The 119,997-nt window shown below is 41.1% G+C and overlaps 2 protein-coding genes across 2 annotated transcripts; both read left to right on the top strand.

The window, feature by feature from the left end:
• Positions 1–2,178: 2,178 nt before the first annotated feature.
• Positions 2,179–23,413, top strand: LOC130843085 (signal-regulatory protein beta-1-like; the record flags this gene model as incomplete). The annotated part of the gene is made up of 5 exons (XM_057719740.1): positions 2,179–2,309; positions 12,490–12,846; positions 18,534–18,854; positions 19,448–19,780; positions 23,307–23,413. Coding segments are annotated over 5 exons (1,249 nt in total), but the record flags the coding sequence as incomplete, so codon positions are not given.
• A 12,517-nt stretch (positions 23,414–35,930) lies between these two features.
• Positions 35,931–88,124, top strand: LOC130843084 (signal-regulatory protein beta-1-like). The gene is made up of 9 exons (XM_057719739.1): positions 35,931–36,026; positions 42,103–42,259; positions 46,222–46,331; positions 46,863–46,924; positions 56,603–56,739; positions 75,615–75,971; positions 81,675–81,995; positions 82,578–82,910; positions 88,018–88,124. The coding sequence occupies exons 1-9, from the start codon at positions 35,931–35,933 to the stop codon at positions 88,122–88,124; spliced, it is 1,680 nt and encodes a 559-aa protein (XP_057575722.1).
• The last annotated feature ends 31,873 nt before the right edge of the window (positions 88,125–119,997 follow it).

Raw genomic sequence — 119,997 nt, 5'->3', positions numbered from 1 at the left:
TGGAACTTCCAGTATTATGTTGACTACAAGTGGCAAAAATGGACATCCTTGTCCTGTTCCTGATCTTAGGGAAAAGCTTTCAGAATTTCACCATCAAGTAGGCTGTTCAGTGTGGGTTTTTCATATGTGACTTCTTTTTGGGGACAATTTTCCATCTATTCCTAGTTTATTGGCTGGTTTTATTATGGAAAATGTTGACTTTTGTTAAATGTTTGGTGTGCATCAGTTGAGATGATCTGTTTTTTACTCTTTATTCTATTAAAATGTTAAAATGCATTGTTTGATTTTCATATGTTGAACCATTTTTACAATCAATCCTAGTTGTTCATGGTGCATAATTCTTTAAGTATTCTATTGAATTAGACTTGATAACATTTTGTTGATGATTGCTGCATCAAAATTTATAAAAGATATTGATCTGTGTTTTCTTGTTATGCCTTTGTCTCACTTTTATATCAGAGTAATGCTGAGAATGAGTTTTAATAGGACTCTGAAAAAGTTAAGAAGTCTTCCTTCCTCTTTAATTTTTTGGAAAAGTTTGAGGAGGACTAACGTTAGTCCTCTTTAAAGGTTTAGAAAAATTCACCAGGGAAGAAACGTGCTACTTGATCTTTCTTTGTTAAGAGGTTTTTGATTATTGATTGAATCTCATTGCTAATTATATGTCTACTATGATTTTCAGTTTCTTCATAATTCAGCCGTGGTGTTTTGTATTTCCAGGAATTTTTCCATTTTACCTAGGTTATCCACTTTTTTGGTGATTAAACATTTGTAGTGCTCTTTTATAATTCCTTTTATTTTGATAAAATTATCAACATGTTCTTATTTCTGACTTTAATTATTTGTGTTTTCTCTCGCTCTCTTTATTTTCTTTGTCAATCTAGCTAAAGTTTTGTGAATTGTGTTAATCTTTTTGAAGAACCACTCTTGGTTTTCTTGATTTTCTCTTTTGTTTTTCCATTCAGATTTTACTTTTCTCTTCACTAATCTGGATATTTTTCTTTTTTTTTTTTTTTTTTTCCGCTAGTTTTCCGTTTGGGGTTTACTTTGCTCTTCTTTCTCTAGTTTCTTATGGTATAAAGTTACTGATTTGTGATCTTTTTCTTAAATGTCTGCATTACCAGCCATAAATTTCCCTTTAGGGCTTCTTTTGTGTATCTCAAACATATTGGTATTATATGTTTATGTTTTCATTTGTCTCCAGGCATTCCCTAATTCCCCTAATGATTTCTTCTTTGACATGTGGATTTTTAAAGAGAATGTTGTTTGGTTTCTATGTACCTGTGAATATTTTATTTCTCTTTTGTCATTGATCTAGTTTAATTTTATGTAATGTTTGACCAATGGGCTGCTTGAATAGCCCTTCTTCAGATTCCAATAAGTTGTCTTCTTATTCATCCTGTGTTGCAATGAAACATGCAGAGTTTTTTTGATATGGCAACTGACTTCTGTAACTATCAGGGCAGATGTGTGTGGTAGACAGAATCTAGCCCACGACATTGGAGGAGCAATCAAGATTGTGGTGTAGTAGGATGTGTAGCTCATCTCCTCCCACAAGTATATCAAGAATACATCTACGTGTGGAATGATTCTCATAGAATATCTACTTAATATCTACTTAATGAAGACCTCAGAATTCTGAAAAAGCAAGGAAATCTCCATGCAATCAGGTAGGACAAAAGAAAAAAGAAAAAAAAAAAAGGAAAGTGAGAAAGGAGTCTGATGGGACCTGTGTCTCTGGGAGGCAGCTGTGAAAGAGGAAAAGTTCCATTGCTCTGGGAAGTCCCCTCACTGGTGGGGAGATCACTCGGGACACATGGGGAGCTTCGTAGCCTCAGAGGAGAACACAGCAACCAGTTTGCACTAGCTAGAACAGAGAGAGACCTGCACAGATTGTCAGTGCAACTGCTTGGATTACCCAGCCTGAAATGTCTGTCTGCTTGTACAGGGGGGGGCTGGGTTTGAAGCTCAGTATTCAGAGATCAAATCCTGGGAAAGGACTGGGGTTGGGCTGTGGGGAAACAGCCTGAAAATCTGGAGTCTGGTGCAGGCTCACTTGTGCATATAGGTGGAGGAAGCCTGGACTGCCTTAGAGGACATGCACCATTGTTTGCTGGGTGCGTGAGGGGAGGGGGTGGGACCCTCCACTGTAGCCTTTTTCCCTGCATGCACTCTCAGGCTGCAGGACACCGCCTACATGAGCTTCAGGAGCTATCACCAGTCACAGCAGCCGCCACCCACTTTTTTCAGAAGTGGCTGGGAGCCCCTGGCCCCACCACTCCCCACTTTAGGAGCAGTCACAAGGAGCGGTGCGTGCTACCTACCTCCAGCCTTTGGGCTTTAGGAGCGGTGGTCATGACCATTGCTACTGCCCTCAAAGACTCCAGAAGTGGTCGCATGCCACCTCCACTCCCATTGCAGGCTCTGGGGGTATACATGAGCTACCGTGCCCACCAAGAACCCCAGGACTAGGCACCAGACACCACATCTGCACACCCCCATCAAAGGAATATGGTTGGCACGTGCTGAGGAAAGAGGTGACAGGCATGCATTCTAAAAGCAGCCCTTGTACCAAATATTAAACCCACGCAAGCTACACAGGGACACTCTCATGTATAAACAGCACTGCAGGGCCACAGTAGATAATCGCTTCTCCTCAACTCACAGAATAAGAGAAATATAAGTACAATGAGGAAACAGAGGAACCACTCCCAGGTAAAAGATAAAGGACTGCCTCTGAGAAAACAAACAATGATACAGACCTCTTTAATCTAATAGACTTCAATTTCAAAAAGGAGATAATGAAAATACTGAAGGAATTAAGAAAGAGTATCAGCAGAAATGCAGAATACTATAAAAAGGAACTAGAAACTATAAAAGGAACCAAGAAAAATTAGAAATCTCATCTGCTGAGAGAAAAACTGAACTAAAGGCAATGAATAACAGAATGGATATGCAGACGAATGAATAAGTGATCTGGAAGACAGAAAAATGGAAATCACCCAATCAAGACAGCAGACAGAAACTCAAATGAAAACAAAAAATGAAGCCAATATAAGCGACCCATGGGATAATATAAAGCAGGCATCAATCTATGCACAACAGGGATTCCAGAAGGCGAAGAAAGAGAAAAGGGGATCGAAAATGTATTTGAAGGAATTAGGGCTGAAGACTTCCCAAAAGTAAAGAAGGAAACAGATACTCAGATACAGGAAACACAGAGGGCCCCAAATAAGGTAAACCCAAAGAGACCTACATCAAGACATATTCTAAAATAAATTGCAAATTTAAAGATAAAGAGAGGATTCTAAAGGCAGCAAGAGGAAAAAAAAGGTGTTAGTTACAAGGGAACCCCCATAACACTATCAGCTGATCTCTCTACAGAAATGTTGCAGGCCAGAAGGCAGTGACAAGATACATTCAAAGTCCTGAAATGGAAAAATCTGCAATCTAGGATATTCTACCCTGCAAGATTATCATTTAGCATAGCAGGAGAGAGAAAGAATTTCTTAGGCAAGGGAAAGCTAAAAGAATACAGCAATACCAAACCTATCCTAAAGCAAATAGTGAAAAGTTTTCTCTAAATAGAAAAGAAATAAGAATATATAGGAATGCGAAAATCACACCTGGAAAGCAAATCACCTAAATAATGTAGCACACAGATTAAAAAAATCAAAAAATTTCCATGAAAGTGATGATAACCATAATGAACAGCAAAATGATGAACATGAAGATGTAAAAGAGGACATCAAAATCATCAAGTGTGGGGGAGGAGGGTTAGAGAATGTACATTTTTTAATTTTCTAGACTATGTTTCTATATGACCACCCGTCTAAGGCAAGTAGACATAGGAGGGATTCACATACTTGAACAACAGGGTAGACACAAATCAAAAACACACAATAGATTGACAAAAAGCAAAAAGAAGAGAACATAAGTATACTAGGAAAGGAAATCATGAATTCACAAAAGGAAAGACAAAAAGGAAAAGAAAAGGGCAAAGAAGAAATACAAAATCAATGGGAAAACAAGGCTTAAAATGGCAATAAATACATATCTATCAATAATTACCTTAGATATCAATAGAATGAATGCTTCAATAAAATGACACAGAGTGGCAAAGTGGATAAAAAAACAGAAGCCTACAATACATTGCCTACAAGAGACCCACTTTAGGGCAAAGGACACACATGGATAGAAAGTTAGGGGTGGAAAAAGATGCTTCATGCAAACAGAAATGACAAGAAAGCAGGGGTTGCAGTCCTCATATCAGAGAAAATGGACTTTAAAACAAAGGACATAAAGACTGACTCTACATAATAATAAAAGAATCAATACAAGAAGAGGGTTGTACACTTGCCAACATATATGCACCTAATATAGGTGGACCCAGATACATTAAACCAATACTAACAGCCATTAGGGGAGAAATTGGTGGAAATGCAATAATTGTAGGAGACTTTACCACCCCACTCACATCAGTGGAGAGATCTAGACAGAAAATCAATAAGGCAACAGAGAATCTAAATGATACAAAAGAACAGTTAAACCCAATTGACATTTTCAGGATATTACATCCAAAAGAAAAAAAAAAAAGCAGAATACACATTCTTTTGAAGTACACAGGGAACGTTCTCTACAACTGACCACATATTGGAGCACAAAAGAAGCACCAACAAATTTCAGAGTATAGAAATTATCTCAAGCATCTTTTCTGATGACAAAGGCAAGAAATGAGAAATCAAACACAGAAAAAGAAATGAGAAAAAGAATTACACGGAGACCAAACAACATGCTACTAAAAAACCAATGGGGCAAAGATGAAATCAAAGAGGAAATTAAATAAAAAATGCCTTGAGACAAATGACAATGAAAACAGTAGCATACAAAATCTATGGGATGTAGCAAAAGAAGTCCTTAGAGGTAGGTTCACAGTAATACATGCCATCATCAAAAAAATAAGAAAAATCTCAAGTAAACACCCTAACTTACAACTTAGAAGGTTTAGAAAAAGACATTTAAAGTCAGCAGAAGGAAGAATATATTAAAGATCAGAGAGGACATAAAATAGAGATTAAAAAATATAACAAAAAAATCAATAAAACAAAGAGCTGGTTCTTTGACAGAGTAAACAAGATTGACAAACCTCTGTCCAGGCTCACCAAGAAGAAAAGAGAGAACCCAAATAAACAAAATAAGAAATGAAAAACAAATATAACAACAAATGCCACAAATATAAAAATAAAACTTAACAACAATTGCCATAGAAAGACAAAAATCCATAAGGCAATACTATGAACAATTATATGCCAACACATTCCATAACCTAGAAGAAATGGGCAAGTTTCTAGAAACATGCAGCCCACCAAAACGGAACCAAGAAGAAATAGATAATAACTATTTGAATAGACCAATCACTAGAGGTGAAATAGAATTTGTAATTTAAAACTCCCTACAGACAGAAGTCTAGGACCAGATGGCTTCACAGGCAAATTCTACCAAGCATACAAAGAGGAATGTATACTGATCCTTCTCAAACTCTTCCAAAAAATTGAAGAGGAGGGAACACTCCCAAAGCCATTCTATGAGATCACCATCACCCTGATACTAAAACCAGACAAGGACACCACCAAAAAAGAAAATTACCAGCCAATATCTTTGATGAATATAGATGCAAAAATTCTCCACAAAATATTAGCAAACTGAATCCAACACATAAAAAAATCACACACCACAACCAAGAGGGATTCATCCCAAGTTCAACAGGAGGATTCAACATACACAAGTCAATCAATGTGATACACCACATGTGAATCTTCGATGAAGGAAGCAAGAATATGCAATGGGAAAAAGACAGTCTCTTCAGCAAGTGGTGTTGGGAAAGTTGGACCATCACACGTAAATTAACAAAGTTAGAGCACACCCTTTCACCATACAGAAAAATAGACTCAAAATAGCTTAACAGCTTAGAGATATGACACCATAAAACTCCTAGAAGAGATCATAGGCAAAATATTCTCAGACATTAACTGTAGCAATGTTTTCTTAGGGCAGTCTCCCAAGGCAATAGAAACAAAAACAAAAATAAACAAATGGGACCTAACCAAGCTTATAAGCTTTTGCAGAGCAAAAGAAACCAAAAAATACAAAAAGACGATGTACAGAATGGGAGAAGATATTTGCAAATTATGTGAGCAATAAGGGCTTAATTTCCAAAATATGCAAACAGCTCATACAACTTAATAACAAAAACAACAAAACCAACAACCCAATAGAAAAATGGGCAGAAGACCTAAGCAGACATTTCTACCAAGAAGAAATACAATGGCCAATCGGTATATGAAAAGATGCTCGCTAATTATTAGAAAAATGCAAATCAAAACTAAAATGAGATACCACCTCACTCACCTCACCTCACCTCACTCTGGTCAGAATGGCCTTCCTTAAAAGCTCTAACAGACAACAAATGCTGGAAAGGATGTGTAGAACAGGGAACTCTCCTACACTCTTGTTGGGAATGTAAGTTGGTAAAGCCACTATGGAAAACAGCATGGATGTTCCTCAGAAACCTTGCTGTATGATACAGCAATCTGATTCCTGGGCAAATATCCAGCAAAACTCTTATCCAAAAAGTTACATGCACCCCTATTCATAGCATCAGTTTTGCAGTAGCTAAGACATGGAAACAACCTAAAAGTCCATTTGACAGATGAATGGATAAAGAATAGGTGAGAATAATGGAAATAAAATCAAGAATCAACAAATGGGAACTAATGAGACTTAAAAGCTTTTGCACAGCAAAAGAAACTGTAAAGAAGGCAAGAAGACAACCCTCAGAATCGGAGAAAATATTCGTCAACGAAGCAACGGACAAAGGATTCATCACCAAAATATACAAGCAGCTCATGAAGCTGAATACCAAAAGTGCAAATAACCCAATCCACAAATGGGCGGAAGACCTAAATAGACATTTCTGCAAAGACATACAGATGGCTAACAACCACATGAAAAGTTGCTCAACATCACTAATCATTAGAGAAATGCAAGTCAAAGTCACGATGAGGTATCACCTCACACCGGTCAGAATGGCCATCATCAAAACATCTAGAAACAATAAATATTGTAGAGGGTGTGGCGAAAAGGGAACTCTCCTGCACTGTTGGTGGGAATGTAAGCTGGTATAGCCACTATGGAAAACAGTTTGGAGGTTCCTTAAAAAACTACAAATAGAACTACCATAGGATCCAGTCATCCCACTCCTGGGCATATACCCAGAGAAAACCATAATTCAAAAAGAAACATGTACCATAATGTTCATTGCAGCACTATTGACAATAGCCAGGACATGGAAGCAACCTAAATGCCCATCAACAGATGAATGGATAAAGAAGATGTGGCACATATATACAATGGAATATGACTCAGCCATAAAAGGAATGAAATGGAGCTATATGTAATGAGGTGGATAGACCTAGAGTCTGTGACACACAGTGAAGTAATCCAGAAAGAATAAAACAAATACTGTATGTTAACACATATTTCTGGAACCAAAAAATAAAAAAATAAAAAATAAATAAAAAAGCTACTGATGTACGCAGTGACAGGGCAAGAATAAGGATGCAGATGCAGAGAATGGACTGAAGTACACGGGGTTGGGGAGTCGGGGGTCGAAGGGGAAGCTGGGACGAAGTGAGAGAGTAGCATAGACATATATACACTACCAACTCTAAAATAGATAGCTAGTGGGAAGTTGCTGTATAACAAAGGGAGATCAACTCAATGATGGGTGATGCCTTAAAGGGCCAGGACAGGGAGGGTGGGAGGGAGTGGCAAGAGGGAGGGGATATAGGGATATATGTATAAATACAGCTGATTGACTTTGGTGTACTTCAAAAGCTGGTACAAGAGTGTAAAGAAATTATATTCCAATAAAAGCTTAAAAAATCAATTAATGTAAATCATCACATCAACAAGTTAAAAAAGCAACATTACATCATTATATGAGTGCAGAAAAACCATATGACAAATCTAATACCCATTATTTGTGATTAAAAACTCTCAGTAAACTGAGAATAATGGGAAACATCCTCAACTGGATAATAAATATATACAAAAAACCTATAGCAAACATCATCTTAATGATGAGAAACTAGAGTTTCTCCTATTAAGATCAGGAACAAGGCAAAAATTTCACTCTCACCACTTTTTCAACATTTTACTGAAAGTCCTAGATAATTCAATAAGACAAGAAAAATTTTATAAAGGTTTACTGATTAAGAAGGAAGAAATAAAATTGTGTTTGTTTGCAGATGACATAACCATCTACACAGAAAATCTGTAAGAATTCATAAAAAAACCCTCCTGGAATTAAAAAGGAAATATAGCGAGATTGCAGTAAACAAGGTTAATACACAAAAGTCAAGCACTTTCTTGTATGCCAGCTGTAAACAATTGAAATTTGAAATCAAAAACACAATACAACTTACATTAGCATCCCCCAAATGAAGTACTTCAGTATAAATCTAACAAAACATGTATGAGATCTATATGAGGAAAACTGTAAAACTCTGATGAATGAAATCCACGAAAATATAAATAAATAGAAAGATAGTCCATGTTTAGGAATAAGAAGACTCAATATTGTCAAAGTGTCAATCCTTACTTACTGAATCTATATATTCAGTGTACTTTCAATCAAAATCCTAGCATGTTATTTTGCGGATATCAAAAACTTGATTCTAAAGTGATGTGAAAGACACAGATTAGCCAACATGATATTGAAGAAAAACAAAGTTGGAAAACTGACACTACCTGACTTCAAGAACTATTAGAAAGCAACAGTAATCAAGACAGTGTGGTATTAGCAAAGTAATGGAAAAATAGATCAAAAACAGAAAAATGGAACAGAATAGAGAGCACAGACATAGACCTACATAGAAAAGTCAACTGATCTTTGAAAAAGGAGCTAAGGCAATACAATGGAGGAAAGACAGTGCTTTCAAAAATTGGTACTGGAACAATTGCACATTCACATGCAGAAAGAAAAAAAAAAGAGTCTAGACATAGACCTTACACATTTCACAAAAATTAACTCTAAATGGATTATATACCTAAATGTAAAATGCAAAAATATAAAACTCCCAGAAGACAACACAGGAAAAAATCTAGGTGACCTTGGGTTTGGTGATGAATTTTTAGGTAAAATACCAAAGCACAAGGTTATCGAGGGGATGACAGAAATAATTAACAAGTTCTACTTTTTAGATTAAAAATGTCTGCTCTGCAATAAATAATATCAAGAAAACGAGAGGATAAGCCACAGACTAGGAAACAATATTTGCAAAAGACACATCTTATAAGGACTGCTATCCAAAATATACAAAGAGGGCTTCCCTGGTGGAACAGTGGTTAAGAACCCGCCTGACAATGCAGGGGACACGGATTTGACCGCTGGGCTGGGAAGACCGCATATGCCACAGAGCAACTAATCCCATTTGCCATAACTACTGAGCCTGCACTCTAGAGCCCGTGAACCACAGCTACTGATCCCACCAGCTCTAGGGCCCGTGTGCCACAACTACTAGGCCCACGTGCTGCGACTACTGAAGCTGCATGCCAAGAGCACATGCTCTGCAACAAGAGAAGCCACGTCAATGAGAAGTCCATGCACTGCAACGAGTAGCCTCCGCTCACCACAACTAGAGAAAGCCCGTGGGCAGCAATGAACACCCAACATAGTTAAAAATAAAGTTAAAAAAAAAAAAGACAAAAACAAAATTTCCAAAGAACTCTTAAAACTCAGTGATGAAAAAATACCTGATTAATAAATGGGCCAAGGCCTGAATAGACACCCCATGAAAGAAAAAATACGGACGGCAAATATGCACATGAAAAAATTCTCCACATCATTTATCATCAGTGAAATGTAAATTAAAACAAACATGAGTTTCCACTATTCACCTACTAGAATGGCCATAATCCAGAACACTGACAACACCACATGCTGCCAAGCATATGGAGTAACAGGAAATTACATTCACTGCTGGCGGGAGGCAAAAAGGCACAGTCACTTTGGAATAGAGTTTGTCAGTTTCTTACAAAACTAAACATACAGTAACCATGCAATCCAGCAATCACACTTCTTGATATTTAACTAAATGAGTTGAAAACTTATGTCCACAGGAAAACCTGCACCACCATGTTCATAGCAGCTTTATTCATAATTGCCATATCTTGGAAGCAACCAAGATGTCATAGATGAACGGATAAATAAGTTGCGGTAAATCTACCCAATGGAATATTATTCAGTGCTAGAAAGAAATGATCTATTAAGCCATGAGAAACATGGAGGAACCTTAGATGCATATCATTAAGTGAAAGAAGCCATTTGGAAAAGCTAACATACTGTATGGTTCCAACTAGACATTCTGGAAAAGGCAAAATTGTGGAGATCTTAAAAAAGATGAGTGGTTGTCGAGGGGATGGATGAACAGGTGGAACAGAGAGGATTTTTAAGGCAATGAAAATACACTGTGTGATAATATAATGATGGATACATGTCATTATACATTTGTCTAAACCCATAGAATATACAACACCAAGAGTGAATCCTAATGTGGACTACGGACTTTGGGTGATTATGGTGGTGTGTAAATGCAGGCTCATCAATTGTAATAAATGCACTACCTTGGCGGGAGAGGTTGACAATGAAAGAAACTATGAATGTGTGGTGGAAGGGCTGTATGGGAAATCTCTGCACCGTGCTCTCAGTTTTGCTGTGAACCCAAAACTGCTTTAAAAAATATTGGAAAAAAAAAAAGAATAGGTGGTATATATATACAATGGAATAATACTCAGCCATAAAAAAAAAAAACAAAATACTGCCGTTTGCAGCAACATGATACAACTAGAGATTATCATACTTAGTGAAGTAAGTCAGAAAGAAAGATCAATACCATATGAAGTCACTTATATGTGAAATCGAAAAGAGGACACAGGGAATTCCTTGGTGGTCCAGTGATTATGACTCCATACTTCCAGTGCAGGGGCCCAGGTGTGACCCAGATCAGAGAACTAGGATCCTACAAGAGGCACCATGTGGCCAAAAAAAAAAAAAAGATGACACAAGTGAACCTGTCTATGAAACAGAAACAGACTCGTGGGCATAGAGAACAGACTTGTGGTTGCCGAGGGGGAGAAAGTAGGGGAAATGTAATATATTATACACGGAAAAGATAAAAAACAAGGTCCTACTGTATAGCGCAGAGAACTATATTCAGTATCCTGTGATAAATCATAAAGGAAAAGAACTTAAAAGAATGTTTAAAAAAAAGAATGTATGTTATGTGTATAACTGAGTCAATTTTTGTAGAGCAGAAATTAATACAACATTGTAAATCAATAATACTTCAATATAAAAAGGTATAAATCAAGGAAACAAATAAAAAAACCAGAAAATACCCCCCTAAAGAGATCCATGTCCTAATACTTGTGAATATTTTACTATACATGACAAGAGAGATTTTTTAACAGTGATTAAGACTCTTGCTATGGGGAGAATATCCTAGATAATCAGTGTGGGCCTCATATAAGCTTATAATAAGGAAGCAGGGAAACCACAGTTAGAGAAGGACATGTGACAATGGAAGCAAGACAGGAAGGTGGAAACCATGAGAACATGAGGATAGACAGTCTCAAGAATTTGGAGAAGCAATGATCAGAGCCTCCAGAAGAACTGAAGCCCAACTGACTCCTTCATTTTAGTCCAGTAACACCATTTTTGGTCCTGTGACATCCAGAATTATAAAATAATAAAACTGTCATTTTAAGCCAAGAAATGTTTGATAATTTATTACAGTAGCCTTAGGTGATTAATATAACATGACTATGTTACTGGAAAAATCCCAGGGACTTGAAACAATGTTTTACTTTCTTCTTAAACTCAGTGTTCATTGTGTGTTGGGAGCTCTGCACGTCGCTGTCACTCATGTATCCATGTTGCTGGAGCCCACCCCATCATGAGTATCTGGATCTCTGGGGAAGAGGGACGTTGGTCCATAAAGGTTCTTGCAGTTACATGAATAACCTACAAATTCATCCATCAGTTCTCCTCACAACTCAGTGTCTAAAAAATGCATGTGGTCCCACCTAATGCACAGGCCAGAAGTGCAACAGTCTGTGAGGCCAAAGGGAAGAGTCAGAAGTATTTGGTGAAACATGAGACTTCCAGAGAGGGCCAAGTACTCAAACCCATTCTTTGCCACATAATTAAGCTCTCTGAGCCTCAGTTCCTCTCTTATATTAGAGGTTGTATCAGGGTCTCATGCTACAGGCTCATTGTGCAGGTTACATGCAATGGACATGCAATGGGCTGAGTTCAAGGCTGGCTCAAGGGTTCTCAGTCAGTGAAGGTCATTGTTGATAAACACTTGAGAAAACCTACAGGATCACATAAGGATGAATGAATAACTGCATTGTGTTTCCCTCCAGGAGTGGCAGGTGAGGATGAGCTGCAGGTGATTCAGCCTGAGAGGTCAGTGTCAGTTGCAGCAGGAGACACAGCCACGCTGCGCTGCACCATTGCCTCCCTGCTCCCTGTGGGGCCCGTCGCCTGGTTCAGGGGAACTGGGCCAGGACGGGAATTACTCTACAGTCAAAAAGGAGGCCCCTTCCCCCGAGCAGCAACTGTTTCAGATACTACAAGGAGAAACAACACGGACTTTTCCATCCACATCAGTAACATCACCCCAGCAGACACTGGTGTCTACTACTGTGTGAAGTTCAAGAAAGGAGAACCTAACGACACAGAGGTTAAGTCCGGACCAGGCACTCATCTCACTGTGAGTGGTGAGTATGGCCTTGGTGTCCTTCGTCCCCTGGTCTCTGACAACAAGGGAACAACAATGCCCTCCACTCTTTGAGCAAAAAAAAAAAAACTTCAGGGGCAGCATTGGGTGCTTATATTATGATCTGGACATGATCTGATGTCACTCCCTTCTACAGATCAGGGAAGTTGAGGCCTGTGGGGGTCATGCTATTTGCTGAAGGGCCCATGGCTGTTAAAAGGGGGGAAAAGTCTAGAAAGCAGTCTGCCTGGATCCTTATCCCTTGTCTTTTCAATCCCATCCAGTCCTTTGGCTCCAGGGATGAGGCAGCTGAAAGTCGGAGTGCCTCGCCCTATCACAGGCCAGACCTCACCTCCTGCTTCCAGAGAGTGCTCCCCTCAGTGTGGCTGAGTATTCTCTCTATTCAGCATGTATTGAGCACCTACTGTGTCCCAGGCCCTGCTCTGCATGCTGTGGAAGCAGCAGTGAACAAAGCAGACAAGGGCTCTTCTCTCCTGAAGCTTATATCTTCAGCCCATCCCAAGAGGAGAAATCCATCCAGACAGGGAGGGAAGAATGGGTTTCTTTTTTTTCTCTTCAGATCCATCACCCTAAGAAGAACTTCCCAGAGGCATAGGTTTCAGCATTTACTCTGCTGGCTCTGCTTGAAGGAGATGCCCAGAGGTTGGGTGTCTCCTGGGGATTTGTTGAGAAAACCCTCCTGTGATTCAGGGACTGACTCACAGTCACTGAAGGCTCCAAGCAGAGCTGTGTCATCTCAGAGTGTCCCTCCCAGGGAAGAGGTTCCTCATGCAGATGACTTAGGGGCAGTCCCACTGAGGTAGCAAAGGTTCATTTGGAGTTTTCTCATAATGACCATGGATCCTCTTTCTAACTCCTGAATCCTGGGCTGTCAGCACCGGAAAGACCTGTAGACACCATCCTCCCAGCTCCCCCATGTACAAATGGGGGTCTGAGGCCAAGAGGTGACAGGGGCACAGACCACAGTCCCATGGTCAGTGAGTGAGGAGATCCTTCCAGAACCAAGTCTGATTCCAGGCAAAGCGCCTTCTTGCACCAGCATTGGAACTGGTTTCATGGAAGAGCCTGGCACATAGAAGTTGCAAAATAAAAATCCTTGAAATAACCATTGAGCAGACAATTTTCATTGCTTTCCCAAAGGTTCAGACTGCTCCTTGCATTCAGACCCTGAGTCCCGAGGTGACTGGAAACCTCTCCCTACTTTCAGCCACGTGATCCCAAATCCCTCATTCTGCATTAGCACCTAGAGCTGCCCAGTGATTCAACAGCTACTTCACATTCAGCGTATGGAGACAAAATCTTTCATTTTACAGTCTCCTGTTGACCAATACTCAGTTGTTCCTAACCTTCAAACAGCGCTGCAGTGGAGAACCTTTCCACATGTCACTCTCCTCTCGGAGGAAATATCCACTGGAAGCGGCGTTGCTAGATCAGAGAGTATGTGTATTTTATTTGTGTGATCATATTGCCTACTTTCCCTCCTAGTCATGGTGGCAAATGAAGTTCCCCAAACTCCAGGCATCAGCAGTGAAGGTGGACTCATCTTGATTTTGCAGCTATTGCTAAACTTCCCAGATGGTGGGTCCCTTGCCCCGCCAATCACGGGTCGTAGGTGGCTCCCCCGCCACTCAGACCTGCTGCCTCCCTGGAGGCTGCTCACCCTCTTCCCCAGGCCGCCTGCCCTGATGATTCCCTGGAGGAGAAAGGACGGAGGGGAGGGGCCAGGGAGCAGCAGCCTGTGGGATGCTGAATCTTCCTCATGGCGTTCACTCCTTATAACCAGGGCTCTGAGGGAGGGGATCCTCTGTTGCCCCCTTTACAGATGAGGACACTGAGTCTAGGAGAGGGGACCTGATTTGTGAGCCGGTAGGGGAGCCAAGATTGAACCCCAAGTACCTTGACTCACAGTCCTGCTCTCTGCAATGCCTGAGGTGCTGGTCAACGTGTGAGGAAACCTCCAGCCCTGTCCTCTCAAAATTTTATATTGTTCTTTTCTTTAGCAAAAAGTATTTCAAAATGTCCCATGAAGGAGGCAAGTCTCGCTTTACAACAGATCAGATACTGCAGTGTCTCCTGATGTGCTGAATGTTGCGAAGAGACAGGGCTCAGCACACGTAAAAGCATCAGGAGTGTTTCTCCCCCTTGTGGTGATGTGGACCCTTCACTGTGGGGGCAGCTCTGGGAAGGGTAGTGTGGACAGAGCGGAGAGGGGCCACTGCAATCCCCGCAGCAGGTGCTCGCCCATTCCTGGCTCTGCAGACTGAGGATGAGGAGGGGGAGGTGTTCCCTAGAGGGTGCTGGAGGCCCCGTGTGAGCAAGAGTTCTTATTCTAGACTCACATATCAGGAGCCCTGCGGCTACAGCATCCCCAGGCCTGGGCACTCGGACGCTACTCCTCCCTGTAGTTGCTTCAAGTCAAAATCTCAGAGGCAAAAGGGGAGGGTGGTGGTCCGCGTGGGGGCTTGTGTGGGTGGGGTGCTTGCTCTGCTGATGGACATGAAAGCTTGGAGATGACAGGAAATACTTCTGGGACACAATGAGGGGAGGGTGAGGACTCAGCCCCTTCAATTCTCTGAGCCTCAGTTTTCTCATCTGTAAAGTGGTGATAATCATGGTCTCCTTTGAGGAGAATTGGAAGGATTTGAGGCGCTCTGCCTAGGTGCACAGAGTATAGACCCTTAAATCGCGGTGTTATTTTACGGCTGTGACCAGTGCCCTGTGCTGGGCCCCATTTCTTCACTTGTAGAAAGTGGATAATCACACCAACCTTTGCAGGGTGTCCTGAGGGTACAATGACCTGGTGACAGGACAGCCCCTCAGTGAGGGATGGTGCTGGCCTCCCAGGCTCTGTGGCCCTGAGCAAGTCTCAGTTCCCTCTGTCCTCAGTTTCCCCATCTGTGAAATGGTGGTAATCACACTACCTTTCAGGGGTCTGTGCTGACTGGAGAGGATCTAGAAAGCCCTGCATATGGTGCGTTAGGGTGTTACTCAGTGGTTGAGAGCACAGCGCACAGTGGTTAAGAGCCTGGGCCGAGCTCCCCAGCCAGAGCCCCCATGCCAGCTCTGCACTGTCCTGGCTCTGGGACCACTGACGAGTCCCTCCCCACATTGGGGTTCGGTGTCCGCGTGCAGCAATTACAGCACCGCCCTCACAGAGCAGCTGCAGGGACTGAGTGAGGGATGCATGTCATGAACTTAGAGCAGAGCCTGACACGTGGTACATGTTCCACCCACGTGAGCTCTTCTCAGAGGACCTTGGACGGGTCACTTTCCCTCCCGGACTAAGTCTAACTGGGGTTGGGGTGGGGATGCGTGCCTACCAACCTTGCCTGCTCTTTGAAACCATCTGGGAAAACTCCAAAAGCTCCCCAGATCTGGCTCTACCCTAGAAATTCGGATTCAATTGGTCAGATGAGGTTTTAACTCCTGCAGAGGGTGCTGGTGCCCAGCCAGGGCAGAGGAGCCCTGAGCTACGTGTTCTCTGAGGTCACAGAGGGAAAGCTGTGGTTTTCCCTGGCCAAGGTGGGTCCCCCATAGAGCCTGGGTTGGAAGAACAGCTCTCCCAGATGTGGGTGCTTCAGAATAGCCTGTGAAGGTGACAGCTCTTAGGAGGCCCAAGAAAGTCAGCCCCAGTCGATTGGCAGGGACACAACCCACCTCCAACAGAGCTCACCTGGGCTGAGCGGGGCTTCCTGCCCACTCAGAACACCCTGTGCAGACCCAGGATTCATTGCTGGGGAAACCTTCCCATCTTTGAACTTACCTGAGTCTAAAGAGGTGCTGGTATCTCTGCAAACACTTCCTGCCCAGCCCAGAGCCCTCCTGCCTCAACAGCCACAGTGACACTGACAACATTTGTCCTTCCTCCTTTCAAAATGCTTCCAGCTCCTGGAAGAGCTGATGTGCAGGAAAATGCCTGTGATGTCCTGTGTGTTTTGAAAGCCCATTCCCCAGACTTGTTTCTTGAGGGGATTATTTTTAAAAATGGAAACACATTCATAATTTGGTGTTTGTACTGTTTTTACATGTAGATGTTTGCATGGCGCTTCATAGAGCAGGATTTGAGACTCTTTTTGGTGTTCCTATTGTTGCTTTTGTTTTGTCTTCTTACTGCCTAAAAAGTATATAGGTAATTTCAGAAGTAGAATGGCCAGATCTTATAATAACCATCATGGGTGTCATTGATTAAGCACCTGCTATATGCAGGCTCTGGGCTTTACATACATCCTCATTCATCTTACCAAGTGGTGCTTGTATGCATTGTGTCCAGAAAGAGACAGTGAGGCTCAAGGATAACAAACAGTGATGCTAAAATCAATCAGTCCTGTGTGTGATGAGATGGGCTCTGACCTTTACTCACTGGGTGTCCTTGGCCAGCTGCATCCTCCCTGAGCCACATCCCATAAAAGGGGCCACTCTCAAGCCTCCCTCTCAAGGCTGGTGGGGGGATTAAAGAGCTGAGGGTGATGGAGAAATGAAGCCATCCTTAGGCTGGGAAGAAACTCTGGACAAGTAGTAACTGATCACAGCATCTTGTCCCTTTAGGGGAGTCCAGGATGCTGCTGTTTCTATGACTTGATATATTAAGGTAACTCCTTATTGTGTCCTCCAATGTTTGAGGAGTTTTAGGAAGCAGATTAAATATTTACAAATGCAAATGTTTGTAATATTTGCTGCCTGCCACCTTTTCCAGGAGTTGTTGGGTAACAATGAACAATTTGGAGATAGGACAGGACCCTTCTACAGGGAGAAACTGCCCTCACATTTGATTTGCTGATTTGTGTGCATCTGGGTGCTTTGTAGGCCTGGGTCTGTGTCTCTACGGATTAACAGCAATTAAGAAGTCAATCACCACTTGTCTCTCACCACTCAGTGATCTTTCTTTTCAACACAAAAGTGAACCAAGAGAAGAACACAGACTCAGAAAAACATCCATTCACCCCCTTTCTTTGAACATCAAGGATTGATACCTTAGTCCTACTGGAATATTCATGGAAAGAATGAAACTGATGAAGTAAATTCATAAATACCTGAAGGGAGAGCTCTGGATATGCATTCTGGGTTAAAGAGAGATCTGTGTTTCTTTGGGTTTGTGAATCATCTTGTGTTTTACTCACAGTAAGAATGCTTCTACTGCCTGATTTAACCCTCGTTGCAGCCCTGGGCGGCATAATGCCTGCTTTTCCCTTTCATGGATGAGGAGCTGGGAGGTGCCACAGCTACACCTCCCGTTGTATGGCCAGCCTGGTTCAGCTTCCATGGTGATCCCACTGTGACCCTGCTTCCAATGCATGTACTTTTGTGAGTGGTTTTCTGAAGTCAATTAAGATTTCTAGGGGAGCCCAGCCAGGAAGAGTTAATAGGAGAGTTAATCCAATCAGTACCATTGTTCCTGTGCCCGGATCGGCTGGAAAATCACCTGGCAGAGGAAAAAAGGTGGATTTTGACCTCAGGCCTGGAATTTCATGTGGACCCTACCCCTGACTCAGACTCACCTCTGGGAACCTCTGTGTTTCCCCCTATGATGAGAATGAAGACATTGCAATCCCAGAAATATCTGAAGAATTTACAAATAATATGTCTGCAAGCTCTTAACATTGTCACGAGCTTTTCCTTAGTGAAGGTCAGCACAATCATGTTCCTTGTTTATAAACGTTCCTTTTGTAGCCAAGCCTTCTCCTCCCGTGGTATCAGGCCCTGCCATGAGGGCCTCACCTGAGCAGACAGTGAGCTTCACCTGCACATCCCACGGCTTCTCCCCCAGAAACATCTCCCTGAAATGGTTCAAAAATGGCAATGAGCTCTCCGCCTCCCAGACCAACGTGGACCCAGAGGGAGACAGCGTTTCCTACAGCATCTCCAGCACAACCAGGGTGCAGCTGGCCCCGGGGGATGTCCACTCCCAGGTCCTCTGCGAGGTGGCCCACGTCACCCTGCAGGGGGGCCCTCCTCTCCGTGGGACTGCCAACTTGTCTGAGACCATCCGAGGTAGATGCCCCTCACATCAGCCCAGGCCCACACTTGCCCCCAAGGCCCCAGCCTGCTCCTCCCCCCGGCTTTTGCTTCAGGCCTTTAATTGCCTGGAATCCTGGCAATACTTCCTGACAGTGCGGCCCAATCACCAGGCTCCTAGATGAGCTGCTCACTCACTACTGTTTTAATGGCAGCTTCCAGGTGGACCCCTGCCATGTGCCAAGCACTGTGCTGCGTAGTTTCCTTTACTTTACCAATAGCATCTCCAATTACTGAGCACCTACTGTAGGCCAGGCCCTTATGTGCGTGCTGATTTCATTTATTTTGATACAGTTGTTATGTTCCCACTGCATGCCAGGGGCTGATCTTGCTGATTGCAAACATTTTAACCCTAAATAGGAGCTAAGAGGTTCTGAGCACCTACTGTGTGCTTTGCAGTGCGCTTAGTGATTTCACTCATATGCAGTAGACCCTCCGTGTCTGAGCACCTGCTGCCTGCCTGGCTCTGTCCTGGGTGACTCCCTTGTTGTGCTGGGAACTGTTATCCAGCCCATCCCCTGTGAGCTGTCTGTTCCATAAGGTCAGAGCCTCTGCCTGTGCTGTTTCAGTTCCGCCCACCTTGGAGGTTACCCAACACCCCACAGCGGGGAACCAAGTGAACATCTCCTGCCACGTGAACAAGTTCTACCCTCAGCGCCTACAGCTGACCTGGCTGGAGAATGGAAACTTGACCCGAACAGAAACGGCCTCGACCCTCATAGAGAACAAGGACGGGACCTTTAACCGGACGAGCTGGCTCCTGGTGAACTCATCTGCCCACAGGGAGGCCGTGCTGCTCACCTGCCAGGTGGAGCATGACGGGCAGCCGGCGGTCACCAAAAACTATACCCTGGACCACTCTGCTCCCCAGAAGGAACAGGGCACCACCAATAAACCCCCTGGTGAGGCCTCCACTCCAACTCACACAGGTCTTTATTTTTTTTTTAATATTAAAGGTAGTAATTCATGCTTATTATAGAACAATCTAGAAGCCAATAGATTTAAAATAGAACTTTAAAGTGAGTTTCCTTTTGCAAATTCCACGCCGCCAAGAATGACTCATGATAAAAGTCTGGTATATTCTTTATCGATCTTCTCACATAAATATCCATGAAGGAAAGTAGGGAAGGAGGGGTATCATCCTGTTCACAGTGTCCTGCTTCTTGCTTTCTTAACTAACAGTGATTATGTCCATCCTTCCCTGACCGCCCACCTCCCACCTCCTTGTTCTTTCTAGGCTCTGCCTAGTCTCTCTCCAGCCTGGACTTTTCCATCCATGTAAGTAACCTCACCCCAGTAGACTTCGGCACCTACTTCTCTGTGAAATTCTGGAAAGGGAGCCCTGAGGACATGAAGTTTGAGTCTGGACCAGGCACCCAGAGGACCATGAGTGGTCAGTGCACAGGGCTCCTTTATCCTCTGATTTGGGACAGTGGACCAGCAATGCTCACAACAGCTCACTGCACATTGACGCAATGCAGATCTCAGTTCAGCCGTGATCTCCCTTCCTGCTTCAAACAGCCAGAGGATTTGGAGTTTACAGAAGGGACTCAGGAAGCAGTGGGTGGGGGATGCTGTTGAAGATTTGTTTCCTTTAGTCCAGGTGATTGGGCTATACTAATCAAGGTGAATCTGAGGCCCTGAGGACAGGAACCACCAGCCTGTACAACAGATACATGCTACTTCGAGACAGGGTCCCCCTCAGGTGGGCATTGTGCCAAGGGCATGTCCCACGAACAGTCTTCCTTTCTATAAATACAACATGTCTTGCAGGTTCTCATGTCACATCAAGAGAGGGTTGAATCAGGTTTCCAGGAATCTTTACTCCAAAAGACCTTTCAAAGTCCTACATTCCTTCCAACATGCTATCCTCATCTGCTGGGTCAACGCTGGGTCACTGAGTGTCTGTGTCCCTGCCTCCTGGAAGCCAAAGAGAGGACATGGAGAACAAACAACTTCCCTTAAACAAGAAGGGTAGAGAAGTTGCAACACTGTGTGCATTTTAACTTAGCCCCCCATGGACAACCAGTTGTCAATGGAGTCCACAATTGTGTGGTCATATGGTTAAGGCCATAGATTTTCTGTAAAAGGAATACCCGTGCATACTAATATAATCAATAATAATTCCCTAATATTTAAAAAGGAGTATAAATTCAAAATTTCCAAAACGTCTTTTATTGTTGTTTTTGTGCACCAAAATTGTTCTTAATTCATCTGTTAAGTTCTTGGCACAATTTTCCCATGACACCATCTGGGACCTTGAGAATCTTTTTTTCTTTATTTGAAAAAGAATTTGAATTAAGACTACTCAGATTATTCATTTCATATTGTTGAGCTTTGGCATGTTGTGCTTCCGAGATATTTGTTCCACGGTCTCCAAATTGGCAAATTTCTGCCTGTGCTGTTCTTCATACCATTCCCTTATTGTCCTTTTGATGTCTGCAGGGTGTGTCATGATGTCTTCTGTTTCATTTCCAATATTGGAAATATGTCATTCCTCCTTTTTTCTTTGTCAGTTGTAGTAGAAATTTTTCAACATTGGTGGTCTTTTAGAAGAAACTGCTCTTTCTGTTTCAGTTTTTTTCTCTACTGCTTCTCTGTTTTTAATTTCACGTATTTCTCTCCTTTATTATTTCCTTCCCTCTGCTTGCTTTGGGTTTATTTTGCTCCCCCTTTTCTCATTTCTTGGGGCAGGAAGTTCGATTACTGATTTAGACTTTTTCTTTTTTCTAGTGCCACACTTGGGTCTCCTGCCCCTGGGGAGTGAGGAGAGTGGACCTGGGTGCCTGACTGCTGTGTTCTTCCTCCAGGAGTCAGGTCTCTAGCTAGTCGGCCTCCTCTTCAACTTCAGAGTCCTTCTCTGTTTGTCCCTTGTGTTATTTCTAGGGTTCACGTTGTACTGAACAGGGTAAGCGGGAGAGAAGAGGCCATGCCATCTTGTCTGGAGCAGCTTGGAAGATGCTTTGTAATCTTCCATCTCCTACTGGGGCTCAGGCCAGGGCTGTTATGTCTGGGTGCTGCAGGGAGCCTGATCCAGCATGCCTGCTGCTGTACAATGACTAGAAATATTTCCAGGGGCATCTAGGCTGTGAGCATTGAGCAACATGTAAGACAACCTATGTGACCCTGCTGCCTGGTGTGTCTGAGGGCTCTGGCCACTGCAGTCCTGGGTCCAGTTGATCTGGTGTGAAGGTGTGCATCAGACTGCTTGATTTTATGATGCTGGGGTATTTTACAATACTTCTAACCTAGTGGACCTCTTTTCTCTCAGTATAGCATAATCCAGTATGTTAGATGTTAGAGTGTTTGGTTGGTAGGTTGGTTTTGATAGTGGGGGAAAGGTCTGAGTCCTCTCATTTCTTGGTTCTCCTTTGTATTTCAGGAACCTAAATCCCTCCCCCCCTGCGTTTTTCTTTTTCCCTTCACCACTTAATTGCCAAACAGCACTTCTTCCTTCTTTTTGCCTTTCCTAACAAGAAGCTTTACTGTGTAAAACGTGCCTGTCCATTTATTCACATCTGTCCTCCTTTAATTACATTCCTATAGTCACTTTATATAATTACCATGTCTAGTGATTTAATACAAGACACACGCATTACCACACAGGTGGAGAGGTCAGAGGTCTACAGTGAGTGCATGGGCTGTGTTCCTTCTGAAGGCTCTAGAGGGGAATCCCAATTCCTTGCCTTTTCCAGCTCCCAGAGATGTTCACACTCCTTGGCAAAGGGCCCTGCATTTCTCTGACCTCTGCTTCTGACATCACATCTCCTTCTCCTACTGCCCTACCTCCATCTTTTGCTTGTAAGAATCTTTGTGATTTCATGGGCTCTGCTTGGAAAATCCAAGATAAGGTGCCATCTCAAGATGCTTAACTTGATCACTACTGATCACCCCTTTTGACCTGTATGGTAATATATGCACAGATCTGAGGATTCTGTGCTTATGCTTTTAAGTCAAGTGTACATTGAAAGCCCTTCCTATTGCCCTGCGCACTGCACTGCAGGACACTTTTCCAATATTTTCAAAGCTTAGGGAAATGTAACACTGGTGGTGGTATTTACAAATAACTCTAGATGCCTGTCTTATCTGCCTTGTCTCTCTCTCCTGCAATTTCCTGGTGGCTGGTTGAGGTTGGGATTGCAGCCTAGTGAGAGATTATGCACTAGGATTTGCTGAATATTTTCTTGTCTCACAGTTATTTTTACCTCTGGCGTTTTCATTGGACACTGCAGTCTGGGAAGAGAGTGAGTGAGAATGAATGACCTTTATACCCTGATTTCTCCCTCTAGCTTGAGCCCAGGACAGGATGTAGGTCAAAGCCTCATATTGCTGACAGGCCCAGATGGCCTCAGATGGAGTAAGTGGAGGCCCATGGGACTGGCTCCTGTGTGATCACTCTAATGATGCCTCCTGTCTCTTGATTTCCAGGCCCAGAGCTGTCTTCTCCTCTCCTGGCAGCTCTCCTCCTAGGCCCCAAGGTGTTGCTGGTGGTTGGTGTCTCTGTCATCGGTGTCTACAGGAAGTGCTGGGCTTGACTGTAAGTTATGGGGGAAGGAAAGCAGCAGAAGATCTGTCCTAGAAGACACAAGGTAGTAGAGGGGCCATCCAACAGGCCCCACAGGGTCAGGGCCCATGTGGAGTTAAGAGAAGGGGACACACCTCCCTCAATAACCTCTAAGAGGTTCTCAACTCCCAGGAGAAATGTGAGGTCCTATAGGAGGTGGGCTGCATCAGGGGTTTTCAAAGGTTGTCTCTGAAGGTTTCTGTGGAGGAAGTGGGCAGAGAGTGCTGAATGAGGAGCACCTGAGTAGGTTGAGACTGTTTCTAGATCACCTGAACTGTGGGGCTCCTTGAGGCAAAAGGAATCCACAATTCAGTGTAAAGTTGAGACATCCTGGATTGGCTGTTCTGAGGGAGTGTCCTGCTCTGACCCTCCGTGTGCCAGAGTGGAAGGGCTGGGGAAGGGGCATCAGGACCTGGGGAGGACGCTGAGGGGACAGAGGACAGAGTCCTATCCCAGGGGCTGCCTATCATTTCAGGGCAGGCATCCCAGGAGGAGAACCCCTGGGTATGTGGGAGGCATGCAGGGAACATTTCCTGAGTGGTGAGCAGATAATGAAATATCAACATGTTTCCCACAGGTCCTTCCTTCCTCCATGCCAGGTGCCACCATAGTCTCTGCTGCCTCCTTCCCTCCCTGAGGGGCCCAGCCTAGGAGAAGGACCCAGCTGGGGGCTTCCACGACTCTGCTCCCAAACCCTCCCCTCCCCTCCATGGAGACATATCCGCTGCTCCTGAGCTGCTTCTTCTAGTCCTTGGAGGCCCCTGATTTGGGTCTTCACTTGTGGCCCTGGGCAGGGAAATGGGAAGTAGCTCTGGACAGTGACTCACAACATCCCCCTGGAATGTGAGAAATAAGTCAAATCAACACGTCAGGATGTCACTCATCATCACCTTGGACCTGGCCATGAACCACACACACATGTCCCTATGCTAAGGAGTTAGTGTCTTCTGGATTCCTGCTTTCACTTACCCCCCCCCCCTTTGAGGTTCTCTATTTCTTCTTTAGTACAAATGATTCCCCAATTTTGTTTTAAAAAAATTATTCTCCTCCCTCATTGTCTAAAGAGCCTGCCTGTTAAACCTAGAAATTAGTTTGAAATTAGAGCTGTCAAACCCATCTCTCTGTGATGGGAAGGGGAGTTTTTCTATCAGCTTGTATCCTTCCTAACCTTGCTGCTCACGGTAAACATACCATGTCCAGAAGCCTGGAGTCATCCTTGATTTCTCTTTCTGTTATAGCCCATATTCAATTCTGCCTTCAAGAGTGGTTATGTCCAGTGGTGAGGTGGTGAATCTTTAACAATTGATTCTCCAAAAGAAAAAAAAAAAAGAAAGAAAGAAAGAAAGAGAGAAAGAAAAGCCTGACAATTTCTTGGTGTAAATATTCTCAAAGTAGTCACTTTCAAGTTACCCACATTTAAACAGCTAGCTTTCAAAATTCCTGAAAATGTAAATCCTGGTTCTCATGAGCTGGTCCAAGCCTCCTCCAGCACACCACTGGGTTGTATCCATAATCTACACATTCTCACACCCACTTCTACTGCCTGGTCCCAGCCACCATCATCTCTTTCTGCACCATTGCTATGATCTCTGACTGGCTTTCCTTTTTCAGCCTCAGTGATTGTTTGCTAATATAAGTCAAATCCTAACACTCTTCTGCTTCCTCTCCCCACGTGTCTGCATGGTTAACTCTCTCTTCTTTCCAGCATCTGCTCAGATGTGACTTTATCAAAGGCACCGTTCATACACCATCCTGTATAAAATATCAATTCCTCTCTCACCCTGGCATTCCATGACCTCTTAACGTGCTTAATTTGTTTCCTGAGCACTTATTACCATCTGACATAGGCAGTTCTCGCTATGTATTGTAGAGAAAGACAAAAAAAAATTACTGTGTACACTGAATCATGGACGGTAATCAATGGGAGAAATAATGTTTGTTCTGTGATCTTTAAAATTTGCTTTCAAAACATTAGAAACTCTCTTACTGTCCGCTTCAAATTTATAGAGAAAAAATAGCAAAACTAATAACATGTGGTTTGACAAATTAGAAAGACTGAGAGTTAAAGCAATTTATTTCTTTATAAAAAGTTATCCGAAGTGTTTGAACAGTGCTGGCCTTCTTCTTGTGTAATTTACAATATAAGAGCATCTTTTTCACAACTTTGTGAATTATCATGCTCCTTGCTAAGTTTGGGTCAGTTTCTGACATTTCATGCCTTATACCCTCAATGTTGTAAAATCTTTACAAAACTTCCTTTAATTAGAAGTAGTTTCTGCTGTCACTTCCTCTGGGACATTGTCACCCTTTTCCCACCACCACTTTCCTCACTTATGTGGTAAGTTTGCCTTCACGAAGTTCTTCTGACTGCCTATCTGGAATCTTTCTAACAGTATCAAGTTACTATTGCCATGGTCAGCGATTTCTTCTGTACACCATTTATATTCAGTTTGAATATAACCTCTGACATCATTCATGTTTTGCCTCTCCATTGCACTTTCATCTTTGCTGCTGGTTCTCTTTCATAATGATTCATTTTGTAAATGTCATGTGGGTTCATCACTAGGAGAAAGGTGACAATACAACTACATATTTTGCTGTCTGTGCCTAAACTGAGTAACAGAGTCACAGTGACCAATCACTTTCAAAGAACTGATATGATTGGTTGGTGATCAGGATAAGCATCTGCTAGTATATCATGATTTGTGGACTGAAGTAGACTTCGCAGCAAAGTTGTACTTCATGCAATTGTTCACAGTGGTAAATTTCCTGTGGCAACTGAAGTCTGAACTGTGTATTGGGGCACTGATGTTATTTAACTAAACTGAAATTCACACACCAGGGAAAATGAACCCTGATATGTGTGCTGTCTCTTCCTCAAACAGGAGGTCAGTTCTATGAGAAGGAACTCTGAATCCTCAGTTGCCGGAACAGTGACTGCAACATACTAGGCCATTACCATTTATTTTAATAAGTGATTGAATTAGTTTTTACTAGATGCTGGATTTCAAAAGAAAAAGTATCTAATTCAATCACCTGACTTGTGTTTTAAAGTCCTTTCATTAAAGGCTAATCTCCCTTCTTTGTACATTGAAATCCTCTCAAAAATTCACTATCCTTCAGAAAGCAAGGAAGTGAAAAACCAAAGAAAATAAAACAGAAGAAAGGAAAAACTGACATTGATTAGAGTTTGTCAAAAGGCCTGAAAAGCAACTGAAGAAGGTGCCAATGGACAAAGCTGACACAATTTGAGCAACAAATAAAGTATTGGAAATATACATATTATGAATGATGCTGTCCTCTCAAAATTCACATTTTAGAATGCAAATGCCCAAGGTGACCATGTCAGAAGTTGCAGCATTTGCAATGTGATTACTTCACAAGAGCACTTCCTTCATGAATTGGATTTGTACCCTTGTAAACAGGACCCCCAACATCTCCCTAGGCCCTTCTGCCTTGTGAGGATACAATGAGAATTCTGCAATCCGGAAGAGGGCCCTCACCCATTCAGATGGCCACTCTGATTGCAAAATTGAAGCTCCCAGAACTGTGAGCAATATATGTCTGTTGTAAGCCATCCAGGCTGTGATATTTTGTTTTAGGCCCAAATAGACTAAGATTATAACCCAACATATAACATAAATACCTGTGAGTCCATAGTGATATAAATAAGTAATTGAATGCATTAATAACTGGAGGAGAATTTTACAAAACCTTCTATGTGGGAACTTTCCAAATTATTTATGTAGATACATCACTCTAAAGAAGGGGAAACCCAGTTCTTCACTCCTGAAATATGAGGTACACATGGTGAATCTCTTCCAAGATGGCAGAATTGAAGGACGAAAAATGGGTAACTAAACAGTTGGGGAAACTGACACATACAAGTGAGCAAGGTAATTAACATTTCATCAACAATCATAAATCAACATCAATAGGCATAAATCATGCAGATTTGATGAAAATGGCGCTTTTCTTCTCAATCTTCTTCCCGCAAACCCATAACCCTATTTTGACTATGCAAAAAGCATCAGACAATTCTCATAGAGGGACATCCTGCAATACATCTGAGCAATATTCATCAGATTTCTCAAAATCATCAAAGGAAAGTCAGAGAAGCTGTCACAGCTGAGAGGAGCCTAAGGAGACACGACAAGTAAATGTGTGTGGTGTCCTGAATGGGATCGTGGAACAAACGAAAACTTTATGCAGAACTTAAGGAAGCCTCTTATGGACCGAACGTTTGTGTCTCTCCAAAGTTCATATGTCCCAATCTAATCCCTGACGTGATGGGATTTGCAGGTGGGCCTTTGGGAAGGAATTAGGTCATGAGGATGGAGCCCTTTCCCAGAAGGTCACATGGTTGGAATCATGCAGCATGTCCATGCTTCCTTTCAGTTATTAATAAGCATAGAAGATGCCTCCACATCTTGTCAGGGCTTGAGAGCTTATTTCATTTTAGTTCTGAATAATATTTGATTATCTGGATTTACCAATTTCCTTACCAATTCACCTACCAGAGGTCATCTTGGTTGCTTCCAAATTATTGCAAGTATGAATAAAGCTGCTATGAACTTCAGGGAGACTCTTTCAAGCTTCTCTCCCAGCTTCTAGTAACCTCAAACATTCCTTGGATTGTAGATGGCATTCCCCTGTGTCTTCATATCATCTTATTTCTGTGAATGACAGCTCAGCTAAGCTGGGCCTGAACTCCTGATTCACAGAAGCTATGAAATAAACAACCTGTCATTTTTAACGCCATTATGTTTGTGGTAATATGTTATTCATCAATAGAAAACAAATAAACTAAGACTGAGAAATCCTTCAAGAGAAAGTTCTTCATAGGTTTGTAGAACTCACCTTGCAAACACTGTGTGTACTTTTTTTTTTTATTTTTTTGGGGGTACACCAAGTTCAATCATCTGTTTTATATACATATCCCCATATTCCTTCCCTTCCTTGACTCCCCCCGCCTCGAGTCCCCCCCACCCTCCCCACCCCAGTCCTCTAAGGCATCTTCCATCCTCGAGTTGGACTTCCTTTGTTATACAACAACTTCCCACTGACTATCTGTTTTACAGTTGGTAGTATATATATGTCTGTGCTACTCTCTCGCTTCATCTCAGCTTCCCCGTCACCCCCTGCCCCCTCCTAAACCTCGAGTTCTCCAGTCCATTCTCTGTATCTGCATCCTTGATCTTGTCACTGAGTTCATCAGTACCATTTTTAGACTCCGTATATGTGAGTTAGCATACAATATTTGTCTTTCTCTTTCTGACTGACTTCACTCTGTATGACAGACTGTAGTTCTATCCACCTCATTACATATAACCCCATCTCATCCCTTTTTATAGCTGAGTAATATTCCATTGTATATATATGCCACATCTTCTGTATCCATTCATTTGTTGATGGGCATTTAGGTTGCTTCCATGTCCTGGCTATTGTAAATAGTGCTGCAGTAAACATTATGGTAGAAGTTTCTTTTGGGATTATGGTTTTCTTTGGGTATATGCCCAGGAGTGGGATGACTGGATCATATGGTAGTTCTATCTGTAGTTTTTTAAGGAACCTCCAAATTGTTTTCCATAGTGGCTCTACCAACTTACATTCCCACCAACAGTGCAGGAGAGTTCCCTTTTCTCCACACCCTCTCCAACATTTGTGGTTTCCAGATTTTGTGATGATGGCCATTCTGATCGGTGTGAGGTGATACCTCATTGTGGCTTTGACTTGCATTTCTCTGATGATGAGTGATGTTGAGCATCTTTTCATGTGTTTGTTGGCCATCTGTATGTCTTCTTTGGAGAAATGTCTATTTAGGTCTTCTGCCCATTTGTGGATTGGGTTATTTGCTTTTTTGGTATTGAGCTTCATGAGCTGCTTGTATATCTTGGAGGTTAATCCGTTGTCCGTGGTTTCATAGGCAACTAATTTTTCCCATTCTGAGGGTTGCCTTTTAGTCTTGTTTATGGTTTCTTTCGCTGTGCAAAAGCTTTTAAGTTTCATGAGGTCCCATTCGTTTATTCTTGATTTGATTTCCATGATTCTAGGAGGTGGGTCAAAAAGGATGTTGCTTTGATGGATGTCATAGAGTGTTCTGCCTATGTTTTCCTCTAGGAGTTTTGTAGTGTCTGGTCTTACATGTAGGTCTTTAATCCATTTGGAGTTTATTTTTCTGTATGGTGTTAGGAAGTGTTCAAATTTCATTCTTTTACATGTTGCTGTCCAATTTTCCCAGCACCACTTATTGAAGAGGCTGTCTTTTTTCCATTGTATACTCGTGCCTCCTTTGTCAAAGATAAGGTGCCCATATGTGATTGGGCTTACTTCTGAGTTCTCTATTCTATTCCATTGATCTTCCTTTCTATTTTTGTGCCAGTACCATAGTGTCTTGATCACTCTGGCCTTGTAGTATAGTTTGAAGTCAGGAAGCCTGATTCCACCAACTCCATTTTTCCTTCTCAAGATTGCTTTGGCTATTCGGGGTCTTTTGCGTTTCCATACAAATCGTAAGATTTCTTGTTCTAGTTCTGTGAAAAATGCCATTGGTAATTTGATTGGGATTGCATTGAATCTGTAAATTGCTTTGGGTAGTACAGTCACTTTCACGATGTTGATTCTTCCAATCCGGGAACATGGTATGTCCCTCCATCTGTTTGTGTCGTCTTTGATTTCTTTCATCAATATCTTAAAGTTTTCTGCATACAGATCTTTTGCCTCTTCAGGCAGGTTTATTCCTAGGTATTTTATTCTTTTTGTAGCAATGGTGAATGGGAGAGTTTCCTTAATTTCTCTTTCTGCTCTTCCGTTGTGAGTGTATAGGAATGCAAGAGATTTCTGTGCATTAATTTTGTATCCTGCTCCTTTACTAAACTCATCAATGAGTGCTAGCAGTTTTCTGGTAGAGTCTTTAGGGTTTTCTCTATATAATATCATGTCATCTGCAAAGAGTGACACTTTTACTTCTTCTCTTCCAATTTGGATTCCTTTTAATTCTTTTTCTTTTCTGCTTGCTGTGGCTAACACTTCCAAAACTATGTTGAATAACAGTGGTGAGAGTGGACACCCTTGTCTTGTTCCTGTTCTTAGAGGGTATTCTTCCAGTTTTTCCCCATTGAGAATGATGTTGGCTTTTGGTTTTTCATATATGGCTTTTATTATGTTGAGGTAATTTCCTTCTATGCCCATTTTCTGGAGAGCTTTTATCATAAATGGATGTTGAACTTTGTCAAAAGCTTTTTCTGCATCTATTGAGATGATCATATGGTTTTTATCCTTCAATTTGTTGATATGATGTAACACATTGGTTGATTTGCATATATTGAAGAATCCTTGCATCCCAGGGATAAACCCCACTTGATCATGGTGTATGATTTTTTTAATGTGCTGTTGCAGTCTGTTAGCTAGTATTTTGTTGAGGGTTTTTGCATCTATATTCATCAGTGATATTGGTCTGTAGTATTCTTTTTTTGTGACATCTTTGCCTGGTTTTGGTATCAGGGTGATGGTAGCCTCGTAGAATGAGTTTGGGAGTGTTCTGCCTTCTGCAATATTTTGGAAGAGTTTGAGAAGGATAGGTGTTAGCTCTTCTCGAAATGTTTGATAGAATCCGCCCGTGAACCCATCTGGTCCTGGGCTTTTGTGTGTTGGGAGATTTTGAATCACTGCCTCAATTTCCGTACTTGTGATTGGTCTGTTCATGGTTTCTATTTCTTCCTGGTTCAGTCTTGGAAGATTGTATTTTTCTAAGAATGTATCCATTTCTTCCAGGTTATCCAATTGATTGGCATATAGTTGCTTGTAGTAGTCTCTCATGATGTTTTGTATTTCTGAGGTGTCCGTTGTGACTTCTCCTTTTTCATTTCTAATTCTGTTGATTTGCATCTTCTCCCTTTTTTTCTTGATGAGTCTGGCTAATGGTTTATGCATTTTGTTAATCTTCTCAAAGAACCAGCTTTTAGTTTTATTTATTTTTGCTATGGTTTCTTTCCTTTCTTTTTCATTTATTTCTGCTCTGATCTTTATGATTTCTTTCCTTCTGCTCCCTTTGGGGTTTCTTTGTTCTTCTTTCTCTAGTTGTTTGAGGTGTAAGGTTAGGTTGTTTATTCGATAATTTTCTTGTTTCTTAAGGTAGGACTGTATTGCTATAAACTTCCCTCTTAGAACTGCTTCTGCTGTGTCCCATAGGTTTTGGGTTCTTGTTTTTTCGTTGTCATTTGTTTCTAGATATTTTTTGATTTCCTCTTTGATTTCTTTAGTGATTTCTTGGTTGCTTAAGAGTGAATTGTTTAGCCTCCATGTGTTTGTATTTTTTGCAGTTTTTTTCCTTTAATTGATATCTAGTCTCATGGCGTTGTGGTCTGAGAAGATGCTTGATATGATTTCCATTTTCTTGAATTTGCTGAGGTTTGATTTGTGACCCAAGATGTGATCTATCCTGGAAAATGTTCCGTGTGCACTTGAGAAGAAAGTGTAGTCTGTCATTTTTGGATGGAATGTCCTATAAATATCAATTAAGTCGAGATGGTCTAATGTGTCATTTAAAGCTTGTGTGTCTTTATTGATTTTCTGTTTGGATTATCTGTCCATTGATGTAAGTGGGGTGTTCAAGTCTCCCACTATTATTGTGTTACTGTCGATGTCCTCTTTTATAGCTGTTAGCATTTGCCTTATGTATTGAGGTGCTCCTATATTGGGGGTGTAGATATTTACCATTGTGATGTGTTCTTCTTGAATGGATCCTTTGATCATTATGTAGTGTCCTTCCTTGTCTCTTGTAATAGTCTTTACTTTCAAGTCTAATTTGTCTGATATGAGTATTGCTACTCCAGCTTTCTTTTGACTTCCATTTGCATGGAATATCTTTTCCCATCCCCTGACTTTCAGCCTATGTGTATCCCTTGGTCTGAAGTCGGTTTCTTGTACGCAGCATATAGTTTTTGTTTTTGTATCCATTCAGCCAGTCTGTGTCTTTTGGTTGGAGCATTTAATCCATTGACATTTAAAGTGATTCTTGACATGTGTGTTCCAATGACCATTTTCTGAATTGTTTTGGGTTTGTATTTGTAGGTGTTTTCCTTTTCTTGTGTTTCCTACTTAGAGAAGTTCCTTTAGCACTTGTTGTAAGGCTGGTTTGGTGGTGCTGAATTCTCTTAACTTTTGCTTGTCTGTAAAGCTTTTGATGTCTCCCTCAAATCTGAATGAGAGTCTTGCTGGGTAGAGTATTCTTGGCTGTAGGTTTCTCTCTTTCAGGACTTTCAGTATATCCTGCCATTCCCTTCTGGCCTGCAGAGTTTCTGTAGAAAGGTCAGCTGTTATCCTGATGGGTTTTCCCTTATATGTTGTTTGTTGCTTTTCTCTTGCTGCTTTTAATATTTTTTCTTTGTGTTGAATTGTCATTAGTTTGATTAATATGTGTCTTGGTGTATTTCTCCTTGGGTTTATTCTGTATGGGACTCTCTGTGGTTCTTGGACTTGGTGAATTATTTCCTTTCCCATGTTGGGGAAGTTTTCCACTAGAACCTCTTCAAATACTTTCTCAGACCCTTTCTTGTTTTCTTCTTCTTCTGGGATGCCTATAATTCGAATGTTGGTATGCTTAATGTTATCACTGAGGTCTCTGAGACTGTCTTCTAATCTTTTTATTTTTTTTTTCTTTTTCCTGCTCTATGGCAGTTATTTCCCCCATTCTATCTTCCAACTCACTTATTCGTTCTTCTGCCTCAGTCATTCTGCTGGTTATAGCATCTAGAGTATTTTTAATTTCAGTTATTTTGTTATCCATTGCTGTTTGTTTTTCTGAGTTCTTATGAACTGTTTCTTGTACTTTATTTTGTTATTGAGATTTTGTATCATTTTTACTATCATTACTCTAAATTCTTTTTCAGGCATTTTTCCTATTTCCTCTTCATTTATTTGGTCTTGTGGGTTTTTTTCCTGCTCCTTTGCCTGCATGGTGTTTCTTTGTTTCCTCATGGTTGTCCAGACTTTTGGGGTTGCTTGTCCTGGTGATAGAGGTGTTTATAGAAGACTGTCCAAGCCTCAGACTAATGTCCAAGTATTGGATTAAACGAATATTAAGTCTAGGAAACACATACATGTATAAGACACACAATTACTGAATCTGTTAGGACATAAGGCTCTAGAAAGACCTGTCAGAACCCCCATGTGCTATCATATATTCAAAGAGAAACCCAGCAGAAATTGACAACTGAAACAGAAGAAATCAGAGACAAAAGCAAAAGCAAACAAACAACAAATAACACCCTACTCATACAAACATCAATCCAGGGAGATTTTGTAAGCTAGGATCAAATATAGAAAAGAGCTGGAGTACCACCAGAGAGAATGGAGATTCTCAGAATGTAATTAGACAACTGTACTAAGAACTAAGATAAAGACAAAAGCCTAATATTAAATACCAAGGCAGTGCGTCATCTGGAGAGTAGAGCAAGGAGTCTGAGCAGACCAATAGTGTTGCTTATAAGTATGTTAAGATAAAATAAACTTAAAAAGGCTGGAAGAAAGGGGAACAGAAGAGCATAATGTGGTTGGAAATATGCAAATAAAAAGAAAGGAATAGAAATGTATAAAAGATAGGGATAAAAGGAAAGTATGAGAGATATTTTGTCCATACTACCAAAAACTTAGCTAGATATAGAAGTATATAAAAAGGCAAAAAAAAAAGAATAAAAAATATCATTAAAAAATTATGTTATAAAACTTGTAGATCCCTTAGAGCTAAGATCGTATTTAATAAAGAAAAAAAAAAAGAGAGAGAGAAAAAGAAAAAAAAAAGGAAAAAAAAATCCAGAACTGATCCCAGAATGGACCAGTTCAATAGAAATTGATACTAGTATTTCTGTTTCCTTAGAGTCTCAGCTGTAAGTGTCCTTCTCCTCACCTTGGGTTTTTTTGCATTATTCTGTGACCAGCAGAGGTTCCTTTATTGTTCATCTGTAAGCGTTGGTGTGTGGGGAGGGAAAGGATACAATAGTGGCTCCTTCCCCTGGGAGTGAGTGAGCAGTAGCACACTGTTGTTTCAGTGGGACTTGGAGGTGCCTGTTGCAGAGAGACACCGGTGGCTCCGGCTTAAACAGAAAGTCTTAGAGTTGGGCCTCTCTCAGGTTTTTGTTGTTGTTGTTGTTGTTGTTGTTTTCTTTTCTCGGCAGCCTCCCTGCTGCCAGCGTTCCAAGGGGTTTTAATCCAGCCCCCTGCAACCCGAGTGCCTGAGGGTACTTGTTATCCCTGAGCGCCTTAGGTGGCCTCGGGGTGTCTCTCCACTGCCTGTTGCAGAGGTGCCAAAAGAGAGAGAGAGGCTACTCACGCGGCTCCTCGCCCCAGCCCATGAGCCTGCAGCCTCCAGCCGCCATCATGGCCGGGCAGCTCTCAGGGGAAGGCACTCCTTGCTGTGGATCTCTTCCCTCCTGTCCTCTCGGTCCGTCACCTTACTGGCAACAATGTTTCTCACCCTGAACCAGCTCTCCAGTTCCCACGCTAAGGCTCCCGGACCCTCTGTTCAGCTGTGGATCAACGTCTCGGTCCGGGAACGCTAAGCTGCAGTGCGGACCCTCCGTATGTTTCTCACTCCCTCCCATCTGCCACAGCTCCGCCGCTTCACCCTCTTTGAGCCCTCGTAGATGCCTCCCTACCAGTTATGTCGGGCTCCTTGCGGTCCTTTCTGGTGTCCGAGGCCGTCTGCTGGTGTTCAGCTGGTTCTCTGTGGGAATTATTGCGTTCTTCAGTGCATTTCCAATGCATCTGTGGAGAGGGATGCATTCCACGTCCCTCTACTTCGCCGCCATCTTTTTTCTCCGTACTTTTCACAAACTCAATGACAGTGCTGCTTGTGTGATACCCAAGAGCACATACCAAGAGCAATTAAAGCCTGAGGAGGGAGATTTTGTAAGTAGGGTGGAGCATGGATTCACATGAAGCATTGTGATCATTAAGATTTTGTCTGACTCTAAGAACCAATTTTCACCCCTCAGGAAAAATATCAAGTTCATGGAGAATGCAAGTCTCAACCTTTATTTGATGAAGGTGAATGAGTGGGCTTTTATACCACAAAGGAACTTGCAGAAAATGGGAGATGGCTCTTTCTCCAGGTAACTCTCTGAACACAGTGCATTATGAAGTTTTGAAGACATTGTCCTTAGCTTGGTGCGTTCTCTGATTCCAGAACGTAAATAAAAATCTGACACAAAATTATTTGCCATTGCTTGTTTAATAGAAATGTATTCATCCTCATTGCAAATATGTTTGTTTAAGTGCCTGCTGTGCTCCAGGCCATGCTCACATCCTGAGGCAGAAGGAAGGTGCCATCCTCCTTTCTGTGCTTTGGTCTCCTTCTCCTAATCCATATGGCAGCCACATTTATACTTTTAATATTTTGGTGCCAGTACACACAGCTGAAAGGAGCTCTCATGAGACCTCTCTTTGATCTATACCAGAACCTCAGACCATCTTGGACCAAGAAAAGCACCATGAGTGATGCTGTGACATTTGTTACAGGAGCTTCAGGTGAACAGTTCCATGTGAACCAAGCTGAGAGCTCTGTGTCAGTCAAGGCTGGAGATGATGTAACGCTGAGCTGCAACATGTCTTCTCTGTCCCCAGAAGGGCATGTCTAGGGGTCCACGGGGACTGGGCCAGAGCAAAATTAATTTATGGTCTCAGTGGAAGACAATTCCCCCTAGTATTCCAAGGGGAAAACACAATGACCAACCAAACAGATTGAATCCATCTGCATCAAAGGTCTGTCACATGAGATGGTGACAATGCTACTGTGTGAAGTTAATGAAGGGGCATCCTGACATGTCCATATATATGGTCCAGACACTTATGTGTCTATGAATGGTCAAAATAATCTGAGAAACTGCATCCCTTGCCTTGCAGAAGTAAATTTTTAAAGAATCTGCAATATGCACTAAATCATTACCACATACTGGGTACTGTGCCCCTTCATTCAGAAACAACCCCACAGGATGGCATCCTGCTGATGGCCCTTCTGCTTATTCATTCTGGAATCCTATGTCTAATACTTAGTCAAGCCATGCTGAGAGACTATGCCTTTCTGTGATGGGCCGCTTCACTAGAATCTGAACATAAGCCATTGTGCACTCCCAAGCAAAAACAGTTGAGGTAGGGAAAAGGCAAGTGTGCACTGAAGGGTCCAAAAAGTTGGAAAACTGAACCCTGGACAGCTGACTAGTCATTCTGAGATTTCAGGACAAACCTGGGCTCAGAAATATGCATTGTGTCTATTATGACATATTTCCTGACCCTGAATATCAGAAACAGATACTTGTAGCTACAGTTTACCTTCTGAATTCAAGAAAAAAGTCTCCACATGGGTGAAGTTTGTCCCCAAATGCCCAATATCAACTGGGCCAAAATAAAGGAATCCTTAGGCCAGCAGAATCTTGTTCAGCAGGCACAATTCCATGCACCCATTTCCAACTGGAATGTGACCAGGTCCTGGTGGTAGGTACCTGAGGGGTCACCACAATTCAGTCTGGGACCTTGCTTCCCCTCCAGGAAGTCAATGAGTGGCTGTGTCCTCCTACTATGGCCAGGAGCAGCTCTGGGTAATCATGAGACTAGAAAACGTGGTCTTCAGTGTCACCCACTTCCAAATTTTGTTTAGAAAAGCCTTCTAGGAGGGTTTAAGGAACTCTCCTGACATGTGACCTTTCCCTGATCTGCTCTGAGAATTGTACTCCAAGCTCTGCTCTTCTTTTATTCTCTGGGGATGACCAGTGCTTCGTTTCCCTTGCCACCCTCTGAATTAGTATTGCAAAATACATTGAGATGAGTGTGCTCCTGTGTTTTGAACAAAGATCACAGAAGGATGAGAATGAAAAGATTAGAGCAGATTAGAGTAGAGATAAAGAAAACCCATGAGAATCAAAAGGAGGCACTAGGAGAGGAAAGAAGTGCTGAGGGGTGGGGATGGGGGGATACAAAACATACAGAACACAGTGAACAAAGTGGCACTTTTAGCCCGTCCCTGTTAGTAATTATTTTGAGTGTAAATGGATTCAACTCCTCAATAAATCGACGTAGGTTGACTAAATGGGGAAAAAGCAACCAGGATCCAAGCATATGCTACCTATAAGACACTCACTTTAGATGTATGAACATATAAAGGCTGAAAGTGAAAGAAAGGAAAAGCATGTCCACGCTAATGGTAACCAAAAGATAGCAGGGGTGCTATACAAATAGTAGATAAAATAGAATTTAAGTGAAAAGCTGATACAAGAGACAAATAGGACATTATATAGTGATGAAAGGATCAATTCAACCAAAAAATATACCTAATATTTGTACAGCAAATGACAGAGCTCTAAATATAAGAAGCAAACATTGCCAGAATGGAAGGGCGAACTAGACAGAAGAAAATAATAGAAAGAGATTTTAATACCTCACTTTCTATGATAAATGAATAACCTGAATGAATATTAATAAGGATGGAGAGGACTTGAATAACAATGTAGATCAGTTGGACTTCACAGATATGTATAGAACATTCCACCCAACAACAGTAGAGTATATATTCTTCTCAAGTGCATGTGGAACATCCTCAGGATAGACCATATGATAGGAAACAAAAAAGTCTTCACAAACTTTAAGCAATTGTGATTATAGAAAGTATCTTTTCTGATTACAATGGGAAGAAATTACAAATCAGGAACAGAAGGAGAAGAGGAAAACAAAAAAAAGTGAAAATTAAACAGCACACTCTCAAATAACCAATAAATGAAACAAGAAATCATGGAGGAAATTAGAAAATGCCTTGAGACAAATAAAACCAAAAACAACATACCAAAAATCATGGATACAGAAAGCAGTGCTCTAATACTCCTACTCTTATTTAATTAATATTAACATTTAGCTCTATTTGCCTTACATTGAGCATCAAAGAAAAACATATTTCTTTAATATTTTTTAAAAGGTAACTTTTTTGAAAGTGATATATCTTGTGGCTGGTTCCTGGGACAAGAAGACGTAGAGGGCAGGCAGACAGGGGTAATTTCAATGGTGCTTTTTTTTGTTCCTGTGTTCAGTTGTCCTCACCCTGAAGGTCACCATCAATCCCTGTGGGATACATATGTGCATCAGAGAGTGAATCTCATGTGCCATGTGAGCCACTTCTATCCCTCCTCCTGTACCTCACCTGGAAGGAGAACAGGGACAACACACAGACCATGAAGTCCCCTCAGGTGGCCAGAAGCCCAGATGACACCTAAACTCTAGAGCACACCTGGTAGGCAGAGATCACGCTGGAGAGAAGCGAGTTTGTCTGTTGGGTGCTGCAGGATGAGCCGCCCCCTGTCCAGGCAAACATCACCCTGTAGGCTCAGACATCCAGTCTGGAACAAGGTGGATGCAGCCTCTTGCCAGCCCCTCTGGGCAGCATGGCTGGGAATGTCAAGTGTGAAGATAACTGTCATCTGCCTGGGGTGCAGACAGTGGTAGGTCAAGGATTCAGGGTAGCCAGGGTTGAAGGTGAATGAAGGGAGGACACCTGAGCTGGTGATGAAACTCTCAGGAACTCATCCCCAAATTTCATTCCTCCATTCCCTACAACCTCCTCCAGAAGAAGGAGTCGGCCTTCCATCCCCAATGCCATATACTCTTTGGGTAGAAAGATGTCTGTCTGAACACTTGACTGCAGGAAACAGTAGACACTAAGGACAGCTTTGGACCAAAATACCTTCTAGGAAGGTTTTATTCAATACTGGTTCATCTGGAAGTTGTTGGAAGTCAGTTTTAAAGAGAGGGCAGACTTATTCTTGACTGGCTTAGCTGGGAAACAGGGTTGGCATGGACGTTGGGGGAATGCATGTTTGAGATTCTCATTCTCTCTACTAGTTTTGAATTTCTTCTTCCACTTCTGCCCCCCCCCCTCCATCGCTTCACCTCCTCCTGCTCTTTCTCCATCTTTCTTCCCCATCCTAATCCTTTCTCCTCCTCCCTATCTCATCCTGTGTAGCCTCAGGTGACTTTCTCCACAAGGGGAAGCTGCCTGCTAGCAGTTCTGACCAGAGGAGGCAGAGGCTTTTTATGGTCCCACATTGGTAGGTGAGTCAGTTTGGGAGAATGAAAGACTAGGCAGAAGGGCAGCAGTTTTGGGGAGGGGGAAGAGGTGGAGAAAAGGTAGGATCAGGATTTGGATTAGCCAGTTCTCTGCCAAGCAGGCATAAAGCAGAGTGTGGGGAAGGAAAGCTCCCTACAGGTAGTGGGAACTTCTGTGCCTGTAGCATGTATTACCGCCCAAGCTACCAACAGCAAAAAATGTGTAAGAGATGCTGGGCTCCAGGCCACACATCTTCAGCACAGGAGCACACACCCTGCATTCCATCTCTCCCTGAAACAACTGGCCTTTTCTGCCTGCTCTAAGAATTCTCAAGTGGAATAACCCCACTATATTTCAACTTCTCCATGCCTTTCTCCCTGTCCAGCAGAAACCAGAAAAATGCCCACCCAGTAGGATGTACAGATCTGGGTGAAAAACTCCAAACTGATTCTTTCTGATCAGAAACAACTTACCTTATGTCTTTCTTGACTCCCCTCCAGGCTTTTTGCTGTGTCTAATTTTTCTCCTTGGCCTGCACACATGGAGCTGCAAGGTTAACCTCCTGAGAACATCATTTTGATTCTACGCCCCACCCCCAACCTGGCAGCTGTTTAATGTGTCTGTGGTCTGCTGTGGGGAAGGGAAACTTTCTTTCCTGGCATCAGGCCACCCTCCTGTTTGGTGTTAACCTGCCTTTGCAGCAACACCTCAGCCTGATCCCTAAACCCCTTCTTCAGCTCGCACCCCTTAACACACTCCCACCTTTGTGCATCTGGTCATGTTTGCTGACACTCGAGGAACACTTACTGTGTTCCAGGCATCCTCATGTATGTTGTGTGATGTATGACGTCTGGGACAGGCAGCAGAGGGACAAGTCTCAGGGGTCTTGAATAGCAAAGTGGGGATTAGAGGCAGGGCTGTCTGTTCACAAATTCCATTTATTTTCTATGTATTTTCCCCCTGCATTCTGCCTCAAAATACATGTCTTAGCGTTATCTCAATTCTTTTTCAAAATCCCTCTTAAATATCTTCTTTATTTCTTCCTGAATTGTCATGTCTGCAAGCCTCATTCAGTTCCCACAGTCGGCCCTGAAACTATGGGGTCTCTTGCAAGTCTGGCGCAAGGATTTTCTCCATTTAAGCCTCTCCTCCCTACTGAGACCCTCATGGCCCTGAAGCAAACATGAGCTGTTATGTTTGGAGGTGCTCAAACCTTCAAGTGAAATGGATCAGTGTCACCTTTCAGAGCTGCCACAGATCATCTGAGTCCTCAGACAAAGCACTGCCATCCCTGAGCTCAGTTTCCTCCTCTGAGCAATGAGGACTGTTATGCCCACCAGGTGGGGACCAGCTGGGACTCCTTCCCTTGACCCTTTCTTGGCATCCAGATATTGGGGCACACAGAGGGTGCTCTGTGATGACTGATGGCCATCTCCATGATGCCCAGACCATGGTGGGGTGAAAGTAGGGAAATGTTGAAGTTCACTGATTATTTGGGGTATGCTATGGAAATTGAGAAAGCTGTGTTGTGATAGAAAGTGCCCTTGCCTTGGAGTCAGAATTCCTGGGTTGGAATATGAGTTCTGTTTGCTGTGAGGCCCTTGGGTGAGTCAATGACCCTCTCAGCCTTTTTCCCTCTAACATAAAAAATATAATTAATAACAATCCTTTAGGTGGTTGTGGTGAGTAATTGATGAAGACAGCTATTATTTATAGAGTGATGCCCACATGTCTCATATGCTTTACTAGTTACTGTAGGTAATTTTTTCATTAACTCTGAATAAAGAATCAACCCCATTTTACAGATGAGGAAACTGAGGCTTAGATAGCTGAGTTGTTGAGACTCACGCAGTGGAGGGGCTGGGATGCAAACCTGCATGGAGTGTGATCCCAAAGCCTGTGCTCCTACCCCTTCTCTGGGCCACCTCCCTCACATGACCTGTCCTGGGAGCAGTGAGATGCTTTTCCCTGTCCAGGGAGTGAGGACAGCTCTGAGCCTGGTCACTTGGCACAGACCCTGGGTCCTTACTTCCTGGCTAAGAATCCTGGTTCTACTACCCTCTGTGAAGCTTGGACAGGTTACCTAGACTCTGGGCCTCAGTGTCCTCATTTGTGAGATGGGAATAGGAGCAGATCCTCCCTCCTAGGGTTGCAGTGAGAACTCGCTGGGTTAGGTCTCAGAGTCAGGAAGCGGGCTGGTGAGGTGTGGGTGGGAGTCAGGCCTCCTTACAAACTGCTGTGGTCCCTGAAGCTTCATTGTCTGGCCTCTGATATCAGCTTCATAATTGTACTCCTGTCAGAATATAATCTTTAAAGTCTATGGTAGAGGCGGCGGTGGGACTTCTCCATGGAGATGCTAAGGATTTGTTCTCACTGGGCTTGGGTTCCTCCACATCCTCTCACAGGTGGAGACTCTCCTGCAGGCGAGATCATCCTCTTTTATGCCCTGCAAGGCCCCCTTCAGTGCTCTGAGCCAGGCACAAGCATCCAACTGACCTTCCCATCATCCAGATTTGCCACAGGTCAGGTTTACTGTGACCTGACTTAAAAATGCCCACCACCTGTGAAATCCCCAGACCAGCGTCCACCCTTGTGTAGACACCTACCATGTGACCAGCAGTGTTCTCATCCTGCTGAAGGCTGACGATGTGCACTCCCTTGTCCTCTGCCAAACCAAGGACAGATCCATACTCTTTTCCCACAAAACCATCAGACTGGGCCACTACCTGCATGGTAAGGATGTTCTCTTTGTCCAGATGGGTTAGTGTAGAATTGGGCTTGATGTTTCTGAGCTTTAGTTTCCTCGACTGATAAATGGGATGTGCCTCAGTTTGTTGTGGCAAGAATTCAATGAAATGATACTGGTAAAGTAATGAACTTTACCTCTGTGCTCATATCAAGCACAGAGAAGTGGCAAATGTTATTATTCTTTGTTATTACTACTAGAATCACCTCTCAAGAACTCAGTGTTTTCAGCTATAAAATGGAGACAAAATACCTTCTGGGAATTTAATTTTATTATTATAATTTTTTATATGAAGAGGATAAAGGCCTTTGTGAATTTCTAAATTTTAGATATAATGATGAATTTTTATCTTTACGCATATCTGGTTAAGAACGTAGATTTTCCATCTTTTTTGTTGTTGTTGATTTTTATTTTCTTGTCCTGGATCAATGCCTGACAGGTCTGCAAATCCCATCACATGAAATTCCTTCCTATCACACCTACTAGGAAGCTTAGTGATCATCTCATTGTTTACAGAAACTCTGAAGCCCAGAGAAGGCAAGTGAGTTGTCCAAGGTGACACAGCATTAAAATTAATTTCTAAAATATTTATAGAACTTTATGAAGATTACAAAACACTTTTCTTAATTTTTGTGATTACTGTAGAACGAAACACATGATTTTATGTGGATAAAATATTGATATGAATGACTCAAATGATCAAGCACATGTCAATATACACGCTTCTGTGGATTGGCTTATTGAATGTGTACAACTTCTCTGTACTACTTATCCCACTCATGGTTTATAGAAAGGAGCTGAGGGGATAACAAGTGAAGGCTTCCTGAGGGTGTGAAGCTGGTGAGTGAGAGAGCTTTGACAGGAATTCAGGCTCTGAGTTGGCTATTCACCAGCTGTGAGACTTCCTGCCAGTTAAGTTCTCTGAGTCTCAGTCTCTTTGGCTGTAAAATAGGAAGATGATAATGCAGGGAGTCCTCCTTATCTGAGTATTTGTATATAATTCGCTGGAGTTAGGACAATTATGTAGAGAAGCAGAAGTCATTGATAATAAAAAATATTCACAAATGAATTGATTATGTATAAATTAGCCTCCTCATTAAATCCTCCCTGCTCAACCCTGCCTGCATCTCAGATTGGGTTTCCTATCACAGAAATAACTTTGTGGTTGTCTTTATTTAGATTCCCCTGGAGGCAGAGACTGAAACTAGGTCTTGGGTGCAGGTGTTTGGGAGATGATACAGTGAGGCTGGGATAAGAGATGGAGCGAGTGAGACAAGGAAGGAGGGACACCCCAGAAAGAGTGAGTTATTGAATTGGGTGCCCCTGTGGATGACTGAGACTCAGCGCTACTGGGGACCCTCTGAGGAACTCTGTAGACCATTCCTCGGGATTGTCCCTCAGAGGTGGGAGGCTGCCATGTGCCCGCATGGGGTGGGTGGCATTTGCTGGTTGTGGAGAAATCCTGAGGCAGAGCACTGGGAAGAGCTTCAGGAATCTGAGATAGAACGTGGCACTCCTAGCACCACTGTGCAGAGATCCGGTCGCTGCAGAAGGTGGCGTGGAGCCCCGAAACCCTCTGCTCTAGGGGATGATTTTTTCCTTGATGATGTGTGGCAAATATCAGAACACACTGTGCAATTAGAATCCACATCTATTGCCAAGTGAAATCAGAGATTTGGCAAAATGTATTTCAAGTAACTGATGGAAATGATGTTTGAGAACTGCTGGGATCCAGGTGAATCTTCCAACCTTTAAAAATAAAAGAAGGAAAATAAATCTATGATCCTAATGATTCTGCAGACACTTCAAAAGGAAACACTTTGATTAAAGAGGTCCCTTATGATATATAGAACAGTCAAATAATTTCAAATACCTTTTCAAAATTACCTTCTCATGATTGTGTGTAAATGTGAAATCTGAATTGAAGAGTTTGATGGTACTTGGTATAAGTCTGTAGGAAAAAATTATGCCAGCATCCTTACACTCCCAACAGTTGTTCCTTCTAAGAACTGGTGCATAGTGGTCATTATATTCTATGCTTAATTAAAATATAAATTAAATAGAAGCATTTTTATAATTGAAATGTTTTTCAAGTTGATGTTTGAATCAATTCCTCTTTGACAATTTCATTGAAACTGGGGCCTGATTTTGTGTAAGGTCCTTCTATTGGCTTTATGTTGTCTTTTCTGATACCAAGTGGTCGTTTGTGTTTATAGCATTTGGATGTGAAGAATAAATATCACGTGCAGTGACTCAAACACTGTTCTCAGTGCATGGGGACAGTTATCACCAGCTGTGCCTGGGTATCTGTCCTTCCTCTCTCTGAGACCTTCATCCTTTCATTGGCCTTTGTCACCCTCTAGGGCCCATGGCACTTGCTTGGTGGTACCTTGCCCTGGCCTGTTCTCTACGGGCACCACCTGGTTACCAGCCCTTCACAATCTGTTCTCAGGGTCCTGCTCTTTGCTTGGTAGGAACCCCTGCCTGTATTCTGAGGGGGAAAGACTGAGAACAGTCTTCTAGGGATGGTGTCTTGCTTGGCGCCCTCCCCCATTAGCAGCATCATTGAGGTAACCACAAGGTTGAGGTGTGTTGAATGTAAAGAAACAATATTTGGGGAAAAAGATACCCTTCATTCTTTCAAATTGCACTAAATAAAGGGAGTTACTCTCTCTACCCTAGACCAAGAGTTGAAGTCTGTCTTCACTGGGCCCCTGACAGCTGGGTCTGGCCATATATTATTTCATAAGGGTCTTGGAAACAGAGGGAGGGTCACCTGCAGAAGGTCTTGCATTTGGCTGTGGTGTCAGTGCAGGGGCGAGAATCTGGTTCCCATTCCTTGCTTTAACGTGAGAACTGCACTATGCTGTGTGTTCCTATGAATTCTACTCAAACCCTAAACGTTTTTCAGAATTTTAAAAATATTCCAAATTTTCTTCAGTATGCACATATTTTACTTCATAGCTGAAAAATCTGGCTGAAAAAATTCTAGATGTTGTTAGGTCATAATCCCAAAAGCCTGCAATCATAAATGCTTGTAACCTTATCGTTTGGGTGTCAGAATAGCAAATGGTAAAACACTGTCTTTGGCATAACCCTTGCTTTGCCACCTGTGATCTTGGGTCAATACTTAACTTCTCTAAGCACAAATTCCTTCATATGTGAAATATTAGTATCTAGAGGCTAGGAATCTTCATCGAGTCATGGAGTAAGTCTACAGATTCATAGATTCTTAAATGGAATTCAGGGTCACCTTTTCATATTTAATGGCCATCGTGGGCAAGAAAGGAAAGATTAGGATGGCTTCATCATTCCAATCTTCTACCCAAGCATGCATTCACTCATGCATTCCCACACTCATTCAGTCATGCATTTACTTATGCATCTGTTAACCAATAGCAACTCCTTCTCTGTGGCAGGCCCTGGGCAGAATATCCCCTCCTCACAGAGTCCCCAGGTTCCCACAGTGAACTTCCTATAGTAATTGTCTGTTTTCCCTGGGCTGTCGTAGTTCCCTCTACAGTGACTGTGTCCCAGTCTTCACCTGCCTTGGATTTGTTGGCCATTACCTGCCTCGTGCAGAGATTCTATCCGTAGACAATGCCTCTCACCTGGTTGGAGCATTGTGATATATTCAAGGGAGCTGAGCACCCCACGTCCAAGCAGGATAGTGATGGGACCTAAACCCTGGAAAGCTTGCCATTGGTGAATGCCTTGGTGCAGAGGTCCGAGCGTGTGCTCACCTGTAGGGTGCAGCATAAGGCATCGCCACCCATTCAGGCCAGCCCCATGGTGTTCTCAGCTTTCCAGGGCATATACGAACCTACTGGGAGCTCAGGTAATCTCACCTCTACACCTGTGAGCAACTGGGTGACCTCTGTCTGCAAGTTGAATGGGGTAGTAACTCCCAGAGCCCCATGTGATATCCCCTCTGCCCACTGTCTCTTAGGTCCAGAGATGCCCGCCCTTATCTTTGTGGCTTTCCTCCTGGCCTTCCAAGTGCTGCTGGTGATCTGTTTCATAGTCACCTATTTCCACAGGTGGTGGAACTTGGAACAGGTGAGTTGATAGCAGTCTTATTCCTTAGGGAGGGAGATCAGGGCCACCTTGCTGGGCTGGCAAGAGTTGTCCAGGGCGAGCCTAAAAGTCACACGATGATCCAGTCTCAAAGGAGAGTTGTGAAAAATTTTATTTTCTCCCATTGTGTCTTGGAATTCTCAAAGGCTTTCAACTCTCATACATTATTTAGTGCCCTGGAACTTGAAGTTTGTACAGTTACATTCATTCGGACCCTGGAGGTGAAGGTCCAAAGTATGTATGTAGGATAAAGGTCCAAGCTTTGAGATCCAAACTCCAAAGAGCCCCTCCATAAACCATTGTATATTCAGTTATCACATGATATGTCCTTGGAGTGAATAAGGAAAGTTTTATTAAAAGCAACTAATGGAATCTACCTGGGGGACTTGGATGTATTGACTAATAAGACTTCATTTCTGATCAGCGCCATGGACTCAGGTCAAGCAAAGTGACTGCATAAGAATTTGCTCAAAAACATTTGTGGAATTAATGAATGAATGTTTTCCCCTACAGCTCCTGAATACCTTGATATACTGCCTTTTGCCCTGTGCAAGGGGCTCAAGTGGAGACAAGCTGTAAGGTCTGAAGGTGACCAAAACCCCCCTCCCCAATCCCGCCCTTCACTCTGCCATCCCCACCTCCACCACACACATGATCCCTTCCACACACCCTCCTACCTTCCATCTGACTGAGCTTTGGAGCTGAGTGAAGGTTGGATTTCGGTCATGGAGATCCGGAATGTCTGACCCTCATCCTGTGAGCTTCAAACTGGCCTCACCTCCACCCAAAGATAATCAACTAGATCAATAAAAAAGATTCCCATTGTGCCCCAGATCATCAACACCCTTTAATTTTCAGAGTCCTTTTTACTTACATCTAGAGCTTTTGCAAGTGTGATTTTTTTTAACACATATATATTTAAAATCGCGAAGTTAAATAAGGATTTTTCTATTTTGAAATTTACAGAGCATAATAAAAATTATCCATGGACCTATCTACTATGCTATCTTTGCAATTGTTCACATTTTGTTATGGTCTGTTGTTCATTTTAAAATTACTGTCCTGCAGGGAAGCAACCTAAATGCACATGAACAGATGAATAGATAAAGAAGATGGGGCACATATATACAATGGAATATTACTCAGCCATAAAAAAGGAATGAAAATGAGTTATTTGTAGTGAGGTGGATGGACCTAGAGTCTGTCATATAGAGTGAAGTAAGCCAGAAAGAGAAAAACAAATACCATATGCTAACTCATTTATATGGAATCTTAAAATAAAATATGGTGCTGGCTATTCTTTCCCAGTGACAGGGCAAGAGTTAAGATGCAGATGTAGAGAACGGACTTGAGGACATGGGGTGGTGGGCGAAGGGGAAGCTGGGACAAAGTGAGAGAGTAGCATTTATATACATACACTATCAAATGTAAACTAGAGAGCTTGTGGGAAGCTGCTGCATAACACAGGGAGATCAACTGGATGATGGGTGATGACTTAGAGGGCTGGGATGGGGAGGGTGGGAAGGAGTCGCCAGAGGGAGGGGATATGGGGATATATGTATAAATACAGCTGATTCACTTTGTTGTACAGCAAAAAGTGACACAACAGTGTAAGGTAATTACATTGCAATAAAGAGCTAAGAAGTATGATAAAATTACTGTCCTGTTTGGTATTTATAATCTCAATCATGATTTTATACTTCTACAATGTATGTGTAAATTTTTAAGCAATATATACTATTACTGGCATGTTTTAACTTTTATATAAATGCTATTACGCTTCATCCAGCATCATAGAACTTTAATTTTTTATACTTACAGTTTGTGGGATTTATTCATGTAATGTACGTAGCTTCATTTTATTAATTTCTGTTGCTTTATAGTTTCTATTGCCAGAGTATGCCACAATGTATTGATTTTTTATGTGATGGATGTTAAATCTTTATCTAGTGTTTTGCTAACACAGTTTTCCCAAATATTCTTATCTTTGGTTCCTTGGCACATATAGGAAAGTCCTCTCCTGGTGTGGTCAACAAAGCAGGCTGTTAATATCATTTGGAGCTTTTGTTTTATTGATATATATATATATATAGTCCAATTCTTGATCAAGTTTTGCTCTTTCCATTTATATCATTGATCTCACTTTATTTTTTGTGTGTGTATATGTGTGTGTGTGTTTGTGTATATTACAGGTGGGGATCTTCTCGAGATTTTTTTTTTTTTTTGATGTGCACTGCCCCTTTGCCATACATCAAGTTTCCATAAATTTCTGGTTCTTTTATTGAGGTTTTTGTTTGTTGTGCTCCTTGTCTATCTCTCTGACCAAACTCCCCTGTCTTAGTTAGAATAGCTTTATAAGAAGTTTTAATATCTTGATTGGGTAAATCTTCCCACCTTTTCTTGTTCTTCAGAACTGTCGTGGCTATTTTTGACCCCAGTGAATTTTAGTTTACTTTATTGTCTGCTTTTTAGAAATTGAAGTATAATTGATTTACAATATTATGTTAGTTTCAGGTGTACAACATAGTGATTCAAGATTTTTATAGATTATACTCCATTTAAAATTACTACATAATAATGGCTAAATTTTCCTGAGCTGTGTAATATATCCTTGTTGCTTATTTATTTTATACATAGTAGTTTGTATCTCTTGATCCACTTCCCTCTCCCCACTGGTAACTACTAGTTTATTCTCTACACCTATGAGTCTCTTTCTGTTTTGTTATAGTCATTCATTTGTTTTATTTTTTAGATTTCACATATAAGTGATAACAGAGTATTTACCCTTCTCCGTCTGACTTATCTTACTAAGCATAATAAACTGGAGTCCATCCACATTGTTGCAAATGGCAGAATTTCACTTTTTTAAATGACTAAGTATTTTCCATTATATATATATATGTATGTATAATGTATTATAAATATATATATATGTTATATATACACCACATCTTTTTTACCCATTCATCTGTTGATAGACACATATGTTGCTTCCATTTCTCAACTATTATAGATAATGCTCCTATGAACATTGTGGTGCGTGTATCTTTCCAAAGTAGTGTTTTTGTTTTCTTTGAATAGAGTGGAATTGCTGGGTTATAAGGTAGTTCCATTTTTAGTTTTTTGAGGACCCTCCACACTCCTCTACAGAGTGGCTGCATCAATTGACAATGCCACCAAACGTGTACTATGGTTTCCTTTTCTCCACATCCTCACCAACATTTGTTCTTTGTAGAATTTTTCATGATAGCCATTTTGACAGGTGTAAGGTGATGTCTCATTGTGGTTTAAAGTTTGCATTTTCTGGTGATTAGTGATGTTGAGCATGTTTCACATGCCTGTGGGCCATCTGCATGTCTTCTTTGGAAAAATGTCTACTCAGGTGTTCTTTCCATTTTTCAATCGGGTTGTTTTTTTGATATTGAATTGTATGATCTGTTTCTATATTTTGGATATTAACCCCTTATCAGTCATATTATTTGCAAAATATTTTCTTCCATTCAGTAGGTTGTCTTTTTGTTTTGTCAGTGGTTTCCTTTTCTGTGCAAAACCTTTTCGTTTTAGTTAGGTCTCATTCAATTACTTTTGCTTTTGTTTCTTTTGCCTGAGGAGACAGATCTAAAAAGTATTGCTACAATCTATGTCAAAGAGTGTTCTGCCTATGTTCTCTTCTAGGAGTTTTATGTTTACAGTTTTGTTCTTTAATTCAGTTAAAATTTATTTTTGTGTATGATGTGAAGGAATGTTCTAATTACATTCTTTTACATGTAGCTATCTAATTTCCCCAGCACTACTTATTGAAGAAACTGCCTATTCTCCATTGTATATTCCTGCATTCTTTGCCATAGATTACTTGACCATCAGTGTGTGGATTTATCTCTAGGCTCTCTATTCTTCTCCATCAATCTTTGTGGCTGTTTTGTGCCAGTAGCTGTGTAGTATAGTCTGAAGTGAGAAAGACTTCAGACTATACTACAAGCTTGTTCTTTATTTCCCAAGATTGCTTTGGCAATTCGGGGTCTTTTGTGGTTTCATATAAATTTAGGATTATTTGTTTTCTACTTATGTGAAAAATGTCATGGATATTTTGATAAAGATTGTATTAAATCTATAGATTTTTTGGGGTAGTATAAACATTTTAACAATATTAGTTTTTCCAGTCCAAGAACATGGGATATCTTTCCATTTCTTTGCATTGTCTTCAATTTCCTGCATCAGTGTTTTATAGATTTCAGAGTAGAGCTCGTTCATCTCCTTGTATAACTTTATTCCTAGGTATTATGAGTAAATTGTTTTTGATGATAATTTATTTTTTAAGCTCTTTATTGGAATATAATTGCCTTACACTGTTGTGCCAGTTTTTGCTGTACAACAAAGTGAATCAGCTGTATTTGTACATATATCTGTATATCCCCTCCCGCCCATGACTCCTTTCCACCTTCCCTATCCCAGCCCTCTAAGTCATCACCCATCAACCAGTTGATCTCCCTGCGTTATGCAGCAGCTTCCCAGTAGCTATCTATTTTACATTTGGCAGTGTATATATGTCAATGTTACTGTTTCATTTCAACCCAGCTTCAACTTCACCCCCCACCCTGTGTCCTCAAGTCCATTCTCTACATCTGCATCTTTATTCTTGCCCTGTCACTGGGTTCATGAGTACCATTTTTTTAGATTCCATATATATGAGTTAGCTTACGATATTTTTTTTTCTCTTTCTGGCTTACTTCACTCTGTATGACAGACTCTAGGTCCATCCACCTCACTACAAATAACTCAATTTCATTCCTTTTTATGGCTGAGTAATATTCCATTGTATATATGTGCCCCATCTTCTTTATCCATTCATCTGTTGATGGACATTTAGGTTGCTTCCAAGTCCTGGGTATTGTAAATAGTGCTACAACAAACTTTGTGGTACATGTTTCTTTTTGGATTATGATTTTCTCAGGGTATATGCCCAGGAGTGGGAATGCTGGGTCATATGGTAGGTCTAGTTTTAGTTTTTTAAGGAAGGTCCTTACAGTTTTCCATAGTGGCTGTACCAATTTACATTCCCACAAAGAGTGCAGGAGGGTTGCCTTTTCTCTGCATCCTCTCCAGCATTTACTATTTTTAGATTTTTTGATGATGGCCATTGTGACCAGAAGGAGGTGATACCTCATTGTGGCTTTGACTTGCTTTTCTCTAATGATTAGTGATGTTGAGCATCTTTTCATGTGTTTGTTAGTTTTGTGCATGTCATCTTCGGAGAAATGTCTACCTAGGTTTTCAGCCCATTTGTGGATTGGGTTATTTGCTTTTTAGATTTGAGTTACATGAGATGCTTGCATATTTTGGAGATTAATCCTTTGTCTGTTGCTTCACTGCCAAATATTTTCTGCCATTCTGAGGGTTGTCTTCTTGTGTTGTTTTTGGTTTCTTTCTCTGTGTAAAATCTTTTAAGTTTCATTAGGGCCCATTTGTTAATTTTTGATTTTATTTCCATTATTCTAAGAGGTGGTTCAAAAAGGATCTTGCTTTGATGTATGCCATAGAGTGTTCTGCCTATGTTTTCCTCTAGGAGTTGTATATTGTCTGGTCTTACATTTAGGTCTTTAATCCATTTTGAGTTTATTTTTGTATATGGTGTTATGAAGTGTTCTAATTTCATTTTTTTAAATGCAGCTGCCCAATTTTCCCAGCACCATTTATTGAAGAGGCTATCTTTCCTGCATTGCATATTTTTGCCTCCTTTGTCAAAGATAAGGTGCCCATACGTGTGTGGGTTTATCTCTGGGCTCTCTATCCTCTTCCATTGATCTATATTCTTCTTTTTGTTCCAGTACCATACTGTCTTGTTCACTGTAGCCTTGTAGCATAGTTTGAAGTCAGGGAGCCTGATTCCACCAGCTGCGTCTTTCCTTCCAAGATTGCTTTGCTTATCTGGGGGCTTTTGCATTTCCATACAAATCATAAGATTTCTTCTTCTAGTTCTGTGAAAAATACCATTGGTAATTTGATAGGGATTGCATTGAATCTGTAAATTGCTTTGGGTAGTATAGTCATTTTCACCATGTTGATACTTCCAATACAGGAACATGGGATATCATTCCATTCCTTTGCATTGTCTTCAATTTCTTTCATCAGGGTTTTATGGATTTCAGAGTGTAAGTCTTTCATCTCCTTGTATAAGTTTATTCCTAGGTGTTATGAGTATATTCTTTTTGATGCTTTTTGAAATGAGATTGTTTTCTTCTTTTTCTCTTTCTGAGAATTCATTGTTGGTGTATAGAAAGGCAGCAGATTCCTATATATTAATCTTGTATCCTGAAGTGTTACTGAATTCATTTTTTAGTTCTAATACTGTTTGTGTGTGTGTGTGTGTGTGTGTTTGTGTGTGTGTGTGTGTGTGTGTGTGTATAGCGACTTTAGGGTTTTGTCTAGAAGGTATCATGTCTTCTGAAAATATGGACAGGTTTATTTTCTTCCCTTCCAGTTTGGACACCTTTTGTTCCTTTTTCTTGTCTATTGTTGTGGCTAGAACTTCCAATACTGTGTTAAATACAATTGGTAAGAATAGGCATCCTTGTCTTGTCCCAGAATTTAGTGGGAAGGCTTCAGCTTTCCAATACTGAAATGTTAGCTATGGGTTTGTCATAAATGACTTTTAGTTTGTTGAGATATATTCTGTTTATCTCAACTATAATGAGAGTTTTTACTGTGAATGGATGTTGAATTTTGCCCAAGGCTTTTCCTGTGTCTATAGAGAAGCTCATGTGATTTTTATCCTTCCTTTCGTTGCTGTGGTATATTACACTGATATGTGAATACTGAACCATCCTCGCATCCCCTGCATACATCCCACTTGGTCATGGTATATGATCTTTCTACTATATTGTTGAATCTGTTTGCTAATATTTTGTTTATTTGATTTTTTCATCTGTATTCTTTAGGGATATTGGAGTGTAAGTTTCTTTTTCTTGTAGTGTGTTTGCCTGGTTTTGGTGTCAGAGTAATGGTGATCTCGTGGAATGAATTTTGTAGCATTTCATCCTCTTCAATATTTGGAATAGTTTGAGAAGGATAACATTAGCTCTTGTTCACAGGACTTTAGGTCCTGGACTTAAGGTATGTTGGCAGTTTTAAAATTAAAATCCAATTTCACTACCCATGATCAGTGTGCCTATTTCATCCTGATTCAATGTTGGAAAGCTGTATGTTTCTAGAAATTTGTTCATTTCTTCTAGGGTGTCTAATTTGTTGGGCTATAGATCTTCATCGTATTCTCATGATTTTTTTCTGTATCTGTGGTATCAGTTGTTATTTTTCTTTTGCTATTTCTTGTTTTGTTTATTTTGGTCCACTGTCTTTTCTTCTTGATCAGCCTGGCTAAAGGTTCATCACTTTTGTTTATCTTTTCAAAAAGCTGTTCTTTGTTTCATTTATCATTTCTATTTTTTTGTCCCTATTTTATTTATATCCTCTCTGATCTTTATTACTTCCTTCCTTCTGCTGACTTTTGGCTTTGTCTGTTCCCCATTTCCTAATTCACTTAGATGGTAGATCAGGTTGTTTAATTGAGATTTTCCTTGTTTCTTGAAGTAGGCCTGTATTACTATAATCTTCCATCTTCAAACTACTTTTGCTGTATCCATAGATTTTGGAAAGTTTTGTTTTTATTTTCATTTGTCTCATGACATTTTCTGATTTTCTCTTTGATTTCTTTATTGACCCATCGGGTTTTTAGTAGCAAGTTCTTTTAGTCTCCATGTGCTTGTGCTTTTCCACTTTTTCTCCCTGTAATCATTTTACTTTCATACCATTGTGGTTGTCAAAAGTGCTTGATCTAATTTCTATTCTGTTGAATTTGTTACAACTTGATTTGTGGCCTAGCATGTGATCTACCCTGGAGAGTGCTTCATGTGCACTTGAAAAGGTATGTATTCTGCTGCTTCTGTGTGTTTATCTATTAATTTCAACTAGTCTACTGTGTCACTTAAGGTCACTGTTTCCCTATTGATTTTCTCTCTGGACAATCTGTACATTGATACAAGAGGGTGTTAAAGTCACCTGCTATTGCTGCATTATTGGCAACTTCTCCCTCTGTTAATATTTGCTTTATATTTTTAGGTGCTCCTGTATTAAGTGCATACATGTTAATAAGTTTAATATCCTCTTCTTGTATTGATTGTTTTATCAATATATAATGCCTTTGTCTTTTGTTATAGCCTTTGCTTTAAAGTCTATTTTGCTTGATATGAGTATTGATACGCCCACTTTCTTGTCATTTGTATGAAATCTCTTTTTCTTCCCCTCAGTTTCAGTCTCCAATTTCATTTCAGAGTCACTCTTTTCAAGTTTCATGAAAAACCGTTTTCAAATTATTAATTGATTGCATTGAATTTATATATTACTTTGGCAAAATTGACATCTTTTCCAATATTGAGTTTACTCTTTCATGGATATGATATACCTCTATTTATTTAGATTTTAAAGTAATTTTAAATTCACAATTTTACAATTGTTTTATCCCCTAATCATCTTATGCATTTTTAATTACAGTTATCTTTAATAATTTTGAGTTTATGCAATCTTTAAAATTTATAATTTATGCTTTCAGTAGTTTTGACTACTGACTGTAATTGATGTAGGTCATCAATGTTTTATCCAGCAAGCTTACATAACTCTTAGCATTGCTAAAAGGAAAGGCATTTTTTTGTGTGTGTGTGACTCTGTTAACATTAACTCAATCATCCAAATTAGTTTCATCTTTCTCAAAGATTGGTATCCAAATGATCTATGAGTCATATTTCTACAAGTTCTATATATGGAAACTGGAGTCTCTCTAACTTGCTCCTATTTTTCCACCTCTGTGAGGAAACAACTTTCAAATCTTTTAACTGCCTTTTTTAGGTTTTAATGCCAAATGTCATACAGCATGCCTCTAGAGCAACTTCCTGTTTTCTCATGCTTTGGCATTATTTATTGCTATCCCACTATGGAAGAGGTGTATGTAATGTTTTGTTACACCTGACCTCATGACACACACATGCATGTTATAGCCTTTTCACCCTAAAATAACTTAGGGTGGATATCTTAATAGACAATGTCTATGTTATTGTGACTATGAGATTGTTATTTATAGCTGATTTTATAACATTGTGAGTTTTGGTTTATGTTGATCCTCTTGTATGTATGTTTGTGTAACCACCACCATGATCAGGATGCAACACGTTCCATGACCACAAAGTCTCCCATGTGCTAGCCCTTTAAAGTGACACATAGCCCCACCAAACCAAACCTCTGGCAAATGCCATTCTGTTTTCGATATATATAATTTTCAGAATATTGTATCTGTGGAATTGATATTTTGAGATTGGCTTTGTTTTCTCAGCATAATGCCCTCAAGAGACTTTCAGTTGTTGCACACATGTACAGCTCATGCCTTTGAGTTGCTGAGTAGTATTTCCTGGTATGGATGCACCGCAGTTTGTTAAGCTGTTCACCTATTGTTAGATATTTGAATTTTTGACCGGTTTCTTCTGCTTTAAAAAGAAATCTGCTATAACATTCATGTACTGGTTTTGTGTGGACATAGTTTTCAGTTCTCTGAGATAAAGGCTTTGGAATGTAATTTCTGGGTCCTATAATCCACTTCTCCTCCTGAAAAAAGTAGGAAATAATTCTTCTTTTTTTTTTTATGCAGGCCATACAAGTTTTGAGGTCCACATTGCACTGTGTTTTTTGGAGGTAAGTTTTACCAGTTATATCAATAAAGGGCTGGAATAGGAAGTCAGATCTTGTTCCATCCCATAGTTGAGGGTCCCTGGCAAGCCCTCTTTCTTTTTCTCCCTGAGAAGCTCCTGGTTGAGGTAGGTGCAGAATGAGACCACAAGCCTGCCACATCCTTGGGTACTGGACTTTGGACTTTGGAACACAGCCCACAACCACAGTTCCTTCTTGATATCTGTGAGTTTGGCTGGGATTCCAGAGGGCAGATCACCATGAATGGGGTGAGGGGCCCATTGGAGAAATCAGAGGGCCCAGGTGTGGGAGGAGGCCTTATTTCTGCTAGGCCTGTTCAATCTGTGAAAACATGACATAAGTAACTCCTCACTTTGTAGCCATGTTCCCTGCCTGATTTCTCTTTCACTGTCTAGAAGCAGGAACTGTAAGAATCTAGTAGCAAAGTATTGTCTCACAGCAATTACACCCCTTCATAGGCACTTCCTCTTACATCATGGGGGGTGTGGCTTCTCTCCTCTCCACAGAACACAGAAGTTCAGGTTCTCCCCAAGACACATTTGGACAGAGCAGGCTCCTCTGGCCTCCACGATGCCCATCCCTGCCTCCTGGTTCCACCTTCCTCCTCTTTGCCTGCAGTTGACTCTACTGCTTGGACTCACAGGTGAGCATTCCTTGGGGTAGAATCCCCTCTCCCTGACCACTGGACCCTCCCATGCCCCTGTACTTTTAACGTCTGCATGTAGGTATGAGTGTTGCACCCAGGGCAGCCACAGAACACTAAGGACTGGGCATTACTGAGAGAATTAAATCAGGTACATGAGCGTTTCCTCTGTGGATCCATTGCCCACAGCTTTTTACCAGAGGCACTGAAACAGATGATGCTTCAAACACCAAAAATGACGGCTTTGTGTGTATTAACTTGTCTATTCCTCACAACATCCCAGTGTGATAGTTATGACCATTATCTCCGATTTGCCATTGCAGAAACTGAGGCGTAGGCAGTAACTTGCCCAATGTCATCTATCTAAGGCAGTGGAGCACTGGATTGCAATCCAGGCCATACAGCTCCAGAGTTGATTCTTTTAACCATGTTGTACTGCTCAGCTTCTCACAGGAGGCTAATGGCAGAAAAATCAGAAAATACTGAGAAGCATCCTCACCCGTCATGCCACTCAGAGAACAGCAGAGTTCAAATCCTGCTGTGTGTTCTCCCAAACTTTTGTCAGTGATGTGTTGGATGGCTTCTATGTGCTAATTGTTTTTTCACTGAGCATTTAACATGTCTTATAATTTTATTAGATCCTCAAAACAACCTGTACACTAGCATGCTAGGCTACACTTTAATACATGTCTGTGGATGCATGTATTTATGTGCGTGTGTGTATGTATGTGTATGAGTGGGGGTGAGGAAGTGTTCCCAGAAACACGGGATTTCAAAAACACTTCATTATTGTTCCCCTTAATCATTTTTCAGTCTACATGAGATGAAACAAACAGATTATTAGCTTTTGCTGTCTTTCAGCAATATCCTTCCTTTTCTACTTCTCTATAAATCTATGCCTTACCTTCACCCAAACTCTTAAAGCAAGAAAGCATCTCTCTTGTTAAATGAGTAGAACTTTGTGCATTGCTATCTTAGAGTCCCCTCTTCCATGCTGACAGGAATGAGGAGAAAATGAGGGGTTAAAAGACACAGAGACTCTTGTGTATATGACCTATATACCCATATCCATATGTATATCTATATCTGTCCCTATATCCATACCCGTATCTACAAGTATCTATATCTATATCATCAAATGCTAGTTGCAGCCTTCAGGCCTCAAGAAACCTAATGAGTAATAACTGTTCATTTTCTTGAACATTCACATGCCAGACATTGTTGGAAATGCCCACGGCTGTTAGCTCATGTGATCATTATATCCAAGCTACATATTCTTGTCACCCCTACCTTACAGATGAGAAAATTGAACAAGGAGAAGTTCAAGGTCACTCACTGGTAAATGGTAAAGGTATGATTTGAACTCAAGCAATCTTATACTAGAGTTCATGATTTTAACATCACTCTTCTTGATACTGTGGTCCTGCTTCTAGTACATGAGATTTCTGCAGCTTCTACAAATGGGTGTGTAGAAAGGTGGAGAGTGGGGAAGAGGGTTTGTGGTTTTCTTCTTTACGCTATCCTTCTGCTTGCATACATGCAAGTTCCTTTTTGTTTTCCACCAAGTCATCACCATGGGGAACTCAGTTTCTGACATAATTTTCATAGAGATTACCCACTAAAAATAGAACTCAGTGTTTCAGGGAGATGTCACACAGGACAATTCACACATCATACATATATTTTTTGAATATGTACTATATGCCAGGAACAGTTATAGGAATATGGGATGCATTGGTGAACAAAAGTCAAAGTAGTTGCCCTCGTGGTTATTTATCTCAGTGGAAGAACTGACAATAAACAATACACTTATATTTAGGTAAATAGTATAATATATTATAATGTGATAAGTGTTAAAAAAAGAAGAGAGAGGGGCTTCTTAGGTGGTGCAGTGGTTGAGAATTCGCCTGCCAATGCAGGGAACAGGGGTTCGATTTCTGCTCCAGGAAGATCCCACATGCCGCGGAGCAACTAAGCCCGTGCACCACAACTACCGAGCCTGTGCTTTAGAGCCTGTGAGCCACAACTATTGAGCCCATGTGCTGCAACTATTGAAGCCCACACGCCTACAGCCAGTGTTCTGCAACAAGAGAAGTCACGGCAATGAGGAGCCTGCGCAGCAGAACGAAGAGTAGCCCCCACTCACCGCAACTAAAAAGAAAGCCCGTACATAGCAAAAAAGACCCAACACAGCCAATAAAATAAATAAATAAATAAATTTAAAAAAAAAGAAGAGAGAAAAGCTGGATAAGAGAATTGGGAGAATCTGTAGAATGGGATACATTTTAAACCTGGTAGTCTTGAGTGGGTATCCCTGAGAAAGGGAAATGTAAGCAAAGATTGAAAGACGATTCTAGAGTGAGCCATGTGGTTATCTGGGGGAGGACGCTTCCTGTCATTAAACAGCATGTGTAAAGGTCCTAAGAGTAGAATCATCCTCCTGTGTGGAAGGATTTGGGCTTTTGCTCTGATTGAAATCATTGCTTTTGCGACGTTTTAAAGAGAGAAGTGACATGAGTTTTAATTTATTTTGGAATTTGTTTGAATACTAGAATATGCTAAAGAGGACACAGACAGAGACAACGAGAGCATTTGAGGTCATTGCATTCATGAAAAAAGTAAAAGTGGCTTGCACCTGAAAAGTAGTTAGTAGAGATAAGAGAAAGAGTTCAGCTTCTGGATGCATGCTGAAGAGGAGGCAACAGGATTTTCTGATGTGTAGGATTTGGGGTGGGAGAGAAAGCCTCCAAAGTTTTGAGACCTGAGCATCTGGAAGAAGAAATGTGGCTCAGCCAAGATACAGAGGTTGTGGGGAAATTCAGTTCCATTTTAGGTGTGTTAACATTGAGATGTTTATTTCTATCTGAAGAACGTGATGAGTGGATAGTTGGATATACAAGTCCAGAGTTCAGAGGAAAGGTCTGGACCAGAGAAGTAATATGAGAACTATAGATACACAGATTGTAAAGTTTTTGCTATCGCCTGGCTCCTCTCAATGTCCTGATCCCTCTTCTCTCCTCCCTCCTCCTCTCCCTCCATTTTGCCCTCCAAAGTTCTTTCCTATTTCTTCCCATTTTCATCTTAGCAGTTCAACTCCCCCAACCTCAATCTCCTCCAGACTTAAAGACCCAAAGCATCTGACGTTGTTGACATATCACAGGCACCTGCCCTGTAATAGCATGGGCCCTCCCTAGGTGGCATGTTTGGTTAGAAATAGTGGTTAGTGGGTGAGTTTACTAGTTCACACTCTGCAAAGGTGAACCACACATTTTCTCCCTAAGGAGAAAGAACACAGGATTTGTTTGTGGTGCCAGAGCAGCCTGTTCCTCTCATTTACATCCCTGTAATTTAATAGGACATTTCAAATAAGAAGGAATATACTCATATTTCCCTGTATCTGGGAGAAACTGAGTAGTCAGGGAGGCAGTGAACTCAACCTGGGAAACTTGCACCTGTAGTTAAATAATTGGCCCAGTGGTGACTTATGACCCTTCAACTCATAACTCACTGTCCACACATAGTCAACCACCCATAGTTGTTTTCAGAACATGATTTTTGAGTTTCTTTCCTTGCTTTTATTGTTTGTCTCCATGGTTCTATCTCCCCATTCACCTATAGGTTTCTCCAGTGTATAAACGTTTAGATCCACACATTTTAGTTTCCTTGAGCCTTTTAGTGCAATTCAAAGGCTCTACATGGGGCAGTCACCTTGTTTAGATCCACATTTTTTTTATTGTGGTAAAGTATACATAAGACAAAATTTACCATTTTAACTATTTTGAAGGCTACACAGTGGCACTAAGTACCTTGTTGTGAAGGCATCACCAGTATACATTTCCAGAACTTTTTCAACATCTGTAGCAGCAACTCTGTATCCATTAAACTATAACTCCCCTTTCTCCTTGCCTGCAGCCACTGGTAACCAGTATCCTTTTTTTCTCTGTGAATTTGCCAATTCTATGTACTTCATAGAATATGTACATAGAATCATGTACTTCATAAGAGTGGAATTACCTATATTCCTTTTGTATCTGGCTTATTTCAATGAGTATATTTTTAACATTCATCCATGCTGTAGAAGGTGTCAGAATATCATTGCTTTTTAGGGCTGAAATACACTTTATGGTATCTATCTATCTATTTATATATCTATCATCTATCTATTATCTGTCTATCTATCTATATCACATTTTGTTTATCCATTCACCTATTGATGAAATTTTGGATTGTTTATACTACACATTTTTATTGAAATATACATGCTTTACAATATTGCATAAGTTAAAGTTGTATAATATAGTGATCCACAATTTTTAAAGATTATTCTCCATTTATAGTTATTGTAAAATAATGGCTATATTCGTGGTGTTGTATTATATATCCTTGTAGCTTAATTTTTGCATTATATTTTGTATCTCTTAACCTCTACCACTATATGGCCCCTCCCACCTTCCCTTTCTCCACTGGTAACCACTAGTTTGTTCTCTACATCTTTGAGTTGGTTTTGTTTGTTATATTAAGTAGTTTGTTGTATTCTTTAGATTCCACATGCAAGTGATATCATACACTATTTGTGTCTGTCTGACTTATTTATCTTAATGCAATATCTTCCAAGTTCATCTGTGTTGCTGCAAATGGCAAATTTTCATTTTCTTTTATGGCTGAGATGTATTCCATTTTATACACACACATACACACACACACAAACACGCACCCCTCACATTTTCTTTATCCATTCATCTGTTGATGAAATTTTCAGTTGTTTCTACTGCCTTTTGGTATTGTGAATAATGGTGCTATGAACATTGATGAACAATTGTATGCTTGAATTCCTGCTTTTAGTTATTTGGGGTATACAACTAAGAATGGAATTATTGGATCACATGGTAAATTCTATTTTATGGTTAATTAAAAAAAACAGAGTTAAAAACAAACAAACAACAAAAAACCACTAGTGTTTCCACAGAGACTCCACCATTTTTGACTCCTATTAACAATGCACAGGGGTTTCAATTTCTCAACATCTTTGCCAACACTTATTTTCAAGTTTTCAATTTTTTATTTTGTTTCATCTTGTTTTTGCTGACAGCTATCCTATAGGATATGTAGGGGTATCTCATTGTGATTTTAGTTTGCATTTTTCCAATTATTAGTGATGTTGAGCATCATTTCACATGCTTATTGACCATCTGTATATCTTCTTTGGAGAAATGTCTATTCTTTTGTTCATTTTTAAATTAAGTTGCTTATTATTTTGTTGCTGAAGAGTAGGACGAAATATTCTGGATAGAAATCCCTTATGAGATATAGGCTTTCCAAATGTTTTTTCCTCATTCAGTAAATTATCTTTTCACTCTCTTGATAGTATCCTCTGAGGCAGGAAAGTTTTACTCTTGATGAGGTCCAATTTCTATATTTTTATTCTGTTGTTTTTGGTGTCATACCAAAGAAATTATGGTGAGATTCAATGTCATGAAGTGTTTCACCTGTGGCTTTTTCTCAGAATTTTGCAGTTGTAGCTCTTACATTTCATTTTTTGATTATGTTCAGTTCATTTTAGTATATGGTGTCAGGTAATGATCCAGCTTTATTCTTTTGCATGTGAATATCAAGTTTCTCCCCATTCGTGTATTGAAAAGACTGTTCTTTGCCCATTGAATGGTCTTGGCCCCTTATTAAATATCAGTTGACTATATATGTGAGGGTTTATTTCTAGGCTCTCTATTCATTTCCATTGGTCTATATATCTTTCCTAATGTCAATACCACACTATTTCGATTATTGTAGTTTCGTATTAAGGTTTTAAGTCTGGAAGTGTGAGTCCCCAAGCTATATGCTTCTTTTTCAAGATTGTTTGCTGATTTTAGGTTCCTTGAGATTTCATATGAATTTAGAATGGAATATTCTATTTCTGCAAAAAGATGTCTTTGGGATTTGAATAGGGATTGTATTGATTGCTGTAGTTTCTTCAGGTCAATTGACATTTTAACAATATTAAGTCTCAGAATGGATAATAGGATTTTTTTTCACTTATTTATGCCTTGTTTAATTTCTTTCAGCAATGTTTTGTACTTTTTTGATGCACAAGGCTTTCATTTCCATGGAGAAACTTACTCCTAAGTATTTCATAGTTTTTGTAGCTATTAAAAATGAAATTGCTAGCTTCACTTCCTTTTTAGATTGTTTGTCACTACTGTATAGAAAAGCAACTGATTTTTGTGTGTTGAGCTTATATTTCAAAAATTTGCTGTATTTATTTATTAGCTCTAACACTTCTTAATGTTGGAATTTTTGGAATTGCTTCATAAAAATCATGTCATGTACAAAAAAGATAGTTTTACATTTTCCTTTCCGATCTGAATTATTTTCTGTATTTTTCCTGGCTGACTGCTTTTGTTGGAACTTCCGGTATTATGTTGACTACAAGTGGCAAAAATGGACATCCTTGTCCTGTTCCTGATCTTAGGGAAAAGCTTTCAGAATTTCACCATCAAGTAGGCTGTTCAGTGTGGGTTTTTCATATGTGACTTCTTTTTGGGGACAATTTTCCATCTATTCCTAGTTTATTGGCTGGTTTTATTATGGAAAATGTTGACTTTTGTTAAATGTTTGGTGTGCGTCAGTTGAGATGATCTGTTTTTTACTCTTTATTCTATTAAAATGTTAAAATGCATTGTTTGATTTTCATATGTTGAACCATTTTTACAATAAATCCTAGTTGTTCATGGTGCATAGTTCTTTAGGTATTCTATTGAATTAGACTTGATAACATTTTGTTGATGATTGCTGCATCAAAATTTATAAAAGATATTGGTCTGTGTTTTCTTGTTATGCCTTGGTCTCACTTTTATATCAGAATAATGCTGAGAATGAGTTTTAATAGGACTCTGAAAAAGTTAAGAAGTCTTCCTTCCTCTTCAATTTTTTGGAAAAGTTTGAGGAGGAATAACGTTAGTCCTCTTTAAAGGTTTAGAAGAATTCACCAGGGAAGACACTCGCTACTTGACCTTTCTTTGTTATGAGGTTTTTGATTATTGATTGAATCTCATTGCTAATTTTATGTCTACTATGATTTTCTGTTTCTTCAAAATTCAGCCTTGGTGTGGTGTATTTCAGGAATTTTTCCATTTTACCTAGGTTATCCACTTTTTTGGTGTTTAAAGGTTTGTAGTGCTCTTTTATAATTCCTTGTATTTTGATAAAATTATCAGTATGTTCTTATTTCTGACTTTAATTTTTTGGGTTTTCTCTCGCTCTCTTTTTTTTCTTTGTCAATCTAGCTAAAGTTTTGTGAATTGTGTTAATCTTTTTGAAGAACCACTCTTGGTTTTCTTGATTTTCTCTTTTGTTTTTCCATTCAGATTTTACTTTTCTCTTCACTAATCTTGATATTTTTCTTTTTTCTTTTTTTTTTTTTCCGCTAGTTTTCAGTTTGGGGTTTACTTTGCTCTTCTTTCTCTAGTTTCTTATGGTATAAAGTTACTGATTTGTGATCTTTTTCTTAAATGTCTGCATGACTAGCCACAAATTTCCCTTTAGGGCTTCTTTTGTGTATCTCAAACATATTGGTATTATATGTTTATGTTTTCATTTGTCTCCAGGCATTCTGTAATTCCCCTAATGATTTCTTCTTTGACGTGTTGATTTTTAAAGAGAATGTTGTTTGGTTTCTATGTACCTGTGAATATTTTATTTCTCTTTTGTCATTGATCTAGTTTAATTTTATGTAATGTTTGACCAATGGGCTTCTTGAATAGCCATTCTTCAGATTCCAATAAGTTGTTTTCTTATTCATCCTGTGTTGCAATGAAACATACAAGGTTTTTTTCATATTGCAACTGACTTCTGTAACTATCAGGGCAGATGTGTTGTGGTAGACAGAATCTAGCCCACGACATTGGAGGAGCAATCAAGATTGTGGTGTAGTAGGATGTGTAGCTCATCTCCTCCCACAAATATATCAAGAATACATCTACGTGTGGAATGATTCTCATAGAATATCTACTTAATATCTACTTAATGAAGACCTCAGAATTCTGAAAAAGCAAGGAAATCTCCATGCAACCAGGTAGGACAAAAGAAAAAAGAAAAAAAAAAAAAAAGGAAAGTGAGAAAGGAGTCTGATGGGACCTGTGTCTCTGGGAGGCAGCTGTGAAAGAGGAAAAGTTCCATTGCTCTGGGAAGTCCCCTCACTGGTGGGGAGATCAGTCAGGATAGATGGGGAGCTTTGTAGCCTCAGAGGAGAACACAGCAACCAGGTTGCAGTAGCTAAAACAGAGAGAGACCTGCACAGATTGTCAGTGCAACTGCTTGGATTACCCAGCCTGAAATGTTTGTCTGCTTGTACAGGTGGGGGCTGGGTTTGAAGCTCAGTATTCAGAGATCAAATCCTGGGAAAGGACTGGGGTTGGGCTGTGGGGAAACAGCCTGAAAATCTGGAGTCTCGTGCAGGCTCACTTGTGCATATAAGTGGAGGAAGCCTGGGCTGCCTTAGAGGTCATGCACCATTGTTTGCTGGGTGCGTGAGTGGAGGGGGTGGGACCCTCCATTGTAGCCTTTTTCCCTGCATGCACTCTCAGGCTGCAGGACACCACCTACATGAGCTTCAGGAGCTATCACCAGTCACAGAGCCTCCACCCACTTTCTTCAGAATTGGCTGGGAATCCCTAGCCCCACCCCTCCCCACTTTAGGAGCAGTCACAAGGAGCGGTGTGAGCTACCTACCTCCAGCCTTTGGGCTTTAGGAGCGGTGGTCATGACCATTGCTACTGCCCTCAAAGACTCCAGAAGTGGTCGCATGCCACCTCCACTCCCATTGCAGGCTCCGGGGGTACACATGAGCTACCGTGGCCACCAAGAACCCCAGGACTAGGCACCAGACACCAGATCTGCACACCCCCATCAAGGGAATAAGGTTGGCAAGTGCTGAGGAAAGAGTTGACAGGCATGCATTCTAAAAGCAGCCCTTGCACCAAATATTAAAACCACACAAGCTACACAGGGACACCCTCATGTATAAATAGCACTGCAGGGCCACAGTAGATAATTGGTTCTCCTCAACTCACAGAATAAGAGAAATATAAGTACAATGAGGAAACAGAGGAACCACTCCCAGGTAAAAGATAAAGGACTGCCCCTGAAAAAGCAAACAATGATACAGACCTCTTTAATCTAATAGACTCCAATTTCAAAGCAGATAATGAAAATACTGAAGGAATTAAGAAAGAGTATCAGCAGAAATGCAGAATACTATAAAAAGGAACTAGAAACTATGAAAAGGAACCAAGAAAAATTAGAAATCCCTTCTGCAGAGAGAAAAACTGAACTAAAGGCAATGAATAACAGAATGGATAATGCAGATGAATGAATAAGTGATCTGGAAGACAGAAAAATGGAAATCACCCAATCAAGACAGCAGACAGAAACTCAAATGAAAACAAAAAATGAAGCCAATATAAGCAACCCATGGGATAATATAAAGCAGGCATTAATCTATGCACAACAGGGATTCCAGAAGGCGAAGAAAGAGAAAAGGGGATCGAAAATGTATTTGAAGGAATTAGGGCTGAAGACTTCCCAAAAGTAAAGAAGGAAACAGAGACTCAGGTACAGGAAACACAGAGGGCCCCAAATAAGGTAAACCCAAAGAGACCTACATCAAGACATATTCTAAAATAAATTGCAAATTTAAAGATAAAGAGAGGATTCTAAAGGCAGCAAGAGGAATAAAAAAGGTGTTAATTACAAGGGAACCCCCATAACACTATCAGCTGATCTCTCTACAGAAATGTTGCAGGCCAGAAGGCAGTGACAAGAGACATTCAAAGTCCTGAAAGGGAAAAATCTGCAATCCAGGATATTCTACTCAGCAAGATTATCATTTGGCATAGCAGGAGAGAGAAAGAATTTCTTAGACAAGGGAAAACTAAAAGAATACAGCAATACCAAACCTATCCTAAAGCAAATAGTGAAAGGTTTTCTCTAAATAGAAAAGAAATAAGAATATATAGGAACGAGCAAATCACACCTGGAAAGCAAATCAGCTAAATAATGTAGCACACAGATTAAAAAAAATCAAAAAATTTCCATGAAAGTGATGATAACCATAATGAACAGCAAAATGATGAACATGAAGATGTAAAAGAGGACATCAAAATCATCAAGTGTGGAGGAGGAGGGTTAGAGAATGTACATTTTTTAATTTTCTGGACTATGTTTCTATATGACCACCCGTCTAAGGCAAGTAGACATAGGAGGGATTCACATGCTTGAACAACAGGGTAGCCACAAATCAAAAACACAAAATAGATTCACAAAAAGCAAAAAGAAGAGAACATAAGTATACTAGGAAAGGAAAGCATCAATTCACAAAAGGAAAGACAAAAAGGAAAAGAAAAGGGCAAAGAAGAAATACAAAATCAATGGGAAAACAAGGCTTAAAATGGCAATAAATATATATCTATCAATAATTACCTTAGATATCAATAGAATGAATGCTCTAATAAAATGACACAGAGTGGCAAAGTGGATAAAAAAACAGAAGCCTACAATACATTGCCTACAAGGGACCCACTTTAGGGCAAAGGACACATATGGACAGAAAGTTAGGGGTGGAAAAAGATGCTTCATGCAAACAGAAATGACAAGAAAGCAGGGGTTGCAGTCCTCATATCAGAGAAAATGGATTTTAAAACAAAGGACATAAAGACTGACTCTATATAATAATAAAAGAATCAATTCAAGAAGAGGGTTGTACACTAGCCAACATATATGCACCTAATATAGGTGGACCCAGATACATAAAACCAATACTAACAGCCATTAGGGGAGAAATTGGTGGAAATCCAATAATTGTAGGAGACTTTACCACCCCACTCACATCAGTGGAGAGATCTAGACAGACAATCAATAAGGCAACAGAGAATCTAAATGATACAAAAGAACAGTTAAACCCAATTGACATTTTCAGGATATTACATCCAAAAGAAAAAAAAAAAAGCAGAATACACATTCTTTTGAAGTGCACATGGAACGTTCTCTACAACTGACCACATATTGGAGCCCAAAGGAAGCACCAACAAATTTCAGAGTATAGAAATTATCTCAAGCATCTTTTCTGATGACAAAGGCAAGAATTAAGAAATCAAACACAGAAAAAGAAATGAGAAAAAGAATTACACGGAGACCAAACAACATGCTACTAAAAAACCAATGGGTCAAAGATGAAATCAAAGAGGAAATTAAAAAAAAATGCATTGAGACAAATGACAATGAAAACAGTAGCATACAAGATCTATGGGAGGTAGCAAAAGAAGTCCTTAGAGGTAGGTTCACAGTAATACATGCCATCATTAAAAAAATAAGAAAAATCTCAGGTAAACACCCTAACTTACAACTTAGAAGGTGTAGAAAAAGACATTTAAAGTCAGCAGAAGGAAGGAAATATTAAAGATCAGAGAGGACATAAAATAGGGATTAAAAAATATAACAAAAAAATCAATAAAACAAAGAGCTGGTTCTTTGACAGAGTAAACAAGATTGACAAACCTCTGTCCAGGCTCACCAAGAAGAAAAGAGAGAACCCAAATAAACAAAATAAGAAATGAAAAACAAATATAACAACAAATGCCACAAATATAAAAATAAAACTTAACAACAATTGCCACAGAAAGACAAAAATCCATAAGGCAATACTATGAACAATTATATGCCAACACATTCCATAACCTAGAAGAAATGGGCAAGTTTCTAGAAACATGCAGCCCACCAAATCTGAACCAAGAAGAAATAGATAATAAATATTTGAATAGACCAATCACTAGAGGTGAAATAGAATTTGTAATTTAAAACTCCCTACAGACAAAAGTCTAGGACCAGATGGCTTCACAGGCAAATTCTACCAAGCATACAAAGAGGAATGTATACTGATCCTTCTCAAACTCTTCCAAAAAATTCAAGAGGAGGGAACACTCCCAAAGACATTCTATGAGATTACCATCACCCGGATACTAAAACCAGACAAGGAAACCACCAAAAAAGAAAATTACCAGCCAATATCTTTGATGAATATAGATGCAAAAATTTTCCACAAAATATTAGCATATTGAATTCAATAACACGTAAAAAAATCATGCACCACAACCAAGAGGGATTCATCCCAAGTTCAACAGGAGGATTCAACATACACAAATCAATCTATGTGATACACCACATGTGAATCTTTGACGAAGGAGGCAAGAATATGCAATGGGAAAAAGATGGTCTCTTCAGCAAGTGGTGTTGGGAAAGTTGGACCATCACACGTAAATTAACGAAGTTAGAGCACACCCTTTCACCATACAGAAAAATAGACTCAAAATAGCTTAACAACTTAGAGACATTGCACCATAAAACTCCTAGAAGAGATCATAAGCAAAATATTCTCAGACATTAACTGTAGCAATGTTTTCTTAGGGCAGTCTCCCAAGGCAATAGAAACAAAAACAAAAATAAACAAATGGGACCTAACCAAGCTTATAAGCTTTTGCAGAGCAAAAGAAACCAAAAAAATACAAAAAGACGATATACAGAATGGGAGAAAATATTTGCAAATTATGTGAGCAATAAGGGCTTTATTTCCAAAATATGCAAACAGCTCATACAACTTAATAACAAAAACAACAAAACCAACAACCCAATAGAAAAATGGGCAAAAGTCCTAAGCAGACATTTCTACCAAGAAGAAATACAATCGCCAACAGGTATATGAAAAGATGCTCGCTAATTATTAGAAAAATGCAAATCAAAACTAAAATGAGATACCACCTCACTCACCTCACCTCACCTCACTCTGGTCACAATGGCCTTCCTTAAAAGCTCTAACAGACAACAAATGCTGGAAAGGATGTGTAGAACAGGAAACTCTCCTACACTGTTGATGGGAATATAAGTTGGTAAAGCCACTATGGAAAACAGCATGGAGTTTCCTCAGAAACCTTGCCGTATGATACAGCAATCTGATTCCTGGGCATATATCCAGCAAAACTCTTATCCAAAAAGATCCATTCCCCCCTATTCATAGCAGCATTTTTGCAGTAGCTAAGACATGGAAATAAAAGTCCATCGACAGATGAATGCATAAAAAATAGGTGAGAATAATGGAAATAAAATCAAGAATCAACAAATGGGACCTAATGAGACTTAAAAGCTTCTGCACAGCAAAAGAAACTGTAAAGAAGGCAAGAAGACAACCCTCAGAATTGGAGAAAATACTTGCCAACGAAGCAACGGATAAAGGATTAATCTCCAAATATGCAAACAGCTCATGCAGCTTAATACCAAAAATGCAAATAACCCAATCCACAAATGGGCAGAAGACCTAAATAGACATTTCTCCAAAGAAGACATACAGAAGGGCAACAAACACATGAAAAGATGCTCTACCTCACTCATCATCAGAGAAATGCAAGTCAAAGCCACAATGAGGTATCACCTCACACCGATCAGAATGGCCATCATCAAAACATCTAGAAACAATAAATGTTGGAGAGGGTGTGGAGAAAAGGGAACTCTCTTGCACTGTTGGTGGGAATGTAAGTTGGTATAGCCACTATGGAAAACAGTTTGGAAGTTCCTTAAAAAACTACAAATAGAACTACCATAGGATCCAGTCATCCCATTCCTGGGCATATACCCAGAGAAAACCATAATTCAAAAAGAAACATGTACCATAATGTTCATTGCAGCACTATTTACAATAGCCAGGACATGGACACAACCTAAATGCCCATCAACAGATGAATGGATAAAGAAGATGTGGCACATATATACAATGGAATATGACTCAGCCATAAAAGGAATGAAATGGAGCTATATGTAATGAGGTGGATAGACCTAGAGTCTGTGACACACAGTGAAGTAATCCAGAAAGACTAAAACAAATACTGTATTCTAACACATATTTCTGGAACCAAAAAATAAAAAAGTAAAAAATAAATAAAAAGGTACTGATGAACCTAGTGACAGGGCAAGAATAAGGATGCAGATGCAGAGAATGGACTGAAGTACACAGGGTTAGGGAGTCGGGCGGCGAAGGGGAAGCAGGGACGAAGTGAGAGAGTAGCATAGACATATATACACTACCAACTCTAAAATAGATAGCTAGTGGGAAGTTGCTGTATAACAAAGGGAGATCAACTCAATGATGGGTGATGCCTTAAAGGGCCAGGACAGGGAGGGTGGGAGGGAGTGGCAAGAGGGAGGGGATATGGGGATATATGTATAAATACAGCTGACTGACTTTGGTGTACCTCAAAAGCTGGTACAAGAGTGTAAAGAAATTATATTCCAATAAAGAGCTTAAAAAAATCAATTAATGTAAATCATCACATCAAGTTAAAAAAGCAACATTACATCATTATATGAGATGCTGAAAACCCATATGACAAAATCTAATATCCATTAGTCGTGATTAAAAACTCTCAGTAAACTGAGAATAATGGGAAACATCCTCAAATGGATAATAAATATATACAAAAAACCTATAGCAAACATCATCTTAATGATGAGAAACTAGAGTTTCTCCTATTAAGATCAGGAAAAAGGCAAAAATTTCACTCTCAACACTTTTTCAACATTTTACTGAAAGTCCTAGATAATTCAATAAGACAAGAAAAATTTTATAAAGGTTTACTGATTGAGAAGGAAGAAATAAAATTGTGTTTGTTTGCAGATGACATAACCATCTACACAGAAAAGCTGTAAGAATTCACAAAAAAACCCTCCTGGAATTAAGAAGGAATTATAGCGAGATTGCAGAAAACAAGGTTAATACACAAAAGTCAAGCACTTTCTTGTATGCCAGCAGTAAACAATTGAAATTTGAAATCAAAAACACAATACAACTTACATTAGCATCCCCCAAATGAAGTACTTAAGTATAAATCTAATACATGTATGAGACCTATATGAGGAAAACTGTAAAACTCTGATGAATGAAATCCACGAAAATGTAAATAAATAGAGAGATATTCCATGTTTAGGAATAAGAAGACTCAATATTGTCAAGGTGTCAGTCCTTACCTACTGAATCTATATATTCAGTGTACTTTCAATCAAAATCCTAGCATGTTATTTTGCAGATGTCAAAAACTTGATTCTAAAGTGATGTGAAAGACACAGAGTAGCCAACATGATATTGAAGAAAAACAAAGTTGGAAAACTGATACTACCTGACTTCAAGAACTATTAGAAAGCAACAGTAATCAAGACAGTGTGGTATTAGCAAAGTAAAAGAAAAATAGATGAAAAACAGAAAAATGGAACAGAATAGAGAGCACAGACATAGACCTACATAGAAAAGTCAACTGATCTTTGAAAAAGGAGCTAAGGCAATACAATGGAGGAAAGACAGTGCTTTCAAAAATTGGTACTGGAACAATTGCACATTCACATGCAGAAAAAAAAAAGAGTCTAGACATAGACCTTACACATTTCACAAAAATTAACTCTAAATGGATTATATACCTAAATGTAAAATGCAAAAATATAAAACTCCCAGAAGACAACACAGGAAAAAATCTAGGTGACCTTGGGTTTGGTGATGAATTTTTAGGTAAAATACCAAAGCACAAGGTTATCGAGGGGGTGACAGAAATAATTGACAAGCTCTACTTTTTAGATTAAAAATGTCTGCTCTGCAAAAGATAATATCAAGAAAACGAGAGGATAAGCCACAGACTAGGAGAAAATATTTGCAAAAGACACATCTTATAAAGACTGCTATCCAAAATATACAAAGAGGGCTTCCCTGGTGGCTCAGTGATTAAGAATCTGCCTGACAATGCAGGGGACATGGATTTGATCCCTGGGCTGGGAAGACCCCACATGCCACAGAGCAACGATTCCCACTTGCCGTAACTACTGAGCCTGCACTCTAGAGCCCGTGAACCACAACTACTGATCCCACCAGATCTAGGGCCCGTGTGCCACAACTACTAGGCCCACATGCTGCGAATACTGAAGCTGCATGCCAAGAGCACATGCTCTGCAAGAAGAGAAGCCATGTCAATGAGAAGTCCATGCACTGCAATAAGTAGCCTCCGCTCACCGCAACTAGAGAAAGCCCGTGGGCAGCAACGAAGACCCAACATAGTTAAAAATAAAGTTAAAAAAAAAAAGACAAAAACAAAATTTCCAAAGAACTCTTAAAACTCAGTGGTGAAAAAATACCTGATTAATAAATGGGCCAAGGCCTGAATAGACACCCCATCAAAGAAAAAATACGGATGGCAAATATGCACATGAAAAAATTCTCCACATCATTTATCATCAGCAAATTAAAACAAACATGAGATACCACTATTCACCTATTAGAATGGCCATAATCCAGAACACTGACAACACCACATGCTGCCAAGTATATGGAGTAACAGGAAATTACATTCACTGCTGGCGGGAGGCAAAAAGGCACAGCCACTTTGGAATAGAGTTTGTCAGTTTCTTACAAAACTAAATATACAGTAACCATGCAATCCAGCAATCACACTTCTTGATATTTAACTAAATGAGCTGAAAACTTATGTCCACAGGAAAACCTGCACCACCATGTTCATAGCAGCTTTATTCATAATTGCCATATCTTGGAAGCAACCAAGATGTCATAGATGAATGGATAAATAAGTTGCGGTAAATCTACCCAATGGAATATTACTCAGTGCTAGAAAGAAATGACCTATTAAGCCATGAAAAACATGGAGGAACCTTAGATGCATATTATTAAGTGAAAGAAGCCAATTGGAAAAGGTAACATACTGTATGGTTCCAACTAGACACTCTGCAAAAGGCAAAACTGTGGAGATCTTAAAAAAGATGAGTGGTTGTCAAGGGGATGGATGAACAGGTGGAGCAGTGAGGATTTTTATGGCAGTGAAAATACACTGTGTGATAATACAATGATGGATACATGTCATTATACATTTCTCTAAACCCATAGAGTATACAACACCAAGAGTGAATCCTAATGTGGACTACGGACTTTGGGTGATTATGGTGGTGTGTAAATGTGGGCTCATCAATTGTAACAAATGCACTACCCTGTCGGGGGAGGTTGACAATGAAAGAAACTATGAATGTATGGTGGAAGGGCTGTATGGGAAATCTCTGCACTGTGCTCTCAGTTTTGCTGTGAACCCAAAACTGCTTTAAAAAATACTGGAAAAAAAAGAAAAGAATAGGTGGTATATATATACAATGGAATAATACTCAGCCATAAAAAAAAAACAAAATAATGCCATTTGCAGCAACATGATACAACTAGAGATTATCATACTTAGTGAAGTAAGTCAGAAAGAAAGATCAATACCATATGAAGTCACTTATATGTGGAATCGAAAAGAGGACACAGGGAATTCCTTGGTGGTCCAGTGATTACGACTCCATGCTTCCAGTGCAGGGGCCCAGGTGTGACCCTGATCAGAGAACTGGGATCCTACAAGAGGCACCATGTGGCCAAAAAAAAAAAAAAAAGATGACACAAGTGAACCTGTCTATGAAACAGAAACAGAGTCGTGGGCATAGAGAACAGACTTGCGGTTGCCGAGGGGGAGAAAGTAGGAGAAATGTAATGTATTATACACGGAAAAGATAAACAACAACGTCCTACTGTAAAGTGCAGAGAACTATATTCAGTATCCTGTGGTAAATCATAATGGAAAAGAACTTAAAAGAATGTTTAAAAAAAAGAATGTATGTTATGTGTATAACTGAGTCAATTTTTGTAGAGCAGAAATTAATACAACATTGTAAATCAATAATACTTCAAAATAAACAGTTATAAATCAAGGAAACAAATTAAAAAAACAGAAAATACCCCCCTAAAAAGATCCATGTCTAATACTTGTGAATATTTTACTATACATGACAAGAGAGATTTTTTAACAGTGATTAAGACTCTTGCTATGGGGAGAATATCCTAGATAATCAGTGTGGGCCTCATATAAGCTTATAATAAGGAGGCAGGAAAGCCAAAGTTAGAGGACAACTGACAATGGAAGCAAGACAGGAAGATGGAAACCATGAGAACATGAGGATAGACAGTCTCAAGAATTTGGAGGAGCAATGATCAGAGCCTCCAGAAGAACTGAAGCCCAACTGACTCCTTCATTTTCGTCCAGGGACACCATTTTTGGTCCTTTGACATCCAGATTTATAAGATAATAAAACTGTCATTTTAAGCCAAGAAATGTTTGATAATTTATTACAGCAGCCTTAGGTAACTAATATAACATGACTATGTCATTGGAAAAATCCCAGGGACTTGAAACAATGTTTTACTTTCTTCTTAAACTCAATGCTCATTGTGTGTTGGGAGCTCTGCACGTCGCTGTCACTCATGTATCCATGTTGCTGGAGCCCACCCCATCATGAGTATCTGGATCTCTGGGGAAGAGGGACGTTGGTCCATAAAGGTTCTTGCAGTTACATGAATAACCTACAAATTCATCCATCAGTTCTCCTCACAACTCAGTGTCTAAAAAATGCATGTGGTCCCACCTAATGCACAGGCCAGAAGTGCAACAGTTTGTGAGGCCACAAAGTGAAGAGTCAGAAGTATTTGGTGAAATATGAGACTTCCAGAGAGGGCCAAGTACTCAAACCCATTCTTTGCCACATAATTAAGCTCTCTGAGCCTCAGTTCCTCTCTTATATTAGAGGTTGTATCAGTGTCTAATGCTACAGGCTCATTGTTCAGGTTACATGCAATGGACAAGCAATGGGCTGAGTTCAAGGCTGGCTCAAGGGCACTCAGTCAGTGAAGGTCATTGTTGATAAACACTTGAGAAAACCTACAGGATCACATAAGGATGAATGAATAACTGGATTGTGTTTCCCTCCAGGAGTGGCAGGTGAGGACGAGCTGCAAGTGATTCAGCCTGAGAGGTCAGTGTCAGTTGCAGCAGGAGAGACGGCCACGCTGCGCTGCACCATTACCTCCCTGCTCCCCGTGGGGCCCGTCGCGTGGTTCAGGGGAACTGGGCCAGGATGGGAGTTAATCTACAGTCAACAAGGAGGCCTCTTCCCCCGAGCAGCAACTGTTTCAGATACTACAAGGAGAAACAACACGGACTTTTCCATCCGCATCAGTAACATCACCCCAGCAGACACTGGTGTTTACTACTGTGTGAAGTTCAAGAAAGGAGACCCTAACGACACGGAGGTTAAGTCCGGACCAGGCACTCATCTCACTGTGAGTGGTGAGTATGTCCTGGGTGTCCTTTGTCCCCTGGTCTCTCACAACAAGGGAACAACAATGCCCTCCACTCTTTGAGAAAAAAAAACAAAACAAAACAAAAAAAAAACTTCAGGGGCAGCATTGGGTGCTTATATTATGATCTGGACATGATCTGATGTCACTCCCTTCTACAGATCAGGGAAGTTGAGGCCTGTGGGGGTCATGCTATTTGCTGAAGGGCCCATGGCTGTTAAAAGGGGGGAAAAGTCTAGAAAGCAGTTTGCCCGGCTCCTTATCCCTTGTCTTTTCAATCCCATCCAGCCCTTTGACTCCAGGGATGGGGGAGCTGAAAGTCTGAGTGCCTTGCCCTGTCACAGGCCAGACCTCATCTCCTGCTTCCAGAGAGTGCTCCCCTCAGTGTGGCTGAGTCTTCTCTCTATTCAGCATGTATTGAGCACCTACTGTGTCCCAGGCCCTGCTCTGCATGCTGTGGAAGCAGCAGTGAACAAAGCAGACCAGGGCTCTCCTCTCCTGAAGCTTATGTCCTCATCCCTTCCCAAGAGGAGAAATCCATCCAGGCAGGGAGGGAAGAATGAGTTTCTTTATTTCCTCTTCAGAACCATCACCCTGAGAAGAATTTCCCAGAGGCATAGGTTTCAGCATTTACTCTGCTGGCTCTGCTTGAAGGAGATGCCTGGAGGTTTGGTGTCTCCTGGGCATCTGTTGAGAAAACCCTCCTGTGATTCAGGGACTGACTCACAGTCACTGAAGGCTCCAAGCAGAGCTGTGTCATCTCAGAGTGTCCCTCCCAGGGAAGAGGTTCCCCATGTGGGTGACTTAGGGGCAGCCCCACTGAGGTAGCAAAGGTTCATTTAGAGTTTTCTCATAAAGACCGTGGATCCTCTTTCTAACTCCTGAAACCTGGGCTGTCAGCACCGGAAGGACCTGTAGACACTATCCTCCCAAACCCTCCATGTACAAATGGGGGCCTGAGGCCAAGAGGTGACAGGGGCCCAGGGCACAGTCCCATGGTCAGTGAGTGAGGAGATTCGTCCAGAACCAAGTCTGATTCCAGGCAAAGCGCCTTCTTGCACCAGCATTGGAACTGGTTTCATGGAAGAGCCTGGCACATAGAAGTTCCAAAATAAAAATCCTTGAAATAACCATTGAGCAGACAATTTTCATTGCTTTCCCAAAGGTTCAGACTGCTCCTTGCATTCAGACCCTGAGTCCTGAGGTGACTGGAAACCTCTCCCTACTTTCAGCCATGTGATCCCAAATCCCTCACTCTGCATCAGCAGCTAGAGCTGCCCAGTGATTCAACAGCTACTTCACATTCAGCCTATGGAGACAAAATCGTTCATTTTACAGTCTCCTGTTAACCAATACTCAGTTTTTCCTAATCTTCAAACAGCGCTGCAGTGGAGAACCTTTCCACATGTCACTCTCCTCTCGGAGGAAATATCCACTGCAAGTGGCATTGCTAGATCAGAGAGTATGTGTATTTTATTTGTGTGATCATATTGCCTACTTTCCCTCCTAGTCATGGTGGCAAATGAAGTTCCCCAAACTCCAGGCATCAGCAGTGAAGGTGGACTTATCTTGATTTTGCAGCTATTACTAAACTTCCCAGATGGTGGGTCCCTTGCCCCGCCAATCACGGGTCGTAGGTGGCTCCCCCGCCACTCAGACCTGCTGCCTCCCTGGAGGCTGCTCACCCTCTTCCCCAGGCCGCCTGCCCTGATGATTCCCTGGAGGAGAAAGGAGGGAGGGGAGGGGCCAGGGAGCAGCAGCCTGTCAGATGCTGAATCTTCCTCATGGCTTTCACTCCTTATAACCAGGGCTCTGAGGGAGGGGATCATCTGTTGTCTTTTTCAGATGAGGACACTGAGGCTCAGAGAGGAGACCTGATTTGTGAGCCAGTAGGGGAGCCAAGATTGAACCCCAAGTACAATGACTCACAGCCCTGCTCTCTGCACACCCTACGGTGCTTGTCAAAGTGTGGGGAAAACTCCAGCCCTGTCCTCTTAAAATTTTATATTGTTCTTTTCTTTAGCAAAAAGCATTTCAAAAAGTCCCATGAAGGAGGCAAGTCTCGCTTTGCAACAGATCAGATACTGCAGTGTCTCCTGATGTGCTGAATGTTGGGAAGAGACAGGGCTCAGCACACGTAAAAGCATCAGGAGTGTTTCTCCCCCTTGTTGTGATGTGGACCCTTCACTGTGGGGGCAGCTCTGGGAAGGGTAGTGTGGACAGAGCGGAGAGGGGCCACTGCAATCCCCGCAGCAGGTGCTCCCCCATTCCTGGCTCTGCAGACTGAGGATGAGGAGGGGGAGGTGTTCCCTAGAGGGTGCTGGAGGCCCCATGTGAGCAAGAGTTCTTATTCTAGACTCACATATCAGGAGCCCTGTGGCTACAGCATCCCCAGGCCTGGGCACTTGGATGCTACTCCTCCCTGTAGTTGCTTGAAGTCGAAATCTCAGAGGCAAAAGGGGAGGGTGGAGGTCAGTGTAGAGGCTTGTGAAGGTGGGGTGCTTGCTCTGCTGATGGACATGAAAGCTTGGAGATGACAAGAAATACTTCTGGGACACAATGAGGGGAGGGTGAGGACTCAGCCCCTTCAATTCTCTGAGCCTCAGTTTTCTCATCTGTAAAGTGGCGATAATCATGGTCTCCTTTGAGGAGAATTGGAAGAATTTGAGGTGCTCTGCCTAGGTGCACAGAGTATAGAACCTTAAATCGCGGTGTTATTTCAAGGCTGTGACCCAGTGCCCTGTATTGGGCCCCATTTCCTCACCTGTAGAAAGTGGATAATCACACCAATCTTTGCAGGGTGTCCTGAGGGTACAATGACCTGGTGACAGGACAGCCCCTCAGTGGGGGATGCTGCTGGCCTCCCAGGCTCTGTGGCCCTGAGCAAGTCTCAGTTCCCTCTGTCCTCAGTTTCCCCATCTGTGAAATGGTGGTAATCCCACTACCTTTCAGGGGTCTGTGCTGACTGGAGAGGATCTAGAAAGCCCTGCATATGGTGGGTTAGGGTGTTACTCAGTGGTTGAGAGCACAGCGCACAGTGGTTGAGAGCCTGGGCCGAGCCCCCCTGCCAGAGCCCCCATGCCAGCTCTGCACTGTCCTGGCTCTGGGACCTCTGACGAGTCCCTCCCCACATTGGGGTTCGGTGTCCGCGTGCAGCAATGACAGCAGCGCCCTCAGAGAGCCGCTGCAGGGACTGAGTGAGGGATGCATGTCATGAGCTTAGAGCAGAGCCTGGCACGTGGTACATGTTCCACCCACGTGAGCTCTTCTCACAGGACCTTGGACGGGTCACTTTCCCTCCCGGACTAAGTCTAACTGGGGTTGGGGTGGGGCTGCGTGCCTACCAACCTTGCCTGCTCTTTGAAACCATCTGGGGAACCTCCAAAAGCTCCCCAGACCCTGGCTCTACCCTAGAAATTCGGATTCAATTGGTCAGATGAAGTTTTAACTCCTGCAGAGGGTGCTGGTGCCCAGCCAGGGCAGAGGAGCCCTGAGCTACGTGTTCTCTGAGGTCACAGAGGGAAAGCTGTGGTTTTCCCTGGCCAAGGTGGGTCCCCTATAGAGCCTGGGTTGGAAGAACAGCTCTCCCAGGTGTGGGTGCTTCAGAATAGCCTGTGAAGGTGACAGCTCTTAGGAGGCCCAAGAAAGTCAGGCCTAGTCGATTGGCGGGGACACAACCCACCTCCAACAGAGCTCACCTGGGCTGAGCAGGGCTTCCTGCCCACTCAGAACACCCTGAGCAGACCCAGGATTCATTGCTGGGGAAACCTTCCCATCTTTGAACTCACCTGAGTCTAAAGAGGTGCTGGTATCTCTGCAAACACTTCCTGCCCAGCCCAGAGCCCTCCTGCCTCAACAGCCACAGTGACACTGACAACATTTGTCCTTCCTCCTTTCAAAATGCTTCCAGCTCCTGGAAGAGCTGATCTGCAGAGAAATGCCTGTGATGTCCTGTGTGTTTTGAAAGCCAATTCCCCAAACTTGTTTCCTGAGGGGATTATTTTTAAAAATGGAAACAGATTCATAATTTGGTGTTTGTACTGTTTTTACATGTAGATGTTTGCATGGCAGCTGCACGGAGCAGGATTTGAGACTCTTTTTGGTGTTTCTATTGTGCTTTTGTTTTGCTTTCTTACTGTCTAAAAAATAAATAGGTAATTTCAGAAGTAGAATGGCCAGATCTTATGATAACAATCATGGCTGTCATTGATTAAGCACCTGCTATATGCAGGCTCTGGGCTTTACATACACCCTCATTCATCTTACCAAGTGGTGCTTGTATGCATTGTGTCCAGAAAGAGACAGTGAGGCTCAAGGATAACAAACAGTGATGCTAAAATCAATCAGTCCTGTGTGCAGTGAGACGGGCTCTGACCTTTACTCACTGGGTGTCCTTGGCCAGCTGCGTCCTCCCTGAGCCACATCCCATAAATGGGGCCACTCTCAAGCCTGCCTCTCAGGGCTGGTGGGGGGATTAAAGAGCTGAGGGTGATGGAGAAATGAGGCGATCTTTAGGCTGGGAAGAAACTCTGGACAAGTAGTAACTGATCACAGCACCTTGTCCCTTTAGGGGTGTCCAGGATGCTGCTGTTTCTATGCCTTGAAATATTAAGGTAACTCTTTACTGTGTCCTCCAATGTTTGAGGAGTTTTAGGAAGCAGGTTAAATATTTACAAATGCAAATGTTTGTAATATTTGCTGCCTGCCTCCTTTTACAGGAGTTGTTGGATAACAATGAACAATTTGGAGATAGGACAGGACCCTTCTACAGGGAGAAACTGCCCTCACATTTGATTTGCTGATTTGTGTGCTTCTGGGTGCTTTGTAGGCCTGGGTCTGTGTCTCTACGGATTAACAGCAATTAAGAAATCAACCACCACTGGTCTCTCACCACTCAGTGATCTTTCTTTTCAACACAAAACTGAACCAAGAGAAGAACACAAACTCAGAAAAACATCCATTCACCCCCTTTCTTTGAACTTGAGGGATTGATATCTTAGTCCTACTGGAATATTCATGGAAAGAATGAAACTGATGAAGTAAATTCATAAATACCTGAAGGGAGACCTCTGGATATGCATTCTGGGTTAAAGAGAGATCTGTGTTCCTTTGGGTTTGTGAATCATCTTGTGTTTTACTCACAGTAAGAATGCTTCCACTGCCTGATTTAACCCTCGTTGCAGCCCTGGGCAGCATAATGCCTGCTTTTCCCTTTCATGGATGAGGAGCTGGGAGGTGCCACAGCCACACCTCCCGTTGTATGGCCAGCCTGGTTCAGCTTCCATGGTGATCCCACTATGACCCTGCTTCCCGTGCATGTACTTTTGTAAGTGGTTTTCTTAAGTCAGTTAAGATTCCTAGGGGAGCCCAGCCAGGAATAGTTAATAGGAGAGTTCATCCAATCAGTACCACTGTTCCTGTGCCCGGATTGGCTGGAAAATCACCTGGCAGAGGAACAAAGGTGGATTTTGACCTCAGGCCTGGAATTTCATGTGGACCCTACCCCTGACTCAGACTCACCTCTGGGAACCTCTGTGTTTCCCCCTATGATGAGAATGAAGACATTGCAATCCCAGAAATATTTGAAGAATTTACAAATAATATGTCTGCAAGCTCTTAACATTGTCACAAGCTTTTCCTTAGTGACGGTCAGCACAATCATGTTCCTTGTTTATAAACGTTCCTTTTGTAGCCAAGCCTTCTCCTCCCATGGTATCAGGCCCTGCCGTGAGGGCCTCACCTGAGCAGACAGTGAGCTTCACCTGCACATCCCACGGCTTCTCCCCCAGAAACATCTCCCTGAAATGGTTCAAAAATGGCAATGAGCTCTCCGCCTCCCAGACCAACGTGGACCCAGAGGGAGACAGCGTTTCCTACAGCATCTCCAGCACAACCAGGGTGCTGCTGGCCCCGGGGGATGTCCACTCCCAGGTCATCTGCGAGGTGGCCCACGTCACCCTGCAGGGGGGCCCTCCTCTCCGTGGGACTGCCAAGCTGTCTGAGACCATTCGAGGTAGGTGCCCCTCACACCAGCCCAAGCCCACACCTGCCCCCAAGGCCCCAGCCTGCTCTTCCCCTCTGCTTTTTGCTCCAGGCTTTGAATTGCCTGGAATCTGCTTCCTGACAGTGCGGCCCAATGGCCAGCCTCCTAGATGAGCTGGTTACTCACTACGGATTGAATGCCAGCTTCCAGGTGGACATGTGCCAAGCACTGTGCTAAGCATTATTTCCTTTACTTTACCAAGAGCATCTCCAATTACTGAGCACCTACTACCAGCCAGGCCCTTATGTGCGTGCTGATTTCATTTATTTTGATGCAGTTGTTATGTTCCCACTGCATGCCAGGGGCTGATCTTGCTGATTGCAAACATTTTAACCCTAAATAGGAGCTAAGAGGTTTTGAGCACCTACTGTGTGCTTTGCAGTGCGCTTAGTGATTTCACTCATATGCAGTAGACCCTCCGTGTCTGAGCACCTGCTGCCTGCCTGGCTCTGTCCTGGGTGACTCCCTTGCTGTGCTGGGAGCTGTTATCCAGCCCCTCCCCTGTGAGCTGTCTGTTCCATAAGGTCAGAGCTTCTGCCTGTGCTGTTTCAGTTCCGCCCACCTTGGAGGTTACCCAACACCCCACAGCGGGGAACCAAGTGAACATCTCCTGCCACGTGAACAAGTTCTACCCTCAGCGCCTACTGCTGACTTGGACCGAGAACGGAAAAGTGTCCCAAACAGAAACAGCCACGACCCTCATAGAGAACAAGGACGGGACCTTTAACCGGACGAGCTGGCTCCTGGTGACCTCATCTGCCCACAGGGAGGCCGTGCTGCTCACCTGCCAGGTGGAGCATGACGGGCAGCCGGTGGTCACCAAAAACTATACCCTGGACCACTCTGCTCCCCAGAAGGAACAGGGCACCACCAATAAACCCCCTGGTGAGGCCTCCACTCCAACTCACACAGCTCTTTTTTTTTTTTTTTTAATATTAAAGGTAGTAATTCATGCTTATTATAGAACAATCTAGAAGCCAATAGATTTAAAATAGAACTTTAAAGTGAGTTTCCTTTTGCAAATTCCACACCGCCAAGAATGACTCATGATAAAAGTCTGGTATATTCTTTATCGATCTTCTCACATAAATATCCATGAAGGAAAGTAGGGAAGGAGGGGGATCATCCTGTTCACAGTGTCCTGCTTCTTGCTTTCTTAACTAACAGTGATTATGTCCATCCTTCCCTGACCGCCCACCTCCCACCTCCTTGTTCTTTCTAGGCTCTGCCTAGTCTCTCTCCAGCCTGGACTTTTCCATCCATGTAAGTAACCTCACCCCAGTAGACTTCGGCACCTACTTCTCAGTGAAATTCTGGAAAGGGAGCCCTGACGACATGAAGTTTGAGTCTGGACCAGGCACCCAGAGGACCATGAGTGGTCAGTGCACAGGGCTCCTTTGTCCTCTGATTTGGGACAGTGGACCAGCAATGCTCACAACAGCTCACTGCACATTGACGCAATGCAGATCTCAGTTCAGCCGTGATCTCCCTTCCTGCTTCAACCAGCCAGAGGATTTGGAGTTTACGGAACGGACTCAGGAAGCAATGGGTGGGGGATGCTGTTGAAGATTTGTTTCCTTTAGTCCAGGTGATTGGGCTATACTAATCAAGGTGAATCTGAGGCCCTGAGGACAGGAACCACCAGCCTGTACAACAGATACATGCTACTTCGAGACAGGGTCCCCCTCAGCTGGGCATTGTGCCAAGGGCATGTCCCAAGAACAGTCTTCCTTTCTATAAATACAACATGTCTTGCAGGTTCTCATGTCACATCAAGAGAGGGTTGAGTCAGGTTTCCAGGAATCTTTACTCCAAAAGACCTTTCAAAGTCCCACGTTCCTTCCAACATGCTATCCTCATCTGCTGGGTCAACGCTGGGTCACTGAGTGTCTGTGTCCCTGCCTCCTGGAAGCCAAAGAGAGGACATGGAGAACAAACAACTTCCCTTAAACAAGAAGGGTAGAGAAGTTGCAACATTGTGTGCATTTTAACTTAGCCCCCCATGGACAACCAGTTGTCAATGGAGTCCACAATTGTGTGGTCATATGGTTAAGGCCATAGATTTTCTGTAAAAGGAATACCCGTGCATACTAATATAATCAATAATAATTCCCTAATATCATTTAAAATGGAGTATAAATTCAAAATTTCCAAAATATCTTTTATTGTTGTTTTTGTGCACCAAAATTGTTTTTAATTCATCTGTTAAGTTCTTGGCAAAATTTTTCCATGACACCACCCGAGCCTTGAGAATCTTTTTTTTTTTTTTTGAAAAAGAATTTGAATTGTTTAAGACTACTCAGATTATTCATTTCATATTGTATGAGCTGTGATAGGTTGTGATATTTGAGATATTTTTTCCATTGTCTCTAAGTTGTCAAATTTCTGCCTGTACAGTTGTTCATACCATTCCCTTATTATCCTTTTGATGTCTGCAGTGTCTGTAATGATGTCCTCTGTTTCATTTCTGATACTGGAAATATGTCATTCCTCCTTTTTTCTTTGTCAGTTGTACTAGAAAATTTTCAAATTTAGTGGTCTTTTAAAAGAACCCACTCTTTCTGTTTCAGTTTTTTTCTCTACTCTTTCTGTTTATAATTTCACGGATTTTTCTCCTTTATTATTTCCTTCCCTCTGCTTGCTTTGGGTTTATTTTGCTCCTCCTTTTCTCAATTCTTGGGGCAGGAACTTCAATTATTGATTTAGGCTTTTTCTTTTTTCTAGTGCCACACTTGGGTCTCCTGCGCTTGGGCAATTAGGAGAGTGGACCTGGGTGCCTGACTGCTGCGTTCTTTCTCCAGTACTCAGGTCTCTAGCTAGTCTGCCTTCTCTTCCACCTCAGAGTCCTGCTATGTTTGTCCTTTGTGTTATTTCTAGGGTTCACGTTGTGCTGAACATTGTAAGTGGGAGAGAAGATTTCATGCCATCTTGTCTGGAGAGGCTCAGAAATACTTTGTAATCTTCCATCTCCTGCTGGGGCTCAGGCCATGGCTGTTATGTCTGGGCGCTGCAGAGTGCCTGACCCAGCATGCCTGCTGCTGTACAATGGCTGAAAATGTTTCCAGAGGCATCTAGGCTGTGGCATTGAGCAAAGTGTAAGGCGACCTATGTGACCCTGCTGCCTGGTGTGTCGGAGGGCTCTAGCCACCTCAGTCCTGGGTCCAGTTGATCTGGTGTGAGGATGTATATCAGACTACTTTTTTTTTTAATGATACTGGGGTATTTTACCATACTTATAATCTAGTGGACCTCTTTTCTCTCAGTATGGCATAATCCAATATGTTAACAGAGTTTTTGGTTGGTAGGTTGGTTTTTCTTTTTTCCCCCAAGGAGTGTTTTTGAGTTTTCTTTTCTTTTCATTTTTTTAAGCTCTTTATTGGAATATAATTGCTTTACAATCTTGTACCAGTTTTTGAGGTACACTAAAGTGAATCAGCTGTATTTATACCTATATCCCCATATCCCCTCCCTCCTGAGACTCCCTCCCACTCTCCCTGTCCTGGCCCTCTAAGGCATCTCCCATCATCAAGTTGATCTCCCTTTGTTATATAGCAACTTCCCACTAGCTATCTATTTTACAGTTGGTAGTGTATCTATGTCTATGCTACTCTCTCACTTCATCCCAGCTTCCCCTTCACCCCACCCCCCAACCCTGTGTCCTCCAGTTCATTCTCTGTATCTGGATCCTTATTCTTACCCTGTAACTGGGCCCATCAGTATCATTTTTGTAGATTCCGTATATATGAGTTAGCATACGCTATTTGTTTTCCTCTTTCTGGCTTACTTCACTCAGTATGACAGACTCTAGATCTATCCACCTCATCACATATAGTTCAGTTTCATTCCTTTTTGTGGCTGAGTAATATTACATTGTATATATGTGCCACATCTTTATCCATCAATCTGCTGATGGTTCTTTAGTTTGCTTCCGTGTCCTGGCTATTGTAAATAGTGCTGCAATGAACATTCTGGTCCATGTTTCTTTTTGGATTATGGTTTTCTCTGGGTATATGCCCAGGAGTGGGATTACTGGGTCATATGGTAGAGCTATTTTTAGTTTTCTAAGGTACCTGCAAACTGTTTTCCATAGTGGCTGTACCAACTTACATTCCCACCAACAGTGCAGGAGGGTTCCCTGTTCTCCACACCCTCTCTAACCTTAGCTTTTTCTAGATTTTTTGATGATGGCCATTCTGACCGGTGTGAGGTGATACCTCATTGTGGCTTTGACTTGCATTTCTCTGATGATTAGTGATGTTGAGCACCTTTTCATGTGGTTGTTAGCCATCTGTATGTCTTCTTTGGAGAACTGTCTATTTAGGTGTTCTGCCCATTTGTGGATTGGGTTATTTGCTTTTTTGGTATTAAGCTGCATGAGCTGTTTGTATATTTGGAGATTAATCCTTTATCCGTTGCTTCATTGGCAAGTATTTTCTCCCATTCTGAGGGTTGTCTTCTTCTCTTGTTTATGGTTTCTTTGGCTGTGCAAAATCTTTTAAGTCTCATGAGGTCCCATTTGTTTATTGTTGATTTTATTTCTGTTATTCTAGCAGGTGGGTCAAAAAGGATCTTGCTTTGATATATGTCATAAAGTGTTCTGCCTATGTTTCCCTCTAGAAGTTTTATTGTGTCTGGCCTTGCATTTAGGTCTTTAATCCGTTTTGAGTTTATTTTTGCATATGGTGTTAGGAAGTGTCCTAATTTCATTCTATTACATGTAGCTGTCCAATGTTCCCAGCACCGCTTATTGAACAGGCTGTCATTTTTCCATTGTATATTCTTGCCTCCTTTGTCAAAGATAAGGTGTCCATATATGCTTGGGTTTACCTCTGGGTTCTCTATTCTGTTCCATTGATCTTCCTTTGTATTTTTGTGCCAGTAGGTAGGTTGGTTTTGTTAGTGGGAGAAAGGTTCTGAGTCCTCTAATTTTTGGGTTCTCCTTTGTATTTCAGGAACCTAAATCCCTTCCCCCTGCGTTTTTCTTTTTCCCTTCACCACTTAATTGCCAAACGGCATTTCTTCCCTCTTTCTGCCTCTTCTAACAAGAAGTTTTGCTGTGTAAATTGTGCCTGTCCATTTATTCACATCTGTCCTCCATAATTAGGTTCGTATACTCATTGTAAATAATTACCATGTTTAGTGATTTAATAAAAGACACATGCATTATCATACAGTTGGAGAGGTCAGAGGTCTACAATGGGTGGCTGGGCTGTGTTCCTCCTGCAGGTTCTGGAGGGGAATCCATTTCCTTGCCTTTTCCAGCTCCCAGAGGTGTCCACACTGCTTGACAGAGGGCCCTGCATTTCTCTGACCTCTGCTTCTAATGTCACTCTCCTTCTCCTACTGCCCTGCCATCATCTTTTACTTATAAGAATCTTTGTGATTTCATGGGCTCTGCTTGGAAAATCCAAGATAAGGTGCCATCTCAAGATGCTTAACTTGATCACTGCTGATCACCCCTTTTGACATGTGTGGTAATACATGCACAGATCTGAGGATTCTGTGCTTATGCTTTTAAGTCAAGTGTACATTGAAAGCCCTTCCTATTGCCCTGCGCACTGCACTGCAGGACACTTTTCCAATATTTTCAAAGCTTAGGGAAATGTAACACTGGTGGTGGTATTTACAAATAACTCTAGATTCCTGTCTTATCTGCCTTGTCTCTTTCTCCTGCAATTTCCTGGTGGCTGGTTGAGGATGGGATTGCTGCCTAGTGAGAGATTCTGCACTAGGATTTGCTGACTATTACCTGTCTCAGAATTATTTTTACCTCTGGCATTTTTACAGGACAAGACAGGCCGGGAATAGAGTGAGTGAGAATGAATGACCTTTATACCCTGATTTCTCCCTCTAGCTTGAGCCCAGGACAGGATGGAGGTCAAAGCCTCATATTGCTGCAGGCCCAGATGGCCTCAGATGAAGTAAGTGGAGGCCCGTGGGACTGGCTCCTGCGTGATCACTCTAATGATGTCTCCTGTCTCTTGATTTCCAGGCCCAGAACTGTCTTCTTCTCTCCTGGCAGCTCTCCTCCTAGGCCCCAAGGTTGTGCTGCTGGTCGGTGTCTCTGTCATCTGTGTCCACAGGAAGCATTGGGCCTGACTGTAAGATATGTGGGAGGGAGGGCAGGACAAGATCTGTCCTAGAAGACACAGGTCAGTAGGGAGGCCAACCAACAGGCCCCACAGGGTCAGGGCCCACGTGGAGTTAAGAGAAGGGAACACACTTCCCTCAATAACCTCTAAGAGGTTCTCAACTCCCCGGAGAAATGTGAGGTCCTATAGGAGGTGGGCTGCATCAGGGGTTTTCAAAGGTTGTCTTTTCAGGTTTCTGTGGAGGAAGTGGGCAGAGTGCTGAATGAGGAGCACCTGAGTAGGTGGAGACTGTTTCTAGATCACTTGAACTGTGGGGCTCCTTGAGGCAAAAGGAATCCACAATTCAGTGTAAAGTTGAGACGTCCTGGATTGGCTGTTCTGAGGGAGTTTCCTGCTCTGACCCTCCGTGTGCCAGAGTGGAAGGGCTGGGGAAGGGGCATCAGGACCTGGGGAGGACGCTGAGGGGACAGAGGACAGAGTGCTATCCCAGGGGCTGCCTATCATTTCAGGGCAGGCATCCCAGGAGGAGAACCCCTGGGTATGTGGGAGGCATGCAGGGAACAATTCCTGAGTGGTGAGCAGATAATGACATATGAACATGTTTCCCACAGGTCCTTCCTTCCTCCCTGCCAGGTGCCACCATAGTCTCTGCTGCCTCCTTCCCTCCCTGAGGGGCCCAGCCTAGGAGAAGGACCCAGCTGGGGGCTTCCACGACTCTGCTCCCAAACCCTCCCCTCCCCTCCATGGAGACATATCCGCTGCTCCTGAGCTGCTTCTTCTAGTCCTTGGAGGCCCCTGATTTGGGTCTTCACTTGTGGCCCTGGGCAGGGAAGTGGGAAGTAGCTCTGGACAGTGACTCACGACATCCCCCTGGAATGTGAGAAATAAGTCAAATCAACACGTCAGGATGTCACTCATCATCACCTTGGACCTGGCCATGAACCACACACACATGTCCCTATGCTAAGGAGTTAGTGTCTTCTGGATTCCTGCATTCACTTACTCCCCACCCCCCTTTGAGGTTCTCTATTTCTTCTTTAGTACAAATGATTCCCCAATTTTGTTTTAAAAAAATTATTCTCCTCCCTCATTGTCTAAATAGCCTGCTTGTTAAACCGAGAAATTAGTTTGAAATTAGAGCTGTCAAACCCATCTCTCTGTGATGGGAAGGGGTGTTTTTCTATCAGCTTGTATCCTTCCTAACCTTGCTGCTCACGGTAAACATACCATGTCCAGAAGCCTGGAGTCATCCTTGATTTCTCTTTCTGTTATAGCCCATATTCAATTCTGCCTTCAAAGTGGTTATGTCCAGTGGTGAGGTGGTAAATCTTTAACAATTGATTCTCCAAAAGAAAAAAAAAAAAGAAAGAAAGAAAGAAAGAGAGAAAGAAAAGCCTGACAATTTCTTGGTGTAAATACTCCCAAAGTAGTCACTTTCAAGTTACCCACATTTAAACAGCTAGCTTTCAAAATTCCTGAAAATGTAAATCCTGGTTCTCATGAGCTGGTCCAAGCCTCCTCCAGCACACCACTGGGTTGTATCCATAATCTACACATTCTCACACCCACTTCTACTGCCTGGTCCCAGCCACCATCATCTCTTTCTGCACCATTGCTATGATCTCTGACTGGCTTTCCTTTTTCAGCCTCAGTGATTGTTTGCTAATATAAGTCAAATCCTATCACTCTTCTGCTTCCTCTCCCCACGTGTCTGCATGGTTAACTCTCTCTTCTTTCCAGCGTCTGCTCAGATGTGACTTTATCAAAGGCACCGTTCATACACCATCCTGTATAAAATATCAATTCCTCTCTCACCCTGGCATTCCATGACCTCTTAACGTGCTTAATTTGTTTCCTGAGCACTTATTACCACCTGACATAGGCAGTTCTCGCTATGTATTGTAGAGAAAGACAAAAAAAAACTTACTGTGTACACTGAATCATGGACGGTAATCAATGGGAGAAATAATGTTTGTTCTGTGATCTTTAAAATTTGCTTTCAAAACATTAGAAACTCTCTTACTGTCCGCTTCAAATTTATAGAGAAAAAATAGCAAAACTAATAACATGTGGTTTGACAAATTAGAAAGACTGAGAGTTAAAGCAATTTATTTCTTTATAAAAAGTTATCCGAAGTGTTTGAACAGTGCTGGCCTTCTTCTTGTGTAATTTACAATATAAGAGCATCTTTTTCACAACTTTGTGAATTATCATGCTCCTTGCTAAGTTTGGGTCAGTTTCTGACATTTTATGCCTTATACCCTCAATGTTGTAAAATCTTTACAAAACTTCCTTTAATTAGAAGTAGTTTCTGCTGTCACTTCCTCTGGGACATTGTCACCCTTTTTCCCACCACCACTTTCCTCACTTATGTGGTAAGTTTGCCTTCACGAAGTTCTTCTGACTGCCTATCTGGAATCTTTCTAACAGTATCAAGTTACTACTGCCATGGTCAGCGATTGCTTCTGTACACCATTTATATTCAGTTTGAATATAACCTCTGACATCATTCATGTTTTGCCTCTCCATTGCACTTTCATCTTTGCTGCTGTTTCTCTTTCATAATGATTCATTTTGTAAATGTCATGTGGGTTCATCACTAGGAGAAAGGTGACAATACAACTACATATTTTGCTGTCTGTGCCTAAACTGAGTAACAGAGTCACAGTGACCAATCACTTTCAAAGAACTGATATGATTGGTTGGTGATCAGGATAAGCATCTGCTAGTATATCATGATTTGTGGACTGAAGTAGACTTCGCAGCAAAGTTGTACTTCATGCAATTGTTCACAGTGGTAAATTTCCTGTGGCAACTGAAGTCTGAACTGTGTGTTGGGGCACTGATGTTATTTAACTAAACTGAAATTCACGCACCAGGGAAAATGAACCCTGATATGTGTGCTGTCCCTTCCTCAAACAGGAGGTCAGTTCTATGAGAAGGAACTCTGAATCCTCAGTTGCCGGAACAGTGACTGCCAGATACTAGGCCATTACCATTTATTTTAATAAGTGATTGAATTAGTTTTTACTAGATGCTGGATTTCAAAATAAAAAGTATCTAATTCAATCACCTGACTTGTGTTTTAAAGTCCTTTCATTAAAGGCTAATCTCCCTTCTTTGTACATTGAAATCCTCTCAAAAATTCACTATCCTTCAGAAAGCAAGGAAGTGAAAAACCAAAGAAAATAAAACAGAAGAAAGGAAAAACTGACATGGATTAGAGTTTGTCAAAAGGCCTGAAAAGCAACTGAAGAAGGTGCCAATGGACAAAGCTGACACAATTTGAGCAACAAATAAAGTATTGGAAATATACATATTATGAATGATGCTGTCCCCTCAAAATTCACATTTTAGAATGCAAATGCCCAAGGTGACCATGTCAGAAGTTGCAGCATTTGGAATGTGATTACTTCACAAGAGCACTTCCTTCATGAATTGGATTTGTACCCTTGTAAAAAGGACCCCCAACATCTCCCTAGCCCCTTCTGCCCTGTGAGGATACAATGAGAAATCTGCAATCCGGAAGAGGGCCCTCACCCATTCAGACGGCCACTCTGATTGCGAAATTCAAGCTTCCAGAACTGTGAGCAATATATGTCTGTTGTAAGCCATCCAGGCTGTGATATTTTGTTATAGGCCCAAATAGACTAAGATTATAACCCAACATATAACATAAATACCTGTGAGTCCATAGTGATATAAATAAGTAATTGAATGCATTAATAACTAGAGGAGAATTTTACAAAACCTTCTATGTGGGAAATTTCCAAATTATTTATGTAGATACATCACTCTAAAGAAGGGGAAACCCAGTTCTTCACTCCTGAAATATGAGGTACACATGGTGAATCTCTTCCAAGATGGCAGAATTGAAGGACGAAAAATGGGTAACTAAACAGTTGGGGAAACTGACACATACAAGTGAGCAAGGTAATTAACATTTCATCAACAATCATAAATCAACATCAATAGGCATAAATCATGCAGATTTGATGGAAATGGCGCTTTTCTTCTCAATCTTCTTCCTGCAAACCCATAACCCTATTTTGACTATGCAAAAAGCATCAGACAATTGTAATAGAGGGACATCCTGCAATACATCTGAGCAATATTCATCAGATTTCTCAAAATCATCAAAGGAAAGTCAGAGAAGCTGTCACAGCTGAGAGGAGCCTAAGGAGACACGACAAGTAAATGTGTGTGGTGTCCTGAATGGGATCGTGGAACAAACGAAAACTTTATGCAGAACATAAGGAAGCCTCTTATGGACTGAACGTTTGTGTCCCTCCAAAGTTCGTATGTTCCAATCTAATCCCTGACGTGATGGGATTTGCAGGTGGGCCTTTGGGAAGGAATTAGGTCATGAGGATGGAGCCCTTTCCCAGAAGGTCACATGGTTGGAATCATGCAGCATGTCCATGCTTCCTTTCAGTTATTAATAAGCATAGAAGATACCTCCACATCTTGTCAGGGCTTGAGAGCTTATTTCATTTTAGTTCTGAATAATATTTGATTATCTGGATTTACCAATTTCCTTACCAATTCACCTACCAGAGGTCATCTTGGTTGCTTCCAAATTATTGCAAATATGAATAAAGCTGCTATGAACTTCAGGGAGACTCTTGCAAGCTTCTCTCCCAGCTTCTAGTAACCTCAAACATTCCTTGGATTGTAGATGGCATTCCCCCTGTGTCTTCATATCATCTTATATCTGTGAATGACAGCTCAGCTAAGCTGGGCCTGAACTCCTGATTCACAGAAGCTATGAAATAAACAACCTGTCACTTTTAATGCCATTATGTTTGTGGTAATATGTTATTCATCAATAGAAAACAAATAAACTAAGACTGAGAAATCCTTCAAGAGAAAGTTCTTCATAGGTTTGTAGAACTCACCTTGCAAACACTGTGTGTACTTTTTTTTATTTTTTTGGGGGTACACCAAGTTCAATCATCTGTTTTATATACATATCCCCATATTCCCTCCCTTCCTTGACTCCCCCCGCCTCGAGTCCCCCCCACCCTCCCCACCCCAGTCCTCTAAGGCATCTTCCATCCTCGAGTTGGACTTCCTTTGTTATACAACTTCCCACTGACTATCTGTTTTACAGTTGGTAGTATATATATGTCTGTGCTACTCTCTTGCTTCATCTCAGCTTCCCCGTCACCCCCTGCCCCTCCCAAACCTCGAGTTCTCCAGTCCATTCTCTGTATCTGCATCCTTGATCTTGTCACTGAGTTCATCAGTACCATTTTTAGATTCCGTATATGTGAGTTAGCATACAATATTTGTCTTTCTCTTTCTGACTGACTTCACTCTGTATGACAGACTGTAGGTCTATCCACCTCATTTCATATAACCCCATCTCATCCCTTTTTATAGCTGAGTAATATTCCATTGTATATATATGCCACATCTTCTTTATCCATTCATCTGTTGATGGGCATTTCGGTTGCTTCCATGTCCTGGCTATTGTAAATAGTGTTGCAATAAACATTATGGTACAAGTTTCTTTTGGGATTATGGTTTTCTTTGGGTATATGCCCAGGAGTGGGATTACTGGATCATATGGTAGTTCTATTTGTAGTTTTTTAAGGAACCTCCAAATTGTTTTCCACAGTGGCTGGACCAACTTACAGTCCCACCAACAGTGCAGGAGAGTTCCCTTTTCTCCACACCCTCTCCAACATTTGTGGTTTCCAGATTTTGTGATGATGGCCATTCTGATGGGTGTGAGGTGATACCTCATTGTGGCTTTGACTTGCATTTCTCTGATGATGAGTGAGGTTGAACATCTTTTCATGTGTTTGTTGGCCATCTGTATGTCTTCTTTGGAGAAATGTCTATTTAGGTCTTCTGCCCATTTGTGGATTGGGTTATTTGCTTTTTTGGTATTGAGCTTCATGAGCTGCTTGTATATCTTGGAGGTTAATCCTTTGTCCGTGGTTTCATAGGCAATTATTTTTTCCCATTCTGAGGGTTGCCTTTTAGTCTTGTTTATGGTTTCTTTCACTGTGCAAAAGCTTTTAAGTTTCATGAGGTCCCATTTGTTTATTCTTGATTTGATTTCCATGATTCTAGGAGGTGGGTCAAAAAGGATCTTGCTTTGATGGATGTCATAGAGTGTTCTGCCTATGTTTTCCTCTAGGAGTTTTCTAGTGTCTGGCCTTGCATGTAGGTCTTTAATCCATTTGGAGTTTATTTTTGTGTATGGTGTTAGGAAGTGTTCTAATTTCATTCTTTTACATATTGCTGTCCAATTTTCCCAGCACCACTTATTGAAGAGGCTGTCTTTTTTCCATTGTATATTCGTGCCTCCTTTGTCAAAGATCAGGTGCCCATATGTGTTTGGGCTGACTTCTGAGTTCTCTATTCTATTCCATTGATCATCCTTTCTATTTTGGTGCCAGTACCATACTGTCTTGATCACTCTGGCCTTGTAGTATAGTTTGAAGTCAGGAAGCCTGATTCCACCAACTCCATTTTTCCTTCTCAAGGTTGCTTTGGCTATTCGGGGTCTTTTGCGTTTCCATACAAATCATAAGTTTTCTTGTTCTAGTTCTGTGAAAAATGCCATTGGTAATTTGATTGGGATTGCATTGAATCTGTAAATTGCTTTGGGTAGTACAGTCATTTTCACGATGTTGATTCTTCCAATCCAGGAACATGGTATGTCCCTCCATCTGTTTGTGTCGTCTTTGATTTCTTTCAGCAATGTCTTAAAGTTTTCTGCATACAGATCTTTTGCCTCCTCAGGCAGGTTTATTCCTAGGTATTTTATTCTTTTGGTTGCAATGGTGAATGGGAGAGTTTCCTTAATTTCTCTTTCTGCTCATCCGTTGTGAGTGGATAGGAATGCAAGAGATTTCTGTGCATTAATTTTGTATCCTGCTTCTTTACTAAACTCATCAATTAGTGCTAGCAGTTTTCTGGTAGAGTCTTTAGGGTTTTCTATATATAATAATATGTCATCTGCAAAGAGTGACACTTTTACTTCTTCTTTTCCAATTTGGATTCCTTTTCTTTCTTTTTCTTCTCTGATTGCTGTGGCTAAAACTTCCAAAACTATGTTGCATAATAATGTTGAGAGTGGACACCCTTGTCTTGTTCCTGTTCTTAGAGGGAATTCTTCCAGTTTTTCCCCATTGAGAACGATGTTGGCTTTTGGTTTTTCATATATGGCTTTTATTATGTTGAGGTAATTTCCTTCTATGCCCATTTTCTGGAGAGCTTTTATCATAAATGGATGTTGAACTTTGTCAAAAGCTTTTTCTGCATCTATTGAGATGATCATATGGTTTTTATCCTTCAATTTGTTGATATGATGTATCACATTGATTGATTTGCATATATTGAAGAATTCTTGCATCCCAGGGATAAACCCCACTTGATCATGGTCTATGATTTTTTTAATGTGCTGTTGCAGTCTGTTAGCTAGCATTTTGTTGAGGATTTTTGCCTCTATGTTCATCAGTGATATTGGTCTGTAGTTTTCTTTTTTTGTGACATCTTTGCCTGGTTTTGGTATCAGGGTGATGGTAGCCTCATAGAATGAGTTTGGGAGTGTTCTGCCTTCTGCAATATTTTGGAAGAGTTTGAGGAGGATAGGTGTTAGCTCTTCTCGAAATGTTTGATAGAATTCGCCCGTGAACCCATCTGGTCCTGGGCTTTTGTGTGTTGGGAGATTTTTAATCACTGCCTCAATTTCCGTACTTGTGATTGGTCTGTTCATGGTTTCTATTTCTTCCTGGTTCAGTCTTGGAAGATTGTATTTTTCTAAGAATGTATCCATTTCTTCCAGGTTATCCAATTGATTGGCATAGAGTTGCTTGTAGTAGTCTCTCATGATGTTTTGTATTTCTGAGGTGTCCGTTGTGACTTCTCCTTTTTCATTTCTAATTCTGTTGATTTGCATCTTCTCCCTTTTTTTCTTGATGAGTCTGGCTAATGGTTTATCAATTTTGTTAATCTTCTCAAAGAACCAGCTTTTAGTTTTATTTATTTTTCTTATGGTTTCCTTCTTTCTTTTTCATTTATTTCTGCTCTGATCTTTATGATTTCTTTCCTTCTGCTCCCTTTGGGGTTTCTTTGTTCTTCTTTCTCTAGTTGTTTGAGGTGTAAGGTTAGGTTGTTTATTCGATCATTTTCTTGTTTCTTAAGGTAGGATTGTATTGCTATAAACTTCCCTCTTAGAACTGCTTTTGCTATGTCCCATAGGTTTTGGGTTGTTGTGTTTTCATTGTCATTTGTTTCTAGATATTTTTTGATTTCCTCTTTGATTTCTTAAGTGATTCCTTGGTTTTTTAAGAGTGAATTGTTTAGCCTCCATGTGTTTGTATTTTTTGCAGTTTTTTTCCTGTAATTGATATCTAGTCTCATGGCGTTGTGGTCTGAGAAGATGCTTGATATGATTTCCATTTTCTTGATTTTGCTGAGGTTTGATTTGTGACCCAAGTTGTGATCTATCCTGGAAAATGTTCCGTGTGCACTTGAGAAGAAAGTGTAGTCTGTCGTTTTTGGATGGAATGTCCTATAAATATCAATGAAGTCAAGATGGTCTAATGTGTCATTTAAAGCTTGTGTGTCTTTATTGATTTTCTGTTTGGATGATCTGTCCATTGATGTAAGTGGGGTGTTCAAGACTCCCACTATTATTGTGTTACTGTCGATGTCCCCTTTTATAGCTGTTAGCATTTGTCTTATGTATTGAGGTGCTCCTATATTGGGGGCATAGATATTTACCATTGTGATGTGTTCTTCTTGAATGGATCCTTTGATCATTATGTAGTATCCTTCCTTGTGTCTTGTAATAGTCTTTACTTTCAAGTCTAATTTGTCTGATATGAGTATTGCTACTCCAGCTTTCTTTTGACTTCCATTTGCATGGAATATCTTTTTCCATCCCTTGACTTTCAGTCTATGTGTATCCTTTGGTCTGAGGTGGGTTTCTTGTAGGCAGCATATAGAAGGGTCTTGTTTTTGTATCCATTCAGCCAGTCTGTGTCTTTTGGTTGGAGCATTTAATCCATTGACATTTAAAGTGATTCTTGACATGTGTGTTCCAATGACCATTTTCTGAATTGTTTTGGGTTTGTATTTGTAGGTGTTTTCCTTTTCTTGTGTTTCCTACTTAGAGAAGTTCCTTTAGCACCTGTTGTAAGGCAGGTTTGGTAGTGCTGAATTATCTTAACTTTTACTTGTCTGTAAAGCTTTTGATGTCTCCCTCAAATCTGGATGAGATTCTTGCTGGGTAGAGTATTCTTGGCTGTAGTTTTCTCTCTTTCAGGACTTTCAGTATATCCTGCCATTCCCTTCTGGCCTGCAGAGTTTCTGTAGAAAGGTCAGCTGTTATCCTGATGGGTTTTCCCTTATATGTTGTTTGTTGCTTTTCTCTTGCTGCTTTTAATATTTTTTCTTTGTGTTTAGTTGTTGTTAGTTTGATTAATATGTGTCTTGGTGTATTTCTCCTTGGGTTTATTCTGTATGGGACTCTCTGTGCTTCTTGGACTTGGTTCATTATTTCCTTTCCCATGTTGGGGAAGTTTTCCACTATAACCTCTTCAAATATTTTCTCAGACCCTTTCTTGTTTTCTTCTTCTTCTGGGATGCCTATAATTTGAATGTTGGTATGCTTAATGTTATCACTGAGGTCTCTGAGACTGTCTTCTATTCTTTTTATTCTTTTTACTTTTTCCTGCTCTGTGGCGTTTATTTCCCCCATTCTATCTTCCAACTCACTTATTCGTTCTTCTGCCTCAGTCATTCTGCTGGTTATAGCAGCTAGAGTATTTTTAATTTCAGTTATTTTGTTATCCATTGCTGTTTGTTTTTCTGAGTTCTTATGAACTGTTTCTTGTACTTTCTCTATTATGTTATTGAGATTTTGTACCATTTTTACTATCATTACTCTGAATTCTTTTTCAGGCATTTTTCCTATTTCCTCCTCATTTATTTGGTCTTGTGGGTTTTTTTCCTGCTCCTTTGCCTGCATGGTGTTTCTTTGTTTCCTCATGGTTGTCCAAACTTTTGGGGTTGCTTGTCCTGGCGATAGAGGTGTCTATAGAAGACTGTCCAAGCCTCAGACTAATGTCCAAGTATTGGATTAAACAAATACTAAGTCTAGGAAACACATACATGTATAAGACACACGGTTACTGAATCCATTAGGACATAACACTCTAGAAAGACCTGTCAGAACCCCCATGTGCTATCAGATATTCAAAGAGAAACCCAACAGAAATTGATAACTGAAACAGAACAAATCAGAGACAAAAGCAAAAGCGAACAAGCAAACAAATAACACCTTACACATACTAACATCAATCCAGGGAGATTTTGTAAGCTAGGATCAAATATAGAAAAGAGCCAGAGTACCACCAGAGAGAATGGAGATTCTCAGAATGTAATTAGACAACTGTACTAAGAACTAAGATAAAGACAAAAGCCTAATATTAAATACCAAGGTGGTGCGTCATCTGAAGAATAGAGCAAGGAATCTGAGCAGATCAATAGTGTTGCTTATAAGTATGTTAAGATAAAATAAACTTAAAATGAGTGGAAGAAAGGGGAACAGAAGAGTGTAGTGTGATTGGGAATATGCAAATAAAAAGAAAGGAACAGAAATGTATAAAAGATAGGGATGAAAGGAAAGTATGAGAGCTATATTGTCCGTACTACCCAAAACTTAGCTAGATATAGAAGTATACAAAAAGGCAAAAAAAAAAAAAAAAAAAAGAATAAAAAATATCATTAAAAAATTATGTTATAAAACTTGCAGATCCCTTAGGGCTAAGGTTGTATTTCATAAAGAAAAAAAAGAGAGAGAGAAAAAAAAAAAAAGGAAAAAAAAATCCAGAACTGATCCCAGAATGGACCAGTTCAATAGAAATTGATACTAATATTTCTGTTTCCTTAGAGTCTCAGCTGTAAGTGTCCTTCTCCTCACCTTGGGTTTTTTTTCATTATTCTGTGACCAGCAGAGGTTCCTTTATTGTTCATCTGTAAGCATCGGTGTGTGGGGAGGGAGAGGGTACAATAGTGGCTCCTTCCCCTGGGAGTGAGTGAGCAGTGGCACACTCTTGTTTCAGTCGGACTTGGAGGTGCCTGTTCCGGAGAGATGCCAGTGGCTCAGGCGTAAACAGAAAGTCTTAGAGTTGGGCCTCTCTCGGGTTTTTGTTGTTGTTGTTGTTTTTTTTTCTTTTCTCGGCAGCCTCCCTGCTGCCAGCGTTCCAAGAGGCTTTAATCCAGCCCCTCCGCTGCCTGATTGCCTGAGGGTAGTTGTTATCCCTGAGCGCCTTAGGTGGCCCAGGGGCATCTCTCCACTGCCTGCTGCAGAGGTGCCGAAAGAGAGAGAGAGGCTATGCATGTGGCTCCTCCCCCCAGCCCATGAGCCTGCAGCCTCCAGCTGCCATCATGGCCGGGCAGCTCTCAGGGGAAGGCACTCCTCATCGTGGACCTCTTCCCTCCTGTCCTCTTGGTCCGTCACCTTACTGGCAACAATGTTTCTCACACTGAACCAGCTCTCCAGTTCCCACACTCCTGCTCCGGGACCCTCTGTTCAGCTGTGGATCGACGTCTCAGTCTGGGAACGCTAAGCTGCGGTGTGGACCCTCCGTATGATTCTCACTCCCTCCCGTCTGCCACAGCTCCACCACTTCACCCTCTTCTAGCCCTCGTAGATGCCTCCCTACCAGTTATGTTGAGCTCCTTGCGGTCCTTTCTGGTGTCCGAGGCCGTCTGCTGGTGTTCAGCTGGTTCTCTGTGGGAATTATTGCATCCTTCAGTGCATTTCCAATGCATCTGTGGAGAGGGATGCATTCCACGTCCCTCTACTTCATCGCCATCTTTTTTCTCCGTACTTTTCACAAACTCAATGACAGTGCTGCTTGTGTAATACCCAAGAGCACATACCAAGAGCAATTAAAGCCTGAGGAGGGAGATTTTGTAGGTAGGGTGGAGCATGGATTCACATGAAGCATTGTGATCGTTAAGCTTTTGTCTGACTCGAAGAACCAATTTTCACCCCTCAGGAAAAATATCAAGTTCATGGAGAATGCAAGTCTCAACCTTTATTTGGTGAAGGTGAATGAGTGGGCTTTTATACCACAAAGGAACTTGCAGAAAATGGGAGATGGCTCTTTCTCCAGGTAACTCTCTGAACACAGTGCGTTATGAAGTTTTGAAGACATTGTCCTTAGCTTGGTGCGTTCTCTGATTCCAGAACGTAAATAAAAATCTGACACAAAATTATTTGCCATTGCTTGTTTAATAGAAATGTATTTGTCCTCATTGCAAATATGTTTGTTTAAGTGCCTGCTGTGCTCCAGGCCATGCTCACATCCTGAGGCAGAAGGAAGGTGCCATCCTCCTTTCTGTGCTTTGGTCTCCTTCTCCTAATCCATATGGCAGCCACATTTATACTTTTAATATTTTGGTGCCAGTACACACAGCTGAAAGGAGCTCTCATGAGACCTCTCTTTGATCTATGCCAGAACCTCAGACCATCTTGGGCCAAGACAAGCAACATGAGTGATGCTGTGACATTTGTTACAGGAGCTTCAGGTGAACAGTTCCATGTGAGCCAAGCTGAGAGCTCTGTGTCAGTCAAGGCTGGAGATGATGTAATGCTGAGCTGCAACATGTCTTCTCTGTCCCCAGAAGGGCCTGTCTAGGGATTCATGGGGACTGGGCCAGAACAAAATTAATTTATGGTCTCAATGGAAGACAATTCCCCCTAGTATTCCAAGGGGAAAACACAATGACCAACCAAACAGATTGATTCCATCTGCATCAAAGGTCTGTCACATGAGATGGTGACAATGCTACTGTGTGAAGTTAATGAAGGGGCATCCTGACATGTCCATATATATGGTCCAGACACTTATGTGTCTATGAATGGTCAAAATAATCTGAGAAACTGCATCCCTTGCCTTGCAGAAGTAAATTTTTAAAGAATCTGCAATATGCACTAAATTATTACCACATACTGGGTACTGTGCCCCTTCATTCAGAAACAACCCCACAGGCTGGCATCCTGCTGATGGCCCTTCTGCTTATTCATTCTGGAATCCTATGTCTAATACTTAGTCAAGCCATGCTGAGAGACTATGCCCTTCTGTGATGGGCCGCTTCACTAGAATCTGAACATAAGCCATTGTGCACTCCCAAGCAAAAACAGTTGAGGTAGGGAAAAGGCAAGAGTGCACTGAAGGGTCCAAAAAGTTGGAAAACTGAACCCTGGACAGCTGACTAGTCATTCTGAGATTTCAGGACAAACCTGGGCTCAGAAACATGCATTGTGTCTATTATGAACTATTTCCTGACCCTGAATATCAGAAACAGATACTTGTAGCTACAGCGTAGCTTCTGATTTCAAGAAAAAAGTCTCCACATGGGTGAAGTTTGTCCCCAAATGCCCAATATCAACTGGGCCAAAATAAAGGAATCCTTAGGCCAGCAGAATCTTGTACAGCAGGCACAATTCCACGCACCCATTTCCAACTGGAATGTGACCAGGTCCTGGTGGCAGGTACCTGAGGGGTAACCACAATTCAGTCTGGGACCTTGCTTCCCCTCCAGGAAGTCAATGAGTGGCTGTGTCCTCCTACTATGGCCAGGAGCAGCTCTGGGGCATCATGAGACTAGAAAACATGGTCTTGAGTGTCACCCACTTCCAGATCTTGTTTAGAAAATCCCTCCAGGAGGGGTTAATAACTCTCCTGACATGTGACCTTTCCCTGATCTGCTCTGAGAATTGTACTCCAAGCTCTGCTCTTCTTTTATTCTCTGGGGATGACCAGTGCTTCGTTTCCCTTGCCACCCTCTGAACTAATATTGTGAAATACATTGAGATGAGTGTGCTCCTGTGTTTTGAACAAAGATCACAGAAGGATGAGAATGAAAAGATTAGAGCAGATTAGAGCAGAGATAAATAAACCCCATGAGAATCAATAGGAGGCACTGGGAGAGGAAAGAAGTGCTGGGGGGGTGGAGCTGGGGGGATACATAACATACAGAACACAGTGAACAAAGCAGCACTTGTAGCCCGTCCCTGTTAGTAATTATCTTGAGTGTAAATGGATTCAACTCCTCAATAAATCGACGTAGGTTGACTAAATGGGGAAAAAGCAACCAGGATCCAAGCATATGCTACCTATAAGACACTCACTTTAGATGTATGAACATATAAAGGCTGAAAGTGAAAGAAAGGAAAAGCATGTCCATGCTAATGGTAATCAAAAGATAGCAGGGGTGCTATACAAATAGTAGATAAAATAGAATTTAAGTGAAAAGCTCATACAAGAGACAAATAGGACATTATATAGTGAGGAAAGGATCAGTTCAACCAAAAAATATACCTAATATTTGTACAGCAAATGACAGAGCTCTAAATATAAGAAGCAAACTTTGCCAGAATGGAAGGGAGAACTAGACACAAGAAAATAATAGAAAGAGATTATAATACCTCACTTTCTATGATAAATGAATAACCTGAATGAATATTAATAAGGATGGAGAGGACTTGAATAACAATGTAGATCAGTTGGACTTCACAGATATGTATAGAACATTCCACCCAATAACAGTAGATTATATACTCTTCTCAAGTGCATGTGGAACATCCTCAGGATAGACCATATGATAGAAAAGAAAAAAGTCTTCACAAACTTTAAGCAATTGTGATTATAGAAAGTATCTTTTCTGATTACAATGGGAAGAAATTACAAATCAGGAACAGAAGGAGAAGAGGAAAACAAAAAAAAGTGAAAATTAAACAGCACACTCTCAAATAACCAATATATGAAACAAGAAATCATGGAGGAAATTAGAAAATGCCTTGAGACAAATAAAACCAAAAACAACATACCAAAAATCATGGATACAGAAAGCAGTGCTCTAATATCCCTACTCTTATTTAATTAATATTAACATTTAGCTCTATTTGCCTTACATTGAGCATCAAAGAAAAACATATTTCTTTAATATTTTTAAAAGGTAACTTTTTTGAAAGTGATAGATCTTGACACTGGTTCCTGGGACAAGAAGACATAGAGAGCAGGCAGGCAGGGGTAATTTCACTGGATGCTTTTTTTAGTTCTTGTGTTCAGTTGTCCTCACCCTGAAGGTCACCATCAATCCCTGTGGGATACATATGTGCATCAGAGAGTGACTCTCATGTGCCATGCGAGCCACTTCTATCCCTCCTCCTGCACCTCACCTGGAAGGAGAGCAGGGACAAGACACAGACCATGAAGTCCCTTCAGGTGGCCAGAAGCCCAGATGACACCTAAACTCTAGAGCACACCTGGTAGGCAGAGGTCACGCTGGAGAGAAGCGAGTTTGTCTGTTGGGTGCTGCAGGATGAGCCGCCCCCAGTCCAGGCCAACATCACCCTGTAGGCTCAGACATCCAGTCTGGAACAAGGTGGATGCAGCCTCTTGCCGGCCCCTCTGGGCAGCATGGCTGGGAATGTCAAGTGTGAAGATACCTGTCATCTGCCTGGGGTGCAGACAGTGGTAGGTCAAGGATTCAGGGTAGCCAGGGTTGAAGGTGAATGAAGGGAGGACACCTGAGCTGGTGATGAAACTCTCAGGAACTCTTCCCAAATGTCATTCCTCCATTCCCTACAACCTGCTCCAGAAGAAGGAGTTGGCCTTCCATCCCCAATGCCATATACTCTTTGGGGAGAAAGTTGTCTGTCTGAACACTTGACTGCAGGAAACAGTAGACACTAAGGACAGCTTTGGACCAAAATGCCTTCTAGGAAGGTTTTATTCAATACTGGTTCATCTGGAAGTTGTTGGTAGTCAATTTTAAAGAGAGGGCAGAATTATCCTTGACTGGCTTAGCTGGGAAACAGGGTTGGCATGGACGTTGGGGGAATGCATGTTTGAGATTCTCATTCTCTCTACTAGTTTTGAATTTCTTCTTCCACTTCTGCCCCGCCCCGCCCCCCCCCCCATCGCTTCACCTCCTCCTGCTCTTTCTCCATCTTTCTTCCCCATCCTAATCCTTTCTCCTCCTCCCTGTCTCATCCTGTGTAGCCTCAGGTGACTTTCTCCACAAGGGGGAGGTGCCTGCTAGCAGTTCAGACCAGCGGAGGCAGGGGCTTTTTATGGTCCCACATTGATAGGTGAGTCAGTTTGGGAGAATGAAAGACTAGGCAGAAGGGCAGCAGTTTTGGGGAGGGGGAAGAGGTGGAGAAAAGGTAGGATCCGGATTTGGATTAGCCAGTTCTCTGCCAAGCAGGCATAAAGCAGAGTGTGGGGAAGGAAAGCTCCCTACAGGCAGTGGGAACTTCTGTGCCTGTAGCATGTATTACAGCCCAAGCTACCAACAGCAAAAAATGTGTAAGAGATGCTGGGCTCCAGGACCACACATCTTCAGCACAGGAGCACACACCCTGCATTCCATCTCTCCCTGAAACAACTGGCCTTTTCTGCCTGCTCTAAGAATTCTCAAGTGGAATAACCCCACTATATTTCAACTTCTCCATGCCTTTCTCCCTGTCCAGCAGAAACCAGAAAAATGCCCACCCAGTCGGATATGCAGTTCTGGGTGAAAAACTCCAAACTGATTCTTTCTGATCAGAAACAAGTTACCTTATTTCTTTCTTGACTCCCCTCCAGGTTTTTTGCTGTGTCTAATTTTTCTCCTTTGCCTGCACACGTGGAGCTGCAAGGTTAACCTCCTGAGAACATCATTTTGATTCTACGCCCCACCCCCAACCTGGCAGCTGTTTAATGTGTCTGTGGTCTGCTGTGGGGAAGGGAAACTTTCTTTCCTGGCATCAGGCCACCCTCCTGTTTGGTGTTAACCTGCCTTTGCAGCAACACCTCAGCCTGATCCCTAAACCCCTTCTTCAGCTCGCACCCCTTAACACACTCCCACCTTTGTGCATCTGGTCATGTTTGCTGACACTCGAGGAACACTTACTGTGTTCCAGGCATCTTCATGTGCATTGTGTGATGTATGACGTCTGGGACAGGCAGCAGAGGGACAAGTCTCAGGGGTCTTGAATAGCAAAGTGGGGATTAGAGGCAGGGCTGTCTGTTCACAAATTCAATTTATTTTCTATGTATTTTCCATGTATTTTCCCCCTGCATTCTGCCTCAGAATACATGTCTTAGTGTTATCTCAATTCTTTTTCAAAATCCCTCTTAAATATCTTCTTTATTTCTTCCTGAATTGTCATGTCTGCAAGCCTCATTCAGTTCCCACAGTCGGCCCTGAAACTATGGGGTCTCTTGCAAGTCTGGCGCAAGGATTTTCTCCATTTAAGCCTCTCCTCCCTGCTGAGACCCTCAGGGCCCTGAAGCAGACATGAGCTCTTATGTTTGGAGGTGCCCAAACTTTCAAGTGAAATGGATCAGTGTCACCTTTCAGAGCTGCCACAGATCATCTGAGTCCTCAGACAAAGCACTGCCATCCCTGAGCTCAGTTTCCTCCTCTAAGCAATGAGGACTGTTATGCCCACCAGGTGGGGACAAGCTGGGACTCCTTCCCTTGACCCTTTCTTGGCATCCAGATATTGGGACACACAGAGGGTGCTCTGTGATGACTGATGGCCATCTCCATGATGCCCAGACCATGGTGGGGTGAAAGTAGGGAAATGTTGAAGTTCACTGATTATTTGGGGTATGCTATGGAAATTGAGAAAGCTGTGTTGTGATAGAAAGTGCCCTTGCCTTGGAGTCAGAATTCCTGGGTTGGAATATGTGTTCTGTTTGCTGTGAGGCCCTTGGGTGAGTCAATGACCCGCTCAGCCTTTTTCTCTCTAACATAAAAAATATAATTAATAACAATCCCTTAGGTGGTTGTGGTGAGTAATTGATGAAGACAGTTATTATTTATAGAGTGATGCTCACATCTCTCATATCTTTACTAGTTACTGTAGGTAATTTTTTAATTAACTCCGAATAAAGAATCATCCCCATTTTACAGATGAGGAAACTGAGGCTTAGATAGTTGAGTTGTTGAGACTCACGCAGTGGAGGGGCTGGGATGCAAACCTGCACGGAGTGTGACCCCAAAGCCTGTGCTCCTACCCCTTCTCTGGGCCACCTCCCTCACATGATCTATCCTGGGAGAAATGAGATGCTTTTCCCTGTCCAGGGAGTGAGGACAGCTCTGAGCCTGGTCACTTGGCACAGACCCTGGGTCCTTACTTCCTGGCTAAGAATCCTGGTTCTACTATCCTCTGTGAAGCTTGGACAAGTTACCTAGACTCTGGGCCTCAGAGTCCTCATTTGTGAGATGGGAATAGGAGCAGATCCTCCCTCCTAGGGTTGCAGTGAGAACTCGCTGGGGTAGGGCTCAGAGTCAGGAAGCGTGGTGGTGAGGTGTGGGTGGGAGTCAGGCCTCCTTACAAACTGCTGTGGTCCCTGAAACTTCATTGTCTGGCCTCTGATATCAGCTTCATAATTGAACTCCTATCAGAATATAATCTTTAAAGCCTATGGAAGAGGTGGCGGTGGGGCTTCTCCATGGAGATGCTGAGGATTTGTTCTCATTGGGTTTGGGTTCCTCCACATCCTCTCACAGGTGGAGAATCTCCTACAGGCAGGATCATCCTCTTTTATGCCCTACAAGGCCCCCTTCAGTGCTCTGAGCCGGGCACAAGCATCCAACTGACCTTCCCATCGTCCAGATTTGCCACAGGTCAGGTTTACTGTGACCTGGCTTAAAACCGCCCACCAGCTGTGAAATCCCCAGACCAGCATCCACACTTGTGTAGACACCTACCATATGACCAGCAGTGTTCTCATCCTGCTGAAGCCTGACGATGTGCACTCCCTTGTCCTCTGCCAAACCAAGGACAGATCCATACTCTTTTCCCACAAAACCATCAGACTGGACCACTACCTCCGTGGTAAGGATATTCTCTTTGTCCAGACAGGTTAGTGTAGAATTGGGCTTGACGTTTCTGAGCTTTCGTTTCCTCGACTGATAAATGGGACGTGCCTCAGTTTGTTGTGGCAAGAATTCAATGAAATGATACTGGTAAGTAATGAACTTTACCTCTGTGCTCATATCAAGCACAGAGAAGTGGCAAATGTTATTATTCTTTGTTATTACTCCTAGAATCACCTCTCAAGAACTCAGTGTTTTCAGCTATAAAATGGAGACAAAATACCTTCTGGGAATTTAATTTTATTATTATAATTTTTTATATGAAGAGGATAAAGGCCTTTGTGAACTTCTAAATTTTAGATATAATGATGATTTTTTATCTTTACTCATATCTGGTTAAGAGCGTAGATTTTCCGTCTTTTTTGTTGTTGTTGATTTTTATTTTCTTGGTCTGGATCAATGCCTGACAGGTCTGCACATCCCACGACATGAAATTCCTTCCTATCACACCTACTAGGAAGCTTAGTGATCATCTCATTGTTTACAGAAACTCTGAAGCCCAGAGAAGGCAAATGAGTTGTCCAAGGTGACACAGCATTAAAATTAATTTCTAAAATATTTATAGAGCTTTATGAAGATTACAAAACACTTTTCTTATTTTTGTGATTACTGTGGAAGGAAACACATCATTTTACATGGATAAAATATTGATATGAATGACTCAAATGATCAAGCACATGTCAATATACATGCTTCTGTGGATTGGCTTATTTAATGTATACAACTGCTCTGTACTACTTATCCCATTCATGGTTTATAGAAAGGAGCTGAGGGGGTAACAAGTGAAGGCTTCCTGAGGGTGTGAAGCTGGTGAGTGAGAGACCTTTGACAGGAATTCAGGCTCTGAGTTGGCTATTCACCAGCTGTGGGACTTCCTGCTGGTTAAGTTCTCTGAGTCTCAGTCTCTCTGACTGTAAAATAGGAAGATGATAATGCAGGGAGTCCTCCTTATCTGAGTATTTGTATATAATTCCCTGGAGTTAGGACAATTGTGTAGAGAAGCAGAAGTCATAGATAATAAAAAATATTCACAAATGAATTGATTATGTATAAATTAGCCTCCTCATTAAATCCTCCCTGCTCAACCCTGCCTGCATCTCAGATTGGTTTTCCCATCACAGAAATGACATTGTGGGTGTCTTTATTTAGATTCCCCTGGAGGCAGAGACTGAAACTAGGTCTTGGGTGCAGGTGGTTGGGATATGACTCAGTGAGGCTGGGATAAGAGATGGAGCGACTGAGACAGGGAAGGAGGGACACCCCAGAAAGGGTGAGTTATTGAATTGTGTGCCCTGTGGGTGACTGAGGCTCAGCGCTACTGGGGACCCTCTGAGGAACTCTGTAGACCATTCCTCGGGATTGTCCCAAGGAGGAGGGAGGCTGGGATGTGCCCGCATGGGGTGGGTGGCATTTCCTGGTTGTGGAGAAATCCTGAGGCAAAGCACTGGGGAAGAGCTTCAGGAATCTGAGATAGAACGTGGCACCCCCAGCACTGCTGCGCTGAGATTCGGTCGCTGCAGAAGGTGGTGTGGAGCCCAGAAACCCTCTGCTCTAGGAGGTGATTTTTTCCTTGATGATGTGTGGCAAGCATCAGACCACACTGTGCCATTATAATCCACATCTATTGCCAAGTGAAGTCAGAGATTTGGAAAGTGTATTTCAAGTAATTGATGTAAATGATGTTTGAGAACTGCTGGGATCCAGGTGAATCTTCCAACCTTTAAAAATAAAAGAAGGAAAATAAATCTATGATCCTAATGATTCTGCAGACACTTCAAAAGGAAACACTTTGATTAAAGAGGTCCCTTATGATATATAGAACAGTCAAATAATTTCAAATACCTTTTCAAAATTACCTTCTCATGATTGTGTTTGAATGTGAAATCTGAATTGAAGAGTTTGATTGTACTTGGTATAAGTTTGTAGGAAAAAAATTATGTCAACTTCCTTACACTCCCAACAGTTGTTCCTTCTAAGAACTGGTGCATAGTGGTCATTATATTTTATGCTTAATTAATACACAAATTAATTACAATTATTTTTATAATTGAAATGTTGTTCAAGTTGACGTTTGAATCAATTCGTCTTTGAAAACTTCATTGAAACCGTTGCCTGATTTTTTGTGTAAGTTCCTTCTATTGGCTTTTGTTGTCTTTTCTGATACCAAGTGGCTGTTTGTGTTTATACCATTTGGTTGTGAAGAGTAAATAAGAAGTGCAGTGACTCAAACAGTGTTCTCAGTGCATGGGGACAGTTGTGACCAACTGTGCCTGGGTATCTATCCTTCCTCTCTCTGAGACCTTCATCCTTTTGTTGGCCTTTGTCACCCTCTAGGGCCCATGGCACTTGCTTGGTGGTACCTTGCCCTGGCCTGTTCTCCACGGGCAACACCTGGTTACCAGGCCTTCACAATCTGTTCACAGGGTCCTTCTCTTTGTTTGGTAGGAACCCCTGCCTGTATTCAGATGGAGAAAGACAGAGAACAGTCTTCTAGGGATGGTGTCTTGCTTGGCGCCCTCCCCATTAGCAGCATCATTGAGGTAACCACAAGGTTGAGGTGGGTTGAGTGCAAAGAAACAATATTTGGGGAAAAAAGATACCCATCGTTCTTTCAAATTGCACTAAATAAAGGGAGTTACTCTCTCTACCCTAGACCAAGAGTTGAAGTCTGTCTTCACTGGGCCCCTGAGAGCTGGGTCTGGCCATATACTATTTCATAATAAGGGTCTTGGAAACAGAGGGAGGGTGACCTGCACAAGCTCTTGCATTTGGCTGTGGTGTCAGTGCACAGGCCAGAATCTGGTTCCCATTCCTTGCTTTAGCATGAGGACTGCACTATGCTGTGTGTTTCTATGAATTCTACTCAAACACTTAACGTTTTTCAGTATTTTAAAAATATTCCAAATTTTTATCAGTATGCATACATTTTACTTCATAGCTGAAAAATCTGGCTGAAAAAATTCTAGATGTTGTTAGGTCATAATCCCAAAAGCCTGCAATCATAAATGCTTGTAACCTTATCGTTTGGGTGTCAGAATAGCAAATGGTAAAACACTGTCTTTGGCATAACCCCTGCTTTGCCACTTGTGATCTTGGGTCAATACTTAACTTCTCTAAGCACAAATTCCTTCATATGTGAAATATTAGTATCTAGAGGCTAGGAATCTTCATCGAGTCATGGAGTAAGTCTACAGATTCATAGATTCTTAAATGGAATTCAGGGTCACCTTTTCATATTTAATGGCCATCGTGGGCAAGAAAGGAAAGATTAGGACGGCTTCATCATTCCAAGCTTCCACCCAAGCATGCATTCACTCATGCATTCCCACACTCATTCAGTCATGCATTTACTTATGCATCTGTTAACCAATAGCAACTCCTTCTCTGTGGCAGGCCCTGGGCAGAATATCCCATCCTCAGAGAGTCCCCAGGTTCCCACAGTGAACTTCCTATAGTAATTGTCTGTTTTCTCTGGGCTGTCTCAGTTCCCCCTCCAGTGACTGTGTCCCAGTCTTCACCTGCCTTGGATTTGGTGGCCATTACCTCCCGCGTGCAGATATTCTATCCGTAGACAATGCCTCTCACCTGGTTGGAGAATTGTGATATATTCAAGGGAGCTGAGCACCCCACATCCAAGCAGAATAGTGATGGGACCTACACCCTGGAAAGCTTGCCGTTGGTGAATGCCTTGGTGCAGAGGTCCGAGCGTGTGCTCCCCTGTAAGGTGCAGCATAAGGCACCGCCGCCCATTCAGGCTGGCCCCATAGTGTTCTCAGCTTCCCAGGGCATATACAAACCTACTGGGAGCTCAGGTAATCTCACCTTTACACCTGTGAGCAACTGGGTGACCTCTGTCTGCAAGTTGAGTGAGGTATTAACTCCCAGAGCCCCATGTGATATCCCCTCTGCCCACTGTCTCTTAGGTCCAGAGATGCCTGCCCTTATCTTTGTGGCTTTCCTCCTGGGCTTCAAAGTGCTGCTGGTGATCTGTTTCATAGTCACCTATTTCCACAGGTGGTGGAACCTGTAACAGGTGAGTTGATGGCAGTCTTAGTCCTTAGGGAGGGAGATCAGGGCCACCTTGCTAGGCTGGCAAGAGGTGTCCAGGGCGAGCCTAAAAGTCACACGATGATCCAGTCTCAAAGGAGAGTTGTGAAAAATTTTATTTTCTCCAGTTGTGTCTTGGAATTCTCAAAGGCTTTCAACTCTCATACATTATTTAGTGCCCTGGAACTTGAAGTTTGTACAGTTACATTCATTCGGACCCAGGAGGTGAAGGTCCAAAGTGTGTAGGTAGGATAAAGGTCCAAGCTTTGAGATCCAAACTCCAAAGAGCCCCTCCATAAACCATTGTGTATTCAGTTATCACATGATATGTCCTTGGAATGAATAAGGAAAGTTTTATTAAAAGCAACTAATGGAATCTATCTGGGGGACTTGGATGTATTGACTAATAAGACTTCATTTCTGATCAGTGCCATGGACCCAGGTCAAGCAAAGTGACTGCATAAGAGTGTGCTCAAAAACATTTGTGGAATTAATGAATGAATGTTTTCCCCTACAGCTCCTGCATACCTTGATATACTGCTTTTTGCCCTGTGCAAGGGGCTCAAGTGGAGACAAGCTGTAAGGACTGAAGGTGACCAAAACCCCCCTCCCCCACCCCACCCTTCACTCTGCCATCCCCACCTCCACCACACACATGATCCCTTCCACACACCCTCCTACTTTCCATCTGACTGAGCTTTGGAGCTGAGTAAAGGTTGGATTTCTGTCATGGAGATCCGGAATGTCTGACCCTCATCCTTTGACCTTCAAATTGGCCTTGCCTCTACCCCAAAGCTAATCAAGTAGATCAATAAAAAAGATTCCCATTGTGCCCCAGATCATGAAGAGACTTTAATTTTCAGAGTTCTTTTTACTTACATCTAGAGCTTTTGCAAGTGTGATTTTTTTAACACATATATATTTAAAATCACAAAATTAAAGAAGCGTTTTTCTATTTTGAAATTTACAGAGCATAATAAAAATTATCCATGGACCTATCTACTATGCTATCTTTGCAATTGTTCACATTTTGTTATGGTCTGTTGTTCATTTTAAAATTACTGTCCTGCAGGGAAGCAACCTAAATGCACATGAACGGATGAATGGATAAAGAAGATGGGGCACATATATACAATGGAATATTACTCAGCCATAAAAAGGAATGAAAATGAGTTATTTGTAGTGAGGTGGATGGACCTAGAGTCTGTCATATAGAGTGAAGTAAGCCAGAAAGAGAAAAACAAATACCATATGCTAACTCATTTATATGGAATCTTAAAATAAAATATGGTGCTGGCTATTCTTTCCCAGTGACAGGGCAAGAGTTAAGATGCAGATGTAGAGAACGGACTTGAGGACATGGGGTGGTGGGTGAAGGGGAAGCTGGGACAAAGTGAGGCAGTAGAATTTATATACATACACTATCAAATGTAAACTAGAGAGCTTGTGGGAAGCTGCTGCATAACACAGGGAGATCAACTGGATGATGGGTGATGACTTAGAGGGCTGGGATGGGGAGGGTGGGAAGGAGTCGCCGGAGGGAGGGGATATGGGGATATATGTATAAATACAGCTGATTCACTTTGTTGTAGAGCAAAAAGTTGCACAACAGTGTAAGGTAATTATATTGCAATAAAGAGCTAAGAAGTAAAATAAAATTACTGTCCTGAGTTTGGTATTTATAATGTCAATCATGATTTTATACTTCTACAACGTATGTGTAAATTTTTAAGCAATATACACTATTACTGGCATGTTTTAACTTTTATATAAATGCTATTACGCTTCATCCAGCATCATAGAACTTTAATTTTTTATACTTACAGTTTGTGGGATTTATTCGTGTAATGTACGTAGCTTCATTTTGTTAATTTTCATTGCTCTATATAGCTTCTATTGCCAGAGTACGCCACAATGTATTGAGTTTTTATGTGACGGATGTTAAATCTTTATCTAGTGTTTTGCTAACACAGTTTTGCCCAAATATTCTTATCTTTGGTTCCTTGGCACATATAGGAAAGTCCTCTCCTGGTGTGGTCAACAAAGCAGACTGTTAATATCATTTGGAGCTTTTGTTTTATATATATATATATATTTTTTTTTTTTTTTCCAATTCTTGGTGAAGCTTTGCTCTTTCCATTTATGTCATTGATCTCACTTTATTTTTTGTGTGTGTATGTGTGTGTGTGTGTTTGGGGATCTTCTTGAGTTTTTTTTTTTTTTTTTTTGATGTGCACTGCCCTTTTGCTATACCTCAAGTTTCCATAAATTTCTGGTTCTTTTAATGAGGTTTTTGTTTGTTGTGCTCCTTGTCTATCTCTCTGACCAAACTCCCCTGTCTTAGTTAGAATAGCTTTATAAGAAGTTTTAATATCTCAGTTGGGTAAATCTTCCCACCTTTTCTTGTTCTTCAGAACTGCCGTGGCTATTTTTGACCCCAGTGAATTTTAGTTTACTTTATTTTCTGCTTTTTAGAAATTGAACTATAATTGATTTACAATATTATGTTAGCTTCAGGTGTACAACATAGTGATTCAAGATTTTTATAGATTATACTCCATTTAAAATTACTACATAATAATGGCTAAATTTTCCTGAGCTGTGTAATATATCCTTGTTGCTTATTTATTTTATACATAGTAGTTTGTATTTCTTGATCCACTTCCCTCTCCCCACTGGTAACTACTAGTTTATTCTCTACACCTGTGAGTCTCTTTCTGTTTTGTTATAGTCATCCGTTTTATTTTTTAGATTTCACATATAAGTGATAACAGAGTACTTACCCTTCTCCGTCTGACTTATCTTACTAAGCATAATAAACTGCAGTCCATCCACATTGTTGCAAATGGCAGAATTTCACTTTTTTAAATGACTAAGTATTTTCCATTATATATATATGTATGTATAATGTATTATAAATATATATATGTTATCTATACACCACATCTTTTTTACCCATTCATCTGTTGATAAACACATATGTTGCTTCCATTTCTCAACTATTATAGATAATGCTCATATGAACATTGTGGTGTGTGTATCTTTCCAAAGTAGTGTTTTTGTTTTCTTTGAATAGAGTGGAATTGCTGGGTTATAAGGTAGTTCCATTTTTAGATTTTTGAGGACCCTCCACACTCCTTTACAGAGTGGCTGCATCAATTGACAATGCCACCAAACGTGTACTATGGTTTCCTTTTCTCCACATCCTCACCAACATTTGTTCTTTGTAGAATTTTTCATGATAGCCATTTTGACAGGTGTAAGGTGATGTCTCATTGTGGTTTAAAGTTTGCATTTTCTGGTGATTAGTGATGTTGAGCATGTTTCACATGCCTGTGGGCCATCTGCATGTCTTCTTTGGAAAAATGTCTACTCAGGTGTTCTTTCCATTTTTCAATCAGGTTGTTTTTTTCATATTGAATTTTATGATCTGTTTCTATATTTTGGGTATTAACCCCTTATCAGTCATATTATTTGCAAAATATTTTCATCCATTCAGTGGGTTGTCTTTTTGTTTTGTCAGTGGTTTCCTTTTCTGTGCAAAACCTTTTCGTTTTAGTTAGGTCTCATTCAATTACTTTTGCTGTTGTTTGTTTTGCCTTAGGAGACAGATCCAAAAAGTATTGCTACAATCTATGTCAAAGAGTGTTCTGCCTATGTTCTCTTCTAGGAGTTTTATGTTTACAGTTTTGTTCTTTAATTCAGTTAAAATTTATTTTTGTGTATGATGTGAAGGAATGTTCTAATTTCATTCTTTTACATGTAGCTGTCTAATTTCCCCAGCACTACTTATTGAAGAAACTGCCTATTCTCCATTGTATATTCCTGCATTCTTTGCCATAGATTACTTGACCATCAGTGTGTGGATTTATCTCTAGGCTCTCTATTCTTCTCCATCAATCTTTGTGGCTGTTTTGTGCCAGTAGCTGTGTAGTATAGTCTGAAGTGAGAAAGACTTCAGACTATACTACAAGCTTGTTCTTTATTTCCCAAGATTGCTTTGGCAATTCGGGGTCTTTTGTGGTTTCATATAAATTTAGGATTATTTGTTTTCTACCTATGTGAAAAATGTCATGGATATTTTGATAAAGATTGTATTAAATCTATAGATTTTTTGGGGTAGTATAAACATTTTAACAATATTAGTTTTTCCAGTCCAAGAACATGGGATATCTTTCTATTTCTTTGCATTGTCTTCAATTTCCTGCATCAGTGTTTTATAGATTTCAGAGTATAGCTCTTTCATCTCCTTGTATAACTTTATTCCTGGGTATTATGAGTAAATTGTTTTTGATGATAATTTATTTTATTTTTAAGCTCTTTATTGGAATATAATTGCCTTACACTGTTGTGCCAGTTTTTTCTGTACAACAAAGTGAATCAGCTGTATTTATACATATATCTGTATATCCCCTCCCGCCCATGACTCCTTTCCACCTTCCCTATCCCAGCCCTCTAAGTCATCACCCATCATCCAGTTGATCTCCCTGTGTTATGCAGCAGCTTCCCAGTAGCTATCTATTTTACATTTGGCAGTGTATATATGTCAATGCTCCTGTTTCATGTCAACCCAGCTTCACCTTCACCCCCCAACCCATGTCCTCAAGTCCGTTCTCTACATCTGCATCTTTATTCTTGCCCTGTCACTGGTTTCATCAGTACCATTTTTTTAGATTCCATATATATGAGTTAGCTTACAATATTTCTTTTTCTCTTTCTGCCTTACTTCACTCTGTATGACAGACTCTAGGTCCATCCACCTCACTACAAATAACTCAATTTCATTCCTTTTTATGGCTGAGTAATATTCCATTGTATATATGTGCCCCATCTTCTTTATCCATTCATCTGTTGATGGACATTTAGGTTGCTTCCAAGTCCTGGGTATTGTAAATAGTGCTACAACAAACTTTGTGGTACATGTTTCTTTTTGGATTATGATTTTCTCAGGGTATATGCCCAGGAGTGGGAATGCTGGGTCATATGGTAGGTCTAGTTTTAGTTTTTTGAGGAAGGTCCTTACAGTTTTCCATAGTGGCTGTACCAATTTACATTCCCACCAAGAGTGCAGGAGAGTTGCCTTTTCTCTGCAACCTCCACAGCATTTATTATTTTTAGATTTTTTGATGATGGCCATTGTGACCAGAAGGAGGTGATACCTCATTGTGGCTTTGACTTGCTTTTCTCTAATGATTAGTGATGTTGAGCATCTTTTCATGTGTTTGTTAGTTTTGTGCATGTCTTCTTTGGAGAAATGTCTACTTAGGTTTTCAGCCCATTTGTGGAATGGGTTATTTGCTTTTTTGATTTGAGTTACATGAGATGCTTGCATATTTTGGAAATTAGTCCTTTGTCTGTTGCTTCATTGGCAAATATTTTCTGCCATTCTGAGGGTTGTCTTCTTGTGTTGTTTTTGGTTTCTTTCTCTGTGTAAAATCTTTTAAGTTTCATTAGGTCCCATTTGTTAATTTTTGATTTTATTTCCATTATTCTAAGAGGTGGTTCAAAAAGGATCTTGCTTTGATGTATGCCATAGAGTGTTCTGCCTATGTTTTCCTCTAGGAGTTGTATATTGTCTGGTCTTACATTTAGGTCTTTAATCCATTTTGAGTTTATTTTTGTATATGGTGTTATGAAGTGTTCTAATTTCATTTTTTTAAATGTAGCTGCCCAGTTTTCCCAGCACCGTTTATTGAAGAGGCTCTCTTTCCTGCATTGTATATTTTTGCCTCCATTGTGAAAGATAAGGTGCCCATACGTGCGTGGGTTTATCTCTGGGCTCTCTATCCTCTTCCATTGATCTATATTCTTCTTTTTGTTCCAGTACCATACTGTCTTGTTCACTGTAGCCTTGTAGCATAGTTTGAAGTCAGGGAGCCTGATTCCACCAGCTGCGTCTTTCCTTCCAAGATTGCTTTGCTTACCTGGGGGCTTTTGCATTTCCATACAAATCATAAGATTTCTTCTTCTAGTTCTGTGAAAAATACCATTGGTAATTTGATAGGGATTGTATTGAATCTGTAAATTGCTTTGGGTAGTATAGTCATTTTCACCTTGTTGATACTTCCAATACAGGAACATGGGATATCATTCCATTCCTTTGCATTGTCTTCAATTTCTTTCATCAGGGTTTTATGGATTTCAGAGTGTAAGTCTTTCTTCCCCTTGTATAAGTTTATTCCTAGGTGTTATGAGTATATTCTTTTTGATGCTTTTTGAAGTGAGATTGTTTTCTTCTTTTTCTCTTTCTGAGAATTCATTGTTGGTGTATAGAAAGGCAGCAGATTCCTATATATTAATCTTGTATCCTGAAGTGTTACTGAATTCATATTTTAGTTCTAATACTGTTTGTGTGTGTGTGTGTGTGTGTGTGTAGCGACTTTAGGGTTTTGTCTAGATGGTATCATGTCATCTGAAAATATGGACAGGTTTATTTTCTTCCCTTCCAGTTTGGACACCTTTTGTTCCTTTTTCTTGTCTATTGTTGTGGCTAGAACATCCAATACTGTGTTAAATACAATTGGTAAGAATAGGCATCCTTGTCTTGTCCCAGAATTTAGTGGGAAGGCTTCAGCTTTCCAATACTGAAATGTTAGCTATGGGTTTGTCATAAATAACTTTTAGTTTGTTGAGATATATTCTGTTTATCTCAACTATGATGAGAGTTTTTACTGTGAATGGATGGTAAATTTTGCCCAAGGCTTTTCCTGTGTCTATAGAGAAGCTCATGTGATTTTTATCCTTCCTTTCATTGCTGTGGTTTATTACACTGATATGAGAATACTGAACCATCCTTGCATCCCCTGCATACATCCCACTTGGTCATGGTATATGATCTTTCTAATATATTGTTGAATCCGTTTGCTAATATTTTGTTTATTTGATTTATTCATCTGTATTCTTTAGGGATATTGGGGTGTAAGTTTCTTTTTCTTGTAGTGTGTTTGCCTGGTTTTGTTGTCAGAGTAATGGTGATCTCGTGGAATGAATTTTGTAGCATTTCATCCTCTTCAATATTTGGAATAGTTTGAGAAGGATAGCATTAGCTCTTCTTCACAGGACTTTAGGTCCTGGACGTTAGGTATGCTGGCAGTTTTAAAATTAAAATCCATTTTCACTACCCATGATCAGTGTGCCTATTTCATCCTGATTCAATTTTGGAAAGTTGTATGTTTCTAGAAATTTGTTCACTTCTTCTAGGTTGTCTAATTTGTTGGGCTATAGATCTTCATCATATTCTCATGATTTTTTTCTGTATCTGTGATATCAGTTGTTATTTCTCGTTTGTTTTTTCTTGTTTTGTTTATTTTGGTCCACTGTCTTATCTTCTTGATCAGCCTGGCTAAAGGTTCATCACTTTTGTTTATCTTTTCAAAAAACCTGTTCTTTGTTTCATTTATCTTTTCTATTTTTTTGTCTCTATTTTATTTATATCCTCTCTGATCTTTATTATTTCCTTCCTTCTGCTGACTTTTGGCTTTGTCTGTTCCCCCTTTCCTAATTCACTTAGATGGTAGGTCAGGTTGTTTAATTGAGATTTTCCTTGTTTCTTGAAGTAGGCCTGTATTGCTATAATCTTCCCTCTTCAAACTACTTTTGCCATAGCCATAGATTTTGGAAAGTTTTGTTTTTATTTTCATTTGTCTCATGATATTTTCTGATTTCCTCTTTGATTTCTTCATTGTTCCATTGGGTTTTTAGTAGCAAGTTCTTTTAGTCTCCATGTGCTTGTGCTTTTCCAATTTTTCTCCCTGTAATCATTTTACTTTCATACCATTGTGGTTGTCAAAAGTGCTTGATCTAATTTCTATTCTGTTGAATTTGTTGCAACTTGATTTGTGGCCTAGCATGTGATCTACCCTGGAGAGTGTTCCATGTGCACTTTAAAAAGTGTGTATGCTGCTGCTTCTGTGTGTTTATCTATTAATTTCAACTAGTCTACCGTGTCACTTAAGATCACTGTTTCCTTATTGATTTTCTCTCTGGACAATCTGTACATTGATACAAAAGGGTGTTAAAGTCATCTGCTATTGTTGCATTATTGCCAAATTCTCCCTCTGTTAATATTTGCTTTATATTTTTAGGTGCTCCTGTAATAAGTGCATACATGTTAATAAGTTTAATATCCTCTTCTTGTATTGATTGTTTTATCAATATATAATGCCTTTGTCTTTTGTTATAGCCTTTGCTTTAAAGTCTATTTTGTCTGATATGAGTACTGATACCCCCACTTTCTTGTCATTTGTATGAAATCTCTTTTTCTTCCCCTCAGTTTCACTCTCCAATTTCATTTCAGAGTCACTCTTTCAAGTTTCATGAAAAACCGTTTTCAAATTATTAATTGATTGCATTGAATTTACATATTACTTTGGGAAAATTGACATCTTTTCCAATATTGAGTTTACTCTTTCATGGATATGATATACCTCTATTTATTTAGTTTTTAAAGTAATTTTAAATTCACAATTTTACAATTGTTTTTTCCCCTAATTGTCTTATGCATTTTTACTTGCAGTTATCTTTAATAATTTTGAGTTTATGCAATCTTTAAAATTTATAATTTGTGCCTTCCGTAGTTTTGACTACTAACTGTAATTGATGTAAGTCATCAATGTTTTATCCAGCAAGCTTACATACCTCTTAGCATTGCTAAAAGGAAAGGCATTTTTTTGTGTGTGTGTAACTCTGTTAACATTAACCCAATCATCCAAATTAGTTTCATCTTTCTCAAAGATTGGTATCCAAATGATCTATGAGTCAGATATTTCTACAAGTTTTATATATGGAAACTGAAGTCTCTCTAACTTGCTCCTATTTTCCACCTCTGTGAGGAAACAATTTTCAAATCTTTTAACTGCCTTTTTTAGGTTTTAAAGCCAAATGTCATACAGCATGCCTCTAGAGCAACTTCCTGTTTT

This window comes from Hippopotamus amphibius, unplaced genomic scaffold (assembly GCF_030028045.1).
Source record: "Hippopotamus amphibius kiboko isolate mHipAmp2 unplaced genomic scaffold, mHipAmp2.hap2 scaffold_151, whole genome shotgun sequence".
Lineage (NCBI taxonomy): Eukaryota > Metazoa > Chordata > Mammalia > Artiodactyla > Hippopotamidae > Hippopotamus > Hippopotamus amphibius.
Note: the sequence above shows the minus strand (reverse complement) of the source record. Positions and strands in the feature narration are given on the sequence as shown.

What these genes read in the sequence shown, in the direction of transcription:
- LOC130843084 (XM_057719739.1), top strand. Translation starts at nt 35,931, where the DNA reads ATGAGTGATGCTGTGACATTTGTTACAGGAGCTTCAGGTGAACAGTTC. An exon ending in CAGTCAAGGCTGGAGATGAT is followed by an intron (nt 36,027 to 42,102) that starts GTAACGCTGAGC and finishes TGAAATCCCCAG; the next exon opens with ACCAGCGTCCACCCTTGTGT. An exon ending in ACTGGGCCACTACCTGCATG is followed by an intron (nt 42,260 to 46,221) that starts GTAAGGATGTTC and finishes ACTGTCTCTTAG; the next exon opens with GTCCAGAGATGCCCGCCCTT.